Source organism: Panthera leo, chromosome A3 (genome assembly GCF_018350215.1).
Source record: "Panthera leo isolate Ple1 chromosome A3, P.leo_Ple1_pat1.1, whole genome shotgun sequence".
Classification (NCBI taxonomy): domain Eukaryota; kingdom Metazoa; phylum Chordata; class Mammalia; order Carnivora; family Felidae; genus Panthera; species Panthera leo.
In genome coordinates, this window is record NC_056681.1 from 118,560,608 (window position 1) to 118,690,377 (window position 129,770).

Genomic DNA, 129,770 nt, shown 5'->3' on the forward strand with positions numbered 1-129,770 from the left:
CAGAAACAGATCCACAGGGACCCGTTATCAGACACAGTCTGCAAGGCACTGTGCTTACTATGCTAAAAGATATAAAAACCAAGCTCGACATTTTCAGCAGGGAACCGGGAACCATTATGAAAAGTGACATGACAGCCTGGCTGGCTCAGCTGGTAGGGCATGTGATTCTTGACCTCGGGGTTGGAGTTTGAGCCCCATGTTGGGTGTAGAGACTACTTAAAAATAAAATACAATGTGACATCACAATTTTAAAAACAACCAAATAGAAATTCTAGAACAGAAAAATACAGTAACTGAAATTAAGATATCGGTCAGCTTTAAAAGTAGATTAGACATAACTGAAAGGAAATCAATTAATTCCAAGTTAGGGCAGAAGGAACAATGAGGTGTGCAGCACTGATAGACAAAAGGACGAAACGCAGAGGCGGGAAGGAAACTTGGAGGATGTGGTGTTAAAGTCTGGCAGGCAGAAAACCTGTGACCCAGAAAGTGAAGAGAATGGTGAGAGAGGCATTATTTGAAGAGTAACGGTTGAGAATTTTCCAAAATTGATGAAAAGACATCATTCCCTATCCAGGAAGCCCAATGAATGCCAAGCTAGATAAATAAAAGGAAGTCCACACAGAAGACAGGTCATAATGACATTGCAGAATACCAAAAGCACAGAAATCTTTTAAGGAGAGATAAGTCAGAAAAATAACACCGGCTTCAAAGGGGCAACTGTCGGACTGACGGCTGACTTCTCAACAGCAGAAACAGAACCCAGAAAACAGCGGAATCGGCCTTCTCATGCGAAGAGAGAAAATAGGTGTTGACCTACAATTCTCTACAGTCAGAACCTCAACATGAACTCAAGGGAATGGGGAGATGAGGAGAGAGGAAAACTAACACAATCCTAAAAGCCAGAAGGCAGATGGACAACAGAAATTGCCCCCACAAGCCCACGAGAGCGGGATCCCCAAGCCAGCAGTGGGGAAAGTCAGGACCATCAAAACCCACACAGCAGAATCTTCTTAAGGCTCGACAACCGGGGGCACCGGGTCCCTCTGCGTCGGGGTGTGCACGGGGTGGGCTAGCAGAGAGGACTGGTTGCGCTGTTCAGGAGGCAGCTCCCTTGGTGTTCCTCTCCTAGCACTGTCACTGGGTGACTCTCTCCCCCCATCCCAACACCAGCCTGGAGACTCATTCTCAAGAGAAGAAAGAAATGAGGGTCTCTGGACCCCAGGGGAATGGGAGGCAAGGCCAGGGAGAATAAGGAAGTGTATGCAGAGCGGATTTTAAATATGGATTTCCTCACCTCTTGCAGCCAGCAGCTAGACCCAGCTAGGCCTGCCTCCTCCCCGCAGGCTGGAGGACGCTCCCGGGGGCCGCTGGTGAGCCTGAGAGAACAGGGCTGCTCAAAAAGGGCCCGGCCGACTGCCCCCCTGCCGCACGGCTGCCGGGCCAGTCTGTCTGCACACTCAGACTCCCCTGTAGCTTCCTCGTGTGCCATTCTTCATTGCAAGGGTTGTTAAACATTAAAGGAAAACCTCGCGCGAGAGACGAGAACAAAGAGGAGGGAAAAAAAAAATCAACTTTGAAAGAATCAGAGACCATGTGGAAAACAAAAACCAGTAACAAAAATATTGCATCTTGAACGTGGGCATCACACCCACAAAACCAGACTGGGACGTTGTGCAGATGAGGTCTCTGTAGGCTCCAAGCTCCCTTCTTGCCCTTTTGAGTTCTCTGAACCACAGAGGGGTTAGGAGGCGGCCAGTTGTATTCCCAGGCTCTCCTGCAGCTGCTTCTGGTTGCCAGTGGAAGATGCTGGTGGGGGCTGGAAGGTGGGAGGAAAAAGGGTAGGATTTTCTTCTGCGGTTTGGCAGGGCCTGTGGCAGAAGCAGCAGAGGAGAAGGGCATCCTTGGGGTCAGTGGTGGCTCCAGCAGCACCGGATTGAGCAGGGGCTCCCCGAGTTCCTGGTCAGTAAGCAGCAGGTGCGGCTTACACGGCGCTGGTGGGGGTGCTTCCGGCAGAGCACCTGCGGTGGGGGCTGTGGATGCCAGCAGCTTCCTGATCTTTGGGTAGTATCCTCTCTTCCCGGCTGCTCTTCCAGCCCTCCTGGTATTATTTAACCAGTCCTTTCCACTAAGTTCTTCTTTGTTGGAAATATCCAGGTTGGTTTCTGGGTTTTTTTGTTTTGTTTTGTTTTTTGAGTGAACACCGATTGGGATGCTACAATAAAGAAATATTTACAAAACTAAGAGTACTTAGACATTAAAAATGTGAAAGCAGAAATAAAATCGAACGGAAAGGTTAAAGATGGTGATGGAATCACCCAGAAAAACAAACGCAGAACTCCAACAATGTTAAGTACTGTTTATAGTAAACTGTAACATTATTATATAACATTATCATGATTTAAATTACTTATTCTGGTGTTACCCAGTAAATACTACTTGGTGGGTCCTGCCTGGCGTGTGACCAGTGTTGCATGTGTGTCCTGGGTAGTACATTTTATTTATTTATTAAAATAAATTTTTTTTTTTTTGGAAAGACGGTTCCATGCCTGACCTGGGCTTGAACTCACAAACCCCAAAGTCAAGAGTTGCATGCGTTGCTGACTGAGCCAGCCAGGCAACCCTGCTTAGTACAATTTAAGAGAGGAGACAGTCTTCTAATTAATAATACTCTGACAAGCATTTTAAATATATTCATTGACAGATAAGCGTTATTCAGATGTCTGCATAAATAGGAATTGATGTTGAACAGGAAGAAGTTTTTCCAAAGGGCTAAAGTTTATTCAATGATAGAACTTGGTCCTTCCCTTCAGCTAGTCTTGGAATTTGGTTGCCAGGCATATCCATGTCAGAAGTCCACCCTCGCTAATCATTTCCGTCACACGCAAAATCTTAAAAGCCTACTGGTGGCGCTTTCCATTTCTCTGCAAACTTCTTACACTGCTTTCAGTTATGACAACGGAAGGGCAACGTTTTTATCTGCTCATACATACTCTACTCCACGGGAGACAAAAACACACCCCTCAATTCTCTTGTTTAAAGAGTGGCTACTTGCAAAACAGCGTACAAATGAAGAACTGAACATTCACACATACGACACGTAGTATCTCTATACGCTGTAACTGAAACTTTGCTTTACATTTTTGCCATTAAAGAATTAGTCTAATTTTTATTCTCTCTCCGCAAAGTAGTTATAAAAAACACTTGTAAAAACTTTGAAAAGGCGCTTTACAATCCTGGAACGACAAATTCTAAAGTATAAAAATGAAGACACGTCTTCTATGATTCACAAAGAAGGATAAAATAAAACCTGCAAGCTAGAATTTCTGAATGCCTTCGATAGGAATTTGCTAAAAGGAACCAGAACGTCAGAACTTAAAGATTTCCTATTTTAACCTGAATTGGGTTTTTAAAAAGCTACACACTTGTGGACAGGTGAAGCTCACACGAGAGCTGGCCGCCGCCGCTAATGATGACAGTAACCGAGGGACAGGGACGTAAGCGCTAGGCGTGCCCGGCTCTTCCTGCAACCGATGGAAGCGGTTGGCTTTTATTTTTTTCCCTTATGTTTTAAAGAAAAGTAAATATACATCGGGCAAAAAATTTAAACGGTGCAGGAAGATCTAAAACCATAAGGAAATATCCTTTTTTTCCCATAACCCAGAAAATCTGAGGTCTTCAAAATCATTCAGCAGTCATGTGAATAATCTGCAAACCGAAGTGAACCTTGGAGTCTCATTAGCTAAAAAGAACTCTGAGTCCTTTGGAATGATGTTGATTTTCTCACAGATCACCTCTGTTACAGAGGAAAGCCACGTAGCCTTCTCCTTCTTAAAACAACCAGTTACAAAAGCAACAAGTCCAGGCATCTCCTCGCACTTCGTGGATCGGTTCTTGGCTCCGGACAGAGTCCCTGGTATCATCCCTGAAATTCAGGCATCACATTTGACACCAAACAAGACATTTTCAAAAGTTAAGAAAACCTCTTCTTAATCAAAACGAGTCATCTGGTCCTTGTGAGATAGAGGCTGAACTCTGACAGATTCATGTCGCCTGGTGATTACTAAATAGATAAAGATCTTTATTCAACGTTGTACAAAAGCGCATGGGCCATAGAATCCCAAGCGCTCAAGCTAAAACCAAGTCGAACCTTTCCTAGAGAACAAAGCGAAGGTGAGACAGCAAGGGACCAAGGATGGAAACTCCTTCAGAGCAACTCCCATCCCGGCGACGAGACGCTGGGTGCTTCCTCCCCAGAGAGCGCTCTCTCCGGCAAGCAGGAAAGGCTTACAGAGACAGGTGGCGGGAGCTCAGCCAAGCCCTTCCTGAATGCCTCGGATCCTCCTGGCCAGCTGCACATCCTTCGGGAAGAGAGTAACGCGGCCGGCATGTAAGGAGAGAAGATAGGCGTCCTCAAAGAGATGAACCAGAAATGCTTCTGCAGCCTGGGGGCAGAAAGACAAGTCCAAAGACTGCCACATGGGAGGGAGGGGGCATGTGCTGTTGTTCTCTTGGAGCCCTGCTGCACCTTGTCTCCGAGGGCTCGCGGGACTGTGTGAAAGACCGTCACAGAACGAGGGGGAACCCTGCCTGGGAATCCTGCTACCAGCAAATGAGGATCCGGCCTCCAAACCCAGGCGTTCCGTGATGCTCTCTCTCAGGAGGCAACAGTCAGCGCGTGACATTCCTCGGGCAGCCCCGTGGATTTCCAGAGTGCCTTTCTCCCATCGTCACCCAGCTGTACCTCGGCCCCCCTTCTTACCTCTTGTAGGGCCAACAGGGCCTGGGCTTGCCAGTAGAAGTCCACACCACGAGTGAATTTAACACATATCTCTCTTGCCTGTGAAGGAGTGGGGATGGTTGGGGGGGGGGCAAGGGAGAAGGGGAGTGTGGGGAGGAGTGAAGAGTTAAAGAAGAGAGATTCAAGCGAAGACGGACTCTCTCCATGAGTTTCCATGAATCTTCACTTCTATTACACCTTCCTGCCCCTTAATCTTAGAACCTAAGCAGTAGCCGGTGTCAACTCCTGGGAGCTTAGGAACGGGTATGTCTCCTATCGGTGGTGGGGAGAGGGGGAGGCAATCTCCCCGGGCAGGAAGAGGGATCAAAGCGGGGATGGATGAGAGGGCTCCTATTTATATAATCCAAGAACACGGTTTCAGAGGTGGTAGGGTTAGAAATTGATTCCATGAAGAACCATAAGGAGCCCTTGGCGGATTCATACTTTCAAAAGGTGAAGAGTCCTCTGCCAGGTTGGAGGGGAGGACCCCTAGCCATTCAGACAAGAGATGATGAGGTCCCCAATACCTGGGGGATTTAAAGAAAGAAGGCAGCACGGGGGTTGGTGGAGCTCACCAGGCGGCCAAAGGGGCTCTTCCTTAACAACAGGTCTGTGCTTTTCTGAAGCTTTCGGATCTCCTTCAGAACCCGACTTCTCCGGGGACCACGCTGACGGGAGGAAGCGCCTGAGCAAAAAAGTTCGGTCATAGAGTGTAGTGGTCAGTAGGTGGGGCCTCGCAGCCTGCCTGAGATAGGCAAACTGTCAGATCACTAGTCTGTAATACGCTCCACAGAAGCAGGCGTTCCGGTCCATTATTTCCTGCCATTATCTTCAGCAACTAGAAATAGCAGTCAGATGCCAAACAAATAATTTGTTCAATGAACGCGTGATCCTTTGAGGGTATTCTCTGAAACGCCAACTCTTTTCGTGAAGCCTCTCCTGATTCCCAGTCCCTTCCAAAATGATAGGTTACCTCCCTCCTCTGAGCCCCCTGGTACTTTGGGCATCTCCTCTACCTTTGCCATCTAGGTTGGAAACTCAGTGATTTTGTGTTCAGGTCTATTTTTAGAGCTGGAAGGAACTGGAGAGGTTATCTAGCACAACTCTCTGTCTCGGTTATCCTGAGGCGGAGAGGTGAAGACAATTAGCTAGAGCTTATGTGTGGCCAAGAAGGGACCTCAGATTTGGCATAACTCAGTGCCAGGGCTGGGTCACTGGGCTAATGGAGCCAGAGCCTTTGGCCTGGTTCCAGCCACAACAAAAAAGAAAAAAGATCTTAAAATATTCCCCAAAGTAGAGGTCAAAAAGCCAAACTCTCTGATCTGAAATTAAAAACCCAAGAAAAAAAAAATCTTCTAACTCAAGGAAACTTAATTGAAATTAGACTATTTATTTATTTATTTTAATGTTTATTTATTTTCGACAGAGAGAGAGACAGAGAGACAGAGCGTGAGCAGGGGAGGGGCAGAGAGAGAGGGAGACACAGATTCCGAAGCAGGCTCCAGGCTTCGAGCTCCTAGCTGTCAGCACAGAGCCCGACGCGGGGCTCGAACTCAGGAACCATGAGGTCATGACCTGAGCCGAAGTCAGATGCTCAACGGACTGAGCCACCCAGGCGCCCCTGAAATTAGACTATTTAGAAATGAATCAAAAGTCTACATCTCAAAACTTATGAGATGCAGCTAAATAGTACTAGAAGAAAATGTACAGTCTCCAGATTGATTCTCTATTAGAAAACAAGGATGTTAAAAGACAGCTAAGTGTTCAACTCAAGTGTTAACAACAGAATTATTAAAATAAACCAAAAGAAGACAACCAAATATTCAAGATAATAAAATAAATTAATGAAAAAGAAAATAAAACAAAAAACAATACTGTTGCTAGGTCAATAAAAACAAGGACCAACAAAAATGAATGAACCTCTCATAAGCTGAACAAAGAATAAAAAAAGAAAGAAAAAAACATGAAAATGAACATTTTGAAGGATAAAATTGTTTCAGAAATGTTATTCAAGGGGCATCTGGGTGGCTCAAGTGGGTTGAGTGTCCGACTTCGGCTCAGGTCATGATCTCGCAGCTCGTTCGAGCCCCACGTCTGGCTCTGTGCTGACAGGGCGGAGCCTGGAGCCTGCTTCCCATTCTGTGTCTCCTTCTCTCTCTGCCCCTCCCCACCTCGTGCTCAGTCTCTGTCTCTCAAAAAATAAGTAAACATTAAAAAAAAAAAAAAAAAAAAAAGAAATGTTATTCAGGGTCCAGTCAAGGAGAGAGAAGCAAACCAAGTAGTTCTGCGGAAGGGATTTCATAGTGAACTAATTACAAAGTGTTAGAAGAGCTGCATGAGCAGATGGGGCCAGTGAGACAATCCAGAGACGCCTGGGCCACACAGCTGGCCCTGGAGACTGTATCTCTGGTGGTGGGGAATGTGGGTCAGAGAAACAGGGGCAGTGTCCAGGGGACTGGGGACATTTAGGAGAAAGAGGGAGGCCTCAACTTCAGGAGTCAAGCTGCTGGCATCTGCCTCTCCCGACCACTGGTCCACAATCCACGGTCATCTGGAGGCAGCCTTTAACAGACCGGCGCAGCAGTCGCAGAGAATGGAAAGATTAGCACAACTAGGTATCACCCGTGCAAGAAGGACAACACCGCGGAAGGAACCGAGCTCAGCAAATAACCAATGCTGGAGGAGTCTGAGTGAATAGAGAAAAAAGACTTTGAGAGCCATATATGTAATAACCTCAGAGGGGTTAGAGAAGGCATGTAATCTATGTCCCAGAACAAGCGGTTATGAAAATGATCATGGGAAAGATCCCATGATCTTTAAGCGGTTAAAGATCACGGGAAAGAACTGGGATTAAATATTCAGTAGTTGCGGGGCACCTGGTTGGCTCCGTCTGTAGAGCATCTCGATCTCATGGTTGTGAATTTGAGCCCCTTATTGGGTGTGGAGCCTACTTTTTTTTTTTTTTTTTTAAACATTTATTTATTGTTGAGAGACAGAGAGAGACAGAGCATGAGCAGGGGAGGGGCAGAGGGAGAGGGAGACACAGAATCCGAAGCAGGCTCCAGGCTCTGAGCTGTCAGCACAGAGCCCAACGGGGGTTCAAACCCATGAACCGCGAGATCATGACCCCAGCCGAAGTCAGATGCTTAACTGACTGAGCCACCCAGGTGCCTTCGTGGAGCCTACTTTCAAAAAAAAAAAAAATTCAACAGTTGGGTCTGGCAATGCCAACATAAGGAGTTGGGATTTGATCCTAAATAACAGGGAGCTGAGGGAGTCGGAGAGGTGATCTCCTTACATTTTAAAGAGGAGTCCACCTGCAGTGTAAGGAAAGAACTGAAAAGAGACAAGAGTGGAAGTGGAGCGCGGTCAGGTTAGGGTGCTGGTGGCTGGGACTAGCTGGTGGGAGCAGAGATGACAAGTGGTGCGATCAAGGATGTGATCTGGAGGTAGAATTGCTGCAGCTTACTTGTATACGGGGACAAGAGAAAAGAACGTCTCCCAGGGTTCTGGCTTGAACAGCTGCGGGTGGGGAACGTGCCTGTGCCACTTGCCGAAATGGGGAAAACCAGGGCTGCAGAGGTTGGAAGGGAGTAATCAAAAGTTCAGCTTCAGACAGGTTGCACCAGACGTAACCACGAGCTCTCAGGCAGAAAGGCAGCTGGACACAGGGATGTGGAGTCAGAGGAGAGATCTGGGCTGGACACGTAAATGTGAGCGCCGTCTGTAGGGGTGGTATGCAGAGCCACAGGACGGGATGAGACCACATGGGGGGCTGGGGCGCGGGGGGGGGGGGGTGTGGGGTGGGGAGAAAGGAAACGGACAGCAAGGAAGTCCAACATCAAGTTGTTAAAGAGGTGACACAGACAGTAAAATACACCAAGCAGGAACTGCAGGGTGTGTGGGTCACGGACGCCAAGGGGATAGAGTGTTTCCAGGAGAAAATGGCCCGCTGTGTCCAATGCTTCTCGGAGCAAGAAAAGGACACAGGCATGTCTATTGGATTTAGCAACACTAAAGTAGCTGGTGACCCTGACAAGAGGACTTCAAGTGCACTAGAAGGAAGGGAAGTAGTTGTGGGGGGTCAGACTGGAATGGGTTCAAGGGTGCCTGGGAAGAGGGGAGACACACGTGTGTGTACTCTTACCTCTGGCTATTTCTAAAAAAGGTAGCTATGAAAGGCAGTAGAGAAAAATGGGGAGTATGCGAGAGGCAGGGAAGGTAGGGGCAGGAAACACCCCTGCCCTTTTTCTTTAGACAGAGCATTTGTGGAATGCCAATGTGGGGAGTAAGAATGTAATTCTAAATGCAGGTGGAGAGGATAAGAGAAAGCCCAGGGACGGAGAGAGAAAAATATGACCAAAAGCCCAGGTAGGAGGAGTGGTTTTTGCTAGGAAGGGGATACGTGGGTTCTCTGCTGTGAGAAGACAAGGGAATGCAGTCTGGAGGCTTCTTATTTCCTCAGTGAGGCAAGCATGAGACCAGGTCATCATCAGCTGAGCGTGAGTGGGGCGGGGGGCGGCTAGAGTTGTAGGAATTTGAAGAAGAAAAACAAAGGCGTGGAATAGTCACTGGGGAGAATGGAAGAGCCGGACTGCCAGACAAGTGCAGGGGGACTGCCAGGAAGCGTGGAGATAAACCAGGCATAGCAGGATGCTTCCATATCACAAAGCAACAGCAAACACACTTAACAGCACCCCGTTAAAATCAGGAACGGGACAAGGATGGCCAAAACGCTGCTCGTATTTCAATACTAATCTCAGGGCCTCCTTAGTACAATACACTACGAAATAAAACGTGTAAAAATGAAAAAGGACACTCAGAGGTCCTTACCTGCAGGTAACATAATAGCCTACTTAAACATTTCAGTTGAAGTAACTGAACGCTAGTTAGAACTAACGAGAGAAGTCAGCAAGTTGCCTGGATGCAAAGGTTATTAACGTTCAGGAAAGAAAATAACCCAGAATATATTTTTTTCACCCTGCTCTTAACTATGTGGCAGAAGACAAGTAAAGCAGTTGTTGCCACAAAGGCACAGCTCTCGCCCCGTGGGTCTGCCACCCACCAGACCTCAGTACAGAAACAGGACCACAGACCAGCCTTCCTTCCCAGCCCATGATCTCAGGAAGAGAACAAGGCGAGAGCACTCTACTTAAGGCCCAACACAGCCCTCAATGAAGAAAAAACAAAAATACATACAATACCTGGAAGGGCACCTTCTAAAAGTACAATAGTTCTTTGAAATGGTCACAAAAAGCGGACAAGAACTTTGCAATTTAAAAAAGCACAAACACTTATTTTTTAAAACTCCTGTCTGCTGGAGCAAGCCGTGTGTGACCTTGTTCAAGTTACCCGGCCTGCCCGCGCGTCAGTTTTCTCGTCTGTAAAATGGGCACACTATAAAGTTGAGGTAATTCACGTAAAGAGTTGAACACAAGGTCTAGTTGGTGGTAAGTACTCCATAAATGCTAGTAGTAAGAATTAATATTAGGAGCCAGGCCGCCTGGGCTAGCCCTTTCTCCCCCCCGGAACTGCTTTCCCCGGTTCCTCGCTGGGCCTGCACTGGGCCGGTCCGAGCAGATGCTCGCCGGCCGCACGGCTGTGCCCGCCCGCAGAGGAGCGCCAGCCGGAGACTCGAACCCCGGACTCCGCCCGCGAGCTCGGTGTTCTGCTCCGTGAAATGGGCACGCGGATGCGGCCGTGCCCACCCCTCACCCCGGCTGCTCGAGGGCTAGGGGCCGCGGCCGGTTACCTAAGGAGGGGCCCCGCCGGGGGGGGCTGGGGGTCGGGCTCGCGGTGCGCCTCTTCGGGACTTCGGGTTTGCGGCTCCGGCGGCGCGGGCCCATGGCGGGCGCGGAGGGTGGCTGCCCCGCGGCTCCTTCTCGGCCTTCGGGGTCCGGGGACAGAGGCTGGCGTCCGGGAGAAGCCCGGGAGCGTCCTGGCCGCGTGCCCCAACGGGGTGCGTGCTCGGCCGCTCCCGGCGCCTCCGCGGTTACAAGTTCCCGCACCACTGATTCACTGGCGGCGTTTTTTAAAACCCGAATTCAGCAACTCTCAGTGGCTGCCTCTGGAACGCCCCTGGCGCAGAGCGACTGCGGAGAGGACCAATCAGGGCACAGGACGGAAGGCTAGCGGCGCGCGGTGATAAGAGGAGAGCGCGGGGCTGTGGCGGTTCGACGGTAGGAATCAGCCAATGGGAACTTGGAGAAATGAAGGGAGGCGGGAACTTCTCCCGCTGTCTGCTTGCTTGTGGCGCTCATTTTTGAGTGCCCAATGGTCCAAAAAGGAAAGCTCTATTCTGAAAATGGAGACGGTGAGTTAGTAGAACACGTTTCTCTAGAAAAATCACTTTGCTCAGACATTTTATGTTTTGCCCTGTCACCCCTGAGGTGGCTTTTAAACAAGAGGAGGCAGATTCATACGAGAATGTGACAACCACATGTCGCCCCTGTGACCCTCCCAGGAACACCCCACGAAAATGGTTCAGAAGCCAGTTTAACTGCATGGACGTTATTGATGACTGGGGTCGCGGGGCAGCCAGGATCCGGGCTCTGGATCACACTCTGCAGCGCTGCAATGGAATCCTCCTAGAGAAACGACCCCTTTCCCTTCCTTTTACTATCGAGGATAGTACGCATTCAGGTCAAATGTACATCTGGGTAGTTAGAATAAAGGGAATTTTTATTTTCCACACGTTTTCTTGCATCTCCTCAACGTTCTACAGTTAACACGTAATCAGGGGAAAATGTCATTACAAAATCAGTGATTTCAGGGAACCCTTGTTCACTGATGGGAATGTAAAATGCTGCAGCCATAGTGGAAAACAGTATGTTGACTGGCCAAAAAAACTAAATGTGCAATTACCATATGATCCAGCAATTCCACTTCGGGGTATACACTCAAAAGCAGGGACTTGAACAGGTATTGGTACACTGATGCTCACAGCAATGTTACCCACAACAGCCCCCAATGTCCAAATAGATGAATAGATAAGCGAAATGTGGTACATACATACAATGGGATATTATACGGCCTTAAAAAGGAAATGACACGTTACAGCACGAATGAACCTTGAAGGCATTATGTTAAGCAAAGTAAAACAGACACAAAAGGAGAAATACTGTATAATTCCACTTACATGAGTCCACTTTCACGAAATTCATAGAAAGTAGGATGGTGGTTGCCAGGGGCCAGGGGAAAGGAGGAACGGGGAGTTAGTGTTTGATGGGTATGGAGTTTCAGTTTGGGAAGACGAGGAAGTCTGGAGATGGTGTGATACTGCACAACAATGTGCACGGACTCAGTGCCATTGAACGCTTAATAACGCTCAAAACGGTCAGTTTTAGGTTGTGTGTATTTTACCACAATTTTTAAAAGGAGGGACAAAAGGGGGCACCTGATTGGTTCAGTCGGGAGAGCGTGCGACTCTTGATCTTAGGATTCTGAGTTCAGGCCCCACATCGGGCATGGAGCCTACTTAATTAAAAAAAAGTGGGGGGGGGGGTTGGAAAAGGAGCAAAGTAAGGAAGGGAAGAAAAGGGAAGGAGCTGTACCTGGGGATACTCAGTGGGTCCACTGGTGGTGGGGGGAATGGGGTGAACAGCCTGGTCTAGAAGACCCACTCTTTGGTGGTGCCTTATGTGACAGAAGATCCGAGAGCCAAGGGCTCTATAATGTGAGCTTATTCTTTGATTGGCTCTTGTATTCATCCTCTCCATCGTTTCTCTAGTTCAGACTCTAATTATAATCAAATGTTGTTTTACTTGTCTCTACCTTTAGTGATCCTTCCACACAGCAATTTGGATCATGTCACTGCCTTGCCTAAACTCCCCATGGTACTCTACTGTCTACAGATTGAGTTCTGATCCCTCAGCAAAGTCTAAAATGTGCAGCACCATCTGGGCGCCTGCCCACCTCTCTGAACTTGACTCTGGCCACTTTTAGTGTTGCGTGCTTATTGCCAGGCATACTGGTCTCCTTACCTACGGTTCTTGAATACATCACTTGCATGTTTCTATGCTTTTTACAAGCTTCTCCTTTCTCCGGGAATACCCGCTCCCTCCAACCCCACCGGCCTGGGAGACTCCCTGCTCATTCTGTAACACCCAGCTCAAGTGGTACTGCCCCCTCTGTATCTCAAAGGCCTCTTATGCACGTCATGCTGTGCTGGAATTCTTTCCTTCCACATTCATCTCCTGTTTTCTTTCATGGGCTCACAGTCCTTGGAGCACATCAGTTCTCAACACAGTTCAGTAAATTCTGGGATAGTAATCCTTTACTAAAGACTCTTGGACAAGTGTTCCTAATGAAGAAGGGTGATTTATGAACTTTTATAGCTAGGGGGAACTCCTTGCTGACTTTTACGTTTTGAAAGGATGTAGTTAACATAAGGCCCGAAGGGTTCTGAACCAAGGCAACTATGAAACGAGGTCAATCTGTAAAGCAGGTCAGGGAGGTGTACATATTTGGCAATGCTGAGAACCTCTCCTTTTTATAGGTAGCTAAGGTCTTGAGAGGGTGTCCAAGGTCACCCAGCCAAGGTAGAGGTGGGGCTGAGGCACAGCTCTCTGACTTTGGATTCTGCTTCTTTCCTCTATACGAGGTGGCCCTTCGCTCCACTCCTCCTCCTGTCCTCGGCAGGGGTCAGAGCTTCTGACCTCTTTGAATGCTGTTTGCTTGTTAAAGTAGCAGAGACCTTCGGACAAAGTGAAGACAAAACAGAACCACTTGGCTTGGTCCTAAATCTCTGCCTTGTGGGCAGCTTCCTGGAGGAGAGGAGCCTGAGAGCTTCTCCAGGTCCCGGATGGCAGTCCTGCAGGAAGCCCCTGCCCCCCCAGCTCTCCCAGGACCACCCTGCGAGGGGGATGGACTGAGCAGTCCACCACAATGCAGACGCTTAAATTAAACGTCAGTTTGAACCGATGTTTACAGAAGTCTGTTATCAGTCAGTTCTGATTTGGGGGTTCAGAACCTTCACACCAAACTTCCACCATTCAGGGCCCCCTTACTCCACTGAAAATATTCCCCACAACCTTCCAGCTTCAGTGAGAGTGGTGGTCCTTACCCTCCCACCCACCTGACCAGCAAGGCCTCGGGAACTCCCCCTCCAAAGCATCCTTGACAACAGGAGAGAGTGAACCTACTGTCACCGTAAAATGTTCTTGAGGCATCTTGTTGTCTTAAAATAGATGGAGATTTTACACTGGCCTCCATGATGGTGAGTTTTAATAAAACCTTTCTTCCCCTCTGAGCAGGACCGATGCTGTGTGCTGGGCCTCTGCTGGGGCTCCCGTGCCCCTGGCGGACCACCCTGGTGGGCAGCGCAGCCTTACAGGACGCTCCACTGTGTGTTGACACTTTCAGGCACCTTCAATTTATTATCTTCTGTAATTTTCATGCTCATTCTGCAAGATGGAGGCTGGTTTTCCTATTTGGGAGATGTGAAGACCCAAGCTCCAGAGGTAAAGTGATTCACCCCGGTCAGTGGCAGGCCTGATGTTTAACCCTTGCGCTCCTTCCCTCTCATTAAAAAAAAAATAGTAAGATAAAAAAAGAGCTTACACTGCTCATTTCCCTTTTGTTTTTAAAAATAAAGCCTAAAACATTCTAAGGCCCCAGTTTTTTGGACAGGGCAGCTGGAGTCCCAGCACACTCACTCTCTGATTACACACTGTTCCCCGCAGAAGCTCGGGGGCCCCTGGGACTTGGAGTTGCTGATAGGGAGAGTCCCTCCTCACCCAAGAAACCGTAATAACCTGCTGATTCCCACACTGCCTGAAGGCTTTGCTTGTCAAATATCTCTTCCCCCAGAATCTATTTTAAGGAAGGCATTTGGTGTTTTCTTTTATGATGGAGCTGCCCAGAAAAATGGGTCTGAGGCTCCAGAGACTGCCACGGGGTGAGGAACTCAGCAATGAAGGGCTGCTCAGCTCCCCGGGGTCCCCAGTGCCAGTCCCCTCCCTTTGTGCTGGGGTCACAGGGAGGACAACAGCACACGAAGCTTCTAACCCAGCCATGGGAAAATTGCCCAGAGAAACCAGTATGGTGGGTGGGGCTGTAGGTCTGGAATCAGGCAAACCTAGCTTGGAAAGCTGGCTCCGTGAGGAAGTCACTTAACCCTCTCTGGGCCAGCGGTTTCCTCATCTGCATCCACCTGTCAGGCTGTTATGCAAAAGTTAAGCCTTTAACACATGCCTAGGATACCAGAGTTACTTTAAATGGTGGAGTCCCGGTAAATTCATCGCCCTGGAGGCTAATCGGTGGAGTCAGGTTGCTGGGGGTGGGGCTGAGGTCCCTGTGCTCCGGATCCCAGCCTGCTGCCAGATCGGATCACGTGGCTGCACGGCCAGAGTCCACAGCCAGACAGCCCTTTGCCAAACAACTCACATCTCTGGGCCTCAGTTTTCTCATCTTTAAAAGGGAAGGTGAAGAGATCATAAAAGCTGCTAGTAAGGGCTGCCTGGAACTCCCCTCATGATCTCTGCCAGGCAGGGAGGCCTTGAGCGTGTGAGCAAGGACAGCAGGACTGGCATGGGGAGGAGGCGCCATGGGCAGAGGGACAATTCCCAAGAAGGGGCGGCTATTACTCCTTTCCCACAGAATGGGCCCAGCTGAGTCTGGAAAGCACCGAAGCCACAGCGTCTACACCCGCTGCTTTCTAGAAGAGGACGCCGAGGCCCAGAGCAACCAGGTGATGGGCTGAGGGAACTTTCGCTGAGTTTATGGGACAGCCCAGCTAAAACTTAGGTCTCCAGACAGGGTTAGGGAATACCCTACATGTTTTAGAAAATATGGTGCTTAATTCTGGTTTGAATTTGCTTATTGACCTCTCTTCTTTGGAGAACCACGTTTAGCTTATGGTTCAGGAGGAAATCTTAGGGTTGTTAGCTCCTGCGATCCCACTTCCTGATTTAGTGCTAGGGCTGCAGGCGGGGTGGTGGTGCTGGGGGGAGCCTGCCAGGGGTGGGTCACTGCACCCAGGCCTGTGGGGGATGCAGGGGGTGGTGACAGAGGAGGACCTGGGTGTCTGGTGGTCTTCTGTGGCAGCAGCTGCCCCGGGGGTCTGTGGGGAGGGGCAGGGTGAGGCCTTAGGGACGGGGCGCTGGAGGCTCCCCAGCCCGTGTGGCCTCAGCCTCAGGGTGGACAAGGCGCATCCAGGTAGCAGCAGAGAACCCACAAGAGGCTCAGCTGGCATCGTTGATGGGAGTCCGAGAGCCGCCGAGCAGTCTCTCGTGCTCGCCCTCCTCTGCGGGGGGCCGGCCCCTGGACAGGCGGGCCAGCAGCGGCCGGTGCAGCCCGTTGTAGAGGGCGGTGCCCAACAAGAGGATGAGGAAGCCCAGGATCTGCAGCGGGTGGAAGGCCTCCCAGCCCAGCGCCAGGCTCAGGGCCCAGATGACGATGGTGCGCAGGCTGTCCAGCACCATGCGGGTGGTGGCGCTCAGTTCTTTGGTGACGCTGATGCCCGCGAAGTTGAAGAAGGCGATGCTGCTGATGTTGCCCAGCAGCGCCAGGGCGATGAGCGGTTGTCGGCCCACCTGGCAGAAGGCGTCCAGCGTGTCCTCCAGCGTCCCTCGCGGGTTTCCGCTGAAGGAGCCGGCGGGGATGTAGTACATGGGCACCAGCAGCAGGGAGAGGATCACGAAGCCGAAGAGGCCTGTGGGAGTGGAAGAAGTATGCGGCACTCTCTGCCCACCCCGAGATCCCCAGCTTAGCCCGCCCAGCAGGGGCTCCCCTGGTGTCCCTCCCGCCACCCCTCCCAGCTCCTCCCTCACACCTGCTCCCCCCTGCAGGGCCTGGGGCTGCCTGCTCCTCTGGAATTCACAGCGGCCTGCTGAGGGGGCTCTAGCTGCCCTCTTCCGCTTTAATCGTGTTTTCCGTCTGGACCCAGAGTAAGACACGCGTTATATCGTTACCAGTATATGTGTGCGCAGGCACGGATACGCTTGTATGCGCACTTTCACAAACCAACAGCCACCCTCGCAATGTTCTCTGGCTCTTTCAAATTCTATGGTATTCATTTAAAAAAGAATGGCCGCTGCCGCCGCTGCACTGCTCTCCCAAGTGTGGAAAAACACCGTTCTCTAATTCGGTGCCATTGGTCTGTGACCAGGAGCTGGATCTGAATGTAAATCAATGCGCTGCTCCATTCAGAAAGTCTTGCAAGGGAGAAAAAAAATGAGTGGATCCAAACAAACTGCTTGATGATGCGGTTGACTAACTAGTCGATGATCCAGCTGATTAACACTGTGCCAGAAGCCCTCGGCGCCCCGTGGGCCAGGCGCACACAGCTCCCTGACTGGCCCGCAGGCCACACTTGGCTAGGACTGCTCTATTCTGCCCTGCTGGTTTCATACCTTTAAAGCTTATCTGCTTTGGGAGTTACTTTCCTGCTCAAACACCCTTCACGCTTCTAGGCGGCCTAGATGGCTCAGTCAGTGAAGCGTCCGACTCTTGATCTCGGCTCAGAACATCTCATGGTTCGTGAGATGGAGCCCCGCATCGGGCTCTGTGCTGGAAGCGCAGAGCCTCCTTGGGATTCTCTCTCTCCCTCTCTGTCTGCCCCTCTCCCACTGGCATGTGCACATGCACACTATGTCTAATAAATAAATAAAACATGAAAAAATAAAAACCTTTGGCGGTTCCTCCCTGCCCATCACGGAAAGTCTAATCAACTTCCCGGACGTTCAAGGTTCTCCGGGATAAGACCCTGACCCATTCACTTCCTGATCACTGTCCCAACATCAAACCCATATCTCACCCAACTACTCCTCACTGGTTTCCACATTCACGGCCAGCTCCCCGCGTCTTCACTTTGTCTGGAGTTCCCTCCTTCCCACTCCTGTTGCAGCTCAAGTGCCACCTTCCCTGTCCTAAAGACACTCAGATGTGCTTGGCAAGTGACACATCATTTGAGCACAAGTGGCCTGAGCCCAAATGCACTGTCTGGTCCTTTCTTGCTGGCCAACTCCTCTACGGTGGGGCATGCATCCCCTTCATCCTCCACCTCGGCCCCCCTAGCTCCTGGCTCTGTGCATGGCAGGCGTCAGAATATCTGTCAACACACACGTGGTGAAGGGAGGGAGGAATGGGGGGGGGGTCACCCCCTCCCCGTGGACCCTGGCACCTTGCCCCGTGCTCCTGCTTGTGTGTCCCCTCCACGTGTTGCCCTCCGGGGTGTCCCGGCAGCAGTGCCCTGCTCCCAGCCCCCGTGCTCACATACCCTCAGTGCCAACTGCCCGCAGTGGGTGCACATTGTGCCTGTAGACGAACTTCTCCTCTAGCACCATCTGGATGGAGACGATGATCTGGGCCATGATGATCAACAGGTCCCCTGTGGGGGAAGTGAGCCAGGGTGAGACTGGGCTGTACGGGGCCGGGGGGGCAGGGATGGAGGATGGCTGTGGAGCCAGAGGCAGGGTGGCAGGCCCAGTGCAGGGTTAGACGGCCCACAGGGACACAACCACCCCCACAGCCCCTGCCTTTTGTAGGACACCATATAGTTTATGACGCAATCATGACAGTCCTATGCCTGGTTTCCTAGTCCCTGAGGGGTGGGGTAACCCCGCAGGGCAGGCACTGTCACCACTCTGGGCCGAGGCTCCAGAAGGCCCAGAGGCCTGCCTGGGACTGCGAGTGGCACAACAGGGTGATAAGCAGGTCTTTTGAGAAGCACAAGCCTTTGTGATAGACATTTCTGGTTTAGTCCGTCCTCGGAGGACCAGAGGGGTCCCATCATCATAGAAGAGGCTGCAAGGCCTCCTTTCTGGGACGTGGGGATTACTATGATGATGACCTTCAGCACTCATGCCGGGCTGGGTACTTAGTAAATGCTCAAGAGACATCCGTTCCCTTCCTCTCGCAGACCCAGTAGTTTGTGTGTTTATCATGACACAGACCCTCTCCCTCCTGACCTCCCCTCCTTAGCCACCCCTCTCTCATGCTGCTTGTGCCTCTGTGCACTCTATCCGCCACCTCGAGAGCAGGTGCATGCCCAAGTCGGCCCGTAGGTCCCCCATGTGCCCTCACCAAGGGCCTGGCATACAGAAGAGCTTGCAAAAGTCTGTTGACGGACTCTGTGCTTGGCTCCCAGGGAGGACAGGACAGGATGGGCAGCCCCTGGGTCCCTGGCCCTTGTCGTACCTGTGATCACTTCGCTGAGCTTGTGCTGATCATCATGCTTGCTCAGAAGGTCAGCCAGGCCGACAACCACCAGCCCCGCGATGGTGGCAAGGATGCCCAGCCACTGGCTCAGCGCCAGCCTCCGCCCCAGGAAGGCCACCGAGAACAGGCCTGTGAATATAATCACTGCTCCCCGCAGCATCTGGAAGCTGGACGCACTGGTCATGTTCAAGGCTAGAAGAGGAGAGACACACAATGTTAGCTCCCAAGGGCCGAGGCTATCTTTTCACTGAGGTGTCCTCAGGGCTGAAGACACACCTTGCACATAGTATGTACTCAGTAAATCTTGTGTGTGTGTGTGTGTGTGTGTGTGTGTGTGTGTGTGTGTGTGTAAGTCTGGGAGTGGGGCAGGAGTGAGATGAACTGGGGTGGGGGTGGCTGTTTCACCAGTGGCCCCTCGGGCTCTTCTCAGCCTGGCCCAGCTACTCACCCACATACATGATGCTGGTACCCGTCATGTCGCAGAGGGCTGGGGGCAGGAAAAGAAGGGGATTGAAGGGCTGCTGGGGATCCATGCTGCCCTCTGGGTGCCTCGCAGCTCTGCACCGGAGCAAGTAGAAGGCAGCCAGGCAGGAGAACTCTCCCAGGAACATGCCCACTGCCTGCAGGGGACAGAACCCTAGAAGTTTAGAGCTGGAAGGAGAATCACCTTTGACAAAATTTTAACACAGCCTTTCTTCAAACAAAAGCTTATCTATAACTTGATGCGTCCAACAGACAAAAGCAGAGCTACTGTGTGTGAAAGGCCAGACACTACCTCCTAGGTCTAAGCCCTCAGCTCTAGAAACATCCAGATGGGAACCTTAAGGCTGTGTACAGCTGGTCTGAAAACCATCAGGGTAGGCCAACCTCTGGTCAAGCTCCAGATTGAGAAACAGAGGCTCAGAGAGGGTTAAGAACTTACTTAAGGTCACAGAGCAAGTCTGCTGGCAGAGCTGGGGCTGAAATACTAGCCTCCCGCTTCCCAGCCTAGCGATAAGGTGCTTTCCATTTATGGTGTCTGCTCTATCCCAGAGGAGTCCGGGCTGCCCATGGGTGCAGAGCGGGCTTTGCTCCTGGGGTTGATGTTTTCCAAATGTGTCCTGACTTGGACGTGGGAGGGCTGGCCTTACAGCGTCCGGGGCAGGACTGCTCACCAGGACTTACGCAGGCCTTCCAGAGAGGGCTGTGCCCTCTGCCTTCTTCCACGGGCACTCACACCCTGGCGTCTGTCCTGGGGAGGGAGGGAGGGAAGGAGATGGTTCTCCTGGGAGCAGGGGAAGGCACCACCCTGGGTCAGGAAGCAGCAGGGCCTGGTGGGCACACGTGACCTAAGGCCTGGGTGGTCAGAGGTGGGGAGGCAGGGACGGGGCTAGATACCTGAAGGAAGGGATGCTGGAAGCTGTGTTCCTTGCTCCCTCCGCAGCCCGGGGCCACGAAGTTGTCTGCCCACCTGCAGCGGAGAGAGAGAGAAGGTCAAATCCTTGGGCGCATGCGGGCTCTGCAAGCCTGGCTCTGGGGCCTGCGGACAAGCTGGCTCCTCTCAGAGCCAAGAGGCCAGACTTAGGGGACTTGGCCCAGCGTGACACTCCCACTCGAAGGGGCCGGATTCCACAGCACAAAGTCTTTATCTAGGACTGTGGACAGGAAGCGGGGGCCTAGAAACTTTTAGCCAAAATACAGCATTTCCTCAAACTGGGAACGTAGCCCTGCAGTACCTGTGACTTTGTCACACGCACAAGTCACAGTTACTCTCATCAGCCCATCGGAGTCCTTGCGGATACTGTGAGGTGCCAATTACATCCATCGCTACTACAAAATTACGGCAATTAGACCTACTGCTTATAATCTTGTGTTAAGAAGCATATACACATATATTACTCTATCACAAATAGGATTTTTCAATGTTCTGATAACTTTACCTCAACATAAGTGGCTTTTTCTGTAATCCTATCCTTTATCTGCATATTTTAAAACAACATTCCAGGCTTTACCAGACTGTCAAAGGGGCCCATGGCACGAAAAATACCAGGCGCCTGTGGTCTACAAGGGCATCTGGGCCCTGGGAAATGACTGTCTGGCAGAGAGCAGCCGGTCACCTTCATATCACCTGAAGGGTCTGGAGGGCCTTTCTAGCACTGACTGTAAAGCAGGTGGCAAGTGCGTGGCTCTAGCAGAGGGGACGCCCAGCCGGCACCCTGGCAAATGGCATAACCGAGTGTGGCATGCTTCCCCAGCAACCCCAGGACCCCTCACGGCCCTGTGCCCTGGCAGCTACCGCCAATCATTCTGCACCGTCTGCCGTCCGTGCACTACAGCTCCCACCCCTGAACTTCGTTTTTGCTGGGCTTTGTCGTGTCCCTGAGGTCTAGTCTAACCTCTTCCATTTGAAAGTCCTTTAGATATTTGGAGACTTTTTCCACCTTCTTTTGAATCTTCTCATCTCCTGCCTAAAGAGCCACAGCTCCTCCTAACCTTTTAGTCCCCTGGCTGCTGACTTCTGGAAGCGTGCAGGTGGGCCCGGGCCCAGAGCTGGGTGATCTGGCTTGGACTGAGCCTGGCAGGAGGGCACCCCCACCCCCCTCATGTTGCATATCCTGCCGTTCGTCGACATGGCTTCAATTGCGTCTGTCATATCACAAGCTGACTCAAGCCAATGCAGACCCAGGGCAATGTCCTGCGGGCCGTGGACCTGCTCCTTGTGTAGCACCCCACGCATAGGTGGCGGCTGTCTGTAAACCGCAAGACCCAGGACTTTCTTTTTCTTAAATGTCCTTCCTTGCAATGTCTGTCAAGAGCAACCACACGGTAGTACCTAGCCCTACTCTGCTGGCTCATTTCTGCAACAAGGCCAAGGTCCCAAAAGGTAAGGGGAGGCTTTTGTTTCCTGTGCCCTCCACAGTGCTACAAGTATGGGCCACTGGTTAGGGCCTGGGTTTGACAAAGATCCTGGCCAGCCCTGGCTTCTCTCTGCCTTGAGTTTGAGGAGGGGACCAGGGAGCTCTTTCCCACAGCCCGGGGCAAGGGCATAAGGCCCGGATGCTGGCAGCATGAAGGGCAGGTAGAGCTCCTAGGCAGCCATGAGGGCGAGACCACATCCATTCACTGATCTGACCACATCCCAGGGCCAGTGAACAAAACAGGGCCTGGCAAACTTATCTCACAGTGAATGAGCGGGAGACCCCGGCACTCCAGAGATGCCAACAGGGGCAGGTAGGAGGGCCTGTGGTTCTTGGGAATGGTGAGGGTCAGAGGAGAGCTGAAGGGTGGGAGTTCTGACAGGACTGGTTGGAAATGTAGGGAGAAATCTGGGTCAGGGGACCAGGCTGTGAGCAGTCCCAGTACAAATGTGGCAAAGAAAGCCCCCACTACAGAAACCACCGGCTCTCTGAGGTCTCACTTCTGTCCGATTCGTGGCAAGTTCGGGCTCTTGAATCCCCGGGCAGGAAGGACTACTCTCATTCTGGGAGGACCTGGGGGTGAGGCACCCAAGTGTAACAGAGGAGATGCAAGGAGTAAAGAGGTTAGGCTTTACCAAGGTGTATAGCCAACTGCCCCAGGTCAAGTCAGAGATGGAAATTCCTGGAGCTGGAGCCAGGGCTCTGCCAGGAGGAATGAGGGAGGTCCTGCCAAGTCCGTGAAGGTCAGCCAGAAGCTCAGGGCGAGGGCATGCGTGCAAGCCCCTTCCTCATCATGGTACTACACCCAGCATACATGGTACGCTCACAAAGTGCCCCCCTCCCGCCCCGCCTCGATCTAGGGGTAGAGCCATCTCCCGGGACTCCCCCTGGGTGACTGCCTATGCAGCTTATAGCAACGACAACTCACATGTCTCACTGTGTGTTCCAGAGTCACTATCACTTAAGAGAGTGGAAGCTCGGCATCCAGCAACTTCTCTATCTCTGGACCCCCAGCTCCTGGCACATTACTATACGGAAGCTCCAACATTTTGTGGTCGGATAAATGGGACTGCCAGACTCCACCTAGCAAATAGGCAGGTACTACAGTCCAGAGGCAACGTCCTCTGGGTCCTAATTGCCCACTTGGGTGAGGTGCCACCTGCTGGTGGGGCCGGCCGGGCTTGTCCCCAGGGGTGGGCAGTGAGTGCAGAGCCGGCTGTAAGGCAGATGCTGAGCTCCCCCTCCTGCCCCAAAGGCCTTCTTTGCTTTCCCCAAGGGGTGGGTCTGCCTCAACAAGTTGGGGCTGGCAGTGTTCCCAGCTTGGGAAATGGAGTCCTCTTGTATCTGAAGGCTCAGAGCAGGCTTGCAGCCCAAGGGATTGGGTGTCAGGACCGGCTGCCCTGCCCAGCCTCTCTGCAGGCAGGGAAGAGTTCGGACCTGCAGGCACTTAGGGCTGGAGTCAGGCTTCTCGTCCTGGTCCTGAGACAGGCTTCAGCTCACTGTGTCGGCACAGGTGGACCCCAGACAGCACAGAACAAGAGACCAAAACCAGCTCCAGTTCGTGGGGGGATGACAGCAATGGCCCCTAGGGTGGGGTTGTTGTTTGCAAAACGCTTCACTACGTGTTTTTAGGAAGGTACAAGTCACTGAGCACCGACTTCGTGCCAGGCCTGTGCTGAGCACTTCACGTACTTCATTTTCCAGGCGGGGACTTGCGGGCTTGGGGTGGAGGGGTGGAGGGAGCCGGGCTCAGACTCACACAGTTAACAAAGGGCCGGGTCTAGCGCCAAACCCAACTGCTCACATGCTTTCCGAAGAGGCGGCAGGATATGTGGAAAGCTCACGACTTTTGAGCCTCATAGGTAGGACAAGTGAATAGGTTTCTCATTTATAAAATAGGGATGATGATGCCAATACTGATGAACTGTCAAAAGCAATAAATAATAGGAGATATGTAAGAGGTGGCCCATGGCGGGTAGTCAATGAAAGTCCTTTTCTGCCCCTTCTCCCTCTTTCCCCTCTACTGAGCAGGAGTCTCACCCCTCGTGTTGGGTCAACATTGCCTACTCTGCTCCAGCCCTAAAGCTTCTGGGAGAGCACCCATTCTCTGGGACCCACCCTGCTGGCTGAAGCAGGGGCGGCTGGAGGGGCCACAGGGCCAACAAGTGCCGATACAGGAGAAGAAACGCAACCATCATCTCAGGAAGCACCTTATTTGACAAAGAACCCGGGGACCAGAGAGGGCTGGCTTGAGGGACATGGGGCTCCTCGGGTGCAGAGGAAAGGCCAGCACCCAGGGGCCTCCTCCTCCAGTTCTGTGCTCCTTCCTCAGCACCTGAATTTCTCCCATCACCTTCTTATTCCAGATTCTTCCCACTCCCCTTGTTGAAGTGGAGAGAGGTCAGCTCTGCAGATGGGCCCTCTCTTCTCTCTAGATACTGTACCCTAAGGGAAAGCCACGGTCTCATGGGCAGGAGGCCTGTGGGACCCCGCAAGGGTCCGGCTCACGCTACATGAGTAGATGCCTTCTGTTGGCGGAGACTGGCTTCTTTTAGATGGGGTCTCGGCAGGCCGGTGGAGGGGGCGGTGTGGGCTCCCCGTGCTGGGGGTGAATCACTCTGGCATGGCCAAACTCAAAGCTCAGCATTCTGAGAAGCGTGCACAACCACGTGAGGGCAGGGGGTGCGGACAGACTGAGGATGTGGCTGATGGAGCTCCCTCGGACAGACCGGTTGTGCGTCCCATCCCCCTCACAATCTCTGCCACTTCCTCTGGCGCCCCCGGCTTGTCAAGCCTGGTGAGTCAGCTTCTTTCTCCTGCCTGGGATCTTTGGAAGGGCCACAGAGCTTCTCCACTCTCTGGGTGTCACAGTGGTTGGTAATAAACAGTCACGAGCCCTCTCATCTAAGAATTGCAAAATCTTCCTCAGTGGATCCCTTGTTTCTGGGTGGAAGGTGGGGAAATGACGCCCATTTTACAGATGAACCTGAGGCTTGGGGAGGCCCCACGACTCACCTAATCCCATAGCTTCCAAGCCTTGCAACTCTTTCCACTCTACATACGGCCCTCCTGAGGCTGGCAAAGGAACCCTCTGAAGCAATTATCCAATGCCAGCTCGTGGGATTTAAGGGTAGGGACAGCCACCAAGGCAAAAGTTAGAGCTGGCACAGAAAGGCCATATACAAGTCCTTCCCTAATAGAGGCCCGGTGGTTCCAGGCCTTCTGCCACCTTCCTGGCAGGGTTCCTGCACCAGGGGCCTGACTTTGGAGGGGAAGTCACCGCCCCCCCCCCCCCGCCCCCCACAGGCCCCTCCCGGGCGGGGTGAGCTTCCCAGTCTGCGGCGGTTTAGGTGGCGATCTGAGCCTTACTCAGTGAGTGTCTACTTGACACTGGCTCTTTCCATGCAGCCCCCCAGCGGGATTCAGGAAAAGGGGGCTCTGAAAGGGACAGGACCCCACAGGCAGGCTCTGGTTCAGACAGACAGCCCTAAGCAGTGCTGAGCGGGGGAAACGTTTGGTCTGCAGGAGACACATCAGCAGAAGGTCACGGTGAGGGGGGGCGAGGGCAGCCAAGAAAGGAGAAGCAGCTACTTCACCGGGAGGGGCCCTCTGCCAAGGCCCGGGGACAGGGCCACGGGGCCAACCTGATGGGCGGCTTTCCCTCCTGTGGGTATGTGCCCCCTGCCCCGGCCCCAGCCAGGGCAGGCCTGTCTCCTGCAGCCTCCCCAAACCTGCTGAGCGGGCAGTGGCCCCCTCCAGGGGAGAGCTGCCCTGTGGTCCCAGGACAGCAGGTGGCATGTGCTCAGCCACTTCCGTCTCTACTATGTTTAGTCTCCCCTGGACCCTGGGGACAGAAACGTGCTCCTTTTAACAGGCCAAGGAACCGAAAGAGGCTACTGGAGATGCAACGTGGGAACCGAGAGCAGCCCCTGGCTCCAGGGGGGAAATAAGCAGGGTAACAGCAGGATCCCCTGGGCTGGGACGCAGGCCTGCTGCCCAGTCCCAGAGGTCGAGCACTCTGGTGGCAGGGAGGGGAGCTGCCACTTGCGGGATCATAACTCCCAAGGGTCACGCTTGGCTGCTCTTGCCTGCGGAGATACGAGAGGAGATTCCCAAGGAAGAGCGGCTTTGGGTTCTGCAGCTGTGGAAGGACTGGGCTAAAATGCGGAGACCCAGGATGGGGCGCCTGGGTGGCTCAGTCGGTTAAGCAGCCGACTTCGGCTCAGGTCATGATCTCGCGGTCTGTGGGTTCAAGCCCCGCGTCGGGCTCTGTGCTGACAGCTCAAAGCCTTAAGCCTGTTTCAGATTCTGTGTCTCCCTCTTTCTCTGACCCTCCCCTGTTCATGTTCTCTCTCTGTCTCAAAAATAAATTTAAAAAAATGTTAAAAAAAAAAATGCGGAGACCCAGGCTCCCACTCTGACACCAGTCAGCTGGGCCACAAAAAGAAACTTCTCATGGGACCCCGACCACAGATCGTGGGAATGAGAATGGGTGATTTCTACGTTTCTAACAACTTGAAATGCCCTGAAAAATGAATAGAGAAGTCTCTAGCCTCATCCCATATTGATGGTGAAGAGCCCGGATTCTTGAGCCAGATCGCTTTGGTTCAATTATCAACTCTGCCATTTGACAGCTGACTTGAACTTGGGCAAGCAATTCCACCTTTCCATACCTCAGGCTCCTCATCCGGGGACAACGAGCATATCTCCTTCACAGGCTGGTTACAAGAATTCATTAAACTAACACGTGAAAGGTGGCCGCAGGAGGACCGGGCACGGGATGCTCTCTGGATAGCAGTTGCTTAGTTAGCACTGGCTGTGGTCACATTCTAGCCAGTCTGTCCCTGTCAGAAACTGCAGGTCAGAGTGTGAGTTCAAATTGCTAATTCCCATCAGGATGTACATAGTTGCTCTCTCACATTTTCTCTCTGAGGGTGTCCTTCTCACAGTCTGGCCTTAGAACAATGTTTGGGGCCCAATTCTGGTGGTCCATCTGGGGTAGGGAGGCTCCTGAGAGGCCCCACATCAGGTGACAGGATCAAAGGCTGGGTCCTCACATGGGAGTCTCTTTCCTGTCTCTGAGGCAGCCTCCAAGGGCAAGGCCTCCTGGGGCCAAGGATGCCCCTGGCCTCCTACCTGACCAGGAAGGAGCTGAGTTAGCACAGTTTACCCCAGTAGTAACTGGCAGTCTCAACTGTCCTTGGGGACAGAGGCCCTGGCAGACCCACGGCCACTCTGGAAGCACTTGGCTAAGGCCTTAGCTAGTACGACAGATGGGCAGACAGACAACTTGGCCGCTGTGTTCAGATCCTGAGAATGGGAGCTCTCATGTTGAGTCACCTTTACAGTTAAGGGCTCAGCAAAAGCAGTGACCTTCAGGAGGCCACAGGGCCCAGGAGACCAGCTCAAGGCACAGACACAGCCGGCCATAACCCAACCAGAGACAGTGGGGTTCACCCAGAGCTTTACTTCCTTTGGAGAAGGGAGGACACCGTGGTTGCCAGGCTGTATATTCTAACCCCTTCACCTCTGATTCTAACCATCTCAAGCTTTCTTTTGGTTGCTTCAGCCTCCTTCCCTGAGTCCAGACAGTGCCTTACACCCTGTAGGCACCTTATACATGTCTGATCAACTGAACAGGATGCCTCTCTTCCAAACTCTCCTCTGGAACATGTCTCATATCACTGATGGAGTGTGCTAGGAACAAACACCTCAAAAATGAATAGGAGATGACTGCCCCCCTCTCCCAGCCCTCAGGGGGCCTGGAACACAGCCCAGAGGGTGACTGGCATGCCTCCCCCTTGCTGTGGAGGCTGGCAGGGCCCAGCTGGAAGTGAGGTCTGGCTGGGAGAGGGCCACTGTCCACTGTTCTCCACGTGCACCTTGGAATCGGTTCAGAGAGAGGCCAGGATCTGGGTACTGGGGGCTCTGAGATGGTAAACAGAGGGGGCAGGAGAGCGCTGTCTTGAGGCGGGGGCAGAGCAAGAGACAAAGCACTGCCCAGACAAGGGGCTGCCTCCAGGGTCTCCTGTGCACTACAGAGAGGAGGCCGTGCTCAACCCCTCAGTCTCATGACAGGGCTGGGTCCTCAAGCCCTAACCTCCTCGGGACTATTACCTCTGTCGCACAAGCACCTCACCCTCATGCATCAGGGCTGAACCGCCCACCTGCCTTCCCTGTCTGGGTTAATGACACTTGTATTCTCGCAGGCAGAAACCCTGGACTGGTCATTGTCTCTCCATCCCGTGGGTCAGGGTTTATGGCTTCCTTCTGTACCTGGTCTCTCCCACCTGTCCCTTCCTTTCCTACCTCCCTCATCTGCTATGCAGCAGGCTTGGAGTGGTATTCCCTGCACCACACTACTCTTCATCTTGACCATCAGGTTCATCATACCATTTGTAACCTGTCACTTTCTGCTCAAAAGCCCTTCTTTGACTGTGGGATTAAGATGCGGCCTGGGCATTTGGGGCTGGTTACAATACTCTTCGATGTGACCTTGCTCTTGCCTGCCTCGACGTCCAGCCACATGTAGATATCCCACCGAAATTTCAAGGCCCAGCTGTAACCTCTCCTCCGTGAGAAGCCCACGGGGCACCCCTTCTCTGTCGCCTCCACGGTCACGGATTACTCGGCCTGCATGGGTTCTACCTCAGCCCGTGTGCACAAGTGTGGGAGTGCCCCTTCACCCCACCTCTGCCTACAGCTCTTGGAGAGCCTGCCTCCGAACCGAGCGTTGGGCTCCAACCCTCCCGTTTAAAGACGAGGAAACTGAGGCACGGAGACGGAAGGTGACTCGCCGGGATCAAACACTCAGCGATCAAATGAGCCGGGGCTTGGGTCCTCCAGCTGGCGACCCGGCCTCTGTCCATATTTCCCCGGGCCTCGCGCCCCTTAGGGGCCCCCAAATCGCTTGAACCGACCGGAGAAACTAGGCGAGCCGGTGAAGCCGGGAAAGGAGAGCCGAGGAAGGGGAGGGCGAGGAAGGTGCGCGGGGTCGCTGGCGCCCTCGCGGGCCGCGGCAGGTCCGGCTGAGCCCCCTCCCCTTCCAGCCAGGCCCGGACTCACTTGGCCGAGAGCGTGTTGATGGAGCCGGTGACGAGCATGAGCCCGGCCAGGAACAGCTGGTATTTGGTCCAGGCCATGGCGGCGAATGCAGGGAGCGAGAAACTGCAGGGACCCCCGGGACCTCCGCGTTCGCTCCAGGTAGCAGCTCCCGACCCCGTCACCAGGGGGTCTCGGGAGCGAGCGCTTCCGGGCCGGGCGTCACGTGACCAGTCCAGGTCCCGCCCCGCGCCGTGGCCCCGCCCCGCCAAGGAGGGCGCCGGGCAGCCGTGCGGAGGCGGCGCGGAGCCGCCCGGGGCGCGCCGGTCCCCACAGCGTGACGGTGGCAAGTTACGGACCCAGGTCTCCCCATTTGTAAAAGCGGTGAGAATGCATTGTTGATGTCGGAGCGTTTTGTAAACGGTTTAAAGAGATTGAGCTGAACGATGTCGGAGACGAACCACAAAGTGGAAACGGCCTTTTGCGAGTCTCGTCTGAACAGGGAAGCGCCCGGGAGGCCTGGAACGTGTCCCTAAGATGTGTTGTTCACATCTGCCAGAAAAGTGGCGTAGTCCACTTTTGGTCCCCGGGAGACCATGTTATAGCTGAGGAAACCAAATCAAAGCAAGTCAAGTGATTTGCGTCATTACGATCATGCTAGTGAGTGATGAAGTGGGGGTTTGCACGGGGGGGTCTTCAGTCTCCTTCAGATCCCTACCTCTGACACAGCCCCTCCACCAGGGCTGCCAACGTGCATTCCCAGGATGCTTCTCTGACGCATCCGTGGCAGAAAGACCTAGGTTTGGTTGCTGAGGATTTCCGGCTTTTAAGATGCTAGTCCTAGTTCTCAGCGCCCCCCACCTCCCATGTCCTCTGTTCTCTTCTCCAGGCCTCTAGTCTGCACCTCATGCCTGTCACATCACATGCTGGAGTGCAAAGCCTTGGGGAAACTGCTTAAGACCCAGGGGACACATTTTCCCCATTACTGCAGATCTTGTTACTCGAGGTGCCGAGGTGCCGACACAGGACCTGTCTGCCAGCTCCTCCTTCTTGCCCTAGCACTGCACTGAACTTGTGAAAATGGCCAGGGTTGAATCAGAAAAACTCTGAAGGGACTGCACCAGACCTCTTTATTGCAGGAAGACCTGAAAGAGAAGGTGCACGAGTGGGGTCCTGGACAAAATGTAGGTTACTAGGGGAAGGGCTTTCCTGGAGGAGGGAATGCCAGTGGGATGGCACGGAGGCACGAGTGGACATGGAGTGTGTTTGGGTCCCACAGACCTGCCAGGAACTTTTCTGCTTCCTTCACTGGAGCTTGCTCTCTTCTGTCAGCGGGAGACGTGCAGATACAGAGGAGGGTTCTTCCCAGCTTCTTGTCCTCAGTAATGCAACTAGTTTCATGTGACTTATATATTTTATTTATTTGTTTGCATGATTATTTTCATTTTTTAAAAATGTTTATTAATTTTTGAGTGAGAGAGCACGAGCAGGGGAGGGACAGAGAGAGAGGCGGGGACAGAAGATCCAAAGCGAGCTCTGGGCTAACAGTAGTGAGCCCGATGTGGGGCTTGAACTCATGAACCGTGAATTCATGGAGATGATGACCTGAGCTGGAGTCAGGCGCTCAACTGACTGAGCCACCCAGGCACCCCCATTTTACTTTATTTTGCAAGTTCATTTATGTAAGTAATCTCTACACCCAACGTGGGTTTTGAACTCACGACCCCAAGTCAAGAGTCGCATGTTCTTCTGACTGAGCCAGCCAGGTGCCCCATCATGTGACATTAAAAGGAATCCATGCAGTTATCAAAATATATTCACCGAGACGCTGAGGCCTGTAGAGGTGCATGAAGGCAGACAGGCAGACCACACCAGCTGGATCGCCCCATCCCTATTGGAGACAGTTCCAACAGGCTATAGTGACATACTGGATGGGACTCTGGACCATTTTCCCGACAAGCCAAGGGCTCTGTCCTGAAGTAAACATTCCTAATGACCAGTGGTGTCACCAGCCCGACATGATGTCACTAACAGCACAGTCTTTGTCTGTGTCCACAGCCACATCATACAATGAATTTTAACTTATCACAGTGTTCTGACCATTCATCAAGCTGCTGTCCCTGGAGCCCAGGAGACAGGAGGATTTTCGGGGCAAATATACATGGAACCCCCTAAGTGTCAGGCCCTGAGTCAGGTGTGGGGCCCCAAAGACAAGCAAGACAAGACCCCTGCCCTCCAGGAGTTCAGGACTTTATGGAGCACACGAGTAATCACATAGTAGTGTGAGTAAGAGGCACAGGAAGTTGGGAAGGGGATGGTTTCCCTAAGAGGGGCAGGAGCGAGGGCATGACAGTGATAGTGCTGTCCTGGACCAGGTGCCCCTGTCTGTGCCCACCTGTGCTTGACCTTAGTCCTCACAGCAGCCCCATGAAGCTGGAATTCTAGGGATATTTGAGCAGGGACTTGAAGGAGAAGCAGGATTGTTCCAGGTGGAGACGGGGGCATTCCAGGCAGAGGCCACCATGTGGACACAGTGGAGGTGGCCAGCCAGCCTTCACACTGACAGCCTAGCCTGGCTAGGCTGTTTACAGGTGAAAACTAGGGTTGACATTAGTGACCATAGGTGGCAGTGAGCCCAGGACAAAGGCACTGGGGTCACAGGAGATAGATTCCGAGAAAAGTAGAGAGGAATCTGGGTGGGTATGTTTGCAAAATCCTCTGGATTCTTATTTGATGAAATTCAGGGATAGAGCTTAATCCGTATGTTGGGTACAAATTTGCCACATAATTTTGGAAGCCCTGGTTTCCTGGGTTAAGCAACATGTCCACAAAGCAAACCTTAAAACTTTCTGAGCCTGCAGAAAGTCAAAGGTGGGTCAGTCTTCTCTGTGTGGTGATCTCGGCCATCAGAGGAACAGCTGTCTTATAATTGCTCAGATTTGATTGTCTTGATTAAAGGCAGCAGCTTCTGTGCTGTGAGTTACATGAAAGGGAAGAAATTTAGCAAATTTTTAGCAAAGGGAGGAAATTTACTAAGCGTTAGGGGTGCTCCTTCCACAGAATCCTGTGTGTGGATAGGCTGGTAGACGGACAGACATACGACGTTCTTCATGATCCTCTAAAGGTTGCAGAACCTAGAGGAATGGAGTAACATCTGTGCAAGTTGTCCTAGACTAGGGAAGAGAGAGAGGGTGGCCTCCAGCGGGCTCTGTCCCTTAGAGTAAATTGACCATGGGGTTAGTCGCTTAATCACTCAGCGCCCTACTTACCTGTCTGTAAAGTGGAAACAATAGCATTCAGAGCTTGTGTGCAAAGGGAAGGAGGACAGACGCAGAAGTGCAGTTGGAGGCCCCATGGGGAGGATCAGTGTAGCTGCTGTGAGGTCAGGGCTGGTCCAGCAGAGAGGTACACAGAAGGATCTGAGGCAGTGCATTAAAAAGCACTTCGCATGATTTGCCTAAGTGCGTGATCCAGGCTTCTGGCCGGGGACATTTTGAATCAATTTGCATTACCTCCAAAGCACCTCTAATTTCCGGAGTCAAATACAAAATGTGTCACTGCAAACTCCTGCATTTGTATGCAGAGCTTACTGCCTGCCCATGTCTTGTCTGAAAGATTGAACATTGTCCTGATCAATTTAATCACATTTTGGATGAGGAGAGTTACTTTACCCAGGAAGGGACAGAGAGATACATGGACAGGGAGTCCAGGACGGGCCTGTTTTGTTCTGAACAGGCTTTTGCTGTATGTCCTTGGGCCATTTCCCTCCTGGGTACTGTTCCCCTGCTAGAACGTGACCTCCCTGTGGGCAGGTGACAAAGACTTCTTTTGCTCAACCAGACTTTAGTCCTGAATCTTCTCCTAGGCTCGTATGGACACTTCCATATAAAATCCAGTTTTGATAAGAGCCCTGCTAAGTTAGTGTAACCAGAACCCTGTATTCTCCATATCTCTGATCGCCTTCCATACTTTATCAGATTCTTCATCCCCCACCATCTCCCAGGTGTCTGATCACCTGGGCGTGTCTTCAGCACGAATCCGGTTAGGTTGGTTTAGCCAGAATCCCCGTTTATCGCTGAGGTTTCTTCTTAGTCGTTTTCCATCCGCCGACCCCCTGCCCCCACTCCTTGGTTATAAATTCCCACTTGCCCCTGCTGTATTTGGAATGGAGCCCGATTCTACACCAAGGTCTCTTGTCCTCTAGCGCAATAGTCCTGAATAAAATCTGTTTTTATTGCTTTAACTACTCTCTGGCCCTGGTTTTTCTCTGACACAGGGTTAGGTGTTCAGGTGCCATCACTCACAACAGGGTGGGTGCTTTGGGGCAGCCATCTGAGGCTGGGAGGAAGAGGGCAGGGTCAGGTCCCAGCTGTTTCCTGGGAGAGCAACTGAGACAGTAGATCCCGTCCGACCAGACCTCACCTAGGAAGGGAATGTGAACGATCTATACTGGTGGAGAGGAGGTGGGTGTTGGGGTTCACCAGCTCTTTCCGGCTGACTTTAGTGGTTTCTATGGTGACTGGAGATGATTAGATTAGGAGTCACCTGCTCCTTCCAGCTTCAGACTCTCATAAGGTCATTCTCAAACCTTCTCTCTGCCTTTCTTCCTTAGCGTCTTTTTTTGGAGCCCCTTCCATCTGTCCTTTAGAGCCGGTCACTAGATCCTGGAAGCTGGTGTTTGGGTTGGTCCTCTGGGAGCATGATCAAGTTGGATCCCGATAAAGCACAGACTTCCAGTTAAATTTGATTCAGATCAGCAATGAATCATTTTTCAGTGTAAGCATATCTCCAAGGTTGTGTGGGAGGGTACATTTATACTAAAAGTGATTCATTATTTATTTGAAATTCAAATTTAACTGGGCATCCCGAATTTCATCTGCTCACACTGGCACCCAGATCAGTCCCCTCACTCACAGAGAATGAGCCATGATGGTGGCTGCACTGAATTGGTGTGTCTTAGGTAAACATCGTCCTTTGAATATGCTGCTGAGTAAGCCCATGATGTTTTCTTTTTCTGAGTCTGTTAAGTCTCTAAATTTACATCAGCCTCTAGGAAATGAGCCTCACACAGGGAACCCCCCAGGCTCCTGTGTTTAACACCCTTCCGGCTAGGGGTGAGGGCATCTGTAGGGGATTTTTTTTTTTAAACGTTTATTTATTTTTGAGACAGAGGGAGACAGAGCATGAACGGGGGAGGGGCAGAGAGAGAGGGAGACACAGAATCCGAAACAGGCTCCAGGCTCTGAGCTGTCAGCACAGAGCCCGACGCGGGGCTCGAACTCACGGACCGCGAGATCGTGACCTGAGCTGAAGTCGGACCAACTGAGCCACCCAGGCGCCCCTGTAGGGGATTTTTAAGACACAGACGGGGTTGAGCACTCTCTCGCTTTTGCATACGGTTTCCCAGGTCCCTTGCAGCCCAGACCCGGAGCCCGCATAGGGAACACCTCATCTAGCCTAATGTTCTTGCTTTTCAGGTTAGGAAGCCCAGGCCCAGAATGCAGGCGACTTGCCCAGGTCAGTAGTGAGTGACTTTGTGAGCTATATTTATTTATTATGTATTTATTTATTTGGATTCAGTTTTTATTAATTTAGTTTAAACCAGATCGTAATAAAACAACTCACCGGCCCTGTATATGCTTAATTTACATTTAAAACAATACAACCTGTGGGGGCACCTGGGTGGCTCAGTCGGTTGAGCATCTGAATCTTGATTTTAGCTCAGGTCATGATCCCAGGATCGTGGGACCAAGCCCTGCGTCGGGCTCCTGGCTGAGTGTGGAGCCGGCTTGGGGTTCTCTCTCTCTCTCTCTCTCTCTCTCTCTCTGCCCCTCCTCCCCCTCAAGTTCTCCCTCTCTGTCTCTCAAATATATATATATATATTTATTATATTTATATAATATATTTATATATAAATATATTTATTTTATCAAAATTTATTTTTATATATTTATATATTTTTAAATATAAATAAATAAATATATATATGTGTATATATATGTATATATATATACACATATATATATATATATACAACCTGTGAACAGACTAACTGAAAAAAGATTTGAAACATTTGGGAAAAATTGAACATGGGCTGGACAATGAGTTATTTCTAATTTTATTGGTTATATTAGTTTCTAATTGCTGCTGTAACCAATGACCATAATCATAGTGGTTTAAAACAATACAAATTTATTGTCTTACTGTTCTGGAAGTCAGAAGTCTGAAATTTAGTCACTGGACCAAAATCAAGAACTGTGTTCCTTCTGGAGGCTCTGAGGGAAAATCTGTTTCCTTGTCATTTCTAGCTCCTAGAGCCTGCCTGCTTTCCTTAGATCCTGGCCCCACGTCACTCTGACTTGTTTCTGTAATCACATCTCCTTCTCTGACCCTGACCCTCTTGCCTGAATGATCTAGGACACCCTCCCCACCACCATCTCAAAAGCCTTAATTTATTTTTTAAAATCTTTACTTATTTATTTTTTAAAGTAAGTTCTAGGCCCAACGCAGGGCTTGAACTCATGACCCCAAGATCGAGAATCACATGCTCCACCAACTGAGCCAGCCAGGTGCCCCTCAAAAGCCTTAATTCAATCACATCTGCAAAGTCCCTTTTGTCACATGAGAGAACATATTCACAGGTTTGGGGCAGTTACGACATGAATATCTTTAGGGGTCCATTTTTCTTCCTACCACATTTATGATAGAGGTGTCTGAATTATATTTCTGAAAAAAGTTCTTAGCAATTAGAGACGGGGTAGTCCCAGGTGAAATGATTTGCTTTAAAATGCTCTTGTTATGGACTGAGTATTTATTCCTGCACCCCCAACCTTTCCATTCATTTGCTGAAGCCTTAATCCCCAATGTGATGGTATTTGGAGATGGGGCCTTTGGGAGATAATTAGGGTGATATTAGGTTAGAGGGTAGAGGCCTCATGATGGGTTAGTGGCCTCATAAGAAGACATTTCTCCTCATGCACACACTAAGGAGAGGCTATGTGAGGACACAGGGAGAGGGTGGCCATCTGCAAGCCAGAAAGAAAGTTCTTATGAAGAAACAAACTGGGCAGCTCCTTGACTTTGGACTTCCCAGCCTCCAGAACTGTGTGAAATCGATTTCTGTTGTTTAAACTCCCCAGTCTACGGTATTTTGTTATGGCAGCCGGAGAAGACTAAGACAACTCTAGAAAAAGGAGAAAAGAAAAAAAAAAAATCCCCCAAACCAAACAGGGAACAAGAATGGCAGAAATTGCTGGTTGTGGAAGCTAAGTTTTGGAGACATGGGGCTCTTATACTATTTGAAAGATTTTCTGCGTGTTTGAAATTTTCCACAGTAAAAACAAATATGCAAGTTTTAAAAGAAATTTTAGAAGTTTTAATTGAAGTAGAGCTGACATATAATCTTGTGTTAGTTTCAGGTGTACAACATAATCATTCAGTGATTACATACATCACAAAATGCTCACCTCGGTAAGTATAGTTACCACCCGTCACCATACCAAGTTATTACAGTATTATTGACTATATTCTTTGCGCTGTACTTTTTATCTCTGTGACTTCATTACTTTACAACTGGAAGTTCATACCTCTGAATCTTCTTCACCTATGTTTTTTTAAAACTTTAAAAAATTTTATTTATTTTGAGAGAGAGAGAGTGCTAGTGGGGAAGGGGCAGAGAGAGGGGGAGAGAGAATCCCAAGCAGACTCCATGCTTAGTGCAGAGCCTGACTTGGGGCTTGATCCCATGACCGTGAGATCACAAACTGAGCTGATGTCAAGAGTCGGACACTTGGGGCATCTGGGTGGCTCAGTTGGCTAAGCGGCCGACTTCGGCTCAGGTCACCATCTCACAATTCGTGGGTTCAAGCCCCACGTTGGGCTCTGTGCTGACAGCTCAGAGCCTGGAGCCTACTTCAGATTCTGTTTCTGCCCCACCCCTGCTCTTGCTCTGTCTCTCTCTCCTTCAAAAATAAATAAACATTAAAAAAAAAAAAGACACTTAACCAATTGAGCCACCCAGGGGGTCCTTAATCCTCTCACCTCCGGCAACCACCAGTTTTTTCTCTGTATTTATGAGTCTTAAACATGTAATCTTTATGAAACTAAAACACAAATAGATATGTAAGTCAATGGAAAAGCATAGAATGTTCAGAAATACACCCAAATATTTGTAGGAATCTAGTAAATAAAAGTGTGGCATTTCAAATCAGTAGGGATATCTAAAAAGTTTTGCGACAATTGGTTAGATATGTGGGAAAAAATCTGGGTTCTTAACTCTTGCCTTATACCAAAATTAATTCTAATTTGATAAAAGATTTGATTAACTAGAAAAAAATTAAACCATAAGTTTGCTAGAAGTAAACATGTGAAGCCATTTAAAAAATTGTAACGGTGTTGGCGGGGGTGGGGGGGTGGGGGGGGGGAAGGGCCTTTCTAAGTGTGATACAAAACCTTGCCTGGAGGAAAAAAAGCATAAATAAAATCAAAGATAGATGCCTCTGAAAAATATTTGCAACTCATGTCACAAAGGGTTAATTTCCTCGGCATGTAAAGAGGTCTCAGCAATCAGTGTGATAGGCATTTCTTCAAAGACAGTATATAGATGGCTAATAAGAACAGGAAAAGGTGCTCAGCCATGCTTAGCCATTAAGGAAATGCAAATCAAAACCACAGTGAGGGCGCCTGGGTGGCTCAGTCGGTTAAGCGGTTAAGTGGCTGACTCTTGGTTTTGGCTCAGGTCGTGACCTCACAGTCGAGGGATTGAGCCCCACGGCAGCCTCTGTGCTGGGCTTCCTGCTGGGTATGGAACCTGCTGAAGATTCTCTGTCTCTCCCTCTCCATCTGCCCCTCCCCCCCCCCCCTAAAAAAAAAAAAAGAGTGGAGCAGGGAGGGGAGATAACAAGTCCTGGAGAGGACTTGGAGAAACTGGGACCCTCATACATTGCTGGTGGGAATGTAAAATGGTACATCTGTTTTGGAAAACAGTTTGTTCCTCAAAATGGTGAACATAAACATAGAGTTACCGTAAGACTAAGCAATCCACTCTGAGGTATTTTTCAAAGAGAAATTAAAAGATACATCCACCTAGGGTGCCTGGGTGACTCAGTTAGTCCGGCAATCGACTGTTGATTTCAGCTCAGGTCATGATCCCAGGGTCGGGGGATCGAACCCCATATTGGGCTTGCACGAGCATGGAGCCTCCTTGGGATTTTCTCTCTCTCTCTCTCTCTCTCTCTCTCTCTCTCTCTCTCTTTCTCCCTCCCTCTGCCCGTCTCCCATGCTTGCTCGATCTCTCTCTGTCCATTACCTCTTTCTCTCCCTAAGCAAACATATGTCCACTCCAAAACTGTTACAATAACGTTCATTATTTATAATAGTCACAAAGTGGAAACAACCCAAATGTTCATCAACCGAAGAAAGAGGAATACCAACTGAGGTGTATCCCTGCAATGGAATATCATTCAACAATAAAAGGGAATGAATTTCTGACATCTGCTGCAACATGGGTGAACTTTGAAAACAATATGCTAAGTGAAAGAAGTCAGCCATATGATTCTATACGTGTGAACTAAACATCCAGCATAGGCAAAACTATGTCGAGAATAGATTAGTGGTTGCTTCAGTCCGGCAGGGGTGGTGAGGACTGGAGTTGGGGGGCAGGGACTAATAATGGGTACCCTGGGTTTCATTTTGTGAGGGAGACAAAATGTTCTAAAATCCAACGGTGGTGATGATTGCACAGCCTGCGAAGAGACTAAAACCCCTGAACTGTACGCTTTATGTAGGTGAGTTTGTGGAATGTGAATTGTTTCTTAATTAAGATGTCAACCAAAATTTAATACAAACAAGACCAGAAGCAAAAAGGAAAATGGACGTGAACATAAGCAGACAATCCATGGAAAGGGAAGTGCCTCTTAGACCCATGAAAAGAGGTTCAACTTCACTCATAAGAAGAGAAATATAAATTAAAATGATAATGAGTACCATTTTCACCTATTTGATTGGGAGATTTTTTTAAAATAATTTTTTAAGTTTATTTTTAATTATTTTGAGAAAGATATGGAGAGTGTGTTGGGGAGGGGCAGAGAGAGAGGGGGAGAGAGAGAGAATCCCAAACAGGCTCCACGCTGTAAGGGCAGAGACAGATGCGGGGCTCGAACTCATGAATTGTGAGATCATGACCTGAGCTGAAACCAAGAGCTGGATGCTTAACCGACTGAGCCACCTAAGCACACCTGGGAGAGTTTTTAAAAAAAAATGTTTATTTTTGAGAAAGGGTGCACTTGCAGGGGTGGGGCAGAGAGAGAGAGGGGGACAGAGGATCCGAAGCAGGCTCCTTGCTGACAACAGAGAGCCCGATGTGGGGCTCAAACTCATGAACTGTGAGATCATGACCTGGCTGAAGTCGGACACTTAACTGACTGAGCTACCCAGCCACCCCACGGTTGGGAGATTTTAAGCAAAGTGTGACAATGTGAAATTTATTGGCCAGACTGTAGGGAAACACGTTCACGCCAATGATGGAAATAAAGACACAGAACCTCTGAGGAAGGCTATTTGGTGACATCTATTACATTTATATAGGCACACCTGTGCCTGCACGGGACTGCCATGCACCTCTGAAGCCATCTGCCTCTAGGCTTGTCTTACATGAGAGGCCTTCGGTATTAAGCTCCTGTTATGCTGGGTTTTCTGGTGTATGAGTCCTAACTGATAATCCCAGCAATGCTACTTCAAGGAACTTATTCTAAAAGTTGTCCGATATGTGTTATAGGAGCAGAGTGGAACCACCTCAATGTCCATCAAAAGGAAAGTAGTGGGATGCCTGGGTGGCTCAGTCGGTTAAGCGTCCGACTTCGGCTCAGGTCATGATCTCGCAGTTCGTGAGTTCAAGCCCCGCATCGGGCTCTGTGCTGACAGCCCAGAGCCTGGAGCCTGCTTCCGATTCTGTGTCTCGTTTTCTCTCTGCCCCTCCCCCGCCCACACTCTGTCTCTGTCTCTGTCTCTCTCAAAAATAAATACACATGAAAACATTAAAAAAGTTAATTAAGAAAGTAGTTAAATAAGTGGTGGCACCTTTATACACCCTCCCCCAGAATGCAGCATGGCTTTACGCGGGATCGAGGATGCTCTTTATGTGCCAGTGTTCGATGACCTCCAAGATGCCTTGTTAAGTGCTCTGTGTCAGAAGTGCGACCATTTGTGTAAAGAGTGTTAAGAAATACAACCCTGTAAAGATACAGGACAATTTGTGGACTGATGTGTAGAAACCGATAACACGGGATGCCCCTGTGGCTGGGGGGCTGGGGTAAAAGACTCACTTGTCACGACACACCCTTTTGGTACCTTTTGGATTTTATACCACGTACCTTTACCTATTCAAAAGTGGTAAGCAGAACAAAGGACGCAGCACCAGGAAGATGGGGATGGGACGGTTCCTTCACACTCGAAACTACCAGGGGTGTCGGCTGCTTCCACGCCCACGGCTTCCCCAGAATACCAGGGGAGTTGGGAAGCACAGTCTTGCTGCCCGAGAGACTGGCTTCTAACTTGCTGTGTGCCTTTAGGCCGGTCACTTCCCCTCTCTGAACTTCAGCCGGACTACCTGACAACTTACGGGCCTCCCAGATCCCGGGCTCCGCACTTGCCGGAGGGCCAATGTGAGGGTCACTGCACTGCCGCTAGATGGCGCGCTGCCCCTGCCGCTGAAAGAGACGCTGTGGCTGAGGCCCACCCAGCTTTTAAAACCAATTGAGTCACCTGAGGGACTTTTTACGTCAAAAAGCAACCTCCCCGTCTTGAGCATCGTAGGGTGAGTGATTCAGAGGGGTGCCGAATGACAAAACAGAGCGGCTGAAGGCTGAGGTGGAGGATACAGTCAAGTGGCCTCAACGTGACTGTATCCTCAGTCAAGGGGGGCGGGGGGGCCTGGCTTGAGAAGGTGGCGGGACCCCAGGCCTGGCTCAAGGTTTCAGGCTCCCTGTCAGTTCAGGGATGCCTTGGCAGGGGGCAGGGAGCCTCGAAGGGCATGCGTTGTGGAATCAGGGGTGGGCGGTCTGCTGACCTTTCCGAGCCTGTGTTTCTCATCTGTAAAATGAGTGTAATAATCACAGCTACCCTACAGGGTTGATCTGACAAAGTGCTACGTGTGGTTCTCTTTCGTAGTCTCTACCCTTGACACATCAGAAGGGTCAGTAGGTATAGCTGTCATGTGGATAAAGAGTGGAAAGGCCGCTTTTACAGAGGACACCTTCTCCGGGGGATTGACATCCTGGGGATTGAGCCCCAGATGGGGCTCCTCAGAGAAAGGAGCTTCCCGGGTTTGAGGCAGCAGTCTTTCCGCACTATTTTGCAGAAGTTGCTAATCGTTGCTGGGCTCGGAAGGCATTCCCTAGCCATCTGATGTCGACGTTTCCCAGATTTTACTTTTTATGGGGACATGAGAGGGAAGTACTGCATATCTTCGCTTAAAAGCAGTTCTGTTTAAATGTTACAAAATGTAAACGCTATGGAATAAGAAGGGAGGATGGCCTTTTTAAGAAGTTTTTGGCCAAAGCCAGCATTTGAAACTGCTGGAAATCAGTAGGGCCGTTAATGTGTACTTTTTAGCGGCTCCGGGGGAAAAATGACCTTTTCTTTGCAGCAGAGATAGGCTTTAGCACGGAGGGGGCAGGCAGAAAACGTGTCAGGGGATGACAGTCTTTTCCTGGCTGAAAAAGTGACCGTGTGGGAGGGGCGTTGGCAGTGCTGGCTCCCTGGCCCAGCGGAGCATCCCCCTGTGCGATGTGCCTGGAGGAAGGGACATCCTTTTTGCCGCACAAAGGGGCTCTTTGCTCAGCCCATGAGGTTGTCCCTCCCAGGAGGGGCTCCTTTTCAGTTCTACCAAAGGCTCATCCCTGCTTGCTTTAGCCTTCAGAGGGTAGAGTGGAAACTGGTTTTCCTTTCCCCAATGGAGAGAGGCCCAAAGAGCAGCAGATCTCAGACTTTTTTTCACTTTGTTTCTTCAAAACAGTGCTTCCAGAATGTTCCTGTTAGAATGTGGATACCCAGGTCGACCACCTGGAGAGTCTCAAGGGGTGGGTCTGGTGAGTTGGTCCTGGCAGGCCTTGGGCTGCCTTAGCCCTGTGTGATGATGGGAATCTTGTGCGAGGGGCCCTGGGGCAGGGGCCAGGGGCCAGGGGACGGCACGGAATGATCCCAGAAGCAGGGGCTGGGGAGAGCCAGCTGAGGGGCCACAGAGGCCCAATCTCAGGGATGCTGGCTGAGCAGATGAAGTGGACCATTCCATCCCAAAGCAAAGAGCCACCCAGGAGCCCAGGCTGGGGGGAATGAGGGGCAGGGGAACACTGTATTTTCAGTCTGTGCTCTGCTCCTTCCCACCCTGTGACCGCGGGCAAGTTATTCAACCTCCCTGAGCCTTGGCCTCATCTGTAAAAGGGGGAGAGTGATTGCTGGCATCTGGTAGGTATTCAACAGTGACAGCTGTTCTCTTCCCTGTAATAGGTCCTTTTAACTTGGCCCATGGGTCCCTGGGGGGAGGCTTGTGTCTGCCTGTGCTGTGGGCACAGGGGATGGGGGGGGGGCAAGCCTGTGCTTCTCATAACTATGCCTATACCCACCCTTCCCCTTGCCAAGGCCCCCCCTGGGCCAGCATGGCCGGCCTTCTCTGACTCTTTGTCTCTCGGTTCAGAGCAGCTGAAGGTGCAGACTCCCATGACCACCTCCTTGGTTAGTGCCTCAGTTTCCTGATGAGTGAAATGAGACAGGTTGAGATGCCTATGGGGTTCCTTCCAACTCTGGCCAAATTTGTACAATGATTAGTTCTGCGCTACGCTAACTGAGGCAGGGAAAGGGGAGATCCACGCGGATACTTCACGACCCTGCTGTAGATGTGACCTGGGGCCCGCACTGACTCCTGACAGCCCTTAGTGCATCCTTGGTACCACGGGGCATTGTCTGGATACAGGGGTTAGATTTTTGGCCCTGGACTGACAGGAAGGAGGGGACAAGGACTCTCCACGATTGTGAAAGCCAGAGAGGTCTTTCGGCTCGAGCCTGGCTCTGCCTCTTCCCTTGTATGACTTTGGACACGTTATTTTGGCTTACTACATCGAGTCTCCCGATTTGCAAATGGAGGGGCAGAGTCAGGTGCTCCCTGTCTGGCCTTTCCGTAATGGCAGACCCGCAAGGTTGGGACGGGTTGGTCCTAAACTGAATTGTCTGTAAGTTTCCCCATGAAGGTCCATCCAGCCCTCATTGTTTCCGGGCTTGGATGTGAAAGCTTCCTCTTCCTAGGTGTTTTAGCTGTGGGATTTTGGGCAAGTCCCCCGGACTAGCTGAAGTGTGGAGACTTCATCTGCAAGGTGGGCATGACTTCAGCCGCTTCATAGGTTCGGGGTGGGGGGCAGATGAGGGGCTAACTGCAAAGTGGGAGGGCCGGGGATAATGGATTACAAGGCCCATCTGAACACCTCAGAGCAGGATGGAGTGAAAGCGGCTGCTGGTCAGTTGTTGATGCTGGAAGTGGGAATAGTAGGACAGCAGGGTGGTCCAGGCACACAGCTGGCCCCGGCCTCTTGGGAACCCGTTCAATTGCCCACCCCGACCCCTCGCCCGAAGCTGGCCCCGAGGGAGGTGTGTTCAGGGGAACTTGGCTTTCCTGAGTGTCTTCAGCTGTTGGGGGGTGGAGGAGCCAAGTGGACTTCGGGCACCTGCTCCTCGGGTCCTCAGGTCACTCCTGCAGGCCTCTGCCCCTCCTCCCTGCCCTGGAGGCAATGGCTGCCTCCGCCGCCCTGCCAGGGGTCTGATTTGTGGGCTGGAAGCTCCTGTGAAACGTGAGGCCAGGGAGAGCCAGCGAGGTTCCATCACAGGGTTTTAAAAATCTTCTCCCTTCCGGACTCTGCTGCAGGTCCTCCTTGGCCTCCCTGGCAGGGGGAGTAGCTCGTTCTTGGCTCTAGAGGCAGCAGCTGGGCATCCCAGGCCCTGCCAGCTCTTGGATCGCTGCGTGCTCCCCGCCACTCCTCTGTCTAGGCTGTGTGGAGTGGGAGCCCCCCTCCTGGGGAGCTGGTGTTTCCATCAGCCTGCACTTTGCTGCCGGGCTCGTTTTCTGGAAACTCTAAATCATACGCATTGTTGCCCTGTTCTGAAGCTTCCCCTGGCTCCCTGTTGCCTGTGGGCTAAGATACCCACTCCCGGCTGGGTGGAGGCCTCCAAGATCTTTCTTCCATTCTCCTCCCCCTCCTGTCCTTCTTCCTTCTTCCTTCCCTCCCTCTCACACTTGCACACCATCGTTTGATGCCTGTGAGGCCCCAGCGACATAACCACGGAGGCGACGGATGCAGAGCTGATCTTCTCAGCTCCACTCCCTTCCCTTCCCAAGGCAGCCTTCCCATTGTTCCAGATCCTTCCGAGAACATTCCTTTGCCTGAGCCCAGCTCAAGTTCCTGTCGCTGAAACCACAGCAGAGTGAAGACAGCAAATGTACCCATCACCCCAAGCCTTCCCTGGGCTCCCTTTTTAATGCCCCTCCTGGTGCTACCCTCTCTCATAACCATTGATCTGCTCTCTGTCCCTCTGGATTAGTTTGCACTTTCCAGACCTTTATATGAATGCAATCGTACGATGTGGGCTCTTTCTGTCTGGTGATTTGTGACCCGTCCGTGCTGCACGTAGCGCTGGCCATCGCTCTGCGTTTCTGAGTAACGAGTTGTGCTCGGCGTGGGTATTGCGGTTGGTTTATCCGGTTACCCGCTGGTGGATGTTGGGGTTGTTTCCGGTGTTTGGCTATTACAAATGCAGCCCTGAGGGGTGTGTTGATGTGGAAGGAGCACTAATCAGGGAGGCTGCAGGCCCCAGCTCTATCCCCCCACCTGCTGCCTGCACATCCCCTCTCCTGTCTGAGTTTCAGTAATGGCTTCTGCCACATAAAGAGGACGCATGGTTCCTGAGGTCCCACCAACGCTGATAGTTGGCTATCTTTACGTTTCTGCATTGTTGGAGCACTCCGTGGCCCCCTGCACACTGCTGGGCTCATGGCCAGTGAGGGCCTGGTCAGTACCTGGATGCTGCGGGCGCCTCGCCGCCTGAGCCTCACCCTGGAGCCCCGAGGGGGGAACGTCCTGTTGCTCGGCAGCTCCAGGGGCTTAGGCTAAGGGCTTTGGAATTTGAGAGGACCCCTGACTCGTGTACGAGTCCCCTGCACTGCTGGCCCAGGCTCTGCTCGGGTACTCCCAGGGACAGGAGTCTCTGCCTCACGTGGCCGCCCCACCCACTGCCCCGCCCTCTGATGCCACCGGCTCCTGGGGACAGGTGGACGGGGTGGGGTGGAGCTGGGTCTGTCCCTGCTCTCTCTCCCCCTGGCTCGCTGGCCTCCCTCCCTGCTCCCAGCAGCCTCAGCAGCGCCCTACTTAGACCCCAGGGAGGGGTCTGCCCATCTGTTCACTGTGACGGGCTGGAGGGGGTGGGGTGGCAGCAGGCTTGTATCGCGTGTGTGGTGCCAAATCTGGAAGATTAATCCCAAATCGCTCAGGACTCGGGAACAATGCAATGGTTTCCCTGCAGCCTGATGTCCCCCTGCAACTTGCTGCTCCCCCCCCCCCCCCCCCCCCCGCCCCGGTGGGTCGGGAAGCGCTGTGCTCGGGCTCACCCTGCCTTCCAGAGGCTGCCGAAGCAGGACCTGGGTCCCCAGTCACCTGGGAGGGGAACCTGGGAAGGTGAAAAGACAAAGCGGCACAACTGGCCACGGGCTGTGGCGGCTGGGCGTGGCAGGTGGAGCCACACAATCTTGGGCTCAGACCCTGGTTCTGACACTTACTGGTTGGTCGGGTGACCTTAGGCAAGTGATGTGAGAGCCCTGGCCTCCTCTCCTCACTCTGGCCTCCTCTCCTCACTCCTTCCCCTGGGTTATGATGAGGCTCTGCTAACACCTAGCCCAGCTCCTGACACACGCTTAATAAATATTCTTTGTCCCACCCACCTCAGCCCTGACTGACCTAAGGGCCTTGGATATCCGGCAGTTTCCTGTGGCAGATCTCAACTCTTGGGGCCACCTGATTGCTCTAGCGACTGCCCTCCCCTCAGGGACAGACCAGGTGCCTGAGAGAGGGGCTGGGTGTGAGCTGGGAAGCGGGCAGGAAGGGCCGCGCTCCGCTCGGGAGCTGGGGGTCAGGTGTGGAGAAGGGGGTGAAAGCTGAGCCAGGCGAGGACGCGCTTGCTATTTTCAGCAAATTCAAATCCCCGGCCCAGGTCAATGACATCCGGGAACTCAGGAACGGAGCTGATGGGACTGGAGCCCAGCCACCTGTGAGCTTTGATTAAGCAGACAATTTTAGAGCATAGATAAAAGGAAGGGGGTAAGTAGATGGAGGCAATAACAGTTCACCAAGAACATGCGGGAATAAATGTCACCGTGAATTAAGGGCCCTCTGTTTTGTCCTGTCCTCGTTGATATTTTCATCAAAGGTTTGAATAATGGCACCGAAGGCTGGATTATCAAATCTGTGGGTGGTATGGAGCTGGGGGAGAGTGGGTATAGATTTAATAGTGGAACCTGGCTTCAACACCTGGAACGCCATCAAAAGCCTGGAACAAACCAGATAAGATCTAGCAGTGCTAAGTGGGTGAGATTGTGCACTGACATTAAAAAGAGCAACCGCCGGCTTCGCGCAGGAGAGGCCTGGCTCGCCACGTACCTAACGGGCACTGACTTTTTCTCTGATTTGCTACCAGAATGCCCAGTCAAGGACAGAGTGATGTCCTCGGTCCTCCCTGGCTTGGATCAATAAGCAGGAAAGCAGGGAGAGGAGGGAGGATCACTTTAGCTGTGAGTTGTCAGCTTGGGGGAAGAATGCCGTGGTCCCCCTCCCCCAACCTGGCCAAGTGCGGCAGTGGGCTCCAGAGAGTTCCTCATACAAATTACGCTACAGGGGGAGATGGCCTCTTCTTCCCAGGTTGGGCGTCTACGGCCGAAGTGAAATTGCTGCTCTACCCTCTGCCTGTTTGAACAAGGGAGAGAATTCTGGGGAGTGGTGGCAAGGCTCACTGGGGGCCATCTCACTATCTGGCATGGTTAGGATGTGTGAATATCCCTGTGGGTCATATAGACCCTGCGAGGTGGTGCGGTCACCTCGGGATTTTTACAGCGTTCCACAAGAGTGCTGGCTGTGGGGCCAGAGGTAGCTGGGAGGGACCCCCCCCCCCCCACCCAGCAAAGGCTGGAGCTGTGGGGACATTGGGTTGCCCCTCTGTGGAACAGAACGGTGAAGGGGCTCGTCTATGCCTTCTGAAAATCCCACACAGGGCCCTGGAGGGCCAGCACTTAGAGCCGGGTCACAGGGCAGGCTTCCCTTGTCATTCAGCCCTCTTTGGCAGCCCGACTGTGGAACCACCAGAAATAGAGGGTGGCAGTGGGGGAGAAGAACGTGCCTCCTCCCCTTTCGAAGTCCTTCTGGAGCCGGAGAATATTAGCATTAAAATGGATTTGAGATTAAAGTTGTTAACTGAGCTACACTGGACTGGACTTCCTTATACCCAAGAGTGACCACAAAGCTTTGGGATTGGCCCTGGCTGTTATTTAAGAGACAGGAACAGGGGAACTCAACCTAGTGTTGCTAAGGGCCATGAAGGGAGGGAAGACAAAGCTATTTCTTCCCTGTGGCCTGCCTGGTTCACACTGTGCAATAATCCTGTTGCAGGAGCCTGGGGGCCACGGGGCTTTCAGCTGCGCCAAGAAGGCGAAAATCCTATCCCCGCAGCACCCCTTCCCGCCTTCGGTGACACGAGTTACTGCTGTCGGCGGTTCCAGGGATCGCTCAACGTCACAGTGACAAGTAAGCTCTCCGTCTCCTCCTTCTGCCATCCTCACTGTGTCCACGACGTCTCCTCTCCTGGTCACAAGATGCCTGCCGCTGTTCCGGGCATCGCACGTAGACCTGGCGAGGTCTGGTCCAAGTAGTGGCGTTTCCTCCACCGCGATTTCTTTTAGGAGGAGAAATGCCTTTCTGCCCCCACAGACTTCCCCCAAAGAGACCCTTAACCAGACTTGAGCACACTCATAACTGATCCGATCTTTGGAAAGAATGCTGGAGGTCACCGTGATTGATTTAGTCTCTAGAACTGAGGTTGGGAAAGGGTGAGCACCTGAAGAATGTCAGTCCTCTGCCATCGAGGCAGAGGGGCGCAGGGATGATTTTCGATTAGGTGACCGGTAGTACCTGCCACAGTGGCCCACACGACAAACTCCGGGGAAGGTTGGGTGGGCTGCAAGCTCTGTGTGAGCCTACGAGTCAGATGGACTCCTAGGCTGCTTTAATAAGAGAGTAGCATCCAGAGCAAGAGAGAGAGCGGTCATTGTGTCTCTGTGCTGGCTGGGCCACACGCGGTGTGTCAAGTCCCAGGGGAAGAAGTAAGTGGAAGCTCTTACAGAGAAGGGAGTGGGATGGGTGGGTGTCTAGCACACTGTCATGGGAAGTAGGGCTGAAAGAATAGGGCATTGAACCGGGAGAACACTGGGAGACACCTTTCCATATGGGGAGCCATCCTGAATCCTAGAGAGATGCCCACAACAGAGGGAATCACCTCATGTGGTTCTGGAGGGCACAGCCAGACCCAGAAGCAGTTCTTATCTCAATAGAAGGAAGACATTTATGGTCACTAGAGCTGCTGCTCAGTGAACGAAGGGGCTGCCTCAGAGGGTGAGGGTCCTGTAAATGGAGGCTCTATGACCTGCTGGGAAGCCACTGAGGCAGTTCTTGCTTTGGTAGGGAAGTTGGATTAGAGGCCTTCCAGGCATGGAGGTGCAGTGGAAAGGGCCTGAGCTTAGGAGTCAGAGGGTCCTGGATAGGCTTTGCCGCCTACTAGCTGTGTGACTTTGGGTAAATCACTTAACCTCTCTGAGTCTCACCTTTCTCATCTACCAAACTGAGGGTAACAGTACCTGCCTCACAGGGTGGTTGTAAGTTCTGTAAAGTCTGTGGCACATAGTAGATACTCAAGGATGAACGGACCCTTAATTCTTTGGAGAGAAGCTGGCAAGGACACCCGCTGTACCATACCAAAAGTGTCCTTAGAGCTTTTTCTGCCCTGGATGAGGCAGATGGAGAGGGGTTTTTTTTTTTTTTTTTAATGTTTATTTATTTTTGAGAGAGACAGAGACAGAATGTGAGTGGGTTAGGGGCAGAGAGAGAGGGAGACACAGAATCCGAAGCAGGCTCCAGGCTCTGAGCCGTCAGCACAGAGCCTGACGTGGGGCCCGAACTCACGAGCTGTGAGATCATGACCTGAGCCGAAGTCGGACACTGAACCGACTGAGCCACCCAGGCGCCCCCGGAGAGTTTTTACTATGGAGGTGAGGACAGAGCACAGCAAAGCCCAGGTCAGGCTCCCGGCCCCAGCAGCCCCTGTGGTCTCCCCAGTTGGACCCGTGCACGCTGGAAGGCTAGGGCCTCTCCAACCCCGAGGATAATTCCAAAGCAGACTCAGGGATGCGGACTTTCTTCCTGCCACTCTGATCCGGTCGTCAGACCAGAATATTCTGTAACTGGGGATGACCTGGTTACATGCTCCCTCTTTAGGGAACCAGAACTGTGGAAGAGTGTTGTTTTGGGGAGTTGGTCTGGGTCAAAGGCATGACCTTTTCCCCAGAAACCTTCGGCCCTTTCATCTGAAGGGCAGGGGTTGTTGGCTGGATATTCTGCTTCCCTCGGTCCAAAGTCTAGGGCTGTGGGCAGTGTTTGCCCAGGAAGTGGGTAAAGTGTTCATGACCCCTTGTCTCCTGGTGCTAATGGGTTCCACGAACCATGTCCACCTGGGGGCTCCCCGACCCATGGAACAGCAACTGCGTGGGACGCTCTGGGGCTGAGCAGTAGCCCCTGCCCAGCACACCTGCTGCCAAGGAGATGCCCCAGTGGTCAGCTTGGCTCTCAGATACAGAGGTCAATGTGAAACAGTCCCAGCTTTCAGGACCTTGGGTCTTTCTGAGCTTTCGTTCTGGCATCTGTAAAACGAGGATGTTAATCCTCACCTAAATCGCAGAGTCTTCCAATGATAGATGAAGAACGGAGTGAGAGAGCCTTGTAAATGGAAAATGCCAGAATGTGAATTCTTGGGAGTTCACGGCCAGAGGAGATCACTGAGGTCAGTTCCATCACAGCCCCTGGCCCAAGGGCTTGGCACCACACACACAGTCCTCCCCTGCAGCTGGGAGACGAAGGGGCAGGGGGGTGTCCTGGTGTCTGTCCAGATGTACATGCGGGAAATTTCCAGCATCAGAATGACTCAACCTCAGAGATTAGCGGCTTTCATCTGGGCCCTTACTCTGGGTGCGCGAGGAGGGAAAAGGAAAGTGAGCCCATTTGGATACTAATCCTGGCGACGTCATTATCTTGCTTCACGACCTTGAGCATCTCACTTCCTCTCTGTGAGCCAAAATCTCATCCTCTGAAAAAGAGGAGCTGGGCCAGGGATCTAGGGGAGTGTGTGGGGGTGTGGGTGTGTTTCTTTGCAATCTTCCTAGGCAGTGCCTAAGGCTGTTGTTCCAGCATCGCTGCTGCCCGGGCAAGAGGAGGGGACTGTGTCCACTGTTCACTGTTTGTTTGGGGGTCTCTCGGGAAATGGAGTCTTTCAGCCTTCAAACCTGAACCCAGCTCTGAGAGTCAGAGAGCCCCCCCCGCCCCTCCCCCCCCCCCCCCCCCCGCCACTTTATGCTTCTCAGTGGAGACAGTGAGGTGTGCCCTGGGTGGGGAGGCGGGCATGGCCAACATGGGTAGTTGCTCTTTCCTCTGGCAGCACGTCTGTCCTACAGAAGTCCTCCCCCAGCCCTGGCTTCCTGAGATAAGTTGTGGAGATGCCGGTGGGCTTGGCGGACGGGGCCATGCTGAGCCTGTAGAAAAGACTAGGCTTTAGTGGGAGGTGGGAGGACCTCAGGTAGGACCCTCAGCTCCACCGGAATCTGCCATCTTTGGAGGGTGACGTTTTTAGGTTCGTAGTATCCCCTCTCACCAAGGTTCTGAATTAGAAACGTGTCCCGAACAGCTCTGTGACTTCCGCCAAACCTTCACCGAAGCCGTGGACCACCCTGGGGAAAGGGTGCCTTGAGAGGGTGAGAGCACACACTTGTGGACCGTGGGGCCTGGGCCCGGATCCCTGCTCTGCCACTCATCCACTGCTCGATCTTGGCAAGTGAGCTGCTCCCAAGCCGACACAAGAGCGGACACAAGATTGGGAATAACCTATGTATTTTGCAAAGGTCACGGCCTCCCATTATAGAAGGGCTTATAAGCCAAACTCCTCTTGCAATTTATTGAGGAGGAAGGACCAGCCTCTCTCTTTAGGAGGCAGAGATGTCGCTAGGCCCGCATATCCCAAAACGTGCTCTGTGGAACACAGGGGGTGCGGAGATGTCGTGCAGAGGGTCTGGTGCCACCAACGAGTTTGGGCCGTGCTGGGTTAAGCACAGGTAAATGGCTGTGTTTGCCGCAGGGCTTTTCCTAACCTTTACTAAACCAAGGGGGCTCAGAAAGCTCCATGAGCGAGTGATGTGTGAGCGTTTCCTCAGATCCATTCGCCCACGGAACCCTTTTCCCACAAGGCACACCGTGGGACACGTTTGGGGAAGAGTTGTCATTGCCTGCCTCTTTCTGGGCTCCCAGGAAGATTCTGTCTCTATCTGAAGCTTACACTGAGTAACCACATCAGCGGAGCTCTTGGTATATTTATACCCCACATCCACTCTGCGGTGCTGGTTTTCTATTTTTGTTTTGCTGTACATATATTTTTTAGTGCAGGATGCCTCAGATGCGGTGGGAAGTGAGGAGGGTGGGGACGGCGTCCTGTGGAGATAGAGAGCCCACACTAGTTCCCCAGACAATTCTGGGCCCTTAGGAGCTGGGGGCCGGGGCTGGGGTGTAGTTCATCACTACCATCATTCTGATCACCCCTCGAAAGACGGGGGTGCCTGCAGCCCCTTGGGGACTCCTTTACGTTCTGATGATTTTGTCCCGGGTGAGGAAGAAAGGAGAGAAGGTGTCAGCACGTTTATGTCCTGCAATAACTGCTTCAGAAAGTAAGAGCAACCTTGTAGTGGTCACTGCTGACCTCAGAAATGACATCGTTTCTGTTGCTGCATTGAGCTTTGCTAAGAAAGACAGAGATAGGTGGGCCATGGGCAGGAAGCCCTGGGTTTTGATGAGGTGGTCTTAGGTGTGGGGGAGCCCACAGGAACTAAAGTCCCGTTCTGCCGTGGCCACCCTCAGAGCCGTGGGCCAGTGAGGGGCGTGTCCCAGGAGCCTGCCTGCAGCTGTGAGGAACAGCCAGGGGCACTGTCACGTGAAGACTGGCTGTGTCCTGCCTCCTGGGAGAGGGTGCAGGGATCACCACTTCTCTGAGCTCTGAGCCCCCAATAAATGGGTCTCTCCCTGTATATTTCAAGCGACCCAAGTGGGTAGAGATGGGGGGACTTGGAGAAGATGCCCCTAGCAACCCCCTCCCCCTTTATTTCCCTGGAGCATTTCAACCTGCAGGGAGAAAACCATTAGTGGACAGAGAAATCAATCTAGTGGGTTGTGACCAGCATTTTATAACATGAGCTAGGAGAGGAAGTATTAGAATGCCTTGGCTACGGTCGGGGTTAAGTATTATCTCATGAAAGAGACATAGGTAGGCAGGGAGGAATGCAGATAGAAATGGGGTTGTGGTGGGCAAGCTTACTGTAGGTTGTACTCGGTGACGTCTGGAAGCCTCTGGCACCAGCTGGGAGCGTGCATCTGGGGCCCAGTCCCAGGATGAGTTGCCCCTCCACACCCAGAGAGAAATAATACCCTGAAGACGGGGGCTTGTGATGTGTCCCCTTCTGGTAAAGACACTTTTGTGTCCGTCAGACCACTGAGGCCAGGATCCCCACTGGGGAAGGGAATCCCCACTCTGGCAGACAGGGAGGTGTCACCATCAGCTGGGGTGTGTCCGGCTGGACTCTGCAGGCTGTGTGAGGAGGGGCAACGGGACTCGGTGTTCCCGGTTCCGGTTCTGATCTTGGGTCTGCCACTCGCTGTTGTGTGACTCGGGGCAAGCGGCCTGCCCTCTCTGGGCTTCGGTGTACTCACGTGGAGGGGAGCACTGGACCAGGTGATTTCTCTTCTAAAGTCTTATCTTGCTCTCATAGTCATTCCCGGATGACACCGAGACAACCTGGAGACCTTGGAGGAAATTACAAAAGGGACACCAGTGTTGCCCCCAGGCTTCTTCCTAAGACCCCCGACACAAAGGGTTCAGTCAGCTTGAGGTGCATCAGCTAGGTGTGTCTGTAGACCTCGGCGGGGAAATGGCTGTTCCCTGGCACGCCAAGGGTATACGATACAGAGGCGGCTGAGCCTGAGCCTGGTCTCCATGGACAGCATTTATTAGGCGCCATTCTCATTGTGAAGACAGATAGGCAGGAGGGGCTGAAGGGAGGCCGTGGCAGCTGCAGCCTTTGGGGTCCAGGGGCTGCCCGGGGTGGGGGTGTGGGCGCGGGGGCACCCACATGTATTGCATATTCTGTGGCAGTGTGCCCAGGCATAAGGCATCGGGGAAGCAGAAAGGCTGCCTGCAGTGGGGGAGGGGGGGAGGGGGGAAGCCACTCTGGCCTTCTAGTTCCCTGGGAAAGGCCCGCTGGAGGCCGAGCAGCCTGCCATGCTCTGCTCGAGACCATTTGGCCTCCTTCCTCGCCATCTCCCTGCAACTTTGGTTGTGGCTCCCTCGGGACTGACGGGACAGGACCCCTCGAGGGCAGGGTCACACGTGGGACAGAGGCAGCCAGCACTGTCCCCCAGCCCCACACATAAACACAGAGGTCACCCCTGGGTCCTGGGCCCTCTTCTTGGCACCTGGGCGGCGAGCTCCTCCACGCTGAGACAGGACTCACACACAGGCCAGACTTCTTCTCTCTTAGGGGTTCCCAGAGGCTGGGGCGCGGCTGAGGCTGACCACCCTGTGGGACCCCCACTCCAGCATCCCTGAATACCAGGGCTGGCCTTGCTCAGCAGTGTTAGGGAGCCGCCATGGCAACGACATAGGAGGGCAGTTCTGAGTGGGGAGACGCCCCTCACCCACCTCTGATGCTGTCCTGAGACACGGTACCAGCTCCAGCTGTGGAGTCTAGGGCATCGCCTCGGTCTGCTTGCTCTGCACCTGGGTTTCTGGGTTGCAGGTGGGGTAGGTAGTGGGCACACCAGGTCCAAACTCCCTACCTGAGAGGGGCGCTCCTTGCTGCAGCCTTAATTTATCTCTAGCTACTTGGGACACAGGCACCAACACTGGCTATGAGCCAGGGATAAGGTCCCAATTGGATATGCCCGACAGTTCTCTAGTTCATTCTGCCCGATTCCCAAACCCCTAGAGCCCTTGGCTCCTGCCCTTTTTTCCATGAGCCTCAGCCCTGCTTCCCTGTTTGTCCCTGGCCCTGCCTCCCTGTTTGTAAGCGGGCAGTCTGGACACTGAGGGGGTCCTACTCGGCCTCAGGGGTCCACTCAGAGCCCCTGCCTCCTGGCCAAGTGGAGTCGAGGCTGAGTCCCAGTGCTGGCTCACGCAGTGCCTGGGTGCACCGGGCAGGAGCTCTGCTTTCAACAGTGGGCAGGGTGGTCAGGACGAAAGGGCACCAAAACTCAGAAGCAGCAGCCTGGGTTCTTGTTCTCCTGTGCCTTTTGCTGTCTGTGCCACCTTGGGCAAGTCACTTCACCTGTCTGGGCCTCAGTGTCCCCTGTAAAGTGAGGATGAGAACTCCTGCCTTGCTGACCTAACCGGGTACTGTGAGAATCAGATGAATGGGTAGTCAGGGCAGGGTTTCAGAGGCTGAAACTCATTCCACAGATGTAAGAGTTGGTCATTGTCAGCAGCAGCTGGGCACGGCAGGTACGAAGTTTTCTGTTTGATTCTAAGGGCAGTGTCGGAGGCTGGAGGCCAGTTAACTCTCACCTCCCCGTGGGCTGCCCTGCAGACCAGAGGGCCACAATCTCCCCCTCCCTCCTCTGTCCCTCCTGCAGCCTGCCTGTCCTTGCTTCAGTCTGCCTGCCTTCTGGGGACTAGCTTTAGGGACTGCTGGGTTTCCACTTTCTTCATAACTGCAAAGCCATGCAAAACAACACAAAAGGTAGTGGGAGGCTGGGAGACACAGCTGGGGATGAGGAAGGGGAGTGGGGCTGAGTGGGGGTGACCTGAACAAAGACACCCTGGCTTTTGGAGCCTGGGGAAGGTGGGAGACCTGGCAGGACAGAGGTATAAATAGAGATGCAAACTTACACAGAACACGAAGTTTCCTCCGGATGGAGGAGGGGGGGTGGGGGGTGGTCTGGGTACCAGCAGGGCCTCTGAGAACGGAGGGAGCTCCTTAGATTTCCAGAGGGATGGGAGGCTCCCAGCTTCTGCCTTCCCTCCCCCACCCCCCACCCCCCACATTTCACATTTCTCGGAATTTGCAGGGCGCGGATGTCCTGAAACATCCTCAGAGCCCGGGCTCCTGCCGGCTGGTGCGAGCAGGCACAGTCGGGAGATGGGGGGTGGGGGGGGGCGCGGCTGGAGGAGGGTGGTGAGGGGTGTGGGGAGGGTCCCATGTGGCCTCCTCACCCACCCCGGCTGCTCCTCCCGGCAGGAGCCCCTCCCTCCCCCGGCCCCGCAACCCCAGGTGCTCCAGGCCCCGCAGGGCGTTCACACGGAGCTCCTGCGCTTCATGAGGCCGCGGAAGGTGGACAGGCTGTGCAGGCCCGTGGACACCGAGCTGATGGCGGAGCGCTGCGCCCCGCTGCACAGGCAGCGGTGCGAGGGCGTGTCGCTGTAGCGGCCGCCCCCTCCCGGCGACGAGTGGCTCTGCTCGACGCACGTGTCGGACGTGGAGAGGTCCCGCGGGATGATCATGGGGATGGAGTACTGCAGCTTCTCGCGGCTCTTGTACCAGAGGCACGAGCACATGGACTGGAAGTGCAGCACCTCGGCGTAGACGTTGCGGAAGCCGCCGCCGCCCGCCGCCGCCGTGGACGAGGCGGTGTCCGTGGTGTGCGCGCTGCCGCCCGCGCCCCCGCCGCCCCCGCCGCCGCCGCCGCCCCCGCCCGCCTGCCCGTTGCGCGTGAGCAGCGCGCGGTGCTCGGCGTCGCGCTTCTCGTCCTCGGCGTTCATGGTCATGAAGCGCAGCACCACGAGGTTGAGGAAGGCGCCGATGACCGTGAGGCCCGTGAGGATGTACACGAAGCTGAAGGCCACGTACTGCGGCTGCGTCTGCAGCGCCTGGTCCTTCTGCAGCGCCACGTAGTCGCCGAAGCCGATGGTGGTGAGCGTGATGAAACAGTAGTAGTAAGCCTGGAAGAAGGTCCAGTGCTCGTAGTAGGAGAAGGCGGCGGCGCCGATGCACAGCGTGCTGATGCACGAGAAGAAGCCGATGAGCACCATGTTGGCCATGGACACGTCGGCGCGCCGCATGCCCAGCCCCCTCTTGGCGCGGTGCAGCAGGTACTTCACGAAGGTGTTGATGCGCTCGCCCAGGCTCTGGAACATGACGAGCGTGAGCGGGATGCCCAGCAGCGCGTAGAACATGCAGAACACCTTGCCGCCATCCGTGCTGGGTGCCGCGTGGCCATAGCCTGGGGGAAAGCCGGGGAAGAGGAGAGAAAGCACGCGCTGTGGGGCTGGACTTCCAGAAACCCTGACCCCTTTCCCCGAGATCTCTGCCCTCCACCTCCCCAACCTTGCCGATTCGGGCCTCTCCTTCCAACCGGAGAGAAGACAGCGCACGATTATGGGCATATCCTTGACCCCCGCACGCCATGCTAGTTCCTTGCTGATGCCCCTGGTTGACACCATAGGGTAGGGAGGAAGGAGGAAGCAGGGAGGATTAAGCGCCTTTTCTGAGGTCACACCGTTTGGAAGTAGAGCAACCTTGCGTTTGAACCAGAGTCTGTTTGACTTCAAAGACCTAACCGTTTTCTAAACCTAAAGAAGGAGCTGATTCATAGTGCTGTGGGAACTTCGTCCAGAGGCAGCAGGGATAGTGTGAAGGGTACTGGTAGGTCATTTGGGAGACCCGGTTTCTAGTTCAGTGTCTGTCGGCTTTGGACCTGTTCCTTGTCCTCTCTGGGCCTCAGTTTCCTTGCCTGTAAGGGGTGGAGCTTGGCTAGCCTGTGATTCAGTGTGGAGGGAGGGACGCTGAGGCATGGTGGCTCCTTGATAACTTCCTTGCTGCCAGCCGAAGCTTATGAGGGGTAGTTGGCAACTGGGGCCATCCAATGTCCCTGAGGCAGCTGGCCTACCAGTGTCAGGGAGAAAGGGGACGGTGCCTGTCTGCTAGCTGGCTGCATGGTGCTCCAGGGTCTCCATTAGCCCCCAGTCTGGTGCCCCCGGGGTCATCCTCTGTGCCCAAAGTAGGGTCCGTCCTCATGGGGGGGGGGTGGCATTGCCCTTGTTGAAGCAGGGCCCCTGCCTGTCCTTCCGTTGTTACTATCACCAGCCAGACAACCCCAACCCCCATCTCCTCCACACAATGCCCGGCCCTCACAGAGCCAGGCGCCGGGAGCCGCGCAGAGGCAAAGCTTCCCTCTGAGCCAACCATCAAGTGGCCTTAAGTCAGGAGTTGTGCCTAGAGACCTGGAGGGGAAAGGACCCTGGATGGGAACTCAGAAGCCCTAGGCACAAGTTCTGGCCCTGTCACTTGTGGCTATGTGACCTTAGGCAAATTACACCCCCTCTCTGAGCTTGTTTTCGTCATTTGTAAAATGAGGTCTGCCGGTCCTGGCCCTGCTTGTTTTCACTGGGCTGTTACGATATTTATTACTTTTATTAATAGGATTATTATAATAAAATATTGCTGGCTGGTAGGATTTCCAGTTGTTCCTCCTTTCTAAGCCTTATCAAAACGTAACCCGATGCTGCTTCCTAACCGACTGAGCCATCCAGGTGCCCCAACCCAGTGCTGCTTCTTCTGTGCAGCTGTCCTGAGTTCCTCACTGGAAGTGACCTTCTGTGTTTTGAGTGACACTGAGAATGTTCAGCTTTGAACTCCAGGGCCCATATTACCACCACCCCTGCCCTATCCCCCAGCACCCCATACGTACAGCTAAACACTGGCTTGGGGTGGCAGGGTGGGCCCTGGCTGGACCTTGTCATGTTTCTCTCAAGCTTCCCCCTCCACATTGCCTGCCATGCCCAGGAAGTATGCTCAGAATATGTGCATGGCCAGGAAGGATACCATGTGCTTTGTATCTGATATGAATTCAAATCTTCATACTCTTCCAAGGACTGCCCTTTTTTTTTTTTTTTTAAACCTCTGTGGGCTTTGGTTTCCACATGTGTAAAATGGGGCTGATAAGTAGAACCTGCCTCCCAGGGCTTTTCGGGAGAAATAAATGAGATAATGTGTATAATACACTTAACCTAGAGTCTGGTACGTATCAAATGTTCAATAATGGCTCGCTATGATTACTAATGAGCGAGGTGCCAGATTTCCCTCACATTTCCAGGCCGGGGGGCAGCTCAGTTCCAGTAAAGCTGGCATCTCTATTAGCCCAAGGCCATTTGAATCTTAAAGCTCAGGGAGATCTGGGGACAGCCGCTTGGAGTGTGTGAGGCTGTGGGCTGCCCTTAGAATGGGCTCCTCTTCCCCTCCCCAACACCCCCCACCCCCAAACCAGGACACCTAGCTGGTTGACTGTGTCACTCTGTGCCAGGGGCCTGGATAGCTGAGCTGTTGAGCTGCCGTGCCCGGCCTGTCTGCGTCCCAGCAGGGTGAGAACAGATTGTGCCCGCCAGCTCGGCCACGGCAGCCAGACCACAACTCACCTCGACAGCTGGGCAGGCCCTGAGCCAGAACTGCTTCTTATCCTGTCCTTCCCTGTCCCCCAGGCCAGCGCCGCACTGGGCGTGGGGGAGGGCATGGCACCGCGGGTGGGGCTGGACAGGGGTTAGGTAGCGTGGGCCCGGCCCCAGCCTGACGGCACGCTGGCTGTGTGACCTTGGGCACAGGCATTCCCCTCTCTGGACCTCTTTTGCCCTGTCTGCACTCTAGGGGTTTGAGCTACAGCTATTAATATCCAGCCTGGTTGCCCGACGCAACATGTAAGCTAGACACGTAAGTACTTCAGAACCTGTGGGGTTTGTGAAGAAGCAGGGGGGACGGGACCTCACAGGGAAAAGGCCGCCCGAGAGCGTGGTCCGGGGTGGGGGACAACCTGTGCGGGCTCAGCGAGAAGGACCCCCTCTCACTGCCACTGCCACCTCTCCCTGTGCTCGCTCAGAGGCTCTGACTTCAGGAAAACCCAGTGTCCACCATAGCTGCGCACAAAGTCCCCTAGCTGCAGAGAGGTCCTCCCTGGTCTCAGTACAGCCCACGTGCCAGCAGACATGTGGCCGGCCACCTTCTTCCCCTGGGCCTGTCCGCACAGGGCATCCGCCCTGCCCCTGCCGACTCAGATCTATCTTGAGTGTGCTCGTGCTTCCCCAGCTCCCGGCTGGAAGTGACAACTCCATTCCCTGCCTTCCCCCTGTTGGTGCTACGCGGTGGCACAGCCAGGTTTACCCGAAGGCTCTTCTCCAGCCAGAGCCTCATGCCCCACTCGACCCACTGTCCTGTCCAGGGTGTCCCCAGCCTAAATGTACCTCACCCTTGGGGTCAGATACCCCCCCAGGGCTCGTCGTCCCTCCCTGCCACAGGCTGAGGCTTGAGGTCTTATCCTCCAGACACATTTTGAACCTTAATCCTGAAAAACTTCCACAAGGCCATTCTTCTGACGATCTCTGTTTTATAGCTGAAAAGGGCTGGAGAGGCCTTGTGAGTTGGCCAAAGCCTCTAGGACTTTCTGACTCATCGCTCATTCCGATGCCTCAGAGCCGATTCATCACCCAGGAAGGGTGACCGGGATGGGAAACTGAGGCCCCGAGAGGGGAGCGTTCCACTAGGGGTTGCATCCTCGGGCACTGCTCTGAGATGGACGTGGCCCAGTGGCAACAGGAGTGTGACGCCGGGGGAGCCAGATGCTTCTCCAAGTACCTGGCCCAGGGTCAGCACGGCCCCGTCCCTTCATCTGTTTCCCTGTCATTGGGTGAAAGGGCAAGGGAGCTGTGAGGACCTGCTGACGTGGGTGCCCAGCTGGAAGCGATGCCAGCTGGGGTGGAGCCACTCCCGGGGGGCCCTGGAACTTCTGGGAAGTAATTGGGAGTTTGGCAAGGCCTGTCTGCCTGCCAGCAGGCCCGCTGCCTGCCTGGTCCTTGCCCACATCAGGCGTGGGTTTTGAGAGAGGGGGCAAAAGATAACCCCAGTCTCCTCCCTGCTGTCCAGCTCTGTGAATCACTGGGCGAGGGGCTCCGTCTGTCCTTGCGTGTCACTGACACACACAGAAGCTGCGCCCCGCGCCTGATCCCCCAAGGACCCTCCCTCGCAGGACCTGGTGGACTGACCAGCCAGAACTCATCCCCCGATCATGAGACTCTAGCGGCTGCCTGTCAGAGCACTGACCGGGGCTGTCACTGCCCTCTCCTCTCCCAGCCACCTCTTCCTGAATCCACTAGACTTCTAGGTTCTCAGAGCCAGAAAATTCCTCAGTGATCATATGACCCAGTCCTTATGATGTAGAGATGAGGAAATAGAGGCCCAGAGAAGGAGAGTGATCTGTTCCAGGGCACACAGCCAGCGAATGGCAGAGCCAGGACTATAACCCAGGATACTCGGTTCCCAACGCAGTGCTCTGTCCTCTGCCCTCTGGCTCAGTGTGACCAAGGTTGACTTGTTCATTCAACAAGGGCCCAGCAGCCCCTGCTTCGGAGCAACTAGGCTAAGAGATGGCCCTGAAACCTGGCTGGAGGCATAGAATCTACCTGAGGAAGCCAGGTGGCTGGACATAAAATTAACTATGTGGTTAGACATAAATATTAATTTTGGCTATCTGGGGCAGCAGGAAAAATGAGAGGTGGGACAGGAAGCCCTAGGCCTCAGTTTCTTTGTTTTCCTCCTGGTATCACCAAGGACCTCAGAAACTGGCCGAAGCTGTCTCCCAGGGAAATGCAGGGGGTTAGGGCCTCTCCCTATAGCCTATTTCCTTCCAGTTAAAGCACAGATAGTCAGTCTGAATCCTTCGTGGTGGCCTTGGCCAGACCGGGCTCAGCTGCTGTTCCCCACTGATACCGTGTGCCCATCAGTCTGAGTGCTTGACCTCCTGCCCCTGGCCTAGCTGGCTACAAAGCCAGAACTCTGGCCACAGCCTTGGATGGAGGAAAAAAGCATGGGGCTAAGGAGGTGGGAGATCCAGGGGTCTGACCTGGCCCTGGCCAGAACTAGTTTTGTGTCTCGAGTTAGTCCTTTCCCCTCCCTGGTCCTTGACTTTCCTCCTTTGTGACATGCAGGATAGGGCAAGATAAAAGGTGTCTGTCAACTCCCCCCCCCCTTTATTATTTTTTGTATTAACCCACCCATTTGTAGATTCTAAATTTTGAAAGCCTTTATTTATGAAGTGCCACATGTCAATCAGTGTGGTGTAGCTCCTACAGAGAGCGGGCACTGAATAGATCATTGTGAAAGGAATAATTAATTCTTTCCCCACCAAAATTAATTAAGAACCCACTTGCCAATCAGAACTTCTGAATTAGCAGGGGCTAACTGATTCTAGAGACTGAATTAACTTATTGTTATGCTTTTGAAATACTAAAAACAGATATTTCTACTCTCTGCAGGGGATCTCGGCAGCTTACTGGCATAGATGACGGCAGAGTGCCTGGAGCCAGACATATTTCAGCTTGGGCCAAGTAACGGAAGCTTCTAAGTGCCTCAGTCTCCGCATCTGTAAGATGGGAATAATGATTATACTTACCTCATAGAGTTGCTGTGGGGGATTTTGAGGCCTTGGCAGGCTTTGGATGCTTAGGACATTGGGATCGATGAATATTAATTATGAGTGTGAATATTTTGGGGAACATCAAGATTAGATGGTCTTTAAAGTTCCTTTTAGCACCAGCAGCCCATGATTAGTGTTTCCCAAAGTTAATTTCCTGGAACAGCAGTTCCATGGACTGTTCATAACTGTTGGATGAGGAGAGGGTTGCTTGGTTCAATTGGACTGGAGGAATGCTGAATTTCACAGGGTTTGTTGTCACTGGATTTAAGTGTAGGCTTTATCAGAGCTGTACATGTGCAAGGTCGGTCAAAGTTGGGGGAATGGGCTAAGTTTTTCCACTTATTTGGCCTTCGAGGGCTTTCCTCACCGTGCGTGTTGCTGGAAGTTTGGAAAATGCTCCGCTATAGCGTCTAGAACTTTAAGGTCTTCCTTCTAGGTCTCTGACTTTGAGATTCTCGGATGTCCAGTCCCTTCTGTAGATGAGAAACACACAGCCCTTGGCAATGCCTGGCTGCATCCCGTTTCCTGGTTCCCCATAGCCCTAGTTATCTAATGTAAATAAGGGCACCAGTGAGGCTAATGTTTGCCCTGAGGGAAGATGGATCTGACCTGTGGCCTCAGGCGCCCAAAGACGGTGAACTCTGGGCTAAGCTGGGCTGGTGCAGAGCTGGACATGGGGAGGGGGCCTGACCTTGGAGCTGCTGCCTGGGCCTGGTGGGGCAGCCAGAGGGAAGTGGGGGCTCGAGGGAGACACCGGCAGCCAGTGGACAAGCTGCAGGACACGGGTGCCCCCCGAGGGAGGCCGGACTCTCCTGCGGGGTCCGCAGGGGGGCAGTCAGGCCTGAACCCGTGGGTCCCCTCAGAAAGGCCCACCGAACACCCTGCCTCCCCAGGGGCCTGAGGCGCAGACAGGGAGCCGCCCCCTTGGTCTGGAGATGCTATGGAGCCAGGAAGTGGGATAGGAGGCTCCGCAGGAGTCTAATTGGTGTGTTAAAGGAGATGAGGCGGAAGGAAGCTGGCAGGAGTGCCCAGGCTCTGGGGAGGAGGGAGGAGGCTGCCTGGTGGAGACAGGGAAGAGAATGCCGGCCTTCTCCTCTAGCCTTAGGGTCCAGCTCAGACAGCGCCTTTTCCAGAACTTTCCTGGATCCCTCACTGGAGCTGGAGGTTCCGCTCCCCTTGCCTGGCTGCAGTGCTCACCTTTCTGCCCTCAGCTCTGCAGGGCTCTGAGCTCCCAGGGGGCCAGCAAGTCCCCTCAGTGTCCGGTGCAAGGCCTGGTAGGAGCCACTGCTCAGAAAATGCTGTTCAGGGGCATCTGGGTGACTCGGTCAGTTAAGCGTCCGACTCCTGATTTCGGCTCAGGTCATGATCTCAGGGTTTCATGGGTTTGGGCCCCGTATTCGGTTCTGAGCGGGCAGCGCAGAGCCTGCTTGGGATTCTCTCTCTCCCTCTCTCTGCTCCTTCCCCACTCATGCCGTCTCTCTCAAGATAAATAAATAAAACTTAAAAAAAAAAAAAAAAGAAAATGCTGTTCAACCCAAGAAGCTGCTAAGTCTGGGGTACAGATGAGAGGAACCTCCCCTCAGGGGAGAGGGGAGGTGGCCTTGGCAGGAAGGCCTTTAGTGACTCACACCTCCTGTCCTTCCAGTGGCCCCGGGCCCCTGCAAAATGAGGTCAGCTTCAGGGGCCCAGGAGGAATCCCCCCTACCCTGGGCCTGGCCAGGCCCTGACTGAGGCCTGGGAAACCACCGGGGCCTCATGGACCTGGGTTGGGGGGAGGGACCAGTGTGCAGAGCTGGGTCTGGAGTTTGTCCCCTCCAGGCTAGAGCTCTCAGGAAGGACAGCTCTGAAGCACAGCACCCTCCCTCCCTCCCTCCATCCTGCCCCTTTCCAAGGCCTCTTTCCCATCTCCCCAGCCCCTCTTTCGGCTCTTCTCCGCATTCTGCACTGGCAGGTGCCCTTTTTACTCCTGCTTTCCCACCAGACTTTCCACCTGTAGGACCACTGCTCTCTCCTCTCTCTCTGTTAGCTGTACCCCATCCACAGGTGCCCCATTGCTGTGATTCAGGGTCCTCTGGTATAGGACAGCCCCCGCCACTCCCAGCCCCCACCCTCCCCAGGCCCACGTGGGACTAGGGGGAGCTGGGGGGGGGGAGGGTGCTGGTGTCATGGAAAATCCCTGCGGCAGCCAAGGTCAGTGTTTGCAGACACAGCCTGGCCTGGAGCCAGGCCTGCCTACCCGGCCAGCTCCCTCCGGCCTATCCCAGAGGCTGGCTTTGCACAGGGGCCCTCAGAGGCACCCCAGGGCTGCTCTGGGTACCTGGGGCTGCAGCGGCAATCAGTCCGGGAGGGTGAGAGACTATGTAGTTCAACACACTCATTTTATAGATGAGTAGACTGAGGCCCAGAGAGGGACGGAGACTGGCCCTAAGACATAGTGAGTCCCTCACAGAGCGAGGACGGGAATCTAGGGCCCCCTGTCCCTGTCAGTCCTCGCTGCAGAGGGGAACATCCCAAACTCTGTTCTGGTAGGCCAAGGAATAGGGAAGGTTGTTCTAAAACTCCATTAAATCAGGATCTAGCTTGAGGTGGGGCTAGACTTGAGGTTGGTGATGGGGCCAGAGTAAGTAGACTCTGATGATGAAACCGTGGTCCTTGACCTCAAAACACATTCTATCTGAAGTGAATCAGATGAAACATCTCAGTGGAAGCACTTCAATGTACCTTACAAAGAAGAGGCTGTTATTACACACATTATTAAAATGTGTGGCAACGGTGGGAATTATCTTAGGAAGAACTTAAGACAGGGGCCGAGGGAAGGCTAGAGGTGGAGAACTTTAGTTAGCGTATCAGGAGGGGCTTCATGGAGGAGGTGGTCTTTGCCCTGAGCTTCTCTGAAGGATGGATGGGAAATGCAGGGTTCTGACCGAGGGGAGCTGCTGAAGCAAAGACACAATGCAAAGAGACACAGGGCACATAGGAGGCAGAGATAATATACCTGTCCGAGGCTAGTGGGTATTCTCACAAAGGGAGAGGGGAGGGGGACCAACAGACTTTCAGGAAGGCAGCTTCATGATACATATCAAGAACCTTTGGAAACGTGTCTGCCCAGTGACCCTGGAGTGCCACTTCTAAGAATCTCTGCTGGGAAAATAACCAGAGATCGGAACAAAGATTTATGAACAAGGATGTTTATAGCAGCATTTTCATTGTGAAAAATTGTAAACAGTCCAAATGTTCACCAATAGGGTTTGGTTAAACACATTAAGGTGTGTTTATGTGGTGGGATATTGTGCAGCGATTAAATATACTCCTCAGCAGTCTCTTAATTACATAGAAAACTACCATAGAATGTTAAATAAAAATGGCAGGATACAACACTTTATGTATAATGGGATCCCACGCTAAATATAGAAATATAAAAAAATGTATCTACACACACCTGGAAAGAAATACACGAAAAAGCTCGGAGAGCTTATCTTTGAATCATGGGGCTCATGATTAATTTTAATTTGCTTTTATGTCTTGCATATTTTCTAAAAACTATTACTTTTATAAGTAGTTAGCAGTGAATATTGTAAATCTAACAGCAACAAAAACTCTGGATTTCTTGGAGCAGAAAGTTCACCTGAGCCGCATAGGTTGGTGAGGAGAGCAAGATAGGTGAAGGGTAGGGGCAGGAGTTCAAATCTCAACTTGGAGGCAATGAGGACCTGTTGATAGCTCCCGAGTAGGGGAGGGACATACCAAAGAGGTGTCTGTTTCCGGGGCGGGGGCAGGGGATGGTTGGCAGTAGGAGATGGGGGGGGCGTGGCAGGAGGTTTAATTAGGAGGCCTCTGCACGGTTCCGTTGTCAAGTGCTCAGGCCTAAACTGAGTTCAGTAGAACCCTAAACGAGAGTTCTACCCTTGTAGAGACATAGTGTGCGAGATGCTCTTGCATTTCTGGGTTTAAACTGTAAGCTCCATGTGGGCAGGGATTTTTGTCTCTTTTGTTACTACTATTTTCCCCACGTTCAGAAGAATGCTTGGCACATAGCTGGCACTTAATTAGTCTCTGTTGAATGAGTAAATTAAGGAAGGCTCAACACTGAGCCTGAGAGGTGAACGGGGTAGAGACAGGGAGGATGAACAGAGCGTGAGGTCCGCAGCGGGCTCTGTCACACATTAGGGCAGCGACTCCGGTTGTCCTTGGAAGCGCACTGACCTGGGGCTTATGGGGTCTGTTATAGGCCAGTCACTGTACCAGGTGGCTGTGGCCCAGGCCCGTGGCCTATCTGCATCCTTATGACCGATTGGACAGGACATGTGTGAACTCAGAGAACTTCTAACAGATTGGATTTGGGGGGGTTTTAATTAAATGAATTCACCACGGACAGTCTGGCACCGAGAAAGTAATTCTACAGCACAATTTAAAGCGGACTTGGCCACCTCAGCAGATGGCTGGAGATGCCAGTCCTCCTCTGTGGGCTTCTTGAAAGGCTGTGTCTATAACTTTGGCATCTGGCTGGCCTGAGTCCTACACTTAACACTCTCTGGCTCTTTCCGCTTTGCCCATGGAGGAGAAGCAGGCACATGTTGGCATTTCCGTGTCAGACTCCCCCCAAAGGGGTTGAACTGCCTCCAGCAAGAAGCCCTATTTTGTCATGAGGGTAACAGTGGCCCGCCCAGGTGTTCCCTGTTGGCTACACCATGCGTCCTGGAGTTGAGCCTGTGCAGAGCCTGGCTGCCTGAAAGCTCACCCTTTAGGCAGTGTTACAGGGGGCAGCATGGGCCCAGAGGGGCAAGGGTGCATGGAATTAAAAAGCACCCAACCAGGAGTCAGAGGCCTGGCTCCCATCCCAGCTCTTGCCAGTACCTTGCTGTAGGACAGGAGTTGGCAAACTTTCTTCTTTAAAGGGCCAGATAGTAAATATTTTAGGTCTCATAGTCTGTATGGCCTCTTGCAACTACTCAGCTCTGCCATTATATCGAGACGAAAGCCATAGACAATATGTAAATGAAGGGGTGTGGCCATGTTCCAACAAAACTTTATTTATAAAAATAGGTGGTGGGCCAAATTTGGTTTATGGGCCCTAGTTTGCAGAGTCTGCCGTAGGGCCTTTGTTAAGGCACATTGGCTTCCTGAGCCTCAGTTTTCATATCTGTCAAATGGGATGTTAGATCGGAAGGTTATTTCTTCTCTGACCATGTTATAGTTGAAGATTTAATAAATTGCTAGCTCCCCTTGTTTCATGTACCATGCATAGGCCCGGGGGCGAGGGCTGAGTTTCTAGCAGAGTCTGGAGCTCAAACCTGCATGTAAAATTGGGATCCGCGGCTCCTTGGAGGCCCCAGCTGCACCTGCACGTATGTGGATGCTGCTCATGCTTTTTTCTTCCTGATGGGTTTCTACTCTTCCATCCAAGCCCATCTCAAAAGTCACCCCCTCGGTGAAGCCTCCCTGATCCTACCCACCTGAACAAATCAGTGCTCAGAGCCCTTTATTCATCACTCAACACGCCTCAAACCTTCATCCCCTCAACCAGAAGACTTTTTGAGTCCTTAATACATGCAAGTGCTCTAAGTTCTAAAATAGTAATATGTTCTGTGTTTTACTTGTGCAGAGCTTTGTCATTTACAAAGCAGTTTCTTTACCTCCTATCGTTTGAGCTTGCACAGCAACCCTTAGGCATTCTTCTTCTTTTCCTTCCTATTTTACAGATGTGAAAACTAAGGCTCAGAGAAGTAAAGGGTTTTATCTCTGGCCGTGGATGCTACAGCCAAACTTGAAATTCAAAGGCAATTCTCTTTCCACTGCCCCAGGCTGCCCCAGAACTCTTCCACAGGAGTGAAAGTCAGAAGACCTGGCTGGGGTCTGGTTCGAGTTGTTCCACTGTGTAATCACAGGCAAGACCTTGCCCTTTTCTTGGCCTGGAGGCCCTCCTGTGGGAAATGAAGAAGCTAGAGATGTTCTTGAGGCCCTGTGACATTCTAGGATTCTGGACCTCCAGAGGGACGTGCATCCTGCCCCACAAACAGTGGAGAAAGCACCGTTGGGTCCCCCAAACAATGGCACTGGGCCTCTGGGTGCACATCAGACGCACAGTCGCTGGGGCCCGCGTGTCCGCAGAGCTGTTCCAGTCCGCGCTGAGCAGATGCCGTGGGTTGCCTGAGAACGCTTTGCATTTTCCTGCAAGGGGGCCGGAGCTAGGCTGGCCTGGCCGGCAGTGCTCTGAATACGGCCCACAGCTGAGGCAGACTGAAGTCTGCGACCCCACCCCCATGCAGCCTCCTAGCACAGGAGGCCACATGGAGTCAGGGAGGAGATGACCACGTCTCCCTGTCTAGGTCTCCCGGGGCTAACATGGGCCAAGGCGTCAGGGAGTATTGTTGGTCCCCAGGCTCCCCCTACTGACTGCTGAGCCCCCAGGGGTCCCCAATAGACCCCCATCTAGCCCTGGAGTCCAGCTTCCTGGACCCTGGAATCTTTGCTTCTTTTTACTTTTTTAGCTTCTTCTTTGCCTTTTCTTCCTTCTCTCTCTCTTTTTCCTCCTTCTTTCCTCCCCCTCCTCCTTTAAATTTTTTTTTAACATTTATTCATTTTTGAGAGACAGGGACAGAGCACAAGCAGGGGAGGGGCAGAGAGAGAGGAAGACACAGAATCGGAAGCGGGCTCCAGGCTCTGAGCTGTCAGCACAGAGCCCGATGCGGGCTTGGACCCGGGAACCGTGAGATCATGACCTGAGCCAAAGTCAGACACTTAACCGACTGAGCCACCTAGGCGCCGCCCCCCCCCCCCCCCACTTTTCTCATTTTGTTTTCCCAGTAATAACAGTAATAATGACCAAGCTGACATCTATTGAGCATTGGTGTGCCAGGCACCGTACAAAGTGCTTCATGCACATCATTTACGTTCATCTGCACAAACCCTGTATGAGAGAGGTATTGTCTCCATTTCACAGGTGAGAAAACGGAGACACAGAAAGTTCCCGTTACTCACTTAAGACCACACAGCCGGTGAGTGGCCGAGTCGGGGCACAGATTCAGGCCTGTGGCTGTGCACAGTCTAGCCAACATTGACGGATTAGATGCTGCACTCTGGAAGGCAGGTGCCTGGGGTGTTCAGCTGAGGAGACTGAGCCTAGGGGCTGGGTGACTTGGACCAGGCCACACGGGCACGTGGCAGAGCCAGGCCTTCCTGCTCTTTCTTCCGCGTCTCGGTGGCCTCCCGGGCTTCTGGACTGGGGTCAAAGCAGGTGCCCCCTCCAGGGCCTTGTTCCCATCCAGGCCCTTCTCCCAGGAGGCTGGGCCTTGCCGTGCCCCAGAAGATGCCCTCCTGGCCTGAGCCGGATGACAAGAGGCAGAGGGGAGCTCAGAGCCAGCCTTGGAAGAGGGGGGCGTGGTGCCTACAGAGGCCGAGTGGGCGGCAGGGGACCCAGGAAGGCTGCAGCACCTGGCTGGTCTCAAGAATATCAGTTGGAAAATCAGAGGGGCAAAGATGGCTTCGTTCCTCTTAGCCTGTCTTAATTAATTGAGCAGACGTTTCTTAAGCATCCCCTGCTTTGAGCCAGCTACTCTGCTCCGTGCCAGGAGAGGACATGGAGTTGAGGGTGGCTCGGTCTTGCCCTCTGGGAAGAGAAGCAGGCGAGTGGGAGGCTGAGAGGAGATGGTCCCTGAAATAAAGACTTGCCCCAGGATGTGTGGAGTCTATGCCAGAGGCACCTTCCTGTGACAGGGGGACCCAGACAGGGGGATCCTGTGGGCACCCGGAAACCGGAGGCAGTTGAAAGGCACAGCAATCCTGCCAGCGCTCCTGTGGCCGGGAACGTGGCACTCATGTTCCCCAAGGCCTCCAAAGGGTGTCCCCAGATACCTGGGTGTCTTGCTCAGGGCTGGAGTGAACACCTGGCTCATGCACGGAGCTGCCTGGCCCTTATTGTCGCCAGAAACTGGGCCAAGGTTACTGTCTGAGGCCATACTCTCTCTGTCCCCCTTTCTCCTCCTTGTCCTCCTCCTCCTTCTACCATTTACTCTTTTGTTTAAGTAAATTTTTAGTTTTAGCACAATCCTCAATTTATAGACTTATGGTGAAGACCTTCCTCCCTTTTTCCACTCTCACCGACTCCCTGTGCCGATGCAACGCCGGCTGCTGTGTTCCTGCCCCGCTATCCCCTGCCTTCTCCCTCTTGAGGAGCCTTCTGAGGAACCTTCCTCCTGCTCTGGCCCCAAGAGCATCCCGTCCTCTCAGCTCTCCACACGGCGTCCGTCTCTGCCACTCTCTTGCCTCTCCTGGCGGACCCCGCCTGCCATATTGACCCAGCTCCTAACGCGCAGTGATGCCTCCGTGAGCAAAGCTTCATTTAGTCAAGTCTGCTTGCACGGAAAGCGGGGAGGGGGCCAGCTGGCCCGGGTGGTGCTGGACACTGGACAACAGTTTTTAAGAGGCGGTCAGGGCCCAGGCTCGGTCTCCTGGTGGAGACTTGCCTCCTGGCCCCCACTGTGTGAGGCTGAGTGTGGGGTGGCAGGTGGGAGTGGGGAGGGGGGGAGTGTGTGAGGAAGGAGGGAGAGCAAGGGAGGGCATTCCCGGGCCAGAGGGGAGCCTATGCTTTCTCTGCCCTTAGTGCCCCTACCGCTAACGCCAATCCAGCACCCTTACGTTAATTATCTCCAGTCCCCACCGTGACCTTCAAGGTAGGCACTGTTAGCTCCATTTTGATAAGGAAACTGAGGCTCAGGGAGGCTAAGGACTGATAAAAATTGGCAAAGCCAGGATTCGACATAGATCTTTTGGCTTTCGGAGTCCAGACACTCTTGGGTGTCCCTGGGGCCATGCACTTGGTTGACAGCTCATGGAAAACGTGGGCCATCATCCTAAGAGTACTGTAAATGCCTCAGGGCAGGACAGTGGGTGTTCAAACCATGTGAGGAGGAAAATGGTGTCCCTCCAAAGGCTGGTCCTTTCTGTCCCAGGGAGCAGCCCTCCGGAGGTCTCTTTGGAGACTCCTGGGATACTTCAATATGGCCCTGAGCAGGAAGTGGGGAGGGGGAAGCTGGAGGGCAAAGGGACAGGGCCCCGAGGAAGGCTGTCTTCGATGGACATGGCTGGAGTGCCTTCCCCCTTCCTGCAACAACCTTAGTTGAGGGCCTGGCCAGCCCCTTTGCCCCATGTGACCTCGGCCTAGCCTGCAGTTGGTTGGACGACTGATGGACACCTGATCCAAGAGGACCCAAACTGTCTGCTGGGCCGAGCCAGTCAGGTTATCTCTTTCAGGGACTGTGATTACAGGCTGACTGGCTGGTCAGCTTTGGGGAGCTGGGTTGCAGGGTTACAAAGAGCTGGGTCCTGGCTAGGACCACTGTGAGCTAAAGTTGCAGGGGAAGAGAAGCCAGGGTGGCTGGGTATAGCAGAGACAGGGGTGGCCCGAGAGAGGGAGGGAAAGGCCTGGGCTTTTGAATACTGGCCTTCACACTGGCAAAGCGCTGCTGGCCCAAAGGGGCTGGGCCTTGACTAAGCGCCAGCGGCTACAGATGGAGGGGCTGGGCTCCCAAGCACCAGACAAGGTGTGCCCTACGAGGTGAGCAGCACAGCGGGGGCCCTGGCTGAGTTTCAGGAGACCCACGTGGGCACAGCACTCTACAGTGTTTAGGAACATTCCCGTTGATCCTTACAGCAGCCCTGTGTGGCCCTCTGGGCAGGGGTGGTCCACGTTCAACAGCTGGGGACAGTGAAGCCTGGGAAAGTGGGTGTTTCACCCAAGGTTAGAGCCCCAGAGCTGGACCTGAGACCCAGGTCTCCTGATTCCAGACCTGCTGCCTCTCCCACAACTCACACTGCCTCTGTGAGCCCCTCTCTTGCTAGGTAGCTGGGTGGCCTGGGCATTAGAAATACAGTGGGTAAAGTGCCTAGCACAAGGCCTGGCACACGGAGAGTCTCAGGAAGCTGGATGTTATTAGTGTTATTACTTTTTTAAGCACAGCTCTGAGCTGCCACCCACCCCTCGGAAGCCTTCTTTTATTCATTCCCCAGATGTATAAATGCAGTTTGGGGTGTCCACAACTAACCCCCTACCTGGCCTGGCCCAACACTTCTAGTACCTTCTGTTGCAAGGCTTCCCTGCATCCTTCCCACATCCCACCTCTGGGCACTTCCTCGTGTTACAGCTGCCTGGAATTGCCTCCTCCATCTCTCCTGCCCTCCAAGGACAGCTCCGGGCCCCCTCTTTGGACGCACTTTCCCCCAACTGGAAGAATGGCACCATTTCCTGCCCTCGCCACTCTCTGCCAGGTGTTAGGGTTTTGCACGGAGGTGGGTCTCTCTCCGCTGGCCCACCTTGCCCAGCGTCCACAGCGGATTCCCAGCAGATGCAGGGAGCCAGTCTTAATGGAGGGGTTGGGTTGGGTGGGATGGTCTTGGAGTGAGTGTGGCCCCTGTGGCCCCTGTCTCCACCACCTGCTTCCACACTCCCCTTTCTGGTCGTGGCTAGTGGCCCAGACAGCTCTGGGCTGGCAGGGAATTTGGGAACAGATGCCAGGAGATGTGAAGGAGGCTTTTCTTAGGCTCAGCACTCTCCCCAGGGCTCAGGAGCTCAGATGGTGCAGATTGGCACAGTGCCCAGGAGGAGAGGGACTCCAGGCAACAGGGACTTCAGCCTGGAGCCAGCTGCCGGGACCTTCTCTCCCTCTGAGCCGGCCTGCAGATGTGGTGTCCCCACCCCCACTAGTCACACAAGCATGTGTGCACAAGTGCACACACAGACACATGCACATACACGCTGGCTCCAGCACCCCACATGTCCCCACAGTAGCCTCTTGGCGTGACTCTGTCCACCATCCAGGGCAGAGAATGCAAGAACCAGATGGGCGGGCAGTCTGCACCTCGATACAGGAAGAGCCCCTCACAGGACCTGGCCTCTGGGCCCTGCTGTCCCTTCAAGTTGTTTAGGATTTAAAGAAGTCCCCAGATCCAGCCCCTCCCCCACAAAGACAGACTCCGCTCAGAGGCTAAGATTCCATCACTCTCCATGGAAACACATTTCACTGCACCCTACGCCCTGTCGGAAATGCTCCTCAGGCAGAATGAGATGACCAAGGCTCGGACCCTTCCCTTTCAGCCTGTTGTCCTCATTGGAGACAGCAAGCAGCTGTCCCCATCCCTGGGGACGCTGCCCTTCTCACAGAGACATGGATGCAGACACTCGTCCCCCAGCCTGCCTCCCACTGCCTGACTCACCCTGGGCTTGCCACCTCTCTTCTGACCTCTGATTTCCCAGCCTTTTCAATTATCTCTGCCATTCTGCCGCCTTCTAAGCCCTCCACCCTCACCGCTGTTCACAGCCCAGAATCCGGTATAATAGGAGAATGACTTCATGGCTCCTATGGCCTAGAGAGGCTCCTATTTATGCATTGGTGCCCTGAACTTGCTTTTTATGGTGCCAAGAGCTCCAAGCTGGGCAGCGTCCCCAGGACCCAGGCTGTCTCCGCGGGACCCAGCTCTCTCCAGCTACTGCTTACAGTTCTGCTGTGCCCCCCCCTCCCCACCCCTCCTCAATGTGGAATCTGGGCAAGCTAGCTTTCTCTGCACTTGACTTTATTCAAATGATTAAATGCCTCTGTCACGGCTCCCTCCTCCCCAATTCAAAACAATACTAGCTGACTTTTATATGGTGCTTACCACGTGCCACATTGCTCTAAGCGAGCAAATACATGCTCCTCTTTTAATCCCCAAACAACCCTATTTGGTAGGTACTATTATTATTCCCATTTAAAGATGCAGGAGCTGAGCCACAGGGAGGTTCAGTGACTTGCTCAAGGTCATACATCTAAAACATGGCAGAGTGAGGCCCTCCCCATACTGTTTCTCCTGTTCTCTCTGTGGGCCTTGCTCCCTTCCAGCTTCTCCCATTCAGAGGAGGAGAGACTCCCTTCCCAAGGCCGACCCCCTGACTGCACTCTGCCCCGGTCCTGGGCTCTTCCTCCTGGCGTTGTTTCTGGAGGCCCCCCGTTTGGCGGTATTTTCAAACTGTCCTCTCCTAGTGTCTCAGTATTGGCCACAAGTTTGTTTGTTTGTTTGTTTGTTTTTTTAAAGGGAGGGAGACAGGCCTACCATGCCCTTTCCTTGGTCTTACTTCCCCCAAGAATTGCCTCCCCTCTCACCCCTTTAGCTGCCCCCACTTCACCAAGACCACTCTTGCTGAAAACCTCGGGAATTTCCTGAGTGTCAGACCCCGTGGCACAGGGCTGTCCGTACCTATGTGGCAACTCTAGAATAAATTAGAAAAAAAAAAATGGGCCCCTCTGGCTGGATGTAGCCTCTGGGAGTGCATAGTTTGCTGAGCATGTTGAACTTCAGCTTCCTAACCCATCAGCTGGATTCTTTTGGACAGTACACAACCTGGACAACCACACACAGGGTCTTGGATGTTGGCATCATTACTGTCCTTCATATTCTGGCCACGCTCATCCCCGATGGCCAGTCTTCCTCTGCCTTCTTTGTGGACACTCCACTCTCCTGCTTCTGCTGGTCCTTTGCAGTCTCACCCGCTGCACCCTGATTGTAAGAGTGGGGCAGGACTTTGCATGAGCTGCTCTGATGCTGGCTCCCAGAGCGGGCCGCCAAGAACTTGCCTCCAGCTCCACTCCATGCTCTACGTGGTTGAACTGGGACACCCAAGCTTGTTGTGACAACCCGAAAGCACCCTTCTGCCCCATGTTGGCTCTCTCTGTACTGCCCGATTCCTGTTAATGTGCTCATTCCTTAGCCAGACTGAACACCGTCCCTTCCTCCTTTCCCCTGCACACCTTGTCCTAGTCCTCCTAGTCCTGTCCTTTTCTTCTGTTCCTTTAGCCACCAGAGTCATCCAGGCCCTCACCCTTTGCAGTCTGGGCTTGGGCAGTGGTTCCTGACCTCCTTGGCAGCTTTCCAGCCCCTTCCCTAATCTTCCCCACCCCAACTTCCAGATTATGCCCCACTCTGCTGTCTGCGTAAAAACCCGCTTTCGGCTCAAAATGTCACTCCTCCACTCAAAAACCTTCTGTGACTCCCCATTGACTACAGGGAAAGAAGCCCAAACTTTCAACCTGCCTTTCGGTGTCCTCTACCATATGTCATAGCTCTCCAGGCTTAGCTATTGCTCTGGAGCTGAGGAAAGTGTTTTGGAGCTCACCCTTGGCAGTGCTTTTCCATAGCTGAGCTCTCTGGAAGGCTGCCAGGGAGGAGGTGGGTGGGGGTGGTGGGGGTGGGGGCTCTGCCCTCTCCACCCCCATCCCAAGCAGAAGCCTTGTAATGGCCACCAGCAGCCTGACAGCTGCCCCTGCACCCCGGGCAGCCTGGATCAGAGCTCGGCCAGACTGCAAATGTGGAAGGCTGGTCTCCGGGCAGGTGGGTAAGAGATGAAGGGAACCGAGGAGCCTCTCATGGAGGAGTCACTCGCCCAGGGGGCGAGGCAGGGCTTCAAGGGAGTTTAGTGGGACAGTGGGGGGCAGCCCGGCTGAGTGGAGAGTTCATCCCAGCGCTTTCCTGTATGCTCGAGCCTTGCTTCAGTTTCTCACTCTCTTTCTGAGTGTCTGACAGTCAGGGAGGCAGGTATGGCTATCACTCTCCCAGCTGAGCAGTGAGGAAGCTGAGGCCTGGGCAGGTGAGCTGACCTGGTCGAGGTCATGGAGCGTGTGCATCAGTGGCAGGACAGAGATGTGAGAGTTTTCGGGCCGAGTGGGAGGAGGGGGGGCTCTCCCGCCGCCAGCCCACCTGCTCGCCCCAGGCTGGACCTGGGCTTTCAGAGCAGCAGGAACTTCCCTTGCCATCCAGTGAGGGGCTGGTTAACTCTGGCACCCGGTGGGGGGCCCCAGGGGAGGGGCGCATTTTGCCCTGCTCCGTTCCTGGCCCAAATCGGCACGGCACCTGGGAAGGGCAGCTGGCCAGCCGCGTGCCAGTGTTACTTTAAAAATAAACCAGGGAAGAACGAGGCTTAAAAATAACCCCGGGGATGTGTGAGAAGCTAATTACTACCACAGCCCCCTGTCAGGGCTTTGGGGAGTGGCTGGGCCCCGTGGTGCCTGCGTGTCCCCTCTGCTCATCTCTTCCAGTTGGGAGCCGGGTCACAGCACAGCCGGGGGCGGGCAGGGCCTCAGAATCCGAGGTAGGAGCTGAAGGTGGCTCTGGGCCTCCCTGTAGGAGCTGAAGGTGGCTCTGGGCCTCCCTTCGTCTGGGTCAGGATGTAGGCAGGGTGGGGAGGAGAGCAGCCAGGCTGGGTGGAGAGTGACGTGGCCCAGGTCCCGGCAGGTTTCCTCTCTACCTTACTTATCTCTAGGCCTTGCCTCGTGACTTTCCGCTGGAATCATCTGGCTCCAAAAGGGACTTTGGGGTCCTGAGTCCCGCTCTTCTCTGGAGGCATGTGGTGGCAGCCAGGTGGCTCGTTTTGTCAGCTATGTCGCCCTATTTGGGACTCCTGACCACCGCTTCCCATGTGTCCCATTCTCTTGAGAAGAACTTTGAGGCCCGTCTTGATCCATCAGGGTAAGAATGCCTGGCCCTTCCAGCTGCCCACTCCTGGCTGCCTCCACGTGCATCTGTGGCCTGTGAGCTCGCATCTCGGGACCCTCAGTGCTAAGTGGGGACTGGACTGCAGCTGGGCCCGGCCTGAAGAGCCCCCAGCAGCAGCTGCGGGGTGGGCAGGAACCACACTCCCATCCCACATACCCGGGCTCCCCCAAGGCCCTTGTGCTTGCAGACCCCCCACCTTTGGGAAGAGGTGTGAGGACATCCTGCATTGACAGGGAGAGGGACACAGGGCCCAGCTGAGGACACAGCTGAGGACAGACTTGCCGGATCAAAGAGAAAAAGCAGAGCTCACCCAGAGGAGGGAGGCAGAGGCCAAGACTGCTGGAAGCCGGCAGAAACGATCAAAGGACAAGGATGGATGGGGAGGTGGGGCAGACGGGGCAGAGGGGGGAGGCAGCAGCAAGGAGAGACTGGCAGAACCAGGGGCCGGTTGGGGGGCTGCTGCACGACAAGCAGGGGCTTTGGGGGCAGATGGGCCTGGACTGGGTCCCTGGCTGGGAGCCCTGAGCTGATAACTGAGCTGGAACTTGGACCTCGTTTGCATAATGGACATAATGATAACTGCTCACGGGCCTCTGCAGGAGGGTTTGCGAAGCATTTATGAAAAAGGCCTGAAGACGGGGAGCCGTGACGGCCGTGTGTTCTCTCCCTTGCCTCTCTTGAAACCTGGTCCCTCTGTTCCACCTCCGGCTCCACAGATACAAAAGTCGCCCCTACCACCTTCTGCTCCCGGAACAAGCTGTTGAACGTGGCCCTCTGTTTTCATAGTCAGTGTCTCCCATGGCCGCCAGGCTGCCAATTGCCCTGGTGGTTTCCCTGCGGTCATCTGACTTGATTTCCCAGCAGCAGCTGGCAGCTGACAGCTCCCTCTCTCCTGAAACACTGCTCTTGGTCTCCAGGTTCCTCTCCAGTGTCTGGCAGGCCCCCTTTCCTGCTCTCCCTCCCTCCCTCCCCGTGTTGGGGGCGGTGGTGGTGCTGCTGGCCCTGGGCTTTTCTCCCCTGCTCCCCGCTCCTCCCAGGTGATCTCATCTAGCCTCGTGACTTTAAATATTATTTCCATCTGATAACTCCCAGATTTGTATTTCAGCCTTGACCTCTCCCTTGCGCTGCAGACTTGTCTATCTAACTGCCCACAGGGGCTGGTAATAAGCATCTGCAAATTAACTTGTATGTCTGAAAACAGAAGTTCTCGAATCTCATCTGTTTACCAAACCTGTTACTCTCCGGGTTTTACGTTCCGTCTCAGACAATGCTCACCCTCCATCCGGTTGCTTAGGTCAAAGGCCACCCCTGACTATCCTCTTTCCTTGATGCGTACAGTCCTCTCCCACCCTCCTCTTCCCCAACACACGCATCAGGTCCGGCCACTCTGCCCCAACACATGCCCTCAATCCACGCCTGCTCACCACGTCCACAGTCTTCACCTGGGTCCAACCTACCCTCATTCTCTCAGGTCACTGGAAGCCTGGCAGGTCTCCCTGTTTCCCTCTTGAATTACAACCACCTGACCTTCCCCAACCCCTACCACAGGGATCTGGTAAAAACTTTAGTCATATCACACAACACAGCGCTTAAAATCTTCCAGTGACTTCCGTCACACCTTGAGCAAAATCCAAGCTCTTGACCATGGCCTCCATGGCCCTGCAAGACCCAACCCTTCCACGCTTCCTCCCCCTGGCTCAGTATGCTGTAGCTCACTGCCCTTCCTGCGCTCTTCCTCAAACATGCCCAACTGTGGCCCACGGGCAACTTCGCATTTGCTGTCCCTCCCTCTTCTGCCCCCCAGAGGCTTTTCCTGATTTTTGCATCATATAGAACCCTCTGCCCATCCCTGTCTCTGCCACATCCTCTTGTTTTGCTGTCTCTTGGCACTTGTTACCAGTGAGATGACGTTGTTTATCTGTGACCGCATAGCCCTGGGTACACCTACCTACTTCCTCTCAACTGTAGACACTGTAAGGACAGGAGCTGAGTCTTTGGGGCCTAGAGCGGTGCCTGACACATGGAAGACGCTCAGAGAACCAGAGGGAGAGGAGGGATGACTGTGCGGGCATACTGAGGGAGTGGAAAGGGCTGGGAGGCTGGGTCTGAGGACTGGCTCTGTGAACTTCTGGTTCACTCTCCAGCTCCCTCCGCCCCCTCCCTGCATCTCCGTCTCCTCATCTGGAAGAGAGAAGTGTTGCACTGAATCAGTGATTCTCAAAGAATCCCGAGGACCCCAGGGCTCGCTGCGATGCCATCCACTGCCAAGCTGAGCCCTTGTTCTGCACAAGTATGCCAGCGTCAGCACCCTGAGCTCACCCTGCAGCCTCTCTCCTGGCCACCCCCTGTCAGACGGCGCTGGCTGGGGTCAGCCTGCTCCCAGCACCGTGACTGCCTCCCACACCCCACCCACGGACTACTGTGGGAGCTCCAGCTGGGGTGCCGCCCTTTCCGGTGGGAGGTTCCTGCATTCCAGCTGTCCCAGGGGCTGGGACAGCAGACTTGCTCTGCTGATAAGCGCGGCCTCGGCCACAGTCAGAAATGCTCTCTTTCCGAAAGGGGTGACTTGGAGGTCCTGTACAGAGCTCTATTCTTGGGACTGACACAGAGGAAGTCCCTCCAGGGCTCAGCCAGCATGGGGTGAAGTGGGGACAAGCATGTCACCCTGAGTAGTGTGCTTGTTAGGAAGGGCTGGAGGTAGAGGCCAGGAGCAGGTCCAACACAGACGGTCAGAGCTGTACGGGGGGCTCGGACACACCAGTCCGGTCCCTCACGGATAAGGCCGGGGGGATGTGACCTGCTGTGGGTCTCCCAGCCAGAGAACTGAGAAACATGGAGGGGATCGTGTGTCCCACTTTCCTTACTCAACTGCAGTAAGCTGTCGTTAGCCACAGCTCTGAGAAAGGACACATAGCCCACCTCCATGAACCCAGTGGCTGACTCTGAGGGGCAGGCAGGGGACCTCAGGGCCTCTTTGGTCCCACGGAAGACGAGTGTTTCCAACTCTGGGGCACTGAGCTGGGCGTGACACCCTAGGGAAGGAGGCCTGCCACTCAATTTGGGTCCAGGTTTCTCTCTCTCTGGCCCCACCTAGAGGTGGATCAAAGACCAAGGGCGGCCCCAGAGGGTCTTACCATGTTTAACCCTCACTGTTGGAAAACCCATGATGCAAGGTCATATTGAAGAGGGAGTCACATGGCTCAGCTGGACCAAAGCCCCCCGATTTGTTCGCAGGTGAGTGATGCTCACATGGCTGACGGGCCTCGCTGGGGCTGATTCCCTTCCCTGGGGTTAAGAGCAGCCTGAGAGCTAAAGTCGTGAAGGTGGAGCCTGTCCCTAGGACCCCACTAAGACTCCCAGTCCCCTTTACCTGGAGGGGGGGTGCCGCCTTCTCCTGGGGCCACCCACCGACTCCTGCTGTCTCCGCCACCTGGCTCGCCCCAGGAGCTTTGGCTTGCAAACTCCAAAGGTTCTTCTTTAGCCATCCCTTGAATGTTTCTTAAGTACCAAGGAAACCCAGAAAGAAAATGCTAGAGGCTGGCTGGCAAGTGGCCCAGCCTCCAAACTACAGAATGCTGATTCTAATAACTTCTCTTCTCTCCTGTGCTTCCCAAACCTGGCTGCAGACCCTTCGCTGGGGGACCCTAAAACTTCCAGGCTCCTGGGCTTGGCTCAGGCCTAATGAATTAAGTCAGGCCCTGACACCCATCACTCTGGCTCCAAACAACAGCTGTTACTGGGGACAAGTGTCCTACTCGGCACGCAGGGGCCATCTCACCTGTCCCTACACACTGGGAAGCAGGTGACTTGCCCAAGTGGCCCCTGGCAAAGCCCCCTCTCTCACTCACTGGCCACTCCTAAGAACCGTCACTCTGTTCTCATTTCTAGTCTTGGGCTCCCATCCTGTTCGGAAAGATGGCTTTGGCAAATGTGTGAAACTAAGGCCACCCAGTGACAACTGTCCTCCCCCCCCCCCCCAATATTTCCCTTTCTGCCCTCCATAGGCTGGCATCTGCAATGTCCCCACATCCGTGTCATGGGAATAACCCACCTTTAGCCACTGTGTAGGAGGCGAGGGCACTTGTGTTCTGGGGGAGAGGGTGGTTTAGGTTTGGGGAGGGGTCCTGATTTGACTCTTGCTCCCACATCACTGGCTTAGGATTGTAGGAAGTGACCTTATGCTCTCCAGTCTGGTTTCTTCATTGGCAAAGTGGGAGTAATGATACCCGTGATTCTGGGTCCACAGGACCCTCAGAAGAGATACTATATGAACAAGTGCTTTATACGCCAAGGGCTGTGCGTGCTTTACACATCCCTGTTCTGCCACTTGCCAGCAGTGTGCGTTTGCACACCCTCCCTAACTCCTCCGTGCCTCAGGGTCCTGGTCTGTAGAATGGGGATTGTAACAGTGCCACTGGCTGTGAGGATCACATGAGGTGATCGTTGTCACAGGCTCAGCCCAGAGAAACCTCCCAGCTAATGGCAGCTTTGGTTCCTAACCGTGGAAACTGAGGCAGGCTCTGTGGGGAGTGGCTGCTTCTCATCAGGTCTAAGATCAGGACGGAACGGCCCAGGGCAGACCCCCCTGGTGCATCAATCGGAGGCTTCCTCCTGCCTGTGACTGCCCGCACCCCCGCTTGCCCCCAAGGTCCCAGGGAGCCCTTCTACAGGGAGAACAGCCCTCAGATGTTTCTGAGATGGTTATTTCTGCACTGGGGCTGTGGTCGGGAGAGGCCCTACACATTCTGAAGGGGTCTGAGAGCTGGGGTCTGGGGCTGTCCATGCAGAAGATGTTCACACAGTGTTGTGTGACAGTATCATCTCCTTCAGTTCAGTGCTGCCCTGGGGCTCCTGCATACCATCCATAAAACTGGATTTGGTCTGGGCTCCCGAGTGGTCCTGTGGCCCAGAAAAGGAAGTGTGGTGACAGGAGGGAGGGACTTCCCTGGGGGCTGAGGTCTGCTGGGTGACCAGGGCGAGGGTGAAGGGAGACAGTCGGGATTCAGGTTCATGACCCTGTGGTTCAACTGGAATCCTGGGGGCACCCACTTGTTCAGCTGTGTTTTGGGGCACCCTCGGGTTCAACCAAGGTCATGGAGGTACCTGCTATTCAATTAAGGTGATCCACTGGTTCATCCAGGGTCATGGGGCACCCAGTGGTTTAATCAAGTCCACCCACCAGAGTCCAGAAGTTACCCCTCTAGGATCTGTCCTTGCCACCTTCCTTGGGTACATTCATGCCCCTCAGACTGTCTCATGCTATTGCCTCATCCAGAAAGTTCTCACTGCCCATCGTCACCTACTAGGGTCCTCACTCCTCATTCAAGCTCCCTCAAGTGCTACCTGCTCCAGGAAGCCTTCTCAGATCCCTATTTTGAGTCACTTTACTAGGATTTAGCATGGATAACATTCAGCTTGTGGTTTCAGGATGCCACTGGACCAGAGGCTCCTTGGGGCAGGAGCTGGGTCTTAGTTTTCTATTCTTTTGGTGGCAAGTACCGTGCCTAGCACTCAGGAGACCTCAGTGATTTTTGGTAAACCGAACTGAAATGAAGGCTAAAGACAGTTCTATTTGGAAGGTGATCCGGAGGCCCTGGGGGCCCCCAGGACACGGCTGAGTCCACTTTGGGTACTTGGGCTCTCCAGGCTGCCCCCTTAAAGATTAAGAAATCAGAGCATCTCAAGGTCGGGAAGAATTTTAAAAGCCATTTATTTTAGTCCCCAATGATCTTTTTAATGTATCTACTTGCCTTAGGTATTAATCAAACACTGATCTAGGGTTGCTGCTGGAAAGACTTCCAGCTTGTCTGTCCTGATGGTCTACTCTAGCCACGACCGTCATGTAAGCCAATTCCCTGTAATATATCTCTTCTACTGGTTCTGACTGAACCCTGACTGATACAGGCATCCTCTGCAGCTTGCCCATCCAGTGTCTTCTTGTATGCTTCCTGTGATGGGGAGCTCACCGCCTCTCAAGGCAGCACAGTCCATCTTTGGTCAGCTGCAACTTTAACAAGTTCTCATTAGATTGGACTTAATCAAGTCTTTCTATGGATTCTACCCCCTGGAGCTGGTTCAACCCCTTGGGCCCAAGCAGCCTGAGGTCGGGTCTTTAATCTTGCAATAGCCCAGCAAAAATTTGAAGGCAGCATGCATGCTTTCCACGCCTGTCCCCATCAAGTGTACCTCATTTGACATGCTCTTCCCTTGCTCTGTTTCCTAGGTTGTTGATGTCTCTCTTAAAAGTTTGGCCTTCACCTGCCAGCTGCATGCATTCCACACTGTCGCTTATGGCAGAGTCAGTGTATCTAGTAGCCAGAGGACCTTGGGCCTGGGGACCTCCGTGGGCCCTAGCTGTCTGGATCCCAGCCCACAGGAAGCTGGGGTTCTTAAAAGAAGAAATGCTCCCAAACCTCTTCTTCTAATGGGGACTGGAGGCTGCACCGCCCCTTGGGACTATGGGTAGTCTCCATGAGGGAGAAGCCAGTTTCCCACTTGGTCATTTAATCTCCAGGGCACCCATTGTCCATGGACCTAAGGAGCTTCCAGGTGGATGAGCTGAGGACAGCAGACACCTGTTTTCAGGCTTTCCCAGGGGGACAAGCCCTTCTTCACTCCCCTCCTCACTTTCCCCCACCTGCGTGACCGCAAAGCTCGGGGCCCCACCTAGGCTCCACGGAGGGCTCCTGTCCTGCGGGGCAAGCCGCAGCCCCGCTCCGGCCTCAGAGTAGGGATCCACCGGCTCCGAGGCCATTGGCTCTGATGCTCCACAACCAGATATCTAGGGATTTTTCCAGTTCTACACACTCTCGTCCTTAAAACCACAGTCTACACCTCATGTCTATTCCCAGGTCTCCAGGTTGTTTAGATCCTTGCTGCTCAAAGTGCGGACAATGAATTAACAGCATCAGTGTCCCCTGGGGGTTTCTGCATTTCTAAATGCAGAATCTCAGGCCCCCGCTCCAGACCTACTGGTTCAGAATCTGCGTTTAAATAAGATCAACCAGGTCTTTCCTTACACAGCGGTGTTTGCAAACCATTAGTGGCTCCACATTGCTGAGCAGGGCTTCTTTAGTTCCCCTGCAGAACATCTCTTCTGTAGAGATGGGAAGACTGAGGCACACCAGGGAAGTGTCTGCTCCTCCTGTGAGTTCAGGGGCAGCAGAAGCGAGAGAGAGCTGGAAGGATTTGTCTAAAGAGAAAGAACCCCGTTTCTAGCTCCCAGGCCTGGCTCCTGCTTTGAATTGCCAGCAGCCGTGTGTGCCCTCACTAAGGAGTCCTTGTGTGTCACTGGGAATCAGGGACAGTGAGGAGGCAGGTTTTGTGGGGGTGGAGGGTGGGAGGCGGGCCCCCGCCTGGCAGGGATCCCAGGAGGCCACAGGACCAGGAGGACTGGAGCTGTTTGCTCTAGATGGCAGCGGAGGCCGGCTCTGGACAAGGGGAAGGGGAAGGTGTGACTTGTGGCAGTAGCCTGGGGTGGGGTGGCTCCAGGTGAGGGTGCGGGATGCGTCTCCGGGAGCTGCCTGGGACCTCAGTTTCGGGACAACGCAGTTGTCCACAACGAGGAATTGTGGACAAGTGGGGACGCAGCGGCATCACTGGGACCCTTGACTGCTCTCTCCACGGCGACAACAGCCTAGAAAGGCATTTGTCATGTGGCTGTCTGATGGCCAGAGGCTAACAGGCGGGTCAGGAGGAGACCCAGGGCAAGCAGAGCAGTCTGGCTGGCAGCTTGCTCTTTTATTTAAGAGCCTGCGGGGGGGGGGGGGGGGGGGGGCGGTGGGGGGGGGGCAAGAACACCAAGGGAGGCTCCAAGGCCAGCTCTGACAATAACTGCAGCCTTGACCATGCCCCTTCTCCCATCTGGATTTTAGTTTCCACTCTGTAAAATAAGAGGGTTGGAGCTAAAATTCTGATTTCTCTCTGGGCTAAATACTCTTGAGGGCTAGAGATCCCGAAGCTGAGGCCACAGCTGGACCCTGGCACCCATCCGACATCATTTGTGACGTGCATACAGAAGGGGCAGCAGACGTTCCAGGGGCGGGGGTGCTGGGGGGCGGGGAGCTGCATGGCTCTGTGAAAAGATACTCCCTACGGCCCTGGGAGTGAGCCCTGGCACTATCATTTTATATTTGTAGGGTCCCGGGCCAATTTTGGAACCTCTCTGAACTTCCCTTTCCTTGCCGGGAACAGAATGATAACGCCTGCCCTCTCAGGGCGGCAGTGGGAATGCAGGCTGTGACAAGTGCCCCAGACACTGCCTGACGTGTTATGGACACACATCAGTTCCCTGCATCCAGGGCAGGGATGGGGGGTGAGGGAGTGCCCATCTGGGTCTCTGATAATGATCTCCGTCAGAACCTGGGTCTTTTCCCTTGCTGCTGGCTGGCTGGCTGCAGGGAAATCATTTTACGTTTTTTTTTTTTATTACAAAATTGACTCGCAGATTCACCGTTTGTGCTGCCAGCTGAAAGCTGTTTATGGTGGTGATTTGCACTACACTCATCTGTGCTTGTTTATGTTTTCTTTGAAAATAGTTATTGTGTTTGTCCTGTCCCCACTGTGGCCAGGCGTGTGTCTTCTATTTCTGTCCTATTCTTGCCCCCACTCCCTCCGTGTCTCCAGTCCCCCACCGTGATGGGTGGGAATGGGACCCTTAGGTAGGAGGCATGACAGTCAGAAGGACCTCTGATCAAATACACCCTCTTTGTAGATGAGGAGACTGATGGTCACAGAGGATCAGCAGCTGGGCTAAGTGGAACTGAACTTCTGCTTCCTCGCTCCAGTCCAGGGCAGGTTCTCCCACTACTGTGTGCCTCACTGTCCTTAGCTGGTTTTCTGCAGGGTCTGCCTGCTCAAAGGAGGGAGCGTTGCCTCTGAGCCTGGATGTCAGGTGGACTCCAGTCATGGGTGAGGATCTGGAAAGCCTGGGCTGGGAGAGTGGGATCAGGAGAATAAAGGGAAGGAAGGATGTGGCAGCCTCTGGTCCCCAACCCCCTGTCCCCTACCTGTTAGGAGGGAGCAGAGGTGGCTGTGGTCTTGGTAATCCTTGGGAAACCAAGCAGTTCCCTTCTGTGTGGGGAGTATTAGTAATCATACATGAAAATAATGTTAATTGCACTAATCATTGTAGATGTTGCTTATTAAGTACCTGCTCTGTACCAGGCATTCCTTTATATTATCCTTTTAATCCCGGGAGGCAGATATTCTTCTCCCCATTTTGTAAATGACAAAACAGGCTCAGAGAGACTAAGTAACTTGCTCAAGATCACATAACTAGTGGTGGGGGGTGGGGAGGTGAGTGGAGAGGTGGGTCGAGAAACGAACCCAGGCGCTCTGGCCCACCTTCCTACACTGCCACGGAAAAGGCAGAGGGGTGGCCTGTGGGCAGGGAGGAGGGAATTGCCGATTGAAAGTGGGCGGTAGGACCAGTCCAGGCTGGGCTGCCCCTCCACGCCACCCCAGCAAGCCAACGGAGGCCTGGGAACAGTGGAGTGATAAGCAACCAGAGGTCTCGGTGCTAAGAGAGATGGTGGGTCGTGAGGGGAATAGGCTGGGGTGATGGAGGGAACTCCAGTGGGGGCTCCCAAAGACCTCGGTTCTAATCAGGGTTGTACCTGCACCTCTCTGGGTGTTTGGATGACTGCTGATGTCTCCTTTCACTCTTTTATCGGAGGGCTCTGGGATGTAGAGGGTGGCAGGTCACTTGTGTACTTTCCTCCTTCTTGGAAAGATGTAAAAAAGTACAGGTTCCTTCATGAGCTGCCTGCTTGAGTTCACAATCTAAGGACTCCCAGGCCACGTGGTGGGTGATGGGAGCCTGCGCTCAGCTGAGAACAGGCCGGAAGCTGAGGAGAGAGCAGAACAGAAGGTTTTCTGCCCCAGCTCCATCAGCTAATCAATCACCTGGCCTCTCGTTGCCTTAGAGCCCCGAGGATTATGGGGGCCCACATGGGAGCACAGCACCTGTGAGCCCGCGGCAGTCTCAGCTGGGGCCCGGTGCCGGGCACCGCTCTGCCACGTGGTCTGGGTTGGTCAGCGGCCGGGGTGCAGGGAGCAGCAGGCTGGCTGCGGGGCGCTGGAGTGAGAGGCACTCGCCTGGGAAGGGATTTGCCAGGGGAGAAGACAAGCCTTGTCGCCTCAGTGCCCTCAAGATCTAAGGGTCTGGACTGGGTTCTCGAAGTTGGGAAAGAACTGGCGGAAAACCCAGGGCCTGGGAGTCAAAGAGGCCCAGCTGAATCTGGGCAGGTGCCATACTTTCAAGTCACAAGGCCATGGGTGAGTCATCTACACACAGAGCCCTGGGTTCCTCTGCTGAAAAGCGGGGGTCACATAATGCTCCTCTGGAGGGATTGGTGAGAGAATCCAACGAGAGGGTGTAGAGCCTGACAGAGTAGACAAGAAATCGTGGCCGCTATTATTATTGTTGCTGTTACCGCTCCTAGTCATAATATTAAGTAAAGAGTCATCCTGGACAAAGGAGCAGAGACCGGGGAGTCAGGTTTTGCTAACTTCTGGCTGTGTGACTCCTGTCACCTCTCTGGTTCCTTATCTGTAAGAGGAGGGGGTGGCACGAGCTGATCTTGAGTCCCCTTCCAGCTCTGACAGCCTCTGGGCTATGAATAGATGGGGCTGGGGCCCCGGAGGAGTTTAATGACTCAACAGCTAGAGAGGTTAAGCTTTCCCAGAAAAGAGTTTCCATTTGCGTTTGATGAACTTAGGGCACAACAAAGGAAGGGTTTCCTGGCTGGGAGGCCAGGGACGAGGGAGCTGGAGGAATCCTTGCAGCTCATGGAGACTGTGACTAACCAGGTGAATGACTAACTCAGACCCTGCCGACCCTCGACCAATCAGGGCTGCCCAGGAGCGCCCTGCAAGCTGGCATCACTGAGCACGTCTTGGCCATGCCAATTTCAGCTGGCTCCGGGCTTCACAGCATATGGAAGCAGAAGAAGCAGCCAAGAGACCGGCAGGGAAAGAGCACTGGGCTTGGAGTCAGAAGACCTAGCTTCTTGCTCTAACTCTGCTGCTCACTAGCTGCGTGGCTTTGGGGGAGTCCCTTCCCCTACTTTCCCTTCCATGTCTTCATCTATGCCACGGAGCTAACGATGCCTGCCCTGGCAACTTTCCTGAGTGGGGAAGGCTGAGATTCAAGAGGTGAGATGGGAGTGCAGTGTGATCACTAAGTGGCAGGTTCTGTCATTTTCCTATCCCAGTGTGAGTCCTGGTGCCTTGAGAGCCCTATGTGGGTCTCCAGAGGGATCAGGTGGACAGAGGCTATTGCCTTTGAGTTTTGGGTCAAGATCAGCTTAATATAGGGCCCATTCCAGCCATCTGATCACAGCCCAGACAGGCTTTTCTTAGAGCAGAGCCCCTGTGGACTGTTTCCAGCCAGATGGCGTAGCCAGAGAGAGAGGTGACAAAAAGCCAGGGATGGCTGGGTGGGGCAGGAAGTGGGCAGTGCCTTTCTGGGGCCCCCACAGAACTAGGGTGGTGCTTTGATGCTGTCTTTCCTCTTGCCCAGCACTGTATCAACAAATATCACCAGAACTGCACTCTGTCTGCCTCTACCCCCAGCTTTTAGCATCTCTCTTGGTAAGGACTACAGGCACTTTGGGAAATGGCAGGGATAGAGGGGAAGGAGGACACTCTTTCATTTCTGCACACCTTAAGCCCATGGATAGCATTCTCTGAGTGCTCACGCATGGGGCAGGGTACTGTGCCGGCACTGGGAGAACAGAGATGGGAACCACAGGGCCCTGCCCACGTGGAGGTCAATTCAGTATGTGGTCAAAGAGGCAAAACACATCCCCTAAAATGTAAATGACCATGCCCACACTGGGCAAGAGAGCCCACACTGTGTCACCCAGGTTGTCGTGACAGTAAGTCCCGTAGCTGTCTAGAGTGGTGGCCTGAGATGGTCTGGAAGACTTCAAGGAGGAAGTGGGATCTGAGCTTGACTTGCAAGATTAGCTTGGACAAGGTAAATAGGAGACCGAGAGAAAGGTGTGCCAGACAGGCACGCTTAAGGTGTTCTCAGGAGACAGACCGCATGGCTGCAGTGGAGGAATCATGCCAGTAAGAAGTGAGAAATGAAGTCGGACATAGAGTTGGTGCCAGGTATGAAGGTCCTTAAAATTTGGGATAAAGAGCATGGGCCAGATTCCACGGGCAGCTGGAAGTCACTGAGGGCTCTGAGAGGGTATTGGTATGGTCAGAGCTGCACTTTGGGGAGACTCTTTCTGGCGGCATTGTCCAGGGGCGCTCGCTCCATGGGAGAACGAAGCTGCAGGCAAAGTCAGTTGGGAAGTTACTTGTGGACCTAGGGACCACAGGACTAAGAAAGGGGACACATAATCAGAGGCACCACATGGGGGAAGAGATGGGGGGAAGGCCTAACTTGCTTGTTCACTGCTCCTGAAACCTTGGCAGGTAGCAGGGAAGTGGGGAGGGGAGGCTTCTTTTTGGGCAGATCTGAGTCCGACTATTCTGCCCTGTCAGCAGGACTCAGAGGTACCCCCATCCACTCCGGGGGCCCTTTTCTTCCTCTTCCAAGAGGGGAATGCAGAGACTATATAGCAGAGTTCCCCATGGACCCCAGAGAGGAGTGGAGCCTTGGGACACAGTCCCAAGTGGATAGACTGCAGGAAGAGCATCAAGTCCTGCCTTTTACTCCCTCAACTTCTGTGGACTCCCAGGGAAACACTGCCATCTTGTCATGGGCTATGCCATGTGGCAATGAGCCCCTGGGAGCTCAGCCAAGGCAAGGAGGGGGACCAGAGAGAGGAGAAGGAATGGGAAGGATCGAGGTCTGGAGACATCCCAATGGGCTTTGGGGGAAGGTGGGCTGAGAGCATGCCAGGACTAGGAGGGATGCTTGAGATCATTTCGGCCAACCCCTGATTGTGTGGATGTGAGCCTGAAACCCAGACAGGAGAAGGGACTTGCCCAAGGTCATATAGTGGGAAAAGTGATGGAGCTGGGCTGGAATCACAGAGTCCTGGGGAGCAAGTAAGGTGTTTACTCCTATCTGGACACTTTTGAATAGCACGTCAAGGGCCTCTCTGGAGATCCCTTTCCTGGGTATCCATTCGTGTGCTTTGTGTGTACGTGTGCCTGTGTATGTCCTGTGTGTGCTTGTGTGTGCACCTGTGTGTACATGTGCCCGTGTCTATGTTGTGAGAGAGTCTGAGTGTGTGTGTGTGTGGCCTGCTGCACCGCTGTTTGGAGAAGAGAACCGAGGCCATTCCTGCGAGGTGACTGTTTTCCTGGGACAGCAGAGAAGGCAGACAGCTGGATCTGGCTTCCAGCATCAGATTTGCTGCCCTAAGAAAATTAAACGCACTGGCTGGCTTTGCCCAAACTCTGGGATCTGGACACACACACGCGCGCGCACACACACACACAGACACACACGCACACACACACACACACACACACACACACACACACACACACACTCCAAGCGGCACTCACTGAAGCAGTTACGGGTTGTTTCAGGCACCGGGAGTAGGCGGGAGTGCCGCGGAGTGCCAGAGTACCTGCATCCACACGTCTCCCTGGAGCCCTAGCCTGTGTAGACACGCCAAGGTGCGGAAGCCCATCTGCCAGGGACACGGAGGAGTCGCGCGCTCCCCGCCGCTCTACACTCAGCTCTCTGCTCCAGGGCCTGGCCCGGCCACACCCCTCCTCCCCAGCCTCCGCCGGTCGTTCCTGCCCCTCTCACACACTTCAGAGTCCCTTGAGGCCCTCGCGCAGCCTGGCAGGGACAAGTTAGGGCTGGCCCGGCCAGAGAGTCAGGTCCGGAGCCAGGAATCGACGCCTCCCCCGAGTCCTGTCCCCGCGGAGCAGACAAGCCAGGCTGAACTCGGGTTTCTGGCAGCGCGGGGTTCGGCGCCTAGACCCTCTCCGGGGGATCCCCCCAGCCCTGGCCGGCTCGGGACTACCCCGGGACACGGCGCCCAGCCCCCGGGTCCCCGCCCCCCGTCGGCGAGTAGTTACCGATGGTGGTGATGACGGTGATGGCGAAGTAGAAGGAGCCGGCGAAGCGCCACTGCACGCCGGCCTTGTGCGGCTTGAGGCGCAGCACGACGCGCTCGAGCTCCTCGTAGCCGCCCTGGCTGAGGTTGTAGCGCGCCCGCAGCTCCTGCTGCCGCAGCTCCAGCCGCTGCCGCTCGATCATCTCGGGCTCCGACTCGAGCGCGTCGAAGACCGCGGCGCCCACCAGCAGGTAGGTGAAGGTGCACACGATGAGCGCCAGCGTGCGCACGTTCTGCCGCTTCATCGTCCCGCCCGAGCCGCCGCCGGCCCCCCGGCGCCCCCGGCCCGCGCCCCGGCCCCGGCCGCCGCTGCTGCTGCCCCGGAGGCGGCCTGGGGCATGGCTGCGCTCGCCTCTCCCCGCGCCGGGCACCCGCTCCGCGCCCCGGGGCCGCCGCCGCCAACGCCGCCGCCGCTGCCGCCGCGGAGCTGTCCCTTCAGCACCACCCACCGCCCTCCTCCGCCCGGCCCCGCTCCCGCCCCCCGCCCCCCGCCCGCAGGCCGCCTCCTCCCGCCAGCCCTCCCGCCCAGCCAAATAAGGACTGGGGAGACGCGCCGAGGGAGGGAGGAGGGGGGCTGGCGGAGGGGGAGGGGTGGGGGAGCGAACGGGAGAGCCGCGGAGAGACCGGGCAGGACCGAGGGAGAGAGACCCAGGGAAAGAGATAACTAGGCACAGAGAGAAACGCCTCTAACTACAGAGAAAGAGAGGAAAAAGAGGCAGAGGGGGGTGTGACAGATAGGGAGATAAAACCAGAGGTAGACTCACAGACACAGTAAAAGAAGCGGTAGGCAGAAAAATACAGAGCGAGAGAGGCAGAGAGCGAAAGATGGAAACAGAAAGAGCGACAGAGACAGGGAGACCTGGGTAGCTGGAGATAAATTGATGACGGAAAAAGAAGAGCAAGGAAGGGAAAAGGAACGGGCAGAGCGACCCCCACCCCCAGCCTCCACCGAAATCACAGCATGCTTTAACTGGAAGGGACCTTGGGCCTCGCTGTCCTGCCCTTTATTATGTCGGTGAGGAAACTGAGGCGCAGAGAGGTCGAGTGACAAGCAAGGGCACACCGTGAATTAGTGCCAGCACTGGGACTCAGCCAAGCTTCCCTCCGCCCAGGCCACACCCCCCACCCTGCGCCGGGCCACCGCTGTCTTAGAAACAGCAGGGCGCAGCTGTGGACCTAGGCACGGTGGGCCAACACCCAAGGGAAAGCCCTGCTCTCATGAAATGTGACCCTTCCCAGGTCAGCATGGCTCCTGGAACTGGCTGAGAAAGCACAGGCTGGGAGGCTAGGCCGGTAGCACTCAATCCCAGGCTCTCCTCCTCTGCTCCCCCCGCGGTTATCCGGCTGTCCAGACATCCATAGCCCCTGTCCTGCACCAGTGGGCCAGCCTGGGCTTGGGATGGGCTGCCAGAGAGAGCACTGGACATCAACATCAGGCATCCCACCCGAACAGAATAGGGCAGCCGGAGCCCAGACCAGGCTTGCTGAAGACCAGGAGGCCTCCCTATGCCTCAGTTTCTTCTTCTGTCAACATGGTGGCAGTGGTGGTGAGGAGGCGCAGGCTGTGGGACCTCAGATGAGGCGTCACTGCCCCTCTCAGAGTCTCACTTCCTTATCTCCTCGATGAGGTGCCGTGGCAGATGATCCCGCAGGCCTTACTTAGCTTCAAACAACTCCAGACTTGGATGGGCTGAGTGAGCAGAATGATCGGAATGCAAATCCCATTGCCAAGGAGGGTCAGAGAGTCTTTCACGGGACCCTGGCACGGGCCATGAGGAGAGACAGGATGGAAGAGGCCCCAGGCCCCTGACTGGGGGTAGGTTGAGGAGGCAGCCATCCAGAAGCAGGAGTGCCATCTGCCCACATCCGGGCCTGACCTGTCACTGTTGAGCCTTTTAATGCTTCTCTGAGGGAGACCACCAACCCACTGCTTCTTTCAACCATTCATCCAAAGAGTATGTATCAAGCATCTGCTGTGTGTCAGGCTAGGCATGTTACATGTATTATCTCTAGTCTTACCACCATCCTGAAAGGTGGGTATGGTTATGTCCATTTTATAGATAGAGAAACTGAGGCAAAAGGCAGTGCAGAGAATTGTCCGAGGTTGTTCGGCAGGAAGGGACTTCAGTCTGCCTTCCAAACCCATTCTCTTCTCCATAATGACTCCTGGACCCTCAGGTTTTTTTCACCTGTAAATGGGATAGGTAATCATACCAGAGTCATTGATCTGACACAAACTTCCTGGGCCCATACCCTTGGTCGTTTACTCAGCCCCTTTCAGGCCTTCCCCCTTGGCATCTTCTGGCTCCCTAGAAGACAAGAGCTGCTTCTCCTGGCTTCCTAGGGGTGAGGGTGCAAGTTAGGTTCCATCCTCCTGGCCACACTACCCCAGAAGCCAACTCCCCCAAAGCCAGTCTAGATGAACAAGGCTCAAGAGGCCCGGTTTTCAGTGTGAAAGACTGTGTGTCCAGGGTCTGCTTGCTTCTGGCTGCCAGGCCAGGCTGCTAGGCAGATGAACGGTGATATTATGAGTGAAAGAGCTTTGGAAAAGGGAAAAAGCTCTCTTTAGGGGCAGAGCATTTATTATTAATTATGATGAAGCTTGTTCTCATAGCACTTCAGAATGGGAAGGACCTTTAAAGATCAGCTAACCTGATCCTCTCATGTTACAGATGAGGAAACCGAGGCCCAGAGAATAGGAAGGGGGTTGCTCAGGGTCACACAGGGAGTGAAAGGGGGCCAAGACTTATGTCCCGTGGCTGGGGTTTCTCCTGTAGCCCCCATATATATGGGATCAGAACACCTGCTGCCAGGGGAACACAACACATCCACGGCATGCCTGGAGCCCAGGAGGGAAGCTCGGTTCTCACTCCCCTGCCCCTTTTCCCTTTCTACTCTTCAGGAGGGGAGACTGGTTGGTGGGGAGCGATGCTGGTGCCGGTCTAGATTTCTGAGAAGGCCCTGGGTCCTGCAGACAGGAGTTCCATCAGCTCACCCTTGACCTAGGTGGGATAGGGCCAAAGATCTAGAAGCCTATACCTCTCCCTCTGTCCAGGACTCCTGTGACCTGCCTGTACGTCCCCACCCCTGATGGGGCTGCCTCACCTTCTGCCCAGGGCCAAGTGTCAGAAAGCACCTCTATCAATCCTGTCTTTTATAAATGGCAAAATCTGCTCAGCGATGGCTTCTCCATGCTCTATTTTTTCCCACTCCATTGGTGACTCCAGTGGAGGAAGCCTTGGGCTGGTTAGAAAGAGATATTTTACATCCCTCCAATCATTATACTGGTCAGCCTCATGTGTGATTATTTTCTGGAATCTGCTGCAGCGTAGAGAACATGGGGCAGAGAGTTGGGGGGCCTGGGCTGGGGTCCCGTCTCTTCTACCTGCTTCCCTTGGGACTCAGGGCCAGTCACTCTTTTTCCCTGGGCCTTGGTTTGCATGTCCATAAATGGAGTGGTTTGGACCAGGACATGTCTCTGCTCCCTTCATTTATAACATCCCATGACCTTCCTGGCCCGCTTCTGCTTCGCTAGTTATTCCAAGAATCAGGTGAAAAGATTTAGTCACTGCTTTTAGGACTTTAGTTTGTGAGGAAAAGGGCGCAATCAGAGGTAGGATAAATGGTACAGAATTCAACTATCATTCGTTGCTGCGTATTATTATGCACTCAACATTATACACATATTATTTTCCAGCTTTATCTTCCACACCATTCCTCTCTAAGCTCTAGACACATCTAAGTACTTTCATGCTTTACTTCTGACTCATGTGGCTCCCATAAGCTGGGATGTTGGTACTTCCTCGACTCCTCCATTTTTTATCTATTGAACTCCTGTTCAGGCTTCAAGACCCAACTCAAGGGCCACTCTCTCTGTGAAGCACTCCCCAGTTACCTCCAGTCAGAACCCCCAGCACCTTTGTGCTGCCATAGCACGTTGTCGAAGCTGCAATTCAGCAGACGTTCCTCTTACCTAGTAGATCGATCAGTTCTTTAATATCTGTCTTCCCCACTGGCTCATTATCTTCTCCAGGGTGGAGTCCCTTCTTGTGCCACGCCCCGCCGCAGTGGGGAGCTCGGTGCTTTGCACATCAGAGTTGCTCTTATGTTTGTCGTGTATTCAGTACACGGTGAAGTCCTTAAAGCCTCCTACACCTGCGGGGATAGAGATCGGTGTCAGCGGGGACAGGAGCACGGACAGCAGAGTCTGGAGGGAGAAAAATCCACGCAATTTGCTTCTGTGACTCTTTGCCAACAGACACTTCTAAAGTTGGAGCAAGCCCTACCTGGCTTAAGGAGAGAAGGCAAGACCCATGTGAGTGTCCTAAGGCCCAAGGAAGCATGTGGAGAGGGCACTGAAGTGGAGTCCAGACATCTGGAGTTTGGTCCCAGCTACAACCAACTACCAACTAGCTGGTGGACTTGAGAGACTCACATCGCCTCTCTGTGCCCCAGTTTCCTTTTCTGTAGAATAAAAGAGTTGCTTATCTCAAAGGGTCCCCTCCCTCTGACATTTTGTGATGTTAATGACAGACTTGGCCCTATGATTAACAACTGCTCATCCTACAATGGCCAAGAATGTGGTGTGAGGGATGAGGGGCCCAGGGCCCTCTCTGTCCATTGTTTTCCAGAACCAGGCCCCCATCCTTGGCCAGTTTGGCTGGAGGATGGGGGAAAGGGGTGAGGTAGGGAGTAAAAAGGCCGACCCTGACTCAGACAAGCTCAGGTTCAAATCCTGACCCTATTCATTACTAGCTGGAACGGAGCCTCCCATGATATTCTGGTCTGTCTTGTCTAGACCAGACCCTAGGCTCCTGCAGAGCAGGGATAAGGCCTTGGGATAGGGTCCCTGGTTTGCTGTAGGAAGGAGTATCCAGAACCATCTCGAGATCCAGCTAGATGGAGGCCTGAGAACGGGGAGGGGCCTGGTGGGCCCAGGAGCTGCAGCACAGACGGGGACACGGTTGGTGGAGGGCGGCACCAGAAATCGTGGCCTCTGATGGCCGGGGGCCGGTTGATCGGATTCAGGGCGCTTCGGGTACGACTGAGGTGTTTCTTGGTGTATCCCTGAGGGAGAGACACAGAGGATTAGTCTGGATTTACAGAGCGTAACCAGTCCCAGTGCAGCCGGCTTGCATTTGTCAAGAGACACTATTTATTTAACATCTCAAGCCCAAACCAAACACAAAAGGCAGCTGTTCACAAAGGAGAGGCTGTGGGAGCCGTTGGGGAGAGAGCGCTGTGCTAGGGGGTGGACACCTGGCTCTGTCTTAGTCCTGCCCCAGATGAGCTGGGTGAGCAGCTCTGCGTACAGACTTGCCTGTCCTATTAGTGAGAGTGGGAACCAACCGGTCTTCCCGGAGTGGCTGTGGGGGGTCAGGCTTGCTTCGTTGTTCATTCACAGAAAACCTGCTCCAAAGTCTACAGTCTCCACGTTTGGCGAATCCCTTCCCTCTAGAGAGGGCTTCCTTGTTGGTCTCCATCTCTGGTCCTGGATACCACACTGAGATGAGCCTCCTGGCATGTGTGTCCTTGAGGACCTGTGGAGAAACTGCATTGGGACGCATACCCACAAGTGTCCCTAAACACGGCCAGGCTGTCCTCAGTGCATCTGTCTTGGTATTTACTCTCCCCAGCAATGCACAGGTTTGCCTACTTGGCCCTCACTTCCCTTTTTTCAAAAAAAATTTTAAAGTTTATTTATTCATTTTGAGAGAGAGAGAGAGAGCGAGAGAGAGCATGAGCTTTAGTGGGGGTTGGGGAGGGGAGAGAAAGAATCCCGAGCAGGCTCTGTGTTGTCAGCTTGGAGCCCTATGTGGGGCTTGAACTCCTGGACCGTGAGATCATGACCTGAGCCGAAATCAAGAGTTAGACACATAACCAACTGAACCACCTGGTGTGCTCCTGATTCACTTTTGTTTTTGCCATTTGTATGCCTCCCTATTTTCTACTAATTTCCCACTTCTCTCCTTTCCCTTCTCCCTTTAACACCTTCCTCTCTTCCACACTTGGGTCAGGGGCAGTGAGCAAAGCCCCCAATACTGGGGGTCTTGGGCAGGCCAGCAGGTGATGAGAGAGGTATGGGAGAAAACCAGCCACTGTTCTCCAGCCCGGGGAGTGTGTGTGTGTGTGTGGTGAGAGGAGACTGTGAGTATTAGACTTTTGGCTTTGGTCCTAGTCTTCCCTTCTTCCATCTTCCGGTCCTTCTTTTCCCCTCCACTCACATCCTCTCTGTGTTTGGCCATGGCTCCAGAATAGTTCAAGCTAGAGGAAACCTTAGACCATGCAGTCCGATAAGGAAACAGGCCCAGCGCGGGGAGAGAGCACCTCACAGACTGTGGGCCAGAGCTGGGACTCAAGCCCTGCTCTCCTGACCTCCGAGCCTTTGGCTGCAGGGTAAGTCCCTAGACTTGCTTCCTTCCCATAGCAAGAATTAAGTCCCTGAGAGCCTGTCCTCTACAGAGATTCTGGACTGGCCATGGCCTGTATTTCCCGACAAACATGTTGCTGCTAAGGAAAAAAGAGAGTCTGAAGATCTAGTCAACATCCTCACAAATCTTGAAATCCTTCTTTGCAGGTTTATAGCTTCTGAGAAACAAGCAGAAGCAGCCTTGTCTCAGGACCAAACGCAATAATTATAATAGCACTTGCAATGATTAATCAGCCAGTGAGTATTGAGTGGCGCCCGTGAGCGTGCACAGCAGTGTGTGTGCGCATGTGTGTGTCCAGGTCGGGGTGGGGGGAGGGGGAGAGCAAGAGAGGTGACTTTACTTCCAGTGAGCAGGCTTTGGGTGTCTTTCCCTCGGTGGAGGGGCTGGGTCACCACCGCGGCACTCCTTGGGTAGTGTCCTGTTCTGGCTGGGGCTGTAGTTCTTTCTGTTGGGAGAGGACTCCTGCCCCCTGTGGTGCCTGTTGCTGGGCTCCTGGCCATGCTGGGAGACAGGAATCGACCCACAGAAGCAGGGTTCAGACCCATCAATGATTACTGAGATTAACGAGGGGCCTCACCAGCATGATGTACCTGGCACAACCAGAAGCACTTGGGATGTTCAGCTTGGGGCAAAGATGCAGGGGACATGTGAGCCGTCCTGTGGAGGAGGGATTAGCCTTGCTCTGGGTAGCCTAGGAGGGACCAGTGAGCGGTGGGAGATGCCACAGTGGAAGACCTTTCAGCTCAAAACTGGTCAAACTTTCTCTACAGCTCTGAAGAAGGAATGGGCTGCCCGTGAGGTAATGAGCTCCTGGGCAGTGGAGGTATGCAAGCATAGCCGGATTTGTCCTTTGGGTTGAGGTTGTTTTAGAAGGACCCAAGGAGCTAGTACAGTGCCTGCCACATAGTAGGTCTGCAAGAAATGCCTTTCGACTTGGTTGCTGAATGTACTGGGTTTGGGGCTGGACGACTTGCCCCTTGGGGTTCAGTCGGACTCTGGTCAACATGTAAGGAGCGGTCCCTCTGTGCCAGGCACTTTGCCCCTCCGACCTTGAAAGGCTGCAACTCCCTAGCCCCAGGGAAGGCTGCACCCAGAGTCCTTGCTAAGCCTCCACAGCTCTGCTTTCTCCCAGCCACCCAGCCCGACCAAAGCCCCGCCGACTTATATCCCAAGTGTGCCTGCAGAGGCCCGATGCTCACAGGTTGCAGTAAGGGCCTGGAAGCCCTAGGACTCCAGCAGGGGAAATGGGCCTTTGGCAGGCTAATTACTGGGAGCTGATTCTATTAAGCAGATAGCTCGCTCTAGGCAAAGCAATTACATCTAATCAGCCCCTTGCAGCAGTCCAAAGGGACAGCCATTTGAGCCAGACATGTGTGTGAGTAGGAACATCAAAGCAGCGTGAGGCTCAGGTCTAGGCGGGCTGGTTTGGGGCTAGGGGCTGCTCAGGAAGTGGTCCCCTGGTCCCTTCCCCAGGTTGCCAGATCTCAGGCCACAGTGGGGCTGCAGCATATGGAGGTGGCCTTGAATGAGGACTCAAAGATCTAGGTCGAGATCTGGCATAAAGAAGCCAAATTTCACTGGGGAGAGCACTTCTCTGACCTGAGCCTCAGTTTCCCGGTCTGTCAAGCGAATAAGATAACCTGAAAAGGAGTCATTCTGAGTTTAAAACTGTAGTCCATCTCAATATTGTACTGTATACTTAAAAATTTCCCAGAAGGGAAGATCTTTTGTTAAGTGTTCTTGTGACAAATAACAATCATAGTAAGTGAGGAGAGCAGAAGGAAATTTTTCAAGGTGATGGTTATGTTTATGGCATAGATTGCAGTGATAGCTTCACAGATGTATACTTATCTCTGAACTCAGCAAGTTGTATACGTTAAATATATATAGCTTTTTGTATGTCAATCAAATCTCAACAAAGTGGCTTAATCAAAACAAAACAAAACAAAACAAAACAAAACAAAACAGAAACGTGGTCCATCTAGTCCATATTTGGATTCTAGTCCAGGATGGAAATATATGCTGCAGGGTCTAATTACTCAGACTATGTTTTTAAAAATAACTGAAAAGATATATTTAAAAAATTTTTTTTTAATGTTTATTTATTTTTAAGAGAGAGAGAGAGAAAGAGAGAGAGACAGAATGTGAGCAGGGGAGGAGCAGAGAGAGAGGGAGACACAGAATCCGAAGCAAGCTCCAGGCTCTGAGCCGTCAGCACAGAGCCTGATGTGGGGCTCGAACCCATGAACTGTGAGATCATGACCTGAGCTGAAGTCGGACGCCCAACCGACCGATCCACTCAGGTGCCCCTGAAATGATATATTTTTTAAAGTGATGGATGCCCTCCTCTAGAAATTTAATGAAGTGTGTGTTTCTGAAAAACTAGCCATGATTTTTTTTTAAACCACAATGCAGTGGCTTCTGAGTCCCAGATTCTTGAAGGAAGTTAGGTGATGCTAGAGATGGAGAAAATGAGAGAGGAGGTCCCTGGAGATGAGATGAGCAAGACGGAGACAGGTGACATCCGGGCCATGGCAGGGCCCCATCTATCTGTGCTTGCTCCCTTCCCAGAGGAAGAACTCTGTGAAAGATCTCCGGATACTGGTAGAATGTGGAGGAGAGATTTTAAACATCAGCCCCTTCCAGCCCTGAAATTCTGGGTCGGGACCAAGCAACTGGTGTGTGACCCCAACTCATCCGAGGAGTAGGCTCATGGAGGAAACAGAAGGCAGTGACCAGCTGTGGGACCTGGGCCAGTCATGGCCCCTCTGTGAGCCTTGGTTTCCTCCTTAAACGGTGGAGCAGTCTCCACATTGCCTCCCTCACATGGTGGCTGGGGGACTCCAAGATGATGAATGTAAAACTAAGACTAATTATTTTGATTATGAGGTGAGACTATGCGCTAAAAAGCTCCTGCACAGTGAAGGAAATCATCCATAAAATGAAAGGGCAGCCTATGGAATGGGAGAAAATATTTGCAAATCATTTATCTGATAAGGGTTCAGATCCAAGATATATAAAGAACTCATACAACTTAGTGGAAAAAACCCCCAAACGATCCAGTTAAAAAATGGACAGGGGCACCTGAGTGACTCAGTCCATTTAAGCGTCCGACTTTGGCTCAGGTCATGGTCTCGCAGTTCATGAGTTCGAGCCCCGCATGGGGCTCTGTGCTGACAGCTCGGAGCTTGGAGCCAGCTTCGGATTCTGTGTCTCCCTCTCTCTCTGCCCCTCCCTTGTTCATGCTCTGTCTGTCTGTCTGCCTCAAAAATAAACATTAAAAAATTTTAAAAATGGACAGGTATCTGAATAGACATTTTCCCAAAGAAGACATAAATGGCCAATGGGTACATGAAAAAGTGCTCAACATCACTAATCACCTGGGAAAGGCAAATCAAAACCACAATGAGATTATTGTGCCCCACCCCTGTTAGAATGGTTATTACCAAAAAGACACGAAATAACAAGTGTTGGTGAGGAGAAAAAGGAATGCTCACGCGCTGTTGGTGGGAACGTAAGTTGAGGCAGCCATTAGGGAGACTGTATGGAGGTTCTCCAAAAACATTAAAAATAGAACGACTGTATGATCCAGCAATTCCATTTCTGGGTATGTGAAGGAAATAAAGTCACTACCTTGAGAAGATACCTGCACCCCCATGTTCATTGCAGTATTGTTTACAAAACCAAGACATGGAAACAACCTAAGTGTCCATTGATGATGAGTGGATAAAGAAAATATATACACAATGGCATATTATTCAGGCATAAAAAAGAAAGAAATCCTGCCATTGGCGACAGCATGGATGGAACTTGAGGGCATTGCACTGAGCTAAGTGAGTCAGAGAAAGACAAACACCCGTGATCTCATTTATATGTGAAATCTGAAAAAAAAAAACAAAACCCAAAAAAACAACAAACTGAACTCACAGATTCGGAAAGCAGAGTGATGGTTGCCAGAGGGTGAGGTGTAGACAAAATGGGTGAATGTGGTCGAAAGGTACCGACTTCCAGTTATAAGATAAAGAAAGCCTCCTGGGATGTAACATACAACACGGTGGCTGCAATTAACAATGCCGTATGGTGTATTTGAAAGTTGTTAAGAGAGTAGACCTTCAAAATTCTCATAATAGGAACAAAACTTGTAACTATGTGTGGAGATGGGTGCCAACTAAATTTATTGTGGTCATCGTTTCATAGCGTACCCAGATGTTAAGTCATTATGTTGTACACTAAACTAATACAATGGCGTATGTCAGTTATATCTCAATTAAAAAAAAGAAAAAAAAGATGAGAATGTTCTTGTTAACAGCCGGGACCCAGCTCTCCCTCTCCAGCCCTTCTCTCTGTTTCAGTTTTCATGCTTTGAGAGCAGGATGGCCTTGGGGGAGCAGACCGTGAGGGCCACCTGACTTCCAGCTTTCCCTGGCCTTGGTGATCTCAGAGAGCTGGTGTAATTAGACCAAAGCTTTGGTCTGTCCTCAAAGAGGAGCCCTCGTGCTGACTGGCATCCAGTGGCCTTGCTTGGCCATGCACAGCCTTTGGGCATTTGTTGCGGGGAGAAGAAGCAACCTTGATTGAGACGCTGGGGTTGAGGAGAGCTGAGTCTCCTGGATTAGGCTGGCAGGGAGGAGGACGGGGGTAGGATATGCAGGGAGGTGGAGGCACCAAGAAAGCTTGGATTGCCCTGCTCCTTAGCACCCCACACGAATCATTTTCCAGGAGAGAGGCCAAAAGGAAGAAGCCACTTTCTCCCCCATGTTATTCCAGGAGTGGTGGGAGGGAAGCCTGGACCCAGAGCTTGTTGGAAAGCCTGGAGCACCAGCCTGAGAATCTGCAGTGCTGCTTGGAGGCAGTGGAGGGGCCTGAAAGGTGTGTGGGCAGAGCTATTCCAACACGAGGTCGTGGCCCTCCGAGCCAAGCCTGCATTCCTCGGTGCGGCCTCCACAATCTGCCCTTCCGACCTCTCTGGCCTCATCCCCTCTGGTCCACTTAGGGCTCTTGTCACCAGCAATCCTGTATCCTTCACGATCCTTCCAAATGCTCCAGGCTCTTTCTTGCCTTTCTGCCAGAAATGCACATCTTCCCAGGTACATATGTAATTGCACTTAGTGCTCCCCGAAGCCCTTGGAATGGCAGCATTCCCATTTTGCAGATGATGAAACTGAGGCTCATCGTGAAGCAATTTGTCTAAGTGCTTATAGGTAAATGCACGACAGATACAGCATTCAAGCCTAGATCAGTTTGACTCCAAAGTCTATGCTTTGACTTTTCTGCCACATTGCCTCTCTAGAAAATGATTGAGGGCAGAACAAGGTAGCAGTAGGGGGGAAGAACAGAAGGTGCTATCAATACAGGACCTGTCACATAGAGCTTAAAAAATACTAGCTGTGTTGGGGTGCCTGGGTAGCTCAGTTGGTTAAGTGTCTGACTCTTGATTTCGGCCCAGGCCATGATCTCATGGTTCGTGAGTTCGAGCCCTGCATCAGGCTCTACACTGATAGTGTCTAGCCTGCTTTGGATTCTTGCTCTCCCTGTCTCTCTGCCCCTCTCTGGCTCTCTCTCAAAAGTAAATAAACACACATTAAAAAAAAAAATACTAGCTGTGGGGCGTCTGGGTGGCTCAGTTGGTTAAGTGTCTGACTTTGGCTCAGGTCATGTTCTCACAGTTCTGGGTCCGAGCCCTGTGTCAGGCTCTGTGATGATAGCTCAGAGCCTGGAGCCTGCTTGGATTCTGTGTCTCCCTCTCTCTCTGCCCCTCCCCTGCTCACGCTATGTCTCTCTCTTTCTCTCAAAACTAAATAAACATTAAAAAAAATACTAGCTGTGTGAATGAATAGGCAGCTCAGAGAGGATGGCCATAGAAAGGTCCAGGACCCAGCACCCGGGTTTGCTCCAAGAGGGACAGACGCTTGACTCTGAGTAGGAAACAAGGCAGAACTGAGGGGGAGGCCAGCTTGCCAAGGGGCTGGGAGATAGGACTGTCGTGAACAATCGGGACTCAGTGACCAATCCGAGGTGACGGAGGAGGCCAAGCTGCCCATGGCCCAGCCCTAGCACAGTGCTCAGCACCTGGCCCAGACAGGGACTCTGAAGGGTCTCTAGACTGTGCACAAATTGGAGGATGGCTTTGAGGCTTTGAGTTGGGTGCCTGGGAGAAGGGCAGTGTTTTCAGTGCACCAAGGGACATGACAGGGAAGAACCATTCAACCACCTGGTTGAGGGCGGGTCTTGGTGTTGGGTCATCCCGGGAAGGCAGAGGTGGGTACCTGATCTTTGCACTGTGCAGATCTCAGATGGTCCAGAGACGGTGCATGGAATCCATAGCACGATGGGGAGATGGAGATCAGCTGGGAGGCGGCACTCAGGCGGAAGGGCACCACGCTGTCAGGGAGATGGAAAAAATGATGTCGTTAAGGAACAATGTGGCCAAAGGAATGAGCTGTAACTTGTTGGATCCAAAAGGACAAATGGGAAAACGGCTGCCAGAGGCACAGGGGTGTCTGATGATGGCCTGACACTGCCCTGGGGGAGGGACTGAGCCCCAGCCCAGAGGCCAGAATAGAATTACCCTATAGGCTTCGCGGACCCTTTCTGTCCCTTAATACCTTGGCAAACAAACCTTCTGGTCTATTAATAAAGGCTTGATGAATTGAGTCAGGATAGACCTGCTGGTCAGAGAACTCTGCCCTGTTTCAACGGAGTAGATCTAGGGAGGCTGCTGTGAGGCAGAGGAAAAAGGCCAGGTTCTGGGCTTGGCATCCCTGGGTGGGTCTTACTCCTGCCTGGCTGTGGGCCTTCCTTCTTTTTTAAAAATATTTATTTATTTTTGGAAGAGCGCAAGCCAGGGAGGGGCAGAGAGAAGGGGACAGAGGATCGACGTGGGATCTGCACTGACAGGCTGACAGCCGTGAGCCCGATGTGGGGCTCGAACTCACGAACTGCGAGATCATGACCTGAGCCGAAGTCGGATGCTCAACAGACTGAACCACTCAGGTGACTCTGAACCTGCCTACCTTCTTAAGATGGGTTGGAAGGATTGGGTGAGATACCGGACCACTGGTCCTTAAATCAGGACCGGCATGCCGAGAGGACTTCCTTCCCTTCCTTCTGTTCCCTTTTTCCTGGATAAGGGCGGGGAAAACCAACCCCGAGGCATAGCCCAGGGAGGAATCCCCAGTGGGCTGAGGCGATCTGGCCTAGGGAAGGGGCTTGCTGGGTCTGACTGGGGTGGGTGGGCCGTGGAAAGACTGAGCTGGTTAGAGGCAGGCGAGACACTCAGCAGAGACCCAGTGGAGATTTAGAATCTCGAGATAAGCGCCAAAGGGAACTTACATGCGTGTGTAAGTGGGTTGGTGGGTGTGGGGGGTTCAACTGGCCTAAGTTGCCACTTAAGAGGTGAGGAAACAGGCCCAGAGAGGGGAAGGGTCAAGGGAATGCAACATGATGACAGCGCCTGGATCTTGATTGAGTCGGAACCCCATTGCTGAGTTTCTGCCTAGCGCAGAAGGTGATGGGCCTCCAGGCAATGGCCAGGGCACCAGACTTGAGAGGAGGTAGTTGTGTTGACCTTCGGAATCTGGAGAAACTGGAACCTACTTTTTTACTGTAGTCAAATTGTTGAGAATCCAGTTAGCCCTGTGTGGGGCTCCAGCTCACCTCCCACTGCCCTGGTGGGGCAGGGCGGGGGGGCCCAGCCTTCTTCAGAGGGGGGTCTTCTTCTGGGAATTTTGGGCTAGGAAGCTTTGGGGTCTGGTAGGCAGGGACTCCAAAAGGTGGCTGACCTCCAGGGGCTTGGCTGGGGGATACAAATGGCCACACTAAGGGGCGCCTGGGTGGCTTAGTTGGTTAAGCGTCTGACTTCAGCTCAGGTCATGAGCTTGCGGTCTGTGAGTTTGAGCCCCGTGTCGGGCTCAGTGCTGACAGCTCAGAGCCTGGCACCTGCTTCAGATTCTGTGTCTCCCTCTCTCTCTGCCCCTGCCTTGCTCATGATCTCTCTCTCTCAAAAATAAATAAACATTTTAAAAATTTTTGAAAATTAGGGAAAAACAAATGGCCACACTAAGGCCTCTGTCCACCCGCCAGTGATGACCCCAGAAATAATTCTCCTATTTTCCCCCAAACTCAGTTGTAAGAGCACATATCCTGTGCACGTATGGTCGCACTGTCACATCCATTTTCCCAAGGAGGGAGGAAGTCTCCACAGTCCACCAGGACAGTAAATGGTGGATGTAGGACTCCTGGGTTGTTCCCCACAGCACCCTGTGGTCTTTGCATCTTCCTCCTCCCTCTGCATACGCCTCTAGAGTCTTCCTTGTGGCCTGTGGTTCCCTTCAGCTGGTAGACCAGGTCCCCTGAACTCCTTTAACTGAGTCCCACTTCTTAGCTCCTGTGTCTGAGCCTTTTTGCTTTCTGGCTGGACCAACTTTCTCCCCAAGAATGGAGAGAGGGACTCAGGAAGGGAAAGCTCCATGCCTCTGTACACAGAGGGAAACTGAGGCACAGAACTGGCCTGCACCAAGGCCAGGAGCCAACGTCCCTGTTCCCAGGTCCAGCAAGAGAGGCCTAGAGCTGCAAGAAATATAGCAGACAGAGAAACACTCTTCTGTTTTCTTAAGCTCCCAGCTGGGACTCAGAACACCAAATCCTCTTTGAAAAAAACAGAAAGAGGACTTATAAAAAAGCAAGATATTGACCTTATGAAACTGGACACCCCCATATAGAGATTAACTTCTTTCTTAAGCATTTTTTTTTCATTTCCATAAGCATCTTAATTCATGCCAACATCATGGCCAGCCTGGATTGTGGATGGTTGGAGAGAAGGATGGCCTTGTCTTAGCCACATATTTACATATGTTCTCTCTCTCTCTGTCTCTGTCTCTGTCTCTCTCTCTCTCTCTCTCTCTCTCTCTCTCACACACACACACACACACACACACACACACACACACACACACACCTGGGGCAGTAAAAAGAACATTGGAAAAAGAGCCAAAAACCTGAGCTTTATTTCCAGCTCTGTCACTGAACCTTGAACCTCAGTTTCCTCGTCTGTAAAGGGGGTGGTTGGACCAACCAGTTCTCTAAGATTCCTTCCCAGCCTGCCCTCTGGAAGCTGCTTGCTTGAGCACTGTGGGTTGCCCGCTCCCTTATTTCCCACTCTTTCTCCTCCCCCCAACTTCTCAGGGGCCCTGCCTGTGACTTCCAGAACTTCTCGGACAGCCTTCAGGCCTGGTCAGGCAAACCCTGGGAGGGAGGGGACGGAGAGGCATGCCTTCTGGATCTGTGCTGGGCCAGGATGACTTTTATGGTTCTTTCAGCTCTGCTGTAAGGTGCAAAGTCACATGGAAGGCACTCAGCATGAGGTAGGTGCTTCCCAAAGCCCACTTTCCCCCTCCTGCTCCCTCTTTTTAGTTCACCTGGATGCCTATCCACATCTGGGGCCATGTTCCCTTTCATCTGCCTCACCCACGAAGAAGCCACATCGTTTTTTCTAGTTTAAGTTCTCCTCAGCCTGTGTCGTGTGGGTCCAGTCTGAACCCACCGGTGGTTCTCTGTGCGTTCAGGTTGAAGACCTGGACCTCACTGTGGCCTGTGGGCTCTTAGGGATCCTCTCCCCCGACCTCCCCAGCCTGGCTTTGAGGTCCACTTGCCCTGGCCCTCTGGGCTTTGCGAGGCTTCTGTCAGGTCCCCAAACTCACCATGTTCCTTCCATCTCAGCGTGAACCCTACCTCTACCCGGGCTCACCCTGTCTCCACCCGGCACACACCTGCTCTTCTGATGGTCCCTTCCCCAGGGAAATCCTCCTTGGCCCCAGAGAGGTCAGGTCCCTCATGCTATGGTCCTCTGGCTCCCCTCTCCTCCCTGACGATGAACCACCATCCCAACGAAAGGACCAGTTGCACCTCTAACACTGGATGTCTGTCTCTCCCACTGCACCGTAAGTTCCAGGAAGGCAGAGACAGGTCGGTGCGTCTGTTTGGTTCAACACTGTCTCCCCAGCACCTGCACGTCTGATGCTCAACATGTACTTTTGAGTACACGAATGACTGGCGTCCAAAATTGCTCTCTTTAAACACACCTGAAACACGGCTCCACACCTTCCCTGAAATCGGGGCACAGAGTTCCCTGAAATAGCTTTACTCTTCTCTGGGTAGAGAGCTGGCCTTTCCTAAAGCTTCCTCCTTTTCCCTCAAGTTTCTTTTTAAACGTTTCTCTGACCTGCCAATATTATCGGCCTGCGCAAGCAACAGAGTTCACATCCGCGTTTCGGTTCCTTCCATCTTCCAACAAGCCCGATCGTTTTCACCCTTTGATTTTGTTCCGCTCTTAGGGCTGGAGCCAACAGTGGTTATTCTGGGCCCTGGGGTGGAGGGCAGCTGTGGGCTAGCCCTGACTCCGCGAGGACCAGGAGAGAGGTGCGGGGTATCCTCGGTGGCCTTGGGGAGAGGTAGATCATGACGGTGGTCTGGTTCTGGCTGGAGCAGAGGTTATAGGAACCCCCTTTGTCATTCTGGTCAGTATCCCTCAAGGTAGGCTCATGGAACAAAGGCTCCTTGAGATGTTCTCCAGAAGAAAGGATCCTGTGTCCAAATGTATTTAGGGGAACTGAGCATCACTCAGAGTTCGTTCTTGTTTGCAAGCATCAGAAGCCAATTCTGCTAACTTAACTTTAAAAGGGGTTTATTCTAAGGATCTTGGGTAGCTCAAGAATCTCCTGTAGAGCCAGAAAACCAAGGTCAGAGGCAAAGCAGCCAGGAACAAGGCCCAAAGGACTGGCCCCACGCTGCCACCACTGGGCACAGATACATTAGCTTGTGCCACCAGCTCTACCAACACTGAGTGCCGCCTCTAGAACTGTCACCAGTGTGGGCTCTGGAGGTAGAAGGTAGCCGCCGTCCTCTCCAGAGTGGCTTCTGCATAGTTCCCGCCACTTTGCATCACGAGTTTGGGGTTCAAAGCCTGGGGAGATGCATCCTGTCGGTTGGGTGAGGTCATGCGCCTGCACCCTACCTCAAGAGAGGCTGGAACAGTGTGAATTGGCCCCTTTCAGCTTCTGTACTGGGCGGCAGCCGCCGCTTCACAGCAGAGAGGAGAGCCTCACATACGGCAGGGGAGAGCAGACCCTGAGTGTCCCCCAAGAATCACAACCGTTCTCTTCACTGTGGACCCTGGACACTTCCCTTGGGAGTTTGCAAAGCTCCAGGCCAGGGTTTCTGGATCTCAGCCCTGTCGACGTTTTGGACTAGATGGTTCCGTGCGGTGGGGCCGTCCTGTGCACTGCAGGATGTCCAGCAGCATCCGGCTCCCTACTCACTGGATGCCACCAGCACTCCTCCAGTCGTGACAACGCAAAATGTCTAAATATATTGCCGAATGTTCCCCAGGGATGGATTTGCCCCTGGCTGAGAACCGCTGCTTCAGGAGATCTGTGGGAAATCTGTAATATGTTTGAGGAACCAGGATTGGTTTAACCTTACTGACCACGGAAAATTTTTTCCTGTAGCACCCTTTGATTTTATCTCACAGAACTTATTTTGGAGAAATGCTGGGCTGGAAACTGGGGACGTCATTCTAGGAATTTCATGGGGCTTGAAAGTTGCATGAGCCAAATGGCCCTAGGTGCAAAAAGGTCTCCCTGCCATGGCCTCCCCCACATTTACCTCCCTGAACAGAGTTCCAGAGTTCCAGCTTTGTGAAGACCCCCACTCTGGGGTGTTCGTTATGACTCTGGGGAACATTCCCAGGGTCCAAGGGAGGAGCCCGCAGAAGGCCATCCAACTTGTAAGTCAGTTTTTTCCCCTTGGCTGTGAACCTGGTCTGCAGGCATAGGTATTGCTCGAACCACCAGGGACCGTGCCTTGGGGACAAACCTCCTGCCTGTGGCAGCCTTCTGCAGCCCCCTGCACAGTTTGTCAAAGATCCCACAAGAATCAAGCTCCAACATGTGGGCCCGGCCTCTCTATCTGCATTTCGCGCATGTCCACCAGCTCAAGGCCCTTATTACTGCCCAAGGAATGCCCTGGAAACAGGGTCAAGTTCACCCCAACCCGGGAAACCTCCCCACCGCTGTGATGCAGGATGAGAGGGTCACGGGCCCACGAGGGGGGACAGCAACCCCTCCCTGGCCTTGCCTTTGAGAAGGAGCTACTGAAGCTGTCGCTAGGCCAAGAGAAGGGGTGACGGAAGGCGCGTGTCCTTGGCGACTCAGTTGTCCTTTCTGGGGTCTTCTCCTGAGATCTGGCAGTTTCCCCACATGGGTGGCTCAGCTCCTGCTTACAGCTTCATCTTTGAGACTCCCTCCCGTGGCTTATGGTGTCTCTAGGTGACCTTGGAAAGTAGTGTCAGGGTTAGACAAACCTGTGTTTGATCGTGGTGGCACCACTCACTGGTGCAGTGAATTCGGACATAATGTCACCTCTCTCTCTGAGCTTCAAGTGCACGGTGGAGAATTTTTAAAAGCTCTTTTCTGGCTCCTACATTCTAGAATCCTATATTTTAGTACTAACCGGTGGCTCCGGGGTGGTGGAAGATGGGGGTCCCTGAAGCCTCCCTGTGAATTTAGGAACCCATGCTCTGGACCCCAGAGTGCAACTTCACAGGGCAGGGGAGACACCTGGGGGGTGGAGAAAAAAGGCTAAAGAATGCCTTGGATCCCAACCAGCCAAAGGATGCGCGAATGGAAAATTCCTGCTGTGTGTCAGAGGCCCACCTGGCCCGGGTGACAGCCAGCCGAGCCAGACGCGCAGGCCCCACTGTGTGTTTAGACAGCACTTTCCTGCCCTGGCCAGAGTTCGCCCTGGCCTTTACCAACACTCATCCCCGGAGAGTGAGTAGAGGTGTGGGTACGCACCTAGGCTCAGGAAAGCTGTGCCTCCATGTCTGAGCAGGGGCTCCGGAGCGGTAGGGTGAACTGCACGAGAAAGAGGAGCCCAAGGTTCAGCCCAGGGCTGCCCGGAACCCATTTCTGTGACCGGGGAGTAGCCGTGTCCCTGCTCTGGGTCTCAGGGTCCTTGTCTGCGTCGTGTGTGGTACGGACAGGGAGGTCTATCAAGCCTTCTTGGCCAGCCCTGGCATTCTGTGGGCGGAGGCCTACATTTTCTCAGGGATTCCACATCTGCCTTGGGAGAGCCCAAGGCCCCTTTCGTGGGCAGGACCTGGGGCAACTCTCAGAAGCCGCCCTCAAGAGACTTACGCTCACCCTCTGGAGAAGTCAGCCAACGGTTATCTGTAGCTGTAGGACAATGACTTTGACAGCTTTCAGCACCCGCTGAGTTTTCCGGGGCGGCGGGCTCAGGGTGAGTATAATGAAATGGACTCACTCCGCTCAAAGACTGGGGGCAGAGGCTCAGGGGCGATGGACCTGGGAGAGGCAAAGAAGATACCTGAGCCACAGGGGGCAATGCTTGTTTAACACCATGCAGGGGCGAGTCCTTGAATCTAGAACACTCCAGGAATCAGGCCTCATGTTCTGATGCGGGCTGAGAAGGTCATCGTGTTTCACCATAGCCAGGAGGGAGTAGCCCTCAGACTTGGCCCAGATCCCACATTCGCAGCCTCAGCTGTCCACGGGGGTCCAGTGGCAGGCTGGGGGCAGCCTGGGTGGGGGCTGTGGGTATTCAGAGCCCCCCTTAGAGTTGAGTGCACTGGCCAAGGCTGGTCTACAGATTCCCAACTTTGGGCAGTTCGATTGGCAAGTCAGCTCCACGGACTGGATCAGTCCTGAGACCCTGGCAAGGTCTGGTCTGGAAGAATGGTCAATTCACCAGGGCGATGCCGCATGAGAGGTCCCCTGGTCATGCTGCCTGGCTTATTGGATCCTCCTCTCATTGTTAATCACCTCTTCTTGGCTCAGGTTCCCACAGAGAGAATGTGTCTTAGTGCCTTTTACCTCGCCCTTTGATGCTGAGGAGATGTGACAAACCTTGACCCCAGGCCACCACTGCTTCTGAACTCTGCTTGTCCCCAGCCTGCCTCTGCTCACACCCCCCCCCTCAGGCGCATACTTAAAGGAAAGCACTGGAATGGCCCTGCACACAAGCCAGGGCAAGGACAACCTTGGCCCCTGTGATTCACTCCGGCTGGTTGCTTACGCCAGCCCAGTGGGGAGAGGTTTCCAGACCTTGCTGTGGGCCAGCCTTCCTCCATCCTCTAAGGCTAGAGCACTTTCTCTGAGCTCCCCGTCAAATCAGAAAACGCGGTCCCTCTCTCAGACCCAAGTCGTCCCCTGGGCGCCAGGCCGAACCTGCCTTCTGGAAGGCCCCAGCTGCTGGTGCTACCAGTTAGCTGCAGGGCAGGAGGCCCTCCTGTCAGTTCCAGGAGCCCTACCACTCAGGAAATTTCTCCTCCTATTTCTTGTTTGCTCTGTTTCCAGCCCATGCTCTCCCCCACTCTGCTTCCCTACGTGCTCCGCGGGGATTCAGGTCACCCGGAAATAGCTTTTGCTTCTTCTGAGGCCTGGAGTCAACATCACAATGTGCAGCTCTGAAATTCAGGGAGGCTCAGATCAGTATAGAGGTATAGATGAGAGTGTGTGCGTGTGTGCGTGCGTGCGTGTGTGAATTCGCCTGATTTGAGGACGTACTTGGTCCCCAGAGAGCACAGTCTCCCTTTTACAAGGGTCCTCAAAGACCTTCTGCCTCCCTCCTTCCAAGTCAGCTGGGTTGAGTGAGTGCGGGGTCTGAAGGGATGTTGGGTGTCGAGGGAGGGGGGTTTGAGCCCAGATATCCTTATGGGGGGTGGTGGAAGATGGCTTAATTCAGGTGATGGGTCTGAGCTCTGGGGTGTGGGATGGCATTTGGAAATGATCATCAAAGGATTCTCTCCCTTTTCCAGAGCACTCTTTTGGTCTCACCGCTCAGGACGCATCCTGATTTATGGGGCACAGGATTCCAGCCGCTCTGGGAAGGGTTCTGGTTTTCGCTGGGCTTGAGCTCCTGGGGAAAGGCAGAAGGGAGGGGCCTGCGCTGGAATGTTCGGAGTTAGGAGGTTGAGGGACGGAGCCTGTGGTGGGCCTGAAGCAGGCGCCAAAGGATGCTTCCTCCTGCCTTAGTGACAGACCCCCACACAGAAGGAGGCAGGACAGGAGCCCCAAGGGCGGCGGGGAAGCAGTGTCCTCAGAGCAGAGAGGCTCCTTGGGGAGCAGTTCCTCGCCCTCATCCCACTGGGGGGGGGGTGCTGCTTTCGTTTCAAGACTGAGCCCACAGAGAAACCATGTGGATTGATCACACACTCCCATTTAACAGATGAGGAGCCTGAGGCCTTAGGTTCGGAGAAGCCAAGTGGTGCCACTCGGCCTCACAGCTAGAAAGTGGTAACTCCAGGCTCCAAACCTACATCTCCTGATTTTAAATTCTGACTCTTTCCGTGAACACAGTCCCCCTCGGCCTCAGCAGAGAGGGTTTGTGTGGTGCGGGGGGAAGGGGTAGCGAGCTTGCAGGCAGTCAGGCCTGGGTCTCAGTCCCGTCCCCTGCTGGTATTGATTGTGTGAACTGGGGTAAGTTTCTGAATCTCCACGTTCTCTTACATAAAGTGGACGCCGTCAGTGATGCCTTGGAACCGGCTCGTTGTGGCTCCTGAAAGCCAGCTGTGCATATCCTTTGCGGTTCCGCATCCCGTAATACAGAGGTTGGTTTGCCTGCTCTGGACCACGGTAGACGTATTTATACCACAGAAATGAACAAACTTGACAAGTCCTTGCTTTCTTCCATTGAACAAGCATGCGCACGAATCGCCAGTCTTCTGTCAGGCCCCAGCGTGGTGCTAGGGAAGCAAAGATGAGTAAGCTAAAGTCTTATCCTAAAAGATTTCACAGGCGAGAAGGAGGAAACAAACGTGAGAAAGAGCCAGAATCTGTCCGGGAACCGGGGGGGCTCACAGGGCACTGAAGTAGTCCACTGGGGGTGGCGTAAGGAGGAAGGAGGATACTTCTTTGCCAAAGAAGCAGTTTAGATTATTGCACGCTGGAATGTTCTGGAAATTGCAAACACGGGCTTGGGTTTGAAGGCCTAAGCTTTGGTTTGGAGCTTTGGTTTGGAGTCACAGTGGTGCGGGACTCTCCCTGTGTCATCCTGGCCAAGTTATTAAACTTCTTTGAAACCGTTTCCTCGTTTGTAAAATGGGCTGATCATTTTTACCTCGCAGGGTCAGTGTGAGAATTAATCGAGATCATTTAGTCAGCAAAATACCTTTTGGGTGCCTACTCTGTGCCAGCCGCCATTCCGGGCACGAGAAGGCACAGGTGAGAGTCCTCGTGGCACTTATGTTCTAGTGGAAAGGGACAGACAGTGAATGAATAAAACACAGCCCAAGTATGGGGTGCCTGGGTGGCTCAGTCGGTTAAGCGGCCGACTTCGGCTCAGGTCATGATCTCACGGTCCGTGAGTTCGAGCCCCGCGTCGGGCTCTGTGCTGACACCTCAGAGCCTGGAGCCTGTTTCGGATTCTGTGTCTCCCTCTCTCTGACCCTCTCCTGTTCATGCTTTGTCTCTCCCTGTCTCAAAAACAAATAAAATGTTAAAAAAAAAAAAAACAAAAAAAAAAAACTTAAAAAAACAACAACAACAAAAAAAAACCACAGCCCAAGTAGCCGTAAGTGGTTGAAAATAATAGAACAGGGGTTTGGGGTGGGCTCCCCAGGAGCAGTCGCTGAGATGAGCATTTGTTAGGGAAGTGCTCCCAAGGAGAGGAGTAGGGGAAAGAGAAGCAGGGCAGGACCGAGGAGCCCAAGCTAGGGCAGAGGAAGTCCCTCAGAAGGCAGCTCCCGCCGGATCCCTCAGGGGCTCTGGAGGGTAAGTTGTGCTCCGGAGGCCCAGCCCTGAGGCAAGAGAAGGATTCCATGAGTTAGCACTCGTTTAGGATTGTGCCTTTCATCCACGCTGGCCATCACACGAATGTCTCTTCAGCCTAGCCGGTCCCAGTCTCTGCGCCACGCCCCCTCCCCTGCCTCTGTGTGATTCAGTGATCCAGAACATCTTGTGGTTTCTGTCAACACTCTGCGTCCTCTCATGCTGGGTATCTCTGCCCATGTTGCTCCCTTCCTGGAATACCACTGCTTTCTCTGGAAAATTCTTAGTCATTCTTCAAGTCTCAGCTCAAATGCCGCCTCTATGTCTGTGAAGACTCTCACAGGTCACCCTGGGGGCTTTCTTCAGTGTAATCTCTGGATTGGTACAGATCACCACCAGGGAAATAATATTTCTTTAGAACTGCGTGCTCTTGACCGACACTATGCCTGGGAGCTCCCTGATGACTCCTCAGGTCTTTCAGCTCTGGGCCCACAGTCAGCCCTCAGGAAACATTGAGTTAATGAATCAATGGCTCAATCACTGAGTAGTTTTTTGCCCTTTGGCAAGCCAAATCATCTCTTTGAGCCTCAGTTTCCTCCTCAGTAATTATAGCTGCACCTAAATCTTAGTGTTTTTAGGAAATCAAATGAGGTAATGAATCTAAACTCTGACATGCTATCCGGATGCTTTATTATAAAAAGGTAGAGAAGAAAAGATCCAGTCCAGAAGTCAGCAGTGGCTGTGGGGACCCAAATGTCTCCATACATCTTGGCTCAGTCCAGAAAACCTATGGAGAGCATTTCCAGTATGAAAGCTCTAAGCAGGTGCCAGGGTAGCTCCCTGCCTTCTCCGACACTTCCTCTGCCACCAACCAGAGCTTAAAGCTCTGACTCTGGGAAGGAGATACAACCCCCATGGACCCTCATTCCCCACTTGCAATGAGTCACCAATAACAAAAATACCCAAGCCAGTGGTATTGAGAACTGAAGTTCTTCCCGCCGAGGAAGGACTGCTTAAGGAAACTTTGCCAAAGGGTATCTTTGCCCAGATAATGGACATAAGACTAATCTGTGGTCACGATTGTAGGTGAATTTTGCATAGGGATGGTATGACTTTATAAATCTTCTTCCAGCCCACATCCAGTCTCTTTCAAGACTAGTCCCTCTTTTCCCGACTCTCCGAAAGTCTGTCTTCCCTTCCCAGTCTCACTTCAGTCTCCCATAGCGTCTGCCAAGCTGTCTCTCAGTTACCTTGGTCTTCAGGGAACCAGAACCTGATCTTTTCCTCCATTCCTCCCTAGCTCCAAGTTCTCTGGAGGCTTCAGTGTTGTTTTTTCTCCAACCCATCTTGATGATACCTAGAATTTGGGAGCCTTTTTGGTTACATCAAAGAGATAGTTCTCATGGAAGAGTTCATGACTCCAGAGTCCCTTCTTCAGGCATGGTGTATGGCTTAAAGTTCTTCCTTTCTATGTAAGATGGTTAGTTCCCTTCAATATATTGTCATCAAACCACTTCTTAACTCCAGGTGGTCTGGTTTGCATTTTCACCATTTTGCAAAACTTCTCTCACTCTCTCTAAGATGCCAATAATCTACTTTTTGCCAAGTTCATTAGGCTGGTATAGCCCAGTGCCTTCAAGCTTCAGGCCCACTCCCAAGCCATTTAGCTAGTACCTAACATAAATGGGCACTGGTGAAGATCCAATATTGTAGAGTCGCAAGTTCTTAAATTAATCGATAAATTCAGTGAAATACCAATAAAAACTTAATAAGGGTTTTTAAAAATGGAAATTTACAAGCTAATTTTATAAGTCACCAAGAAAAAATTGCACAAGAATAGCCAGGCATATTTTTATGCAGTAAGAACAACAGGGAGGAAATAGCTGTTTCACATGTAAAGATTTACTATAAAGCGGTCAATGTGGAGTGATATTGGTGTAAGAACAGATAACACAGACAATGGAACAGAGTAAAGAAAGAGATCCATGGAAATCTACTGTATGCTAACAGAGCATTTTAAATTACTGGGAAAGGATTGACTGTTCAAGAATGGTTTTTGAACAATAGATTATCCACTTGGTAAAACATTTAGATATTATATTGGTGAAGATTTTACTTCCTGAAAAGAGAATTCATTCTACTTATTTTAATCAGAAAGGAATTTGTGGAAGGTATGTATAGATGCCAGAATTGCAGGGAGTGTAGGAGAAAAAGATTTCAGGTTGAATTTATCAGAACAACTTCTAAAGCCACAGCACAGAACTGAGCCACTGAAAGATGCTGTTGCTGCTACAATCTGGAAGCTGCCAGATAGCAGGAAGGTGTTTTTTTTTTTTTTTTTTTTACCATGATGCTCTTCCAAAACCCTACCACCACTGCCAGAATTGGTGCTAGTAGAACAGAGGCTGTGTTGCCTTTTCCTCATATAACTCAAAGCTTCATGTGAGTTCTATCTGCCTAGGCCTTCTAGGAAGCAGACACCAAGATGAAGCTAGAAAGCAGAAGGTTTGTTGGGAAAATTCCTGTAAATGATAAAGGGGATAGGAAGCAAGAGTAGCAAGCAAAGCCTTCAGACTGTGGTATCAGTCTGACACCTGTGAAAGGAAAGGGAGATGAATGAAGACTGGGTAGAAAAAGGCTCAGACTGTGATGCAGCCTTGAGAAAGTCTTGGCCACCACAAAGATTGCCCATAGAGGAGTCCCTCTGTGTGGGTAAGAAATGACCATGCCCTATTTCCTCTCTGTGCTCAGTCATTGGCTCAGGGCTATTGCAGATCCTGAAGACATTTAACTGAGAGATCCATTACATCTGGAATTCTAGTTTCAAGGGAGTCCCTGTAAAACAGTGAGACACACTAGAAAAGGGCTGATATGAATTTTGATCCAGCCAATATATAGTGTTTATCTACCATTGACCCCTACCTCACACCATATACAAAATAAATTTCAGCTGAATTGAAGAGGTGCAGGTAAAGAACAAACTTATACAATTACAATAAGAAAACATAGGAATATATTTCCATCACCTTGGAGTAGGGAAGGCGTTTTCTGGAATCTTAAGAATCTTCTTGAGCCTGGGCCGCTGTATAATCTATCAGGAACAGGCTATTGACATGTACTTTATTGCCTGAAATCTAGAACTCTGCATAACATGTTATTATTTTGTTGTTTTAAATTTGCTTTTTAAGAAAAACACAAAATCTAAAAAATACAGAGGCATATTTTAAATTAGTTTTGATTTATTTTTATGTTTTAAAAAAGTAATTAACACTAACATAGTTAAGGGTAAGAAACTAGAAGCTTTTCTTCTAAGATTGGGAACAAGAAAGTCCCCTCTCCCCAGTCCTAGTCAACTTGTTCTGAAAGACCTAGCTAATGCAAAAGGACAAGAAAAGGAAATAAAAAATATAAAAAAAGGGAAGGAAGAAATAAAATGATCTTTGTTTCCATTTGCAATGATGTGGAGAGAGCTAGAGTGTATTATGCTAAGCAAAATAATTCAGTCAGAGAGAGACAAACACCATATGATTTCACTCATATGTGGAATTTAAGAAACAAAGCAAATGAACATATGGGAGGGGGGAAGAGAGAGAGGGAAACAAATAATAAGAGAACCTTTTAAAAAAATATTTATTTATTTTGACACAGAGAGAGAGAGCATGGGCTGGGGAGGGACACAGAGAGAGGAGAGAGAGAGAATCCCAAGCTGGCTCTGCACTGTCAGCACAGAGCCCTACCTGGAGCTTGATCTCATGAACTGTGAGATTTGCCAAAATCAAGAGTTGGAGGCTTAACCGACTGAGCCACCCAGGTGCCCCAAACTGTAAGAGACTCTGAAACTAGAGAACAAACTGAGGGTTTATGGAAGGAGGTGGGTAAGGTGGGGGATGGGTAAGATGGGTGATGGGTGATGGGTATTAAGGAGGGCACTTGTTATGATGAGCACTAGGTATTGTATATAAGTGATGAATTACTGAACTCTACTCTTGAAACCAAAACATTGCACTGTATGTTAACTAACTAGAATTTAAATGAACATTTGAAAAGAAAAACAAACAAAAAAATGATTTTGTTTGCAGATAATATGATTGTCTGTATAGAAGAATCAACAAAAAACTCCTGGAACTAGTAAGTGATTATGGCAAGGTTGCAGGATACAAGGTTAATATACAAAAGTCAATTGCTTTACTATATACCAGTAATGAATAATTAGAATTTGACATTAATAACACAACACTACTTACATTAGCATGAAAGAAAGAAAGGAAGAAAATCTTACATATAGATCTAACAAAATATGTATAGAATATATGTGAAGAAAACTACAAAACTCTGATGAAAGAAATCAAAGAAGATATAAATAAGCGAAAAAACACATGATCATGGATAGGAAGACTCAATAATTGCAAAGATGTCAGTTCTTCCCGACTTGAGCCAAAGATTCAACACAATCCCAACCCAAAATCCCAGCAAATTATTTTGTGGATATGGACAAACTGATTCTAAAGTTTATATAGAAAGGCAAAAGACCCCAAACAGCTACCATGATATTGAAGATGAACTAAGTTGAAGGACTGATAGATAATACCTGATTTCAAGACTTATTATAAAGTTACAGTGATGAAGACATTGGTGAAAGAATCAATAGACCAATGAAATGACTAAAGGTCCTAAAAATAGGCCCATACAAATGTAGTCAAATAATCTTCAACAAAGGAGCAAAGGCAATACAAAGGACAGTCTTTTCAACAAAGAGTGCTGGAACAATTGGACATACACATGCAAAAACAATCTCGACACAGACTTTACACTCTTCGCAAAAGTTAACTCAAAATGAATCACAAAATTTAATCACAAAAATTTTTAATTTCTAAAAGATAGCATAGGAGAAAATGCAGGTGACCTTGGATTTGGCAATGATTTTTTAGACACAAAATCAATCCATGAAAGAAAAAATTGCTAAGTTAGACTTCATGAAAATTAAAACTTTCAGCTCTGTGAAGGACACTTGAGAGAATAAAAAGACAAGACACAGGCTGGGAGAAAATCTTTGCAAAAGACATATCTCATAAGGGAATTGTATTCAAAATATACAACAAATTCTTAAAGCTCATCGATAAGAAGAAAACCCAATTAAAAAACTAGCAAAAGATCTGAACAGATATCTCAACAAAGACAACAAACAGATGGCAAATAAGCATATGAAAAGATGTTCAACATCATATGTCATTAGGGAACTGCAAATTAAAGCAACAATGAGATACTACTACACATCTATTAGAATGGCTAAAATCCAAAACACTGACAACACCAAATGCTGATGAGGATGTGGGGAAACAGGACAGTCATTTATTGCTGATAGGAATGCAAATGGTATAGCCACTTTGGAAGACAGTTTGGTGGTGTCTTGAAAAACTAAACATAAACTTACCGTACAACCCAGCAATCACACTCTTAAGTACTTACCCAAATGAATTGAAAACTTTGCTTACACAAAACCTCGCACACAAATGTTCATAGCAGCTTCGTTTATAATTGCCAATAGTTGAAAGCAATCGTGATATTCTCAATAGGTGAGTGAATAAACAACCAATGGTACATCCACATAATAGAATATTACTCAGCAAAGAAAAAGGAGCTATCAAACCATAAAAAGACATGAAAGAGCCTTAAATACATATAGCTAAGTTAAAGAAGCCAGCCTGAACGGCTCTATATTGTGTGATTCCAACAACATGACATTCTTTCTGGAAAGGGCAAAACAGTAGAGATGGTAAAAATATCAGTGGTTACCAGGGGTTCTGAGGGAGGCAGGGAGGGGTGAAAAGGTGGAAAACAGGGCATTTTTAGAGTGGTGATATTGAATGATGTTGTAATGGTGAATACACGATAGCATGCATTTGTCAAAATCCATAGAATGTGCAATGCAGAGAGTAAACCCTAATGTAAACCATGGACTTTAGTTAATAATAATATAGACGTTTTGGTTTATCAGTTGTAACAAATGTACCACACTAATGTAAGATGTTAATAATAGGAAAAATTGTGCATGAACAGGTAGAGGGGGAGTAAGGGGAATTTTGTGATGGGGGAAAAAGTATATGGGGAAGTCTTTATATTTTTTGCTCAATTTTTCTGTAAACCTGAAACTGTTCTAAAAATAAAGTCTATTACAAGTTTTACAAATAATTAATATGCTTAGAGAAAAAAATTGGCAGCAAATATAACAGACACACACTCTAGTTTCCTCAGGAAAGTTCTGGTTTATACCTGTTGTCCTGGTGTCCCATCTGGTTTAGTACTTATCATTCTCTAAGTGCCTTGGTTCATTTTCTTTTAAGTTGTTATTTATTTATTTATTTATTTATTTATTTATTTATTTCTAGAAAGAGAGAGAACACAAGGTGGGAGGGGCAGAGAGAGGGAGACAGAGAATCCCAAGCAGGCTCCACACTGTCAGCACAGAGCCCAAGGCAGGGCCTGAACCCACAAACCTCAAGATCATGACCTGGGCCGAAACCAAGAGTTGGACACTTAACCAACTGAGCCACCCACGCGCCCTAAGTGTCTTGGTTTAAGTGATCAATTATCTGGTCACCCTAGACAAAAGGTTATTATTGGTCATATATGAAGAACTCTTGTAAAGCAATAAAGAAAGATAAACAATCCAGGGGAATAATGGGCAATCTATATGAATAGGTGTATTAGTTTGCTAAAGCTTCCATAGCAAAGTACCATAGGTTGGGTGGTTTAAACAACAGAAGTTAATTTTCTCACAGTTCTAGAGGCTAGTAGTCCAAGATCAAGGTAGTAGAAGGTTTGGTTTCTTCTGGAGACCTCTAGCAGATGGCTGCTTTCCCACTGTGTCCTCATCTGGTCTTTCTACTGTGCATGCACAAGTCTGTGTCCTAATCTCCTCTTCTTATAAGGACATAATCACATTGGATTATTGCCCACCATATGACCTTATTTTACCTTAATAATTTCTTTAAAACACTTATCTCCAAATATAGTCCCATCTGAGGGTTAGGACTTTAACATATGAATTTTTTGGAGGTAGGGACACAATTCATCCCATAACAGTAGAAAATTCACAGAAGAAGTACAAATTGCCAATAAATTTATGTCAATATGTGTAATAACATCCAAAACCAGAGGCAGGCAAATTAAAAAGAGTAATAACCAACAATCTCCCCAGTAGAATGACAAAAATAATAATAGGGTTGGCAAGGATGTAGGGAACTGCTTCATGTTGGTGGAAAAAATTGATACTGCTTTTGTTGAGGACAATTTGGCAGATTCTATCAACATATAAAGTACATACATTTGGACCTAGAAATTTCACTTCTGGTACTTGATCCTACAGAAATACAGAGGCACAAAGAAGCATGCATAAAGATGTTAACTGCAGTATTTTTTGTAATATTTAAAAATTGAAAAAAATAGGGGTGCCTGGGTGGCTCAATCAGTTAAGTGTCCAACTTCAGCTCAGGTCATGATCTCACTGCTTGTGAGTTCGAGTCCTGTGTGGGGCTCTGTGTCAATAACTCAGAGCCTGGAGCCTGCTTCAGATTCTGTGTCTCCTGCTCTCTGCCCTTCTCCTGCTTGTGCTCTGTCTCTCTCTCTAAAATAAATAGACATTAAAAATTTTTTTTAATTGAAAAAATATTTAAATTTCTATCCATAGGCAAATAAGCTATGGTATATCCACGCTATGGAATACTACACTATGGTTAAAAAGGAGGTAGACCTGTGATAAAACAAGTACCATATTATATCTTATGAATGGATAAAATGGAATCTTAAAACGTATTAAGTAACTCAAAAAAGAGGAAATCGAGAACAACAGATGAGATACATGGAAGACAAATAGCAAAATGGTGGATTTAAACTCAACCATATTAACAATCTCATTAAATATAAATGTTATAAGCATCACAATTAAAAGGCACAGATTATGAGTTTGGTTTTTTTTTTTAAAGGCATGATCCAATTATATACTGCTTATAAGAAACCCACTTTAAATATGGCCATAAGTAGGTTAAAACTCAAAGGTTGGATAAAGATATTCCATGCTAATACTAATCAAAAGAAAGCTATATTAATATCATACAAAGCAGATTTCAGAGCCAAGAATATTTCCAAGGATAAAGAAGGTCATTTCATAATGATAAAGGGATCAATTCATGAAGAGGTCATAGCAATTCTAAATGTATGTGCACTTAATAAGAAAATTTCAATACATGACACAAAATACATGACACAAAGCACATAGAGCTGCAAAGAGAAATGGACAAACACAAAATTATAGTCAGAGATTGCAAGTCCTCTTGTCTTTATTTCACAATTTTCTATTCTACTGTTTCTTTATCTCTTTAAATCAAAGAGATATCTCTTTAAATCAATCAAAGTTTAGGCCCTTTTTGGATAATTTTTTAGTCTTTAATTTCTCTTGTGTGAATTATTCCATTTGTTAGGATGGAATGTCTATCTTGGCATTGGACTTCTCTGTATATTTTATAATTTTTGTCTATGAGCTCATCTTCAACAGAGATTATTTTCCATGTGAGTCCTGTAAGTGTTCTGAGTTATTAAGGCCTCTTATGTGGTGATTTAACTATTGTTACCTCCTATTCTTTTTTGGGTTCACCCCTTATGACCCTCTATGGTTATAGGTTTCTGTTTAATTTCTGGTGCTGAGAAATTTTCCTTCCTTCCTTTCTTTCTTTCTTTCTTTCTCTTTCTTTCTTTCTTTCTTTCTTTCTTTCTTTCTTTCTTTCTCTTTCTTTCTTTCTCTTTCTTTCTTTCTTTCTTTCACTTAGCTATGTTTTAAAATAAAGTTTTAAACAATCATATAATATTTTGCTATTTAGAGTAGGTTTGGGAAATTCTCATGTCAGATTAGTTTTTGGTTTTGATAGAATGTGTCAAAAGGTTTCCTATGATAAAACTTTGAAATTATCCTTAGCCAATCTTTTTTCTTGTTGTCCTTTGTCCTGGAATTCTAAAATTACTTTTTAATGAGTTTGTAATAAGTTGGGTATTGTTAAACTGGGAAAAATGTCATTTTGGGATTATAAACTGTGTGCCTTTTAGGATGAATATTAAAATTTGCTTTATGGAAGATGTTCCTTTGTTTTAGTCCATACTGCTTGGGTTGGCCCTTTTAGCTATGCTGTTCTAAAGTGAGGACCTGCCTATCATTCTTGGTGAGTATGGGAGAACACTGATGGGGCCCTAAAGGAGATTTCTTAGATTGTTAATACCTTTTAGTAATTTACATTGGATTAATTTGTGAAATTCTGCCCCTGAGCATTGTTTTATTTAGAGCACCACCATCTCCTAATTTGGAATCAGACTACCCTATCCCTGAAATTGGTGTGTTCTTGCAAAGTGGTGTGTGTTACTCTGGGAACAATTGTTTGCAAAAGACGTGGGGCTGGGATGGAGAAGAATGTGGGAGAGGAGTGCTTACTTCTTCACCTTAGACTGGAGAAAACAACTATGCAAATGACCACATTGGGCCTGGCACAGCCCAGCCTAGACCTTGGGAGTGGGAGTCCCACATGTCTTCTTCTTTAACCTCACTGACCATGCCGATTTTGGAGAGATGTCCTGACAGGTATTTTGTTTTGATATCGCTATTGTCAGTAATGCTTGGAAAAGGCAAACTCTGGGGCAGGAAAGGAAGACTTGGAAGGCAGATCTTAGATGCGAGTGAGAGGGAAAAAACTACTTCCAGTTGCTGGGGTGAGGGCATTACTTAGATCTGGACTCCAAGGAAGGGGAATAATTGGGATATCACTGGCCACATAGAGGCAGTTAGTCCACATAGCGGACTTGCAAAGGACTTTGAAGTTAGCTTGGGGCTGTGGGCTCAGCAGAGCCTTTTCTAAGAATGGTTATAATATACTTTCTAGTATGTACTTCCCTCCCCACTTCTGCCTATGATTTCAGGTGGCATTGTTAACTTGTCTTTGGCTGTGGTATAAAGAACTGGGAGAGATCCTGGCCCATGCTTTGGGTGAGGAACCAAGGCCTGTCTGGATCTGGGTGTCGTGATGCCTGGGAAGAGAACAAGGCAGAGAGTGGTAGGCACTGATCTGAGCAGGAAGCCAGGGCCAGAGCATAGAGGGCTTTATAAACCTTCCCAAGGAACTGCACTTTACCTTGTAGGCTCTGGGGAGCTATTGAAAGATACCAAGCAAGATGGTGGCCTCTTCTGCCTTTGTGTGGCCAGCACTCTTTTATCCCCCTCTTTCCTGTGGTGTACTTATTCCGTATGATGTGAGTAGAGCTGAATTTAATCTTCTCGAGAACAGGGAATGTGCCTGTGACCCAGGCCAGGCCAACAGGAGCAACTGACCTCCTGGCCACAGGGAGGAGTCTGTGATTCAACTTTGGGTTCGCGAATCAGGCCTAGGACTTTTCTGACAGCTGTTCAAGAGACCATCTGTTTCTAGTGGGGTCTCTAAACTGATAGAATATGCATCTAGGTCTCCTGATGGCCAAGAGGCTTCCTGCCATGTGGAGTGCAAATAATTGAGAGATGGTGTGAGACAGAGCCCTCAGGCTGTAGTTGGAAGTACAGGATCCAGCCGTGGGTAATGCCAAGTGGAAATAGGCACTTGGAAGAGAGAGAGAGAGAATGAGAGAGAGACAGAGGAAACCCCAAGGACATTGTTGAGCTGCTGGATCCCAGCCAGTCCTTTCTTTCACAGAAGCCAATAATTTTTTTCCTGCTTAATCTAATCTGTTGTATTTATCTCGCTTAGAAGTAAAAGTTCTCACTAACAGTTGTATGTGCTCCTGGTTTGTTCTTCCCTAGATTCAATATTCCTAATTCTTCTGACAATTTGAGATGGTTCCTGGATCCTTTCCACTGTGGTCATGGTCCTCTGGATGGAGATATCCACACTAGTGTCCCTGGGAGACCTTCTCTGTAAGGGTTATATTTACAATAAAGTACATGATTAACTCTTCTCTGAAGAAATCAAGATATAAGGTTGATACCTGTGGATTAGGTGCTGGGAGGCCTTTTGAGGGGGCTCTCGGTCGCAGCAATATATGACTTGAGGTACCTACATTTCTATAAAGAATGAAGCACCTTGGCTGTACCATGGGGAGTTCCCAGAGGCCAGCACCTTGAGCAACTTCAGATTCTAAGTGGGAAGAAAAGTGGAAAAAAATGGGTCCTCGTTTATGGCCAACAATATCCCAGCCTGCCCTAAAATATAGATGAAACCATTCAGTCATCTTAACTGGCTGTTAATGAGCCAATCAATAATTTAAAAGTGGCTTTAAGAAACAGCAAGAGGAAGGGGGCAGGGAGACTCTAGGGCCAGACCTTATCATAATCTGAGTGTGTGTGTGTGTGTGTGTGTGTGTGTGTGTGTGTGTGTAGAAGGGAATAGTGAGTCCACTTCCTTTCTTATCCTCCAAGGGTCTGTAATCCTTCTGGTTAAGGTGGGCTGAGGACCTGACTTCAACAGAACAGTCCTGGGCTTAGACTCCCAGGTGATGAATCTTCTCAAGTGCCCCTTATAGACTGCTCTGAACCTCACTGCATCCTGCTTTTCTCTTCTACTATGATCACATAGTAAGTTACACACAAGAGTAAAATCCCAAAGTCTACCATTTTGGGTGTTCCCAAGTCCTTGGCCATATGGAGTCACGCTGCCTTTTAATAACCAAGAGAAAATGGATCAAACCCTCAACCCACCATAGAGCAAAACTCAGGTTTCCCCCCTACCCCCCCTGGGCTTCTGGGGATTTGTTCCCAATCTCCTCTTACTGTTTCTATTGAATTCCCTTCCTTCTTTCCATCCTTCTCTCCCTCCTCTTTCCCCCCACACCCCTCCCTTTCTGAGGCTGTTTTCTTCTCTCCGCCTTGTGTCAAGTCAAATGCAAAACCGAGATCCTTTTCCTTGATTTCTCCACAGTAGCCCTAGCACAGAGCATATGTAACACATTTTCCCTACACAAATCTGGGAGATCTGTGCTGCATCTTAGCTCAGAAAACACCTTAAAGTTGGATGTCAGATATTCTCTTGGCCAGCCCGCCCCATCCCCAGCTAGCCAGGTCATCCTCTTGAGACCCAGCATTCACCTGTTCCAGGTCTCTCTCTCTCTCTCTCTCTCTCTCTCTCTCTCTCTCTCTCTTTCTCTCTCTCTCTCATCTCCCCACCTCCACAGCAAGTTTCTCCTCCAGAGCAGCTCTTTCCCACCCACTGCCCCAGACTGCCTCTGGGCCAATCTCTGTCTGCCCAGAAAACATTAAGGACCAGCTGTGAAATTACTTTTTCCTTTAACACAATCAAATTATTCATCTCAACTCCTTCGCCTACCCATCTCTACAGGCATGTGAAGATCCATCATCCCTTGATATGAAGTACGCCACTCCCTTGGAAGGCAGAAGTGGCCAGAACAGTTTTGTTGTTGTTAAAATTGCAGCATTGTCTTTCCTACTATAGCTCAGGGACGCTTCTGTCGGCCCCACCTGCCTAGTCCTATATATCCATCCCCCACCCCTCCCTTGTCAGCACCTCCTTAGCCCCATCCTACCTCCCCCATCCAAGAGCCTCTGGAAACAGCACAAACTCCTATTTTCCCAGTTCTTGCTGCCCAGGGGTACCCTGAGCCGTAAGAAGGTTCTCTTCCCCCTCCAGCAGCGAGATCTTAGGAGTTCTGCCGCTTCGGCTTACCTGGGACCACTCTGTCTCTATGTGGCTGAGGGTCTCACAGTGTGTGATTCAAACCCAGGGCCCCTAGAGCCCTACATGGTGAAAGAATGGTGAGCCCTGGCATATCCCCAGTACTTGCTGGAGCACCCAGCCGATGGCAAGCATCAAGAAATGTTCATCTGTCTAAATCGGAGCTCCATTGCAGCCAGGCCCCGGAGGGAAGCAGTCAGACTGGAATTTGGTCTCCCAAATGTTGCACGAACTGCAGACCTGACTCCCGTCTACTCCTGCACTGCCCCTGTGGGTCCGTGACCTGGCAGCCTGGGGTGGACAAAAGGACACTACCCTGAGAGTGAAGGAAGACCCAAGGCTTCTGGGCTGGTTCTTCTATAAACTCGTTTCAGCCGTTGGACACCCCTGCCCCTATATGGGTCTCTGTCTCCTCAGCTGAAAAACGAGACGTTGGACTAGATGAGGTCCAGAGGCCTAGAGCCCAGTCCTGGGTGGGTGGGTGGGTGGGGGGGGGGGGGGGGGGCGGGGGGAGGCGGCCATCTTACCTCCGGGTTGGAGCTCATTACTTTGCGGGCCACCGGGCTCACCTGTGTGGGCAGCGGCTGTGTAGCCCTGAGCTGGGGGCAGAGATTGAGGCTGTGCTGGTGCCTGACCTTGGAGGATGAGGACGCCGGAGATTTCTGAGGGACCGAAGGGAGGCCAGTGCGGCTGGGGGGGGGGGGCGGGTAGTGGGGGAGGGAGAGTCACTCAAGGTGCGGCTGGTGCAGTGGCCCAGACAAGAGAGGTGACCAGGGTGAGGCAGTGGAGTTGCAGAAACATGCATGGATTCAGGATATGTTTGAGGCAGAAATGGTTGGCTGTTGTAATAAATATGGCAGTGGTGAAAGTTCCGGATGCCTGGGTCTCTCAGCACTTTGTCTAGGGCCATGCTCGCTAGCACTCACTTCCTTCCGGCCATTTATACATCAGGGAGGCTCAGCCAGGCTCCAGAGGAAGGATGGTCAGGGGGATTGAGCTGCCAGCTTACCTTAGAGACTGAGGTGGGACCCTCTCGTCTCCCTCACAGGGGCACCAGGAAGGGTAAGAACTGGTGGCAACGGAAGGTGGGAAGGGGGTGGCACTTGGCTTCCCCACTGGATCGGCGCGGGGCAGGACACCCCAAATGTCAGTGGTCTCCAGTCCCTGAACTGTCTTTATTAGCTGCCTGTTGTCTACGGCAGTGAGGAATGGCTCCCAGCTGGCCAGCTGATCTAATTTCAGGAACCGTCTCTTCCAAGAGATGGTTCACACTCAGCTTGGTCTGCTTCAACTCCCAGAGGCCTCTGGGCTGATTTCCTGCTGCAGGGTTCTACTGGCTGGGTCTGGCAGGCAGGGCGACTCAATCGTTTGGCTTTGCCCGGCAGGAGATTGGGGGCATCTTTGGGAATGGAGAAGGAGGGAGGGTCACCGGGGACAGGAGAAGAGAGAGAACGGCAAATAGGGGCTTGGTGTGAGAGGGGTGGGCTATTTGCTAAATAAAATTTAAATCCTTAGCATGGTTTCTGCCAAGAAGAGAGAAGTGCTGATAAAAACCATATGTCTCTAAGTAAGTGGAATGAGGAACCCTGCTTTGTGTGCGCGTGTGCGAAAGATGCGGCTGTCGGTCTCCCATGCAATGGAAAAATCTCTATTTTAAAGAATACGATGTTAAGAGGCACTCTGAGACAAACCACATTTCGCAATTAAGTAGTTTACAAGGTCAGCAAAGGAAGGACAAAATAAACCGGCTGAAAACAGTCTTGCTCAATACCAAAATTTGTGTAAAAGTTCAATGTTGCAGTCAGAAACTATATTACAGGCTTATTATGTAGTTTTATAAAAATAGCCCCAAAGATAAGACTCTTTCAGGATGGGGAAGAAATTAAAAATGCTTTAAGTACTGGTGCAGATATTGTATTTCCTGACGCTTGAAAAGAAGAGTAATTTTTGTAAAATGTAAACGATGTCGTTTTTCTGTTTTTGCTTTTTCTAAATGGACCCTGCAGCAAACTAAAGCCAAACAGAGACGCAAATGTAACTACTGTTCATTCTGCAGAACAGGAATCGTATTTCTTCCTCCAACATTCAAATTCCAACATAACGTGGTTCCAACTGGCCTGCCCTGAATTTCCTCCCTAGAATGCTGGCCTTGCCAGCCCCGCCCTGTTCTCCATCCTTCTCACAGGCCGAAACCCACGGGCCCCCGGGGGTGCCCTTCCTCCCGGCTGATGGAAGACGTTAGCCGTTAGCCGTTCTTCAAGGATGTTAATTTCCAACCTCCGCCCCTTCCACTTTAATTCCCATTTGACGCTTTTGCATAGAGATTCCAGTTCCCTGGTGAAATTGTCGATCTTGTCACTTACTTCCTTGACCGGATGAACCCCAGTTGTCTGAAAGTCTGGGTCAGATGACGCCAATACCTGGATCACTTGTGGATCTGCTTCTGGGATGGAGATGCTTTGTTGGCTCTGACTGATGTTATTTTTCATCAGAGGATTTATTTTGGCTCTCTGAAAGGCAGTTCAGGCATCGGAAGGCCATCCTGGTCCAGTCTGGGTTGAGCTGGTCTGAAGCTGCCTGTTGGACTTTGAGAGGTCTGCCCTGTTTCCAGCTCGCCCTTCCTCCTGGTGCCTCACCCTCTGGGGTTCTCCCTGGGAGGCTGGGTTGTTTTCTGGGGCCCTTCCTCTTCAGTGGGGCTCTGATTCCCCGTTTATTCCCCCTGCCCCATCTGACTGCCAGGAACTCGGCTTGGCTTCCCAGTTTCTCAGCGGTGCTTTGGGTTCAGCCCTTTACTAACCCGGCCCCTGCTGCTTATGAATCTGCAAATGCCTTCGGGGAAAAGGGCCTGGCATTGACAGCTTCTCTTCTCCCAGATGACTTGGCTTGCCTGAGCATCTGGAACTCCAAATTTGTTTCCCTGCCCCTTGAGATTGCCGAAACCTCCAGCTGAAGTTCTCAGGCTCTTATCTATCACTCTCTGCTTGGTTCTTAGCCTCTTGGCTCCGTGCAAATCACTAATCAGTGGTGCTGGAAGGAGGAGGGTGGCACTGAGTGTCACCTCTGTGAGCTCCCCTTCTCTCTGGGGTGCTGACCTCTCAAGTCCTGGCTACCTGCAAACAGGTGGCTTTTGGATTTTGTCCAGATCATTCCTAGCAGGAGCACTAGCCTTTAATGGGTTACTCTGACATTACAGGAAGTGGATTTTTCTATCTACTTCCTTAGAATGTAAGCTCCCTGAGGGCAGGGTGTTTCCATCACCACTGTGATCCCTGGCTGATCTCAGCCACAGCTTTAAATATCAACTATGCCTGGAAATTTTCGCATGCTGTCTCCAGCCCAGAGCTCTGTTCTGAACTCTCAGCCCTACGTATCTATCACTTGTCATTGCCACGTGGCTGCTGTACAGACACTCAACATGTCCAAAATCTTGTTCTTCCCTCTTAATCTGTCCCTGTCTCAGGCTCCCAGCTCAGGAAGAGGCCTCTCCTCTATCTGCCTGCTGCCTTTGTCTGAGACCCAAAGGTCACATTGACAATTGCCACCGCTTCTCTTCCCACATCAGTGGCCCACGTTG

At 52.1% G+C, this 129,770-nt stretch overlaps 3 protein-coding genes and 1 long non-coding RNA gene across 5 annotated transcripts; 1 reads left to right on the forward strand and 3 right to left on the reverse strand.

The window, feature by feature from the left end:
- Positions 1-2,414: 2,414 nt before the first annotated feature.
- On the reverse strand, positions 2,415-10,831 carry CENPA (centromere protein A). 2 transcript variants are annotated; one of them, XM_042933468.1, is made up of 4 exons: positions 10,533-10,827; positions 5,356-5,465; positions 4,763-4,840; positions 2,415-4,445 (listed from the first exon to the last, which is right to left on the reverse strand). In XM_042933468.1, the coding sequence occupies exons 1-4, from the start codon at positions 10,624-10,626 to the stop codon at positions 4,311-4,313; spliced, it is 417 nt and encodes a 138-aa protein (XP_042789402.1). In that variant the 5' UTR covers positions 10,627-10,827; the 3' UTR covers positions 2,415-4,310. The 2 variants fall into 2 exon arrangements, with proteins under 2 accessions (XP_042789402.1, XP_042789403.1); XM_042933469.1 differs by lacking the exon at positions 4,763-4,840 and having other exon boundaries at positions 10,533-10,831.
- Positions 10,832-12,280: 1,449 nt separating this feature from the next.
- On the reverse strand, positions 12,281-29,099 carry SLC35F6 (solute carrier family 35 member F6). Its single transcript, XM_042933470.1, has 6 exons — positions 28,903-29,099; positions 20,318-20,390; positions 19,389-19,560; positions 18,920-19,132; positions 18,000-18,110; positions 12,281-16,433 (listed from the first exon to the last, which is right to left on the reverse strand). The coding sequence occupies exons 1-6, from the start codon at positions 28,977-28,979 to the stop codon at positions 15,964-15,966; spliced, it is 1,116 nt and encodes a 371-aa protein (XP_042789404.1). The 5' UTR covers positions 28,980-29,099; the 3' UTR covers positions 12,281-15,963.
- Positions 29,100-29,177: 78 nt separating this feature from the next.
- Positions 29,178-62,088, forward strand: LOC122216528. Its single transcript, XR_006200948.1, has 5 exons — positions 29,178-29,262; positions 34,356-34,395; positions 36,291-36,348; positions 47,571-47,705; positions 61,552-62,088. It is a non-coding gene; the product is annotated as an uncharacterized LOC122216528 (long non-coding RNA).
- KCNK3 (potassium two pore domain channel subfamily K member 3) lies at positions 55,520-90,540 on the reverse strand. The gene is made up of 2 exons (XM_042933471.1): positions 90,231-90,540; positions 55,520-56,477 (listed from the first exon to the last, which is right to left on the reverse strand). Exons 1-2 carry the CDS (start codon positions 90,511-90,513, stop codon positions 55,552-55,554), a joined length of 1,209 nt encoding a protein of 402 aa, XP_042789405.1. The 5' UTR covers positions 90,514-90,540; the 3' UTR covers positions 55,520-55,551.
- Between the last annotated feature and the right edge of the window lie 39,230 nt (positions 90,541-129,770).

What these genes read in the sequence shown, in the direction of transcription:
- CENPA (XM_042933468.1), bottom strand. Translation starts at nt 10,626, where the DNA reads ATGGGCCCGCGCCGCCGGAGCCGCAAACCCGAAGTCCCGAAGAGGCGC. An exon ending in CCGGCGGGGCCCCTCCTTAG is followed by an intron (nt 5,466 to 10,532) that starts GTAACCGGCCGC and finishes TTTTTTGCTCAG; the next exon opens with GCGCTTCCTCCCGTCAGCGT. An exon ending in AGAGCCCCTTTGGCCGCCTG is followed by an intron (nt 4,841 to 5,355) that starts GTGAGCTCCACC and finishes ACTCCTTCACAG; the next exon opens with GCAAGAGAGATATGTGTTAA.
- SLC35F6 (XM_042933470.1), bottom strand. Translation starts at nt 28,979, where the DNA reads ATGGCCTGGACCAAATACCAGCTGTTCCTGGCCGGGCTCATGCTCGTC. An exon ending in ATCAACACGCTCTCGGCCAA is followed by an intron (nt 20,391 to 28,902) that starts GTGAGTCCGGGC and finishes TCTCCGCTGCAG; the next exon opens with GTGGGCAGACAACTTCGTGG. An exon ending in GCTCAGCGAAGTGATCACAG is followed by an intron (nt 18,111 to 18,919) that starts GTACGACAAGGG and finishes CTTCCCCCACAG; the next exon opens with GGGACCTGTTGATCATCATG.
- KCNK3 (XM_042933471.1), bottom strand. Translation starts at nt 90,513, where the DNA reads ATGAAGCGGCAGAACGTGCGCACGCTGGCGCTCATCGTGTGCACCTTC. An exon ending in CACCGTCATCACCACCATCG is followed by an intron (nt 56,478 to 90,230) that starts GTAACTACTCGC and finishes GCTTTCCCCCAG; the next exon opens with GCTATGGCCACGCGGCACCC.